Source organism: Xenopus tropicalis, chromosome 3, assembly GCF_000004195.4.
Source record: "Xenopus tropicalis strain Nigerian chromosome 3, UCB_Xtro_10.0, whole genome shotgun sequence".
NCBI classification, from domain to species: domain Eukaryota; kingdom Metazoa; phylum Chordata; class Amphibia; order Anura; family Pipidae; genus Xenopus; species Xenopus tropicalis.
In genome coordinates this window covers 130589156-130712821 of record NC_030679.2, presented here as the reverse complement: position 1 = coordinate 130712821, position 123666 = coordinate 130589156, and the positions used below count along the sequence as shown (strand labels likewise).

General features: G+C 43.2%; 5 protein-coding genes across 13 annotated transcripts; 1 reads left to right on the top strand and 4 right to left on the bottom strand.

The window, feature by feature from the left end:
- Positions 1 to 5280: 5280 nt before the first annotated feature.
- LOC100496673 (RING finger protein 112) lies at positions 5281 to 29845 on the bottom strand. Its single transcript, XM_012959409.3, has 13 exons — positions 29413 to 29845; positions 26670 to 26859; positions 21144 to 21356; positions 20618 to 20755; positions 18300 to 18404; positions 17554 to 17604; positions 15615 to 15659; positions 14906 to 14992; positions 12881 to 13004; positions 10594 to 10700; positions 10456 to 10509; positions 8268 to 8342; positions 5281 to 5756 (listed from the first exon to the last, which is right to left on the bottom strand). The coding sequence occupies exons 1-13, from the start codon at positions 29667 to 29669 to the stop codon at positions 5397 to 5399; spliced, it is 1806 nt and encodes a 601-aa protein (XP_012814863.1). The 5' UTR covers positions 29670 to 29845; the 3' UTR covers positions 5281 to 5396.
- A 6372-nt stretch (positions 29846 to 36217) lies between these two features.
- LOC108646191 (RING finger protein 112) lies at positions 36218 to 77269 on the bottom strand. Of its 2 annotated transcripts, XM_018092514.2 has the most exons (14): positions 77195 to 77269; positions 70860 to 71104; positions 65718 to 65919; positions 63736 to 63948; positions 54573 to 54704; positions 53038 to 53142; positions 51054 to 51104; positions 48395 to 48439; positions 45727 to 45813; positions 42469 to 42592; positions 39921 to 40027; positions 39776 to 39829; positions 39247 to 39321; positions 36218 to 36723 (listed from the first exon to the last, which is right to left on the bottom strand). In XM_018092514.2, exons 6-14 carry the CDS (start codon positions 53056 to 53058, stop codon positions 36481 to 36483), a joined length of 807 nt encoding a protein of 268 aa, XP_017948003.1. In that variant the 5' UTR covers positions 53059 to 53142; positions 54573 to 54704; positions 63736 to 63948; positions 65718 to 65919; positions 70860 to 71104; positions 77195 to 77269; the 3' UTR covers positions 36218 to 36480. The 2 variants fall into 2 exon arrangements, with proteins under 2 accessions (XP_017948003.1, XP_031755182.1); XM_031899322.1 differs by lacking the exons at positions 36218 to 36723; positions 39247 to 39321; positions 39776 to 39829; ... (4 more) ...; positions 51054 to 51104; positions 77195 to 77269 and having other exon boundaries at positions 53058 to 53142; positions 70860 to 71286.
- A 123-nt stretch (positions 77270 to 77392) lies between these two features.
- Positions 77393 to 90053, top strand: polb (polymerase (DNA directed), beta). The gene is given in 14 exon segments (NM_001006893.2): positions 77393 to 77497; positions 79678 to 79735; positions 80607 to 80673; positions 82782 to 82856; positions 83419 to 83477; positions 83671 to 83720; positions 84137 to 84188; positions 84808 to 84862; positions 85573 to 85645; positions 86142 to 86212; positions 86360 to 86446; positions 87668 to 87729; positions 87934 to 88073; positions 88474 to 90053. Coding segments are annotated over 14 exon segments (1005 nt in total). The 5' UTR covers positions 77393 to 77436; the 3' UTR covers positions 88569 to 90053.
- Positions 90054 to 90981: 928 nt separating this feature from the next.
- vdac3 (voltage-dependent anion channel 3) lies at positions 90982 to 97282 on the bottom strand. Of its 7 annotated transcripts, none has more exons than XM_012958925.3 (10): positions 97194 to 97282; positions 95927 to 95998; positions 94778 to 94827; positions 94672 to 94674; positions 94159 to 94311; positions 94023 to 94075; positions 93611 to 93838; positions 92592 to 92742; positions 91935 to 91992; positions 90982 to 91800 (listed from the first exon to the last, which is right to left on the bottom strand). In XM_012958925.3, the coding sequence occupies exons 1-10, from the start codon at positions 97234 to 97236 to the stop codon at positions 91709 to 91711; spliced, it is 903 nt and encodes a 300-aa protein (XP_012814379.1). In that variant the 5' UTR covers positions 97237 to 97282; the 3' UTR covers positions 90982 to 91708.
- A 2894-nt stretch (positions 97283 to 100176) lies between these two features.
- On the bottom strand, positions 100177 to 117934 carry ikbkb (inhibitor of kappa light polypeptide gene enhancer in B-cells, kinase beta). 2 transcript variants are annotated; one of them, XM_018092017.2, is made up of 22 exons: positions 117633 to 117934; positions 115866 to 115991; positions 114805 to 114899; positions 114358 to 114475; positions 114075 to 114144; positions 113259 to 113347; positions 112078 to 112167; positions 110559 to 110683; positions 109709 to 109816; positions 108676 to 108805; positions 107521 to 107715; positions 106909 to 107023; positions 106608 to 106731; positions 106347 to 106498; positions 105610 to 105671; positions 104932 to 105041; positions 104750 to 104799; positions 104319 to 104418; positions 104090 to 104237; positions 103499 to 103629; positions 101738 to 101828; positions 100177 to 100640 (listed from the first exon to the last, which is right to left on the bottom strand). In XM_018092017.2, exons 1-22 carry the CDS (start codon positions 117642 to 117644, stop codon positions 100572 to 100574), a joined length of 2310 nt encoding a protein of 769 aa, XP_017947506.1. In that variant the 5' UTR covers positions 117645 to 117934; the 3' UTR covers positions 100177 to 100571.
- Positions 117935 to 123666: the final 5732 nt, after the last annotated feature.

Sequence of the window (123666 nt, the reverse complement as noted above, 5' to 3'; positions counted from 1 at the left end):
ATACCTGAGTAAACAGCCATAAAAGCTCTCTTTGTTTGTTTAGGATAGCAGCTGCTATTTTAGCTTGGTCTCAGTAGCTTCCCTGCTGCAGCTTTAGCCTTTGGTAGCTCAGATCACACATTCTGATGGGAGGGGGAGTGAATTCTTAAAACAATGTCTATGTTAATACAGCCATAAGCAATCACAGAGTCCTCTATCAAAAGAAACAGGATTTCTTGTCTTCTTTACTGTAAACATGTCCTTAGGTATGTGACTTCCTCTCTCAGAAAAATCCTTCATTCCCTGGCCCAAGTCTATGCAGCTCTCTCCTGCTCCAGGAGAGGAAGTCACATACCTAAGGACATGTTTACAGTAAAGAAGACAAGAAATCCTGTTTCTTTTGATAGAGGACTCTGTGATTGCTTATGGCTGTATTAACATAGACATTGTTTGATAAAGCTTACTTCGTTTTTACCTTTCCTTCTCCTTTACGATCCCACAAATTCACAAGATTTTGCACATTGCATTGTTATGTGAGTACCATTTTGAAATACCGTACATAGCTTTGGTATTCTACAAGAGGCACAAGTACCAAATAAGGCACCACATATATAAAGGGTAAAAGCATATTCAAGATGTGCATAAGGACTTCTGTTTTACAGACACATTTACGCAAATCTTGACATGAAAACAATGCACGCAGTAAGCTAAGTGGGATATTGATTTTCTAGGCAGAGCATAGCAATGCTGTACAACTGATACTGATAGTATAGAGCTATAGCAAATCTAGTAACAAGGACCCAGTGAGGGCATTTAGTCTAAGGCCTACAGAAAAAGATCTTCTTGACTACTGCTGCTGCTGCGGTGAAAATTGCAGATGGAAAGCCGTGGTGGTCAAAATGCCACTGTCTATTATGGGAAATGCTTGGAGGTCCTTTTGCTGCTGCTTTAGGCTGTATGTTTCCTATAGGTTACTACAGGAAGTGATGACATCTGGCCTTGGCCTAAAAGTGGTTATTTATATGCCAGGTGGAAGCCCTTGTTTTGTTTACTAGACCAACCGTACAAAATATATGAAAATACAGATTTTTTTTTTTACTGGGCACCTAGTAACTGATATAAAGCCGAGTGCCATTCTACAGGACAAAATACTAGCTGAGGTGCCAGCCATTAATTATTTGCTGTCTTCTTTGCACTTTCAAACAGGGGGTCATTTTGTAAAAACTACAGTTTACTTGTTATTTTTCTATTCAAGTCCCCTCCTATTCATATATCAGTAATTCATTCAAACCACACCCTGTTTGCTAAGGTAATTTGGATCCTAGCAAACAAACAAAAATTTAAATCATTAAGAAACTACAAATAATAAAAAATGAAGACCAACTGCAAATTATCTCAGAATATTACTCTCTACATCATGCTAACAGTTCACTCAACTCCACAACCCCTTTAAGATAATAGTATCACTTTGCCTTTCAAAGCATTTGCGGCACATAGAAGTTCTTACTACCATGGAACATTGGAATGTAATTGGTCACATAGGTAGGTGGGCTAGTACCCAGTATCAGGTTTGCAGGCAAATAGACTGCATAACCAAACTCAACAAACGTGAAAAGCCCTACGCAACAATGTGCTGCTGCATATGGTGAGGTCTCATTAGTCAGATGGGCAGGCATGGGGTTTTAGAGTGGCATGGATGGCAATGTCAAGCTCACCAAAATATTAAACAAAATGCATACAGGGACTTGGTCACTTGTAGCTTGTGTGGCTTGACCCATTGTAAACCATAACACTAAACCACAGAAAGCTACAAATAGGTCATGTTGCCCTAGATTTATCCCGCTAGTTATGAACGGAAGAGTCTGAGCAAATTCTGTGCCACAAATACATAACTGAACAGAAAACTTTCAACTGCCTCTGTCTAAAATCTATAGTTAGAAACAAGTATCCGGCTCTAGTTATCTCCCTAACCAATATACTCAGCCCCTATAGGGCAGTGATGTCCAAGTACTTGTGTAGTAATAATGAGGCCTTATTTTTATTTTGTTTTGTAGGTGCCAATTGTTCTTTGGTTGCTATGGCTTAATTGCCATCCATTGCCCAACATTATTTCATAATATAATTATTTTCTATCATTAGCAGTTTAAAAGTCAGAGATAAATAGAGGGTGGCAATAGAAATATAGAAACCTTGCAAACTGGAGGTCTGTGGCCGGACATGGCCCTCCAAAGGATTTTTATGAACCCCAATCTGCTCAAAGTTTTGACAGACTTCACACAGGCTTTACTTATAATATGTTGGAAAGCTTTGACCTATAACAGAGGTCGGCAACCCACGGCTCATTTTGGCCTTAGGTGCGGCTCCGGTCAGGCTGGTGACTATCATGGGCGTCCGCAGAAAATTTTCCAAGGGGGGGCAAGTAAGCTAGCATCATCCTGCAACAGATAAATATATATATATTTTTTTTTTTTGCAGGATGATACTAGGGGAGGCTAAATATGGCCCATACACAGACTGACCTACAGCTAATGTGACACTTAGTGGATTCGCTGCTGACGTAAAAAGTTAACCTCCCAACTACCTCTTGCCGTTCCCACTGACTTCCAGGGATACTGTACAAAAGTGCGGGTGGGGGTGCTTTTTTTTTTTACCCTAAAATGTTTAGTATTAGTAGTAAAAGTATTCATACGCGCACTTCTGTTAGGGGATCTGCAAACATTTGTGTTTGTGATCAGTTAGCTTAAAGGGGTAGTTCGCATTCGAATTCACTTTTATTTTTAATGGTTTTTCAGTTATTTAGCTTTTTGTTCAGCAGCTCTCCATTTGGTATTTCAGCAGCTATCTGGTTGCTAGGGTCTTATTTACCCTAGCAACCAGGTAGTGATTTAAACAAGAGATGGGAATATGAATAGTTAAGGGGCCTACTTGGAAAAATAAGTAATACAAAATTATAATAATAATAAAATTGTAGCCTCACAGAGCAATATTTTTTGGCCCCCATTTGAAATCTGTATAGAGGCAGAAGAGAAAGGCAAATTATTCAAAAAAATTAATTAGGAAGACCAATTGCAAAGTTGCTAGGAATAGGCCATTTTATAACATACTAAAGGTTAACTTAAAAGTGAACCACCCCTTTAGATGTGTTTATGTTAGTTTTATAGCAAGAAAGGCAGTGGGTACTGACTCCCCATTATATACAGTGAGACGCAGTCTGTATTTACAAACCCAGCACATTATATACAGTGAGAAGCAGTGGGTACAGATGGCAGATATTCAGGCCCTGGCACTATAACACTGGCACTGATACACAACATTGGCCCCACTGTAACTTACTATAAATGAACAAAACAATGACAAAAAAAAAAAAAAATAGTAAGTGCAAAAAACAACAACACATATATAAACACACAATGAGCTTTTTCAGAGGGAAAGAGTTAACTTACCCTCCATGTGTTAGGGTAGGGGATAGATTATATATTATTATAGATGTCAGGTCAGGCAAAAAACAATTTAATGTCAGCTAATGATTCTTTAGAACTGTATAGTACCTGGGTATAGTGCCTGGGTATAGTGCCTGGGTATAGTGCCTGGGTATAGTGCCTGGGTATAGTGCCTGGGTATAGTGCCTGGGTATAGTGCCTGGGTATAGTGCCTGGGTATAGTACCTGTGTATAGTACCTGGGTATAGTGCCTGGGTATAGTGCCTGGGTATAGTGCCTGGGTATAGTACCTGTGGGATGAAAACTGCAGCAAAAGTTGAGAGTTGGTTCTTAGGTAAAGTTACAGGGGCAGATTCTTCTTTTCAGTCTTTATTTCTGTTTCCAGTTTGCAAAATCTCCCGATCCCTGTGTGCATGTGTGCTCTGATTGGTCAATTTTACTGTCTGTCAAGGAAGCTGTGCTCTGATTGGAGAATCCACAAGAAGAAAGATCCAATCGGAGCACAGCAAAAACGGGCTTGAGGGGACTGCAGAAACGGAGTAAGGTTTTTGGTTTTTTTGCTACTTTTCCAGGGGGGGGCAAGTGCCCCCTCTTGCCCCCTTCTGTGGACGCCCATGGTGACTATCATCCTCCGCTGCGAGCAGCGCGCCTGAAAAGCCACTGAAAGACTAGTGACTACTAGTCTTTCAGTGGCTTTTCAGGCGCTGCTCTCCGCGGAGGATGATGTGTGTGCTGCCGCTGGCCGGCAGCCTATCAGAGAGGCCCCTGGACCGTGATGACGTCATCGCGCCGCCAGACTGCCGCTGCGCTGAAGAGGAGGACCGGCGCATGATTCGCTCTCAGGAGGTAAGTCACAGAGCCTGGACTCTGGCACATTATACTGGGGCTGGACTCTGGCACATTATACTGGGGCTGGACTCTGGCACATTATACTGGGGCTGGACTCTGGCACATTATACTGGGGCTGGACTCTGGCACATTATACTGGGGCTGGACTCTGGCACATTATACTGGGGCTGGACTCTGGCACATTATACTGGGGCTGGACTCTGGCACATTATACTGGGGCTGGACTCTGGCACATTATACTGGGGCTGGACTCTGGCACATTATACTGGGGCTGGACTCTGGCACATTATAGGGGGGCCTGGACTCTGGCACATTATAGGGGGGCCTGGACTCTTGCACATTATAGGGGGGGCCTGGACTCTTGCACATTATAGGGGGGGCCTGGACTCTGGCATATTATAGGGGGGGCCTGGACTCTTTTCGAAAACGGGTCCAAGTGGCTCTTTATGTCTTAAAGGTTGCAGACCCCTGACCTATAACATAAAAGTTTATTCAAAGGCAAACTTCCCCTTTAAACAATTTTCCCCACAAAGCTCCTGGGCCTCAGAATATACCTGTTAGTCTTTTGCTTGGTCTTTCTGTTTTCCATTCTCTGACTTGCTAGTTATGATGTGTTGTTTACTAAACAAAGAACTCATCAAAAGTACTATACTGTGCAAGCGTCTGCAAGGAATACTTAGGAAGTGGATTAAACATGGCGGTGTGCTTCTTTAGAACAAAGTACTATGACTGGTTTGGGTTTTTAAAGGAAAACACACTCTGGGCTGGGCCAGAAGGTTACTGATTCACTTCTGTCCCCTTCTGCTATATTGTTTTTGCTATTGAATGTTTACATTTGAATGTAAAACTGCACAGCTGCACAATGTACACAACCCTTACTTGGTCCCACCTGGGTCCATTGTATGTGGGCAGTTACCCACCAGGTACCACTACTTCAAATGGCAGACTCGGCTTCAGTTATACAGGGGGGGGGTTCAAGCAATCAACAAGAACAAACCCTTAATCCACTGTGTTATGTTAGAGTACTTAAAGAGTACTAAAATACTCTATAAGCTTTATTACTGGGTGCACAAAGTTACTGGGTTACAGAATAGTATTGGGTATGACAGAGTAAAAAAACCCCTACATTTATAGCCACCGCCCCAAAAATCGCCCTGCAATTACAGCGCCAAAATACTGAGCATATGATAGGGCCGTGGGTAGGAAGCCTGTAGTTGTCGCTGCTGCTGCTGCCTCTCCAGCAAACATCATTCCTCCTAATGGCCCAGACACAAGGAGTAAGGCAGAGGAGGCATATTTAATTCCCTTCCATTTGTAGTCTGAGTAGAACTTCTCCCCTACTTCCTTCAACTTGCTCCTCAGCTCTTCCACCATATTTGTGCGCATATCGGCATTGGTGCCACTAAACGACACCTCAAATTTCTTCACAAGTTCTGAGGACTTTGCAGAAATACATTCCCACATAGTTCCCGGCAGCTGTAAGGAGGACTTTTAATATGGGAATAAATGAGAGAAAAAAGGTAGGTTTGTGTTAAGTATGATAAACATGAAAAAAAACAAGCTGTAGGTGATAGGCCAATAGTAAGGGAAGAATCAGCATTAGAGATGTAGCGAACTGTTCGCCGGTGAACTAATTCGCACGAACATCGGGTGTTGTTCGCAAACTTTTCATGTATGTTCGCAATTTGGGTTCGCGTGGCGTTTTTCCGCTGCGTTTTTTCTCGGCCTAAAAATGCCGCACAAGCCACACATGGCGTTTTTCAGCAAATCCCGTTTCCGTGGTGCTAATAGTGCGAAATAGCAAAAAACGCCGCGTATTTCCGCTAGGTCTGCCCGTTTTTACGCAACGCTGTGTCAACAAAGTATTTTTCAGAGAAATTTTTGCTTGATCCCCCTCCTGCATGCCACTGTCCAGGTCGTGGCACCCTTTAAACAACTTTAAAATCAGTTTTCTGGCCAGAAATGGCTTTTCTAGGTTTTAAAGTTCGCCTTCCCATTGAAGTCTATGGGGTTCGCAAAGTTCGCAAATATTCGCGCTTTTTGGCGTAAGTTTGCGAACTTTTTTTTTGAGGTTCGCTACATCCCTAATCAGCATGTCCCCAAGATACTAGGTTCCAGTATGTCCCAATCTGGTGTTACAGTTCTGGTGCTGAAGGAGGAGCGAGGCCATGTGTTTGGGTGGCTGCTGGGCTGTGCCAGAAGATTGGATCAATTCAAATATTGTACCACAGAGAGAACTAAGCAAATACTTTTGGGGTAATGTAATAAAAGGCAATTATTTGCCCAGGAGCAGTAAGGGTTTGTACAGACGAGTGCTTGCCCTGCGTTCCACCTCAGGGGTACACATTAACAGACACAGCCCATGATTCCCTATGGAGGTGTACTCACACAGGCACGTGTAAGCGCCAAACACAGGTGGAACATGGCATGATGCACTTACATGCGTCTGTATGAGTGCACCTCCATGGGGAAGAAAGGGCTGCATTTTACCCTGCAGTGAACGCAGGAAGGACTTACCACAGCAGTACGCATGAACATCTATCGCCTGCGGTGGAACGAGGGAAAATGCCTCCAAAGTGGAACCCAGGGCGAAACGCTTGTCTGTACAACCCCTTACTCATAGCAACCAATCAGCAGGTAGAATTTATTGGTCAATTGTTTAAAGGACAAGGAAAGGCTAAGTCACTTGGGGGTGCCAAAATGTTAGGCACCCCCAAGTGACTTAAATCACCTACCTTTTACCCCGGGCTGGTGCCCCTGTTCGGAGAGAACAGCACCAACCCGGGGTACCTGTAGCGCTTCCTCCTTCCTGCTTCGCATGCGCACATGCGCAGTAGAGTGAATAGCGGAACTTAAACTATAAAGTCGGCTTTTTACTCTACTGCGCATGTGATTGTCCGGGGAATGTTGCGGCAGAACGAAGCAGGAAGGAGGAAGCGCTTGCTACAGGTGCCCCGGGCTGGTGCGGTTTTCTCCTAACAGGGGCACCAGCCCGGGGCACAAGGTAGGTGATTTAAGTCACTTGGGGTGCCTAACATTTTGGCACCCCCAAGTGACTCAGCCTTTCCTTGTCTTTTAAAACAAACATCTTATTGATTGCTGCTACTGGGCAAACAGTGACTTTTATTACATATGGGGGACCTCTAAAATGGTAAGTGCAGTTTATTGATTGTCACTTGGGAATAGGTTTGTATAAACAGGTTCCTGCTTTGCATTGAACTTCAGTAAAATCCCATCTGCGTTACGCAGACCCACAGGGCGCCAGCTACATAGACTAAAGTGCAGGCCCTGGGCAAAATCTTTTTTTTACTGCATTACATTTACACTCTGCACCTCAGCAAACTCGATGTTTTTATTTTATAAAGGGCGTCCTGAATTTTCCGTAGATTCTTAAAGGAGAAGTAAACCCAATTTTACACACTAGGGACTGTGAATAGGGATGGGCGAAATGATTCGCCGTGCAACAGTAAATTGCGGCGCCACTTCCTTTGACGTGGGCATCCTTTCTATGACGCACACGTCGGCTTTTAAGGCGTGCATCAACGGAATGACACACCTGCGCATACGTGAAAAGCCGACACCCGCGTCATAGAAAGCGAAGCCCGCGTCAAAGGAACTGACGTGCAGTGAAATTTACTGTGGTGCGCAAATTTTTTCGCCGCGCGAATCATTTCTCCCATCCCTAACTGTGTTCTCTTGGCCAAGGCCCCCTTTTACTGGTTGTATTTTTGTATGTAATCTGTATGTTCAATGTATATATTCATTTATTGTGCAGTGCTGCAGAATACGTTGGCGATTTATAATCACCAACAAATGAAATTAAAAATGTTTAAAGTGGGACATTTAAGCCAAGTCGCTGATATACCTAGGCACTCCCCCAAACTCTTTCCTGGTGATCCCCCCTTCAGCTCTCTTTATGTAGTCTCCTATGTAGATGATATACCCCTAGGCACATAAAACTATTTAATCCAAGCAATTGCCTTAGGGTTAGTAACCTACCAACGTCGGGAGAAATTTCTGAAACTCCACGATTATGTTCTGCATTTCTTCACTGTTCGTAAGTTGATCAGACATCTGTAGGCAAGGAAAAGAACACTGTGTTACTGAATCAGTAGGAAAACTCAGCAGTCACGGAAGCTGATTTCAACGGAGGGACCAGGGAGGAGGCACTAGGGAAATAGCCCCAAAATCAGGAAGGTAGTGGGGTTATGATGTGGTGGTCAGTGATTGGCTGGTCGCCCCTGCCATTCAATGGAAAGCCCTGTCTGGTTTTTATCATTTGGACAACTGCATATTGTTAAAGGGGCTGTTTACCTTAAAATTAACTTTTAGTATGATGTAGAGAGTGATATTTTGAGACAGCTGGCAGAGTATAGCACACACAGGCAGGGTATGGCACACACAGGCAGTGTTCTGCTTGCCCTATGCTGGCTGTGTGTGCCATACTCTGCCAGCCCTATGCTGCCTGTGTGTGCCATACTCTGCCTGCCCTATGCTGCCTGTGTGTGCCATACTCTGCCTGCCCTATGCTGCCTGTGTGTGCCATACTCTGCCTGCCCTATGCTGCCTGTGTGTGCCATACTTTGCCTGCCCTATGCTGCCTGTGTGTGCCACACTCTGCCTGCCCTATGCTGCCTGTGGGAGGTGAAGATGGCAGGGGTTTGTTCTGGGAGTTTGTTATCATTTGGAAATAGTTATTATATGGTCCCTAAGGTGTATAATTATATGCTGGGAGTTGTTGTGTTATTCACAGGGGAGGGGAGACATATGACATAATATAATTCTTTCACATATGAATGAAGGGTGATATGCCTACAGTGAGCACCAACCATTTGGGTTTTTGCTGCACTACCACCATTAATGTAGGTCAGGGGTCTCAAACTCGCGGCCCGCGGGCCATTTGCGGCCCTCGGTACAGTATTTTGTGGCCCGCACCAACGCCTTCTCAAAAGCAATGAATGGATTGCGATTTTTATTGCGATTCATGGGATAATGCAAGGCACGGCGGGCGGGAGCTGCTGATTGCGGAAATGATGTTATGCCATCATAACCGTTATTATGGGAAGACGTTCTGTGTGCACAATTAGCTGCTAAGGAGCTAATTGTGCACACAGAACGTCTTCCCATAATAACTGTTATGATGGCATAACGTCATTTCCGCAATCAGCAGCTCCCGCCCGCCGTGCCTTGCATTATCCCTTGAAAGCCAATTTTTTGTGAAATCCCTTATGCGGCCCAGCCTCATCCTGACTTTGCCTCCTGCGGCCCCCAGGTAAATTGAGTTTGAGCCCCCTGATGTAGGTATTGCTTTAAAAGCTCTTGTGATAACCTGGGGGTGGTTTGAAGTTGGTGTAGTTTAAAAAGGGTAGTGGTCAAAACTGGCTTCCATTATCAGCCCTCCACCGTGTAGGCCAGGGGTGGCCAAAACGTCGATTGCAGTCCACCAGTCGATCCCCCATGGATTTCTGGTGGACCACGTCAAAGCCGGGAAATGCGGAAGTGCGGCGGTTCCGCGTGTCTATTGGGTTGGTGTACGTACGCTGTGTCGCATACATATGCGGGGAGGAGCCAAAAGTCGATCATCACGGGAAAAAGTCTGGGCACCCCTTGTGTAGGCTAAAAAAAAATATGCAGGCCAAGAATCTCACACGTTTCCATGCTGTGTCAGATCCCAGGCTAACGCCGTGCCTGTGAGTGCAGACCCAGTAGCAAGTAGAGGTCAGTGGAGCAAATGGTTCTGCGTTTATACACAAGCCAAAATCAGCCCATATGTGATACTAACCCAAAATCTTACCCCTCAGCTATATCTGAAATTTAGTACTAGGGATGCACCGAACACACTTTTTTGGGTTCAGCTGAACCCCCAAACCCACCCAGTGGGATTTGGCCAAATCCGGGCGGGACCGCAGATCCGGCCAAAACAAATCCTTAAAAAAAAGCTGGGTGCATGCCTATTTAGCACAGACCATGCAAAAATGGAATAATCACCCTGTCCTGCTGCAGAGCCTTTCCCAAGAACTCCAGATCAATCAGACTAGAAAGCGGGAGCTTAACTTTGGGATGGGTTATATAACCAAGGGTTCAGAGGTGGATACTGCACAAAGATAACCAATTATTTCAATAATACTTTTTGTTAATTTGTGAATAATAGCTAAAGACTGTAAAAAGCTGCAGATATTCTACTTACCGCTTGTGGGCTAGCGAAGTCACCCCTTGCATGCTGAAGATGACTTATTATCTCCTGTGAAACAAGAAAACACTGCTGTGTCTTGGGCTTAGTGTAAATTCTTCTATTCATTACCCCTAAACCATGTGTAGCACTAACCATTAGCATGTTGGCCAGCAGAGCTCCAGTCAATGTAGGATTTTTGGGCCTTTCCACCAAATTTTTTAGATACATCGTCAGACTCTCCTTAAAGTCTTCATCCATATCTATAAAGTATAAGGGTGAGAGGAGAAGATATTCTCATTGCTGAAGATAATTACAAGTGCAGCTACATAATATCTGATACTCCATTGCATGGTGATTGGTTTTCAAAACACAAAAAACCCTGCACACCTTTATGTGCCATCTCACACTATCAAGCTGGCCATACACACACCGCTAATATCGTACAAAACCTTGTTTCGTACGATATTCGGTGCGTGTATGGCAAGTCGGCGAGTAAACCGATATCGCAGGAGGCTGCTGATCGACTCGCCGATCGAGCGGGTTAAAAGATTTTGATTGGGTGCCATAGAAGGCGCCTGATCAAAATCTGCCTTCAGGGCTGAATCGGCAGAAGGAGGTAGAAATCCTATTGTTTCTACCTCCTTATCTGCCGTTTCAGTCCTGAACGTTAGTGGCTGATTGAACGATCTTGAAAGATCCCAAATCCTTTACCATACTCGTGTTATCTTGTAATAAGTTGTGGGTACAGAGTAAGTGATGCGAAACGATGGGAAGACCTTGGAAAGACTATTTCAAAGCAATATGATGGCTTTTAAAATGTGAGTGTGGTGATTTTAAATGGTTAATATATAAAAAAAAAAAGAGCACTCCTGTTTTATAGAATTTCAAATCTGCTGTTGGAATAAAGGATTTACTCAAGGCATAGTCGGTGAGTACCAACCTTCACCATACAGTGTGCACCAACTATAACCGAAGGAGAACAGAGAGAAGCCGGCAGGGATATATTAGAAACCTGGGACAATTGAACAATTTTCCTTAGTCCATTAAAAACCATATTACAAAATGTCCATTAATCAAGGCCATAATATATGTAGTATCTTGTAGAGATAAGTCTAAAGCCCAAGCACAGAACAAGTTTGGTCTTTGCTGGAGCTCAGGGTCACTGCTGCCATTGGGCAAGTTGAGAAACCCACCTCAGATGGCAGTGCCCCTCAATGTACCAGAGGCTGCAAAAAGCCGATTCTGGTAATTTTAAAAGCCAACATTCCAATTTTTAAACCAGAATTTTGGCTCTTCTAGTACAGAAAGCGCTAGCAATGCATCCCCCCTTGACCGCCTCAAACATAAAAAAAAGCTAAATTAAGCTGACCCCTTTGGCAGAGCTGTTTGCTAACTTCTAATGAGACCTACGGCACAGGCATGTAACTAGAGCTATATACTATGAATGGGAGCAGCCTGTAGTATCTTAACGGGGGACTATCATGAAAATGTAATATAAGTTTTATCACATGGAAGTAAGAATCTTTCTACACAAAATCAGCTAATAATTCTGTACTGTTTGTGAAACAGTCACGTTTCACAGCTCTTTTGCACATACATCATACTGCCTGCAAAGTGAAGAGTTTAAAAAAACAGAGATGTCCAGTTTCCAGTCCCAAATTAGGAAAACCGGGTAGGAATCCCTAACATTGACACGCCAATCAGCCAATTGCTGATTGCCGTGTCATGGCCCCACCCCTGTGACGTCACCCCTGCCCAGCTAAGAAAACCGGCAGAGGTAGCAACCCTACCTGTGCTCTGATACACTTCAGTCACACTTTACTGCTGTGCTGCAAGTTGGAGTGATATCACCCCCCCTCCCAGCAGCCGATCAGCAGAACAATGGGAAGGGAGCAAGATAGCAGCTCCCAGTAGGTATCAGAATAGCACTCAATAGTAAGAAATCCAAGTCCGGCTTGGGACTCCTCCAGTTACATGGGAGTAGGAGAAACAATAGGTTACCTCAAAGCAGTTCTAATGTGTAGTGCTGGCTCCTTCTGAAAGCTCAGACTCAGGCACTAAGATGGCGCCTACACACCAATATTACAGCTAAAAATACATTTGTTGGTTCAAGAATCAAATGTTAAATGAGTGAATTATTTGCTATGTAAACATTGTAATTTAGAAATAAAAAGTATATCATAAAATCATGACAGAATCCCATTAAACAAATGACCTAGGGAACGTGCAATAGAAATAACAATGTCCCTCCACTGTGGCAAATAAAAGCAACAATGTCCCCAAATTGCTATTATACACTCATTTTGGTAGTTCTAGACGTTACTCCTGTTGATATATAGATCTTGCCTTAGAGGCATCATTCAGTACAAGCAGTATTACTGTCAGCTCCGTAGTTCTTACAATTATTTAACTACTCCATACATAAATAGCTGCACACTACCTTTCACCACTCCAGTTTTACTTTTAGAAATCTTTTTTCCAGGGTGTGGCATCAGGAAACATTTGGTATTGTCACTTTCCAGAGCTTTTAGAACTGCAGGGCTAATGTCTCTGTTCCTTAAAATCTAGCAAGGGACATAAAGAGACAATACAATGTTTATTGCAAACCAAGGAAATCCATGCATGGTGCTTTAGCTAGCAAGTTCTGATAACTGAATTATATACATTTTGTCATTATGGCTTTCCTTCTATTCACTATAGCTATCATGTAATCTATCTTTTAAAAAAAGGATAAGTAAACCTTTGAAAAATTAATAATATTACTCAGGGGTCTTTCATAAGCACTTTTGCACTTTTTGTTTTACATTTTAAACCTATTAAGCTGTTTTCAAGTGCTAATATGATGACTTTTGTAACAACAGCGCCATCTGCTGGTCAGTTCCTTTGACTGTTCAGGTGGAGAGAGATGCTCAGAAGGAAAACAGAAGGGTTCTAATGTTGCTCTGCTTAGAAAAGAGATGAGAAAGGCCATTTAAGGCTTCTGAACAGAGCAACATCAGAACAGTTCTCTGTTTTCCTTCTGAGCATCTCTCTCCACCTAAACAGTCAAAAGAATTGACCAGCAGGTGACGCTGTCGTTACAAAAGTCATTATATTGGCACTTAATAAACAGCTACACAGCTTTTCCATTCTGGCAAGGTTTTTAAAATAAAATGTTAAGGATGTTTTTTATTAAATAGGGGCAGGATTGGTTTTGGTTGTCACTCTTGTTATTCAGAAGGAATATTATTGTCAGTGAAAGAACTGTGATCGGGGCTGCCATGGAGGGGAGGGGGGGAAGGAGATACTGCTGTCTGTAGCACAAAGCTACGTAAATGGTATAACCTACATTTAAACGTACATCATTTACCTAAAAACATAGGCAACTTATATAGGAACTCATATAACTTTCATATCAAGCAGTGACAAAGCAGTGAGAGGGGCAGGCAGGAGTGTGGGGTTTAACTAGGGCAATTTCCACTGACCCCCAATGAACTGACTTATTAGCACATTCATTAATGGAACTATTTATATGAACTACATATTATAGAGTAATATCAGCTGTTTATATTGGGATCTAGTTACTGAATTACATGAGCTATATCCTACGTGAACTTTCCAGCAGTGGAATGACTGGATATTGGGCCACAGAACAAGATATTTTTCATTAACATATATTGCAGCTGCTTATTAGTTACAATCCCGCAGGGCTCCCCTGACGTTCCTGGCCCCCCAGCAGTTACCGGGTCTGTTTTCTGTCTGCAACAACTATTAAATGAGACATTATATAATCTCTATTACCCAGAGGCTCTAGTACTTGTACTTTAGAACTTCGCTCTGGGTAGGTTTGAGGTCAGGCTGGGCCGCCGAGGCACCAGGAAAAAACCTGGGGGTCTCCCTCCTCTGACGCGCTGCAGATGAGTTTCATTTACACGCACTGGGGGGGGGGGGGGGGTTGTCAGATGGGTGGGGGGGGCCTGAAGGGGGAGGGTGTAAAGGCCACAGCGGGGGCCATGGGGGGTGCAGGAGCCCCTGAGGCAGAAGCCCCGGTGGGCCCAACAGGGCTTCTGCCTCAGGGGTCCCTGCACCCACCAATGGCCCTGCCGCCTTCACACACCCCCATTCACCCCCCCTGCAGGGGCCCCCAACACCCTCCGCCCCCTCCTCCGAGCACTCCTAAATGAAACTTACCTGCGGTGTGCCAGGGGAGGGAGCCACGGGAGCACCCTGGGGGGAATCGGATCTGGTACCCCGGCGGCCCAGTCTGGCACTGCCTGCACCTCCACTAGATAAAAATATAGTGCCTTTTCTCGTAGGTCGTTAACAAGCTGTGACAACATTTATCATATTCTTTCCATTAACTATGGTGGTATTATTATTTATTAATTAAAATTCCTACATTACTATGACTTGCTCTGTTACAACTGGATTCTTATCTATTTGCGTCAGTAAACCTAACGTTGTACAGGCAATGAAGTCCTCTTACCTCTACTTGTTGTTTCAAGTAAGATGCAGCATGTTTACTATCACATGCTTCATGATCATTCCAGTCCCGGACTACAATATCCAGATACTGCAATATAAAATAAATCCTCAACAAAAGAACTAAGGTACAATAAATGCTACTAGGAAGAAAAAATATTGGTGCAACCGGCAAGTGAAAGCATTCTATGAGCATAGATTGTGACAGATGCAGAAGAAAAGAAAGAAAGAGAGAGGTAGAGGAAAAGAAAGATGGACATCAAAAGAGAGTAGAGTCTCAGCCACAGGTTGGGCCCTTTTTAATGCTGGGGTGCCACAGTGAATGCCCTCCGGGGAAGGGAAAGCAAACATGGGTCCCATTGCTTCAATAGATGAGTATAGTTTAGGAAGTACTAACTGCACTAATTTTCCTATATGGGGTTTAGAACTTCCCTTGCTCTATCATATTGGTAACCCAAGGTACAGTGTTTATTGGAAAGTGGCCAGGGATGGTTTGGAGGTGTGGCCTAGCTCAAGGAGGTGTGGCCAAAACCTGGCCAGTGAAGAGGTATGCTACAGGGGAGCTTGGAAAATAAAAAATGATTTTTCCCCCACAATCTCCCACTCCCACTCTCCCATCTACAGCGGTTGCTTCTCACACTAAATACCTTTAAATTGCTTGGGGATAACTAGGACAGGTCTGAAAGCATTTGAACAAAGAAAGTTCTGGTTACCTGTTTATTTTGTTCTGCTCGTTGTACAGCTTGATGCATATATATCTAGAAACACAAGGAATATGTGAGCTGATTCTTTACATTCTTCACCTTCTCTTTTCATTATATTACATATTGCTATAAGCGATTCTGTTAAACAAGTAGAAATCTGTCCCTGATTAAACACATTTGCACAAAAAAATCGGTATAGTGTACTTACTTGGGTTTCCTGTGCTCTGGATTCCTTATACCAATGTTAAGGTTATATAGATGTATATTAATTAAACTGCATATAGTATACTAAGGAATCATAAAATTCTAGTAGCATGATATTACTTAAACTGTGTATTTGAAGAAAATCAATATTACTGGACTGGACTGAATCACAAAATGTCATTCGAAAATGTCATTCACAGTTAAGCAAATAACTATGTTTGAATTAACTATTGATTTAAGATGTACTGCCCAAACCTGTAATTAGGGAAAAAGTCAAATTAGGAACATGATAAATAACCTCAAAAGACTTTTACGTATCATAGAATGACTATACGTGCTTTAATCTGATTGGTGAACTAACAGGACCACCTTATGTTTCATTTTAATATATCATGAACAAATATTTCATATAAATAAAGGTCTGCCCACCAATCCGGTAGGACAGAACAAGTAGGCTTCGCGTCTGCGTCTGTTCTCTTGCATGCAAAGCATTTTATCCTACAGCTGATAATCCTTTGGCTTCATAGTCAACATTTGGACTTAACACCAACTAAGTCAAGTCTCGACATAATGGGCTACATTCAATTCAACAAGAAAAACTTTTCTCCTAATTCAGTTCCAGATTTCCCTATGTGCCTAGTACCTCATACTGTTGTGCCTCTTCTCTCTACCCCTAGTTCTGCTTGGGAAGAGGGGCCCGTGCATTAAGTGCCGAATTGGGCTGACAGCTTCTGTAGCCCATGTGACATCCAGCCATGAGTGGGACAGTTTTAGCAATGGGTGCCTCATAGCTCTGAGAGCCATTTGGGTATAAAGAGGAATTACTGTTGGAGAGGTATGCTATACATGGTGGTTAGTACAGCAGCCCCTGTACTATTAAAATAAGGGGGGCTCATTTTCAAAGAATTGCAAATGCCCTAACCTGATGAAAATGCACACACAATTTTGTTTATATTCATTGAGCAGTTCTCATTTACACCCATGGGCGACAACGACCCCAATCTCTTGATCCAATAAACCTTTCTCAGCAGTAATATTCGATGATCAGTTGTGATCTAAAAGTGGACAATCTATGACCCATTTGCACATACTGTTTAGCAGCTGGTTTATTAGTGCTCTGGTCCCGATAAACTGTACCAATGACCTGTGAGCATCCAAACTAGGTCTTAATGCTAATTCAGATTTGCCCACATAAAATAATCCAAATGGGCATGTTAATAATAAAGTGGTTGTACATGTTATATGGCGTCTAATATTAATCCTTTGGGCTGTCTGAGGATGGACAAAGGTTTCCCTTGGGGTCATATATCGACAGGAGGTGCGTTTAAAACAACCTGGTTTTAGTTTACTATGTAGCTGAGTTCTGTTTATAACACTGTACTAGATCACTTTTAAAGGGGTTGTTCAACTTTGAGTTCACTTTTGGTATGATATATACTGAGATCATCTGAAATTGGTCTTCTTTTTTTTTATCTGCAATTAAGAATGGGCAAAAATCCCCACAAGAATTGAAAGAATCTGGATACAAAAGGCAAATGCCTAACAAGCTGTGATTGGTGCCAAGGGGTGTTACTAAATATTCACTTACTAGGGTGTCCAAACTGGTGCACGTCTCAGTTACTATTTTATTTGTTCCTTTGTTTTAAAGTTCATGAAATAAAATGTTTATTCAGAATAACAGAAGGTTTCATTGCTTCCATTTTAATGCAATATTATAGCACTGTCTTGTGATTCTCATTCTTACCTCCAGGTAGTCCACTTCCCTCTCATCTAGAACACCTTTTACATTAAAGATCTAAAAAAATGTAAAATGAACATAAAACAGACTTAAATTGCGTTCAAGAAAATCCATATTATTTTAAATGCTTTGATATGTCTTAAAATTGCCTTCTATTCAGTCTTGCCTATGTGTGTTATTCTGCTGAAAGCTTTACCATACCAGAGTAAAGAGCCCTAGAAGCTCCCTCTGTTTGTTTAAGATAGCAGCTGCCATTTTAGCTTAATCTTAGTAGCTTCCTGCTGCAGCTCTAGCTGCTGGTAACTCAGATTACACTGAGTAAGGAGGGGGAGCAAATTCTGATGGGAGGGCTCATGTCCGTGCCCTAAATTATTTTTATGAGAGCAGGAACATATGTACACAAAAGAAGAAAATAAATCCTCTTTTGATAGAGAGTACAGCGTTTCTGTGAGTGCTTATGGCTGTATTTACATAGACCTTTCTGATAAATCAAACTAAAGATGTTTTAACTGCACCACAATCCTTTTTTATGGTCATTTTGAGATAATTTGGTTTTTAATTTCTGGTGTCTGTGCCTATTTAAAGACTGAACTCTTTTCTCTCATGGGGGCTTCCTTAGTTTTTTCCCCCCCATGAGAAAGTGCCATCTTCTACCAAAAAGTCATTTTTCAGTTTGACTAGCCTTTCCACTAATTATACTTATTTGTCAGTTCTTACACAGGACACTTATGTAGCGGAGATTCAGTACTTACAAGATGAGTACTGAGTAGCACACATGATAAGAACAACTTAGTACTGGTATTTCTGTCATTCCCGATGTCCATTAATCCCTCGGAATCCATGACAAACAATGCCATCTAGAAGGAAACAGTGTTCAGAAAGCATCCACACATCATAGATAAACATTAGGGAAGCACTGTATCCAGGATTTGGTTGGGGATTTGGCCTTTTTCAGCAGGATTTGGATTCAGATTCAGAATCCATGCCTCTGGCCAAACTGAATCCGAATCCTTAAATCCTGCTGCAAATTAGAATTAGATCCGGTATTCTGACGAATCTTTCATGAAGGATTTGGGTTCCAGATGAATTTCAAAATAGTAGATTCAGTGCATCCCTAATAAACATACAGGTGGTAGCCTATACCAAAGGGGGACTATCATGAAAATGGAAATTGAATATAAGTTTATCTCACAGAAATAAACGTTCTGTCTCTCTACATGCAGGAGTAAAACTATGGGGCCCATTTACTAATCCACGAATCCGAATCCTGAACGGTAAAAATTCGTATTGGAAATGAACATTTCTGAACTTTTTCGTTGCCGCCGCGACTTTTTCGTATTTTTCACGACTTTTTGTTGCAAATTTTTCTTATTGAACATTCTTAAACACCGGGAAAACCATTCTGACTTTGATCCTTCAGTGCATGTCTGCATGGGCTTGATCAGTGCACTTGCGCATGAACGTTCTTTCGTTCAATCCGAAATTTTCGGTAAGGTGACGAAAAGTTGGGGAAAATAAGTCGTGACGGCACCGAAAAAGTCGCAAAAATACCGATCATTGCGAAAAAAGCGAATTCGGACGCCTTCGGAGCATTCGTGGATTAGTAAATGTGCCCCTATGATTGACAAAGGTAACTACAAAGGTAACTTTTTCTTCAAAATAACTGACTCGTACCCCAAGCCTGCATGTAAAGATCTAGATTGCTAAGAGGAGTCTATTGAACATTACCTTCAGGGTGGGACTGGGCCACCAGGAAATAACCCGGCTGCCCAGACCCGATCCCCTTTACGCCTGTGTCCCTCCCCTGGCGTGTTTCGTTTACACACTCAGGGAGGATGTCGGACGGGTGGAGGCGACCCCTGAAGGGGATTGGGGGGGGGCCTGGGGTGGGATGCAGGGGCTGTGGCTGCCGAGGCACCTTGGGGGGTGTGGGGCCCCTGGGGCAAGACAGTGTAATGATATATTTAAAAAACAATTTAATTTCAGGTGTCAGTATCTCTTTAACAACCAATGAGTAGTATCATTGTAACAATGGATTCTGAGAGGGCCCGGAGATAAAGGTAACTAATACAACAGGTAACAGATTGAAATGTAGGCTCAATGGGATTTTTGTCATGCTTACAAGAGAAAAATGTATAATATTCTAAAACTTCAAATAAAGAACCCATAAAGGCCAACATAGGCCCCCTCCACTTTATAAGTACTGCCTGTGTTTTGCAGCCCTGTGACATCATAACCCCGCCCTGCTCTGCCCCCAAACATGGCTGACCTCCGCTCCATCTGCTGATTTTATTGTTCTGCTGCTTTGTCTGAATTTTGCAATGGAAAATCCTATGTGGAATTTAAAACTTAAGTTCTGCCTGCATGGTGGGTTGTAATTGGCTTGACTAACCATATAAATGACTCCAGTGGTATAAGGAGGGGGATCCAGTAAGAACTGACGGGGGGGGGGAAGAGGGAATGGGCACGCATCAGTTGGAGGATTACAGACATTTTTTTATTGGTGGGGGCCAATAAAAAAAAAAAGCCAGAAGCGTACCTTGTTTGTGCCGGACCCCCTGTAGAAAAATCTTTTAACCAGTCCCTCCACCCCTGACACCCCCGACACCCCTTCCCCGACTGCAATGCACCTCCTGGCCCTGACTGCGCCACTATATTTAAGGGGGGAGGGGGAGGGGGAGGTACAGCAGACCCACAGTCCGGGCCCCCCTGCTGCCCAGGCCTCCCGTGACCAAGTGGTCTGCTGTATATGTAGTTACACCACTGTTTAAAGCCACTCAGTTACAGCCCTGACTCATTCTTGTAACACCGGTAGTTGGGGTTAAACAGAGTATTAGCCAGAAAAGCGCCCAAGTTGGGGGAAGTATGTGGCATCATGACATTTACTTACATTACCTGCTTCGGGCACCAATACTATTTGGCCTGGCTTTGGAAGGCAGTATGGAATCTCAGTACCTAAGATAATGTGCAAAATACTATTTCCCCCACTAATACAATTTATGTAGTTATAAAGGACATTTGCTTAACGTCTGATAGTCACATATATGGTGGGTTAAGATAGAACTCATACCTTCTTTCCATTCCTTTCCAGAAAGAAAGGCTTGCTCCAAATCCATACTCCCTTTGTGGTACCCAAAGTCCCAGGTTTCCATTCAAACCCTGTTAGGGTCTCATTTTCTTCCCCGAGACTGAATATGTTCCCTTTCACCTACAGAAAATAAAACAACATCTTATAGTAAGAAATCTGTCCACTTACTGGTGGGTCTGCCGCCCTTTAAAGGGATATTTATTCTGTAAAAGCAGGTTAGGTTGGATAAAATACCAACCAGGGGCAGCCCTGATTATAGGTTATGTTATAAATGTCACCTTCCGTGCCTGTGACTGAAATGTGCATTACGTCCTAAGTGCCTGGTCTAATAAAGCCTGGGTATGAGATTTTGCACTGACACACCTGTAGGCCTGCACTGGGATTCAGACTGGCATTACAAGTACACAGAGGCCCAAACAGCCAATAAATAGTGAGTGTCTATGGCATCTTACAGCAGCCCCTCTGGCATTTGCCAGAACCTACAGATTGTCAGTCCGGGCCTGCTTACCTGGTTTCGTAGGGCGCGTATAATGTAGTTCATCAGGAAAGATTTGCCTGTGCGCTTTTCTCCAACCACGCTCAGCAGATAGACTGGAATATCTCTCATGTTGTCTCTCAAGAAATAATTTTCCACGGCTGCCATGTTTAACTTGATATTACCAGCATGATCCGCAAAGATCAGCGGCACAGCCCATTCTCGTTCCAGGGGAAATGGACTCTCCTGAAGGGGAAAGGATAACGTAAGGTGTTGCCCAGGGACAATTAATTCATTCAGGATTCTTATACAGTGTTGTATTGCACATATTGTATAAAATCACCCACTCAGTAGAGAAGGGGAGAGTGGGTGTTTGCTTTGGGCTATATTCATCCAGATATACAGCATCTAGTAGAAATAAGTGTAAAGCAACTGGACTTTCTGAAAAGAAATGGAGAGCATGATGGGTATGTTGTACTTATACATGGGCTGGTGTGAGGCATACTTCAGTCTCACTTAATAGGCAGAAATACACAAGCACAATAGCACAAAAATACCGGCACAACAGGACTTGTTTAAGCGGGATAAACCCTGCTGATTTTTAATAGTAACAAACCATGTAACATTTCGGAGGCATGCCCCTTTTTCAGACTGACGAAGGGGCATGCCCCCGAAATGTTACATGGTTTGTTACTATTAAAAATCAGCAGGGTTTATCCTGCTAAAACAAGTTCTGTTGTGCCGGTATTTTTGTGCTATTTGGATCGTGGTGGAGAGTGCTGAAGTCTCTCTAAATACTGTGCACCAGGTGGAACAGAGTGGAAAGGCCAGGGTGTGGTGAGTGTGGTTTAGAAATACACATGCACAATAGCTGCTTCTGAAGTGACACTAAATGCTCCATGTAGGAGGGCACCCTGTATAGTGAATATATGTATGCATATCTGAGCACTGCGCCTGCAATTTAGTAAATAACACTCAGTATCTATGACTATTGGGTTCTGAATGTTCTTTTTTAAAGATAGCTCTAATCTCAGCCATAAAGCATAATTGAACTGCACTGTGATACTTTAATGTTTGCCTATCTATACACAAACAGGGCCAGCTTTACAGCTGCCACTGCCCACACCTACCTCGTCTACTCCACATTGCTGCTGACACCGCTGTTCCACAAATTGGCTGCACTGGGGACTGGTCGGGCCATTCAAACAGCCGTTAAAATTCCCCCCCTAGTCCCCAGTGTAGATACATCCATTGAGCTCTAGGCCACTGGCATAAATTTAGAGGGGCACAGGGGACAGGGGGGCCCGGACTGTGGGGTGTGCTTCCCTTATAGGGATAGAAATCGCTCTTCCACATCCGCTCTCCTACCTGTGGCTGGGGAGAAGGGGAAGCAGTTGGGCGAGTGATGCTGGTGGGGGGCAGGGAGTGGGCTGGTGTGGAGTTCTGGGTAGTAATTGGTATGTACTGGGCCCCTTCAAAGATTTTTTGTGGGGGGCCTTGACCCATCAATTTACACAACTGCCCTAGGCCTGGGCCTTTGTACACAAATCTGGCCCTCTACACAAAAATGACTACACGAACACTCAGGACACAATGGTTGCAGATACTAAGGGCTACATTCATGAAATCACGAGTTCGAAAAATTCGAACCGGACACAATAATTTCTGAAGATCGCAAATATCACGAAAATGCTTACAAAAAAATCGTATTAGTCACGATAATATCATATTAGCGATCCGAAATTTTCGTACTGAACGATCGTAAACAGCGGGAAAACCTTTCCGACTTTGATCGTTCAGTGCATGATTTTGGAAGCCTCCCATAGGGCTCAATGGCACTCTGCAGCTCCAACCTGGCCCAAGGAAAGTCTCCCATAGGGCTCAATGGCACTCTGCAGCTCCAACCCGGCCCAAGGAAAGTCTCCCATAGGGCTCAATGGCACTCTGCAGCTCCAACCCGGCCCAAGGAAAGTCTCCCATAGGGCTCAATGGCACTCTGCAGCTCCAACCCGGCCCAAGGAAAGTCTCCCATAGGGCTCAATGGCACTCTGCAGCTCCAACCCGGCCCAAGGAAAGTCTCCCATAGGGCTCAATGGCACTCTGCAGCTCCAACCCGGCCCAAGGAAAGTCTCCCATAGGGCTCAATGGCACTCTGCAGCTCCAACCCGGCCCAAGGAAAGTCTCCCATAGGGCTCAATGGCACTCTGCAGCTCCAACCCGGCCCAAGGAAAGTCTCCCATAGGGCTCAATGGCACTCTGCAGCTCCAACCCGGCCCAAGGAAAGTCTCCCATAGGGCTCAATGGCACTCTGCAGCTCCAACCCGGCCCAAGGAAAGTCTCCCATATGGCTCAATGGCACTCTGCAGCTCCAACCCGGCCCAAGGAAAGTCTCCCATAGGGCTCAATGGCACTCTGCAGCTCCAACCCGGCCCAAGGAAAGCCTCCCATAGGGCTCAATGGCACTCTGCAGCTCCAACCCGGCCCAAGGAAAGTCTCCCATAGGGCTCAATGGCACTCTGCAGCTCCAACCCGGCCCAAGGAAAGTCTCCCATAGGGTTCAATGGCACTCTGCAGCTCCAACCCGGCCCAAGGAAAGTCTCCCATAGGGCTCAATGGCACTCTGCAGCTCCAACCCGGCCCAAGGAAAGTCTCCCATAGGGCTCAATGGCACTCTGCAGCTCCAACCCGGCCCAAGGAAAGCCTCCCATAGGGCTCAATGGCACTCTGCAGCTCCAACCCGGCCCAAGGAAAGTCTCCCATAGGGCTCAATGGCACTCTGCAGCTCCAACCCGGCCCAAGGAAAGTCTCCCATAGGGCTCAATGGCACTCTGCAGCTCCAACCCGGCCCAAGGAAAGTCTCCCATAGGGCTCAATGGCACTCTGCAGCTCCAACCCGGCCCAAGGAAAGCCTCCCATAGGGCTCAATGGCACTCTGCAGCTCCAACCCGGCCCAAGGAAAGTCTCCCATAGGGCTCAATGGCACTCTGCAGCTCCAACCCGGCCCAAGGAAAGTCTCCCATAGGGCTCAATGGCACTCTGCAGCTCCAACCCGGCCCAAGGAAAGTCTCCCATAGGACTCAATGGCACTCTGCAGCTCCAACCTGGCCCAAGGAAAGTCTCCCATAGGGCTCAATGGCACTCTGCAGCTCCAACCCGGCCCAAGGAAAGTCTCCCATAGGGCTCAATGGCACTCTGCAGCTCCAACCTGGCCCAAGGAAAGTCTCCCATAGGGCTCAATGGCACTCTGCAGCTCCAACCTGGCCCAAGGAAAGTCTCCCATAGGGCTCAATGGCACTCTGCAGCTCCAACCCGGCCCAAGGAAAGTCTCCCATAGGGCTCAATGGCACTCTGCAGCTCCAACCCGGCCCAAGGAAAGCCTCCCATAGGGCTCAATGGCACTCTGCAGCTCCAACCCGGCCCAAGGAAAGTCTCCCATAGGGCTCAATGGCACTCTGCAGCTCCAACCCGGCCCAAGGAAAGTCTCCCATAGGGCTCAATGGCACTCTGCAGCTCCAACCTGGCCCAAGGAAAGTCTCCCATAGGACTCAATGGCACTCTGCAGCTCCAACCTGGCCCAAGGAAAGTCTCCCATAGGACTCAATGGCACTCTGCAGCTCCAACCCGGCCCAAGGAAAGTCTCCCATAGGGCTCAATGGCACTCTGCAGCTCCAACCTGGCCCAAGGAAAGTCTCCCATAGGGCTCAATGGCACTCTGCAGCTCCAACCTGGCCCAAGGAAAGTCACGATACCGAAGCTTGAATGAATCCGAAACTTTTGTACTCTGCACGACAATACGATTTTGTCGCAAGGTACGAAATTGTAGTGTTTTTGCGGGCAGCATGGAGGCACAGTTGTTAGCATAGCTGCCGTTTAGCATTGAGGTCTAAACCTGTTTTCCCTGTGTCTGCATGGATTTCCTGCCACACTCCAAAAACATGCAGACAGGTTAATTGGCTCACTAGCCCATAGTGTGTGGGAATGTGATAGGGACCTTAGATTGTAAGCTCCTCTGGGGCTCCAGTGTTGCACAATAATCTGGCACTATATAAACAATAATACAGTAGAGCCCAGATTTTATGTTTTCCCAGAATAATTGCTGTTTTTTCGCAATACCACGCAGACAAAATGTTTTTTCATTCCCAAACTTTACACCGCTTCGAGCAGTCCCATGGCCAACATCAAATCTGGGTTCTGCTGTAATCATAACTTCGTCATTGTTTTCCCACCCTACTTTATTGAACATTCCAAATAGCTTTCCAGCCCAAATGCAAAGTCTAGTTTTTTTGTTGATAATTCACCAAAGCATTCACCTTATTTGCAGAACTTTGCCCATCACACGTCAAGTACTTATGCTCTATGTATAACAGCCCGGGAAAGGGGAGCATTACGTAACTGTGGTGCATGGTCACATGACTGTAAGATCAATAGGGCAGAACCTTAAGGTCCCTGCAGACCAAGTCAGCAACTTATTGGTCCATGTATGGGGCCCACCAATGGCCTGTAGGACCAATATCTGGCCAAAAATTGGGCAAATATCAATCTGGCAGGTTGGAAAATCCCATTGGATGCTCATTGGTGCGTTGATTCAGTCCCCATCTGAATGGCCTCCATAGGCCCCAGTGCATGACCCAAACATTGGGCAGCTTAATAGTTTATGACACGGGGAGGCCCATTAATCAACATTACATTTTCGTGGTTTTAGAGTTTTTTGAAACCACAACTAAACCCATTTCCACAAATATCTGGTTGTTCATTAAAAGATTCAAACTGAAAAAGCATCAATGAATTAAAATGTGGAATAAAAATGAAAAGAACATGAAAAAAACACAATTGTTGTTGCCCTTTCGAATTATTTGTTTTTAATGCCTTTCTAAAGGCTTTCTCTGTCTTTCTGGTTGCTAGGGTCAGTGAAACCCAGCAACCAGAAAGCAGATTTATTCTAAAGGCTGGATTTTAATTATTACTTACTCCTTAAGGTCGATTTAGGGTATATGTACATTTCTATTTCTAAAACTGGCCTGTATATATTACGCCATAAGGAAGAGGGAAAAACAAGGCTAAAAGGTTTTTAGTACCGAATGCTTTAAAAAGTTGAGCATCCCATTTAGAGGGATATGTTTTAACAGGAACATGTCACTAAAACCTTGAATGTGTCACTATCCCTTTAAATGGGCTGTATATTTCTTTTTAAACATTATTGCAATTAGGAGGTGTTTATTTTTTTCCTATCAGTATTAGAAAAATTGTAGCCCGCCTAGAAGCCTCTGTATAATAAGCTGCTCTTTATCTTATAGCCTAATATGCTGCAGCTGGGGGAAGGGGGTTGTTTATACAGAGGGTTTCTCAGTGGATTGGTGATTTGTTTTGGTTATGCTCGTACGGACATGAATTAGAATGTGACATTCCGTTTTACATACTACACTGCTTAGTTCAAGAAATAACAAAAAACACATATTTCTCAAAACCATAAGAAAGTTATGTTCAACATAAGCCCTATGGGGTGGATATACTGCTTGTAATATTACTTTATTTTGTCATTCTCCGTGTAAGCTTACTCACAATTTCCGGATATAAGTTTGCATTTATCCCTTGCATCCGGCAGATTGGACAGATCATTCCAAATGGCTGAGGGAAACTCGAGTGTTGTGAGACGCAAGTCCAGCAGAAGGTATGTCCGCAAGCAGCCACGTCTGAGCAAAGAGAGCACCTTGGCAGGAGATGGTGAATTCCATGCAATTGCTCTGCATCACTGTGGATATACAAATACTGTACTATAATTCCAGTGAGAACAAAAGAAAAGCCAAGACCAAATACCAGCTTAATTATAAAAAGGTATAATAGCCCTGCAAATGTTCTAATGCCAGACCCTTTGCTCTAGAGCTGTAACAGAGCAATACAATAATACTAATAATACAATGGTTCAACCAGGTCTTGTAACCTATAACAACCAGCAGCAGGCTGTAATTACAGGCTATATGTTTACATGCAGGAAGGATCAGATGTTGTATTGAAAGTATATTGCAAGACTAAAAAATAATTCAGTAAGCTGCCACCTAAAGGCAGGGTCGGACTGGGCCGCCGGGACACCAGGAAAAAACCCGGTGGGCCCAGCCGGTCCAAACCCGATGCCCGAGGGCACTCCACGGGATTGGTGTTCAGAAGGGGAACAGAGGGCATGTTCGAGGGGGGGGGAGCAGGAGGTGTGTCCAGAAGGGGAGTAGGAAATGTGTTCAGAAGGGGATCGAGGGGCATATCCCCGGCCTCCCTCCCCGACACGTTGCAGGTACGCGCACTCGGGGTCGGACAGGTGGTGGGTCCCCTGCGGGGTGGGGGGAAGGGTGTATGTGTGAAGGTGGCGGGAGCCATTGGGGGTGCAGGGGCCCTTGAGGCAGAATCCCCGGTGGGCCCTGCACCCCCCAGTCCGACCCTGCCTAACGGGACAGTATGGCCACTTGCACAACATGAGTTCAATGAATAGGACTTGAGCTCAACATACTTTTAGAATATTGTTTTAATTATGACAAATCTACAGTTATTTCTTGAGCTAAGCAGGCCCTGGACTGCTGATTTGTAGGCAAAAAACAGTCACAACAATTGGGCAAAGATTGGGGGGCTGTATACTGGTAATCTAATTAACTTCCTCGCAAGGACCAAACATGGAGTAACTTAAATATTCCTGTTTAGCCCAAGAAATAACAAAAACATTGATTTTTGTGCTTAGGACAATTGGTAGAAAGTATGCATGAAAGCATGAAACTACTGCAAAGACAATTCTATTGGATAGGAAAATAGATACTTCAGTGTCCAAGGGGTTTAACTGAGAGGCACTTTACGCTTGCTGTACTGCCCAAATCTATTTTCTCTGTACAAAAGGACAAGGGTGCCCAGTGAGATAAGTGACCTTCTCCAGTTCAATAAGGTAGAAGAGAATGCAAATCAATACGTGGTTGTAAAAAAAATTCTGAAACATGAATGTACCATTTGAACTTTGGACTTGTATATTATGGCAGCTCTACAACAGCATCACTGATAAACTTTTTATAAGCTTATGGATTCAGAATGTAAGTTTTTGCAAAGAATGTGAACATGAATACATGTGCTTTGTATATATAAATGGGTTATAAGTATGTATACTTAAATCACCAGGCATTCTTAGGATAGTGTTAGCATCAATTAAAAGAAAATTACCCCGGCACTACCAGCAGCCTAGATATGGCTGTAATTCTAGGGTTTACATCAATATGGGACTCAGTAGCTGCAACTACCAAGTGAAATGCATTGTGCACTGTTACTTAAGGCTACTGCTACATGGGGCTGTTTCTCCATCTGCATATAAATGCAGACAGAGGAACAGTTGATCTGCTCCATAATGCAACTGTGCTGACAGACAAAGCATTATGCAGACACACAGAGTGTTTTTTTGGCACAAAAATGCATTCTCGTAAGTTTTTATGCCTAAATCCTCTCCATCGGGCACACAGGCTGATGCCATAATGGTGAGTGGATTGGCATAACCTATATATATATTATGGCTGTTTCTCTTCCTGCCTACTGTGGATGTTTTTACATTTAAAATTCTGTTTACATTTGGATATGTATAATTTCAGTTAATATGTATGGTGTTTAACCCTTTAAGTGCCACAGATCGTAGAATCTACATTCTGTGGATTAAAGAACAGAAGTGCCACAGAATGTAGAGTCTATGATCTGTAGTAGTTCCAGGCGGCGAAATGGCTTTTTAAAGCTCCTTCATTCCCTGCTTAGAGGTGAGTGATCGCCCAGGGGCCCCTAGGCAGCAGCAGACACGTGGGAACTATGTTTCTGCTGCTGCCTGCACTTCCTGGACCTACCGTTTCAGGATTTTTTGGCTTTGCAATCTAAAGTATGCCATTTTCTGCTGTAGTGCTATGAAAATTTGGCAGTGTACAGCAGGGAGTTTTTGATCTCTAGAAGTCAAAAATCTCCATAAAACTCATAAATTTGGAAATTGAACATTTATGAGACATGAGCTTTCCAAGTCAGCTGGATTTCCAGGTATAAAATAAAATATTTTTCTGGTTTATATATCCCTATATCATGAAAATTTCATCATCAATTTTTTGGTATGTAGAGCTAATTAGTGCATTTAAATCTTGTTCCAGAAGTGGAAACACACAAAAGCTTAGATTCTCACCCCGGGAGCTCCATTTACTCTATTACTGCCTTGGGGTGCAGATAGTTTTTATAAATAAGTCCACCAAGACTTTTGCTGTTATGACCAGAACACAATAATAGAAAAGCCTGGATCCCTTTCCCATCTCACCAAGGAACTGGGGTGGAATCCTCATGCCTGTAGGGTCCCCCCATCAGCTGCCGATTTTGAGACGTGCTTGTATTTGGTGGTCTCCCATGTTGGGAATTTTCCTGCTGCCTCCGAGATGGGAATCTTTCTCTTACTGGATTCATACTTGGCTGCCCCTCTCTTTGTTGCCTTTCCGGAGCAGCAGGGGGATTGTGCTCAGCTGTGTTACCCGACTGGCTTTGCTCTCTTGCTGCTCGATTAAGAGTCTGGCGATACATATTATTTACCTTTATTATACTTTTCTAAACTCTCCCTCCTGCTACTTCTATACTGCCGACTATTCTCCTTTGCTTTCTGGCTCTTGTGATAAAAAATTGCCAGTCCTTATATACTCTCGCTGTTGTATGGGTTGTTCACACCTCCAAACTTCTGGTGAAGGAATAGAAACTGAAAGTATTAGCATGTAAGCTCTCAGAGCAGCAAGGTCTGTGTTAGGACCTGAGAGAAAAACCAGGAGAAATTCCCCAAGAAGTATCATGAGTACAAGGATGACCCCAAACATATGGGTTCTGTTACTGGTAGTCCACAAGGAGCCCAGTTTATTGAGGGAACTCATCAAATGTGTGAAGGTAGTGCCCAGAGGGCAGGATTTATTTTTATGATTTGTGTTTTTATACTGCATTGGGCAACCCCGTGTTTAAATAAACTGCCATAATAATAGGTTGCCACTTTTGCTGGTGGCCGGGGGGGTGCCAAGCCGACCGGGCACCCTGCCTACCCCTAGTTCCGGCCCTGCTAGTGGCTAAACCCAAACAAAGGGGACAGGGCTGTTGCCATTGGGTGGGGCAGGGATGCGGGGGATGGGCATGATGACATCAGGGATGGGCACAATGATGTCGGGTGGGGTTATTGTATCAATTAGATGCAATTGCCTGAATTTCTATCCAGTTTTCAAGACCACATTGGTGGCAACCCTAGCCCTATCTATATTTTGCCTGAAGAGTCCAAGTCCAATCCTTTAGTTACAAGTATGGGATCTATTATACAGAAACCAGTTTTCCAAAAAGCTCTGAAAAAGAGCAATTCTAATTAAGAAAAACAATTCCATGTTGTTGATTTGCTTTTTCTACTTGTACAGAAGGACAAGGGTGCCCAGTGAGATAAGTGACCTTCTCCAGTTCAATAAGGTAGAATAGAATGCAAATCAATACGAGGTTGTAAAAAATTTCTGAAACTATTTGAACTTTGGACTTGTATATTATGGAAGCTCTACAACAGCATCACTGATAACCTTTATATAAGCTTATGGATTCAGAATGTAAGTTTTTGCAAAGAATGTGAACATGAATACATGTGCTTTGTATATAGAAATGGGTTATAAGTATGCATACTTATACCAGGCATTCTTAGGATAGTGTTAGGATCAATTACAGGAAAGGCTACTGGCACACAAAGCTGATCCAAAGGGGTTGGGGGACTAGCCCCTAACTTGCCCCTTCATCAGTCTTAGGAGGCAAGTGGCTCTCCTGGACCTACTTGATTTCTGTAGCATTGGAACAGGATGTAAATTATTAGGCACATTTCCAATTGCAAGTACAAGTTAAGATGGAAAATTGACAGCACCCTGATGCTGTTCAACAGGTACACCCCCATACATGCTCATTTGCAACTGACATCAGGGATGGGCACAATGATGTCGGGTGGGGTTATTGTATCAATTAGATGCAATTGCCTGAATTTCTATCCAGTTTTCAAGACCACATGGGTGGCAACCCTAGCCCTATCTATATTTTGCCTGAAGAGTCCAAGTCCAATCCTTTAGTTACAAGTATGGGATCTATTATACAGAAACCAGTTTTCCAAAAAGCTCTGAAAAAGAGCAATTCTAATTAAGAAAAACAATTCCATGTTGTTGATTTGCTTTTTCTACTTGTAATAAGAAATTAACTGTACTTGATGCTAGCTAAGCCATATTGATATGAAAAATCAATACTGCCAGTTATTGACAGCACTTTCTAGGGGGTGCAACCCCCAGAAACAGGGATCCATCCTCTCACAATACTTCCTTGGAGGGCTTTTTGAGTGTCCGGGTACATTTTCTTCCCTGAGTGCGCTTACCCGCAGAACCCCGCTAAAGTGTAAAGGCAGCAGCCAGCTACTATGGCACGGGGGTCCCTCTCCCACCCCCGGTGCGAAAGGGAAGATAGTCTGAAATGATGTATAAAAATAAGAAAACAGGGAGGGGGGCGGATACTCTTTGTCACACAGTTTTCTGACCACAGTGAATCCATTGCTCAAATATTACGTAAACATTGATATATTCTTAAAAGAGCGTACCCGTCTGTACAAGTGTTTGAGGCACCTCCTCTAATCCCATATCGCAGGGGTAGAACTATTGGTGCTTCGGTCACCTCCACTGTACTTAAAACTAGGAGCAGACAAGGTTGTACATTTTTGGGAGCTAAGGCGAAGGGTATGTACCCCTGTCTGAATTGCACACAATGTCCATATGTCTTAAAAGGTAAAGATTTTATACACCTACATACAGGGCAGAGGGTGCAACTACGGGGACATTTTACCTGTGTCAAGAAATATGTGGTTTATGTGTTGACCTGCCCGTGTTGTATAGCCGAGACTACACAGATGGTGAAAATCACGTATCTCACAGCATCAGTCTGCTATTCATTTGGGGAACACTACATTAGCCGTTTCTAAACATTTCTGTGAAAATGGCCATACATCTGAACAACTTAAGTTTATGGTACTGGAGTCTATACCCCCTTTAAAAAGAGGAGGAGATAGAGAGCTTAGGCTGAAACAAAGAGAAGTATGGTGGATTAATAAATTGAAATCGCTTCACCCTATGGGGTTAAATTGGGACTATGATCTGTTCCTTTTTTTGTAAATTATATACATTGTGCCATTTTATATTGATAATTCCTTGTGTGTTTATACTGTGTCATTCATGTTATAAGGATGGTCGCTATGGTAATGCCTTTTGGATGATGTCATTTCCTGTGTATCCCTTTAAATGTGATTCACTAGATGGATTGCATTACCACAGGCTTGATAAAGGGCATGTGTTTTGCCCGAAACGTTGCATACGTGATTCCCTTTTTTTAATATACACTTTTGCAAATAATCTGTTTGCCGCCTCTTTTTCAATTGTATATATATATATATATATATATATATATATATATATATATACAAACCACGAGGGTTCAGCACTCCTTAGCAAATGGCTAATTGACCCAGGTGCTACCGATTCAAGCAATTTCAATAAAGTCCACAGGTATAGCGGTGCACACTGGGAATCCTTTAAAAATTAGCTTTTATTGAAATATATAAAACTTAATACATGGAGAAATAGGTCAACGTTTCGGCCCCCATCTTGGGCCTTTGTCAAGACCTTAAACATGTAAAAACCATCAAAGCTATAAATAGATAAAAGCACAAACCCACACCCAATGGCACAAGTCATTCCAGTCATGTGTCAAAATTAAAAGAAACCCTGTACCAAGGAGAAAACAATATCAAACACCATAAGGAGAATTATAATGAGCATACCACTGGCCATAAACTCCCATTTATATTCTGGCCCATCACCTTAAATTAAGGGCCCTAGAATCTAAACCCCACAAACATCTAGCGTTGATTTAAAAAGCAGGAAAAAGAGCAATATTCATTAAGGCCAAAAGGGGATAATGTATTTAAAGTTTTAATCCAGAATGTTTCCCTTTGTAGGAGCAAACGGGAGCGGTCACACCCCCCTCCTGGGTAGGGGAACATGGTCGATTGCAATATAGCGAAAGGTGGGTAACCTGTGGCCCTGTTCTAAAAAATGTTTTGCCACAGGTTTATTGGTCACCCCATCACGAAATGCTGTACTAATAGCAGAGCGATGACCATCCATACGCAGCCTCAACGTTTGATCAGTCTTCCCTATATAGGACAAACCACAGGGACAAGTAATCAAATAAATGACAAAAAATGTAGTACAAGTGATATGATGTCTTATATTGAGACGCTTACCCGTATGGGGATGTAAAAAAGTCGCCCCTGGAGTCATATACCGACAAGAGGTGCAATTGGGGCATTTAAAGCATCCAGGTTTGTTGCTACGCAACCATGAACCAGATTTCTTTTGGTAACATCGGGTCACTCTGTACCTAGAGATCACGTAAATTTATACCCCTTCTGTAGCTAACAAGTGGGGCATTAGGTAACACCTTCTTAAAGTCATGGTCGGCCTGAAGAATATTCCAATTTTTACCAATCGTATTTCTGATGTGGCCAGATCTAGAATTAAAGGTAGTACAAAACACCACACCAGGATGTGCCTTGGGACCCCTGCTAGTGAGATTACAGCGAGAGCGAGCTGTTGATAGAGCTTGCGTTAAAACTGAAACTGGGTAACCCCTTGCTTCAAAGCGCCCCCACATCTCAAGGATTTGGGTTTCCGCTATGTGCTCATCGGAGTTATTCCTCAAAACCCTACAAAATTGTGAGATGGGTAGGGACTTTTTAAGGGCTGGAGGGTGACTACTACCAAAGTGGAGAAGCACGTTCTTGTCAGTGGGCTTGCGGAACAGCGAGTAGCTCAACTGGCCACCCGTGATCCACAGCTCAATGTCCAAAAAATGTAGCCGCTCCCTCTGGATCTCTGCTGTAAATTTAACAGGACTGTCCAATGCATTGAGATTTGTCACATCATATGAAATTCATCCTCCGTTCCACACCAGAGCATAAGCATATCGTCTATATAGCGTCGGAAAAACAAAAGGTTATTACCATATTTTGGCACAATATACAGTTGTTCAAAACAATGCATAAATAAATTAGCATAAGCTGGAGCCATGGCAGCACCCATTGCTGTACCGGAAACCTGGAGAAAAAAATCATATTCAAACCGAAAATAATTCAAGGTAAGTGCTAAATGCAAAAGTTCCAGTACGAATGAAATTGGGGGCCCCTGATATGTATCCATTGACTCCAGTGCAGTCCGAGTGGCCGCCAAGCCCTCCTCATGCGGTATACAGGTATACAAGCTGACCACATCCAAACTTGCTAGAAAGAAACGTGCACCCTCAGGGATATGTACTTGTTTGATACAATCTAGCAAATGTGGGGTGTCCTTAAAGGGGAAGGAAAGGCAAAGTCACTTGGGGGTGCCAAAATGTTAAGCACCCCCAAGTGACTTTAACCGCTTACCTTGTACCCCGGGCTGGTGCCCCTGTTAGGAGAAAATAGCACCAGCCCGGGGCACCTGGAGCGCAGCGCTTCCTCCTTCCGCTTTCCACTTCCTAAACTGCCGGTGGCCGGGCATGCACAGTAGAGCGAAAAAGCCGACTTAAATGTTTAAGTTCGGCTTTTCACTCTACTGCGCATGCGCGCGCAGCGAAGCCGGAAGGAGGAAGTGCCGACAGCTACCCCGGGCTGGTGCTGTTTTCTCCTGACAGCGGCACCAGCCCGGGGTAAAAGGTAGGCGGTTAAAGTCTACCCCCAAGTGACTTTACCTTTCTTTTTCCTTTAAGATAAGTCGGTGTTTTCTGTACCGCCGGCTGAAGTATGGTATCTAAGTAGACACAAATGGGATGCAATACGGAATTCCTTCCGGACACAATCGGACGCCCTGGTGGTTGTGTAAGACTTTTATGCACTTTTGGCAACGTGTATAATACCGGTCAAACCGGGTGCTCCAACTTCAAAAACTCGCCCAATTGTCTGTTCACCACCCCAGTGCTGATTGCATCATCTATAACCCTGAAAACCCTAGCCTTAAACATAGAGATGGGATCACCAGGTAAACGTCTATATACAGAAACATCCGACAATTGTCCTAAGATCTCAGTCCGATAGTCACAATAATTCATCAGCACAATCCCCCCACCTTTATCTGCAGGGCGAATCACAATGTCCTTAGCCTCTGTTAGTGCTTTTAAGGCTATACGTTCAGTAGGCGAAAAATTGTCTAGATGTTTAAATTTAGCATCATTTAGAACTTCCCTCTCCACCGCTTGTTTAAACAATTTAATGGCAGGGCTCGTAACCGGTGGTGTAAACAGACTTTTTAACTTCAATGTTGTTGAATCAGCATGCTTAGTGTCTGTATTCATAAAATGATGTTTCAAATTAATATTAAAGAACTCAATTTCCCAATTAAAGGGGTTAAAGCGGAGGGCCGGTACAAAAGACAAACCTTTCTGTAACACACTGATCTCACCCGGTGAGAGCGTGTGACTTGACAGATTAAAAATTGGAATATCTAGACTCTGCACCCGCGACCCCTTTTGGCCCCTCCTCGTTGGGTACCTTTTGCGTTTGTCCTACAAAGGGAAACATTCTGGATTAAAACTTTAAATACATTATCCCCTTTTGGCCTTAATGAATATTGCTCTTTTTCCTGCTTTTTAAATCAACGCTAGATGTTTGTGGGGTTTAGATTCTAGGGCCCTTAATTTAAGGTGATGGGCCAGAATATAAATGGGAGTTTATGGCCAGTGGTATGCTCATTATAATTCTCCTTATGGTGTTTGATATTGTTTTCTCCTTGGTACAGGGTTTCTTTTAATTTTGACACATGACTGGAATGACTTGTGCCATTGGGTGTGGGTTTGTGCTTTTATCTATTTATAGCTTTGATGGTTTTTACATGTTTAAGGTCTTGACAAAGGCCCAAGATGGGGGCCGAAACGTTGACCTATTTCTCCATGTATATATTTCAATAAAAGCTAATTTTTAAAGGATTCCCAGTGTGCACCGCTATACCTGTGGACTTTATATATATATATATATACACAGTATATGAAGCAACCAACTTGCATAGGTGGAATGGTCATTTTTAATTTTTCTTCTCATTTCATTTTGCCTTTCAATGACATTACATTTTAGAAGACACAATTGTAATTCCCACTGATATATTGATTGGGTTTAATACAACGTAACAATTCATATTAACAGTCTCTGCTCGAGAAATCTTCCTGTAATTGCAGCAGCAAAATACTGACCAACAAGATGGCCATGGGTAGGAAGCCTGTAGTTGCTGCTGCTGCCTCTCAACCAAACACAAATTTTTTAAATGCGATGTCACCTAAACCACCCATAAACCACCCACAAAGCTAAAGCATTTTGGGCATAATTTAGCCCCTTTGATTTGTAGTCTGAGTAGAACTTCTCCCCTTCCTTCTTCAATTCTTCCCTCAGTTGCCCCACTAGGTCTGTGCGCATATCGGCATTGTTGCCTTTGAACGACCCCTCAAATTTCTCCACAAGTTCTGAGGACTTTTCAGAAATACATTTCCACATTGTTCCTGGCAGCTGTAAGAAGGACTTTAAATATGGAGGATAAACAGGAAAATGAGGTTAGAAGGCTTATTTTGAGTACAATAAACATTAGAAAATGTAAGCTTTCTTTTATGCTGGCAATAGAAATGAAAGACTGAACAATATGCTTAGCATGTCGCCATGATACTGGGGCCATGGATAAAAAAAGTATGCAGAACTGGGCCAAGGAGCTTTGGCACCCAAGGCTATGTGTATCCATTTGCTGCACTGTGCCAGCTAAAAAGAGGTAGGAAAGACAGGCAGCAACTAACAAGAGGAGAAAACAGTGTCATTGTTTGTTGTGTAGTTCAGCTTTGTTGTGGAGAACAATAGTGGCTGCTCCCCAAATTGCCCACTGCCTGCCTAGCACTGCCTCTTACCACCCACTGACATGGACAGTGGCACATGCATTTCTCTGTCAGATTAGCCAGCTAGTCTGGCAGGGTGGCTGGTGGCACAAATGTCTTTAAGGTGGGTGACAGAGGCTGTCCACTATACACGATCACTCTGTGCACATTAGAAACTGTCTGGCTTATTGGCACTTGTTGTACCAGGACTGGGGATGCAAGCTTGCAGGGAGAAAAATAAATCAGGAATCGTGTCCCCCTTTCCCCAAAATGACAGCAGAAAGGAGGTCACAATTGGCATTTGCCTCTCCTGCCTACCCCTTGTTTCAGTCCTGCCAGTATGTACCAATTTGATGTTACTGTTCTGGAGGGCAACAGGCTACAGAAGGTTGTGCAAAATGCAATTTTGGATGCAGATCACCATGTTTTTACCCACAATGCAGCTTTACCCCCATAATTCCAGAATCATTGCATCCACTAGGGCAAGTTGTGCTTGGACCAATATATGCCGAACATTTTTCAGAGCACATAAACGTATACAGCAAACTACTGACTTAATCCTGACAAAGCAATAAAATATTTTTGCACAATTTTTGGGACATGTACAATGCTGTATGATGGCTTAACAAGCTTACCAATATCTATGCACTATGGATAACAGGCAGATATATAACTTCCACCTGCTGGTGCCCTGCAAAGTACTAGGACAGTGCTGTCCAACTGGCGGCCCGCGGGCCGCATGCGGCCCGCGACCCCCCTCTGTGTGGCCCCCCACCTGTCTGGCTGCTTTGATGGCTTACTCTTGTGTAAGCTTTAAATTGTAACAGTACTGTGATTAACTGCCCCCCCTGCATGGTTCTCACCTCAGATTCAGGCTGTAATCAGGCTGTATTGTTTAAAAATGTTTTGTTCACACCTTTTAATCTCTGCATTGTTCACCCCCTGCAGTGTTCACACCTCAGGCTCAGGCTGTAATCACCCCCATTGTTCCCCTGTTCACACCTCAGGAGCAGTAGAAACCCACAAATAATCCCTGCATACTACAAAAAGAACATATACTGAGGTAGTACTGCAATTAAAAAGTTTTTTTAATATATAGTTATTGTGCAGACTGTAGGAGCAGTGCCAACATTGTGTCACTGTAGGCTGCCTGTGTGTGCCATACACACAGGCAGCATAGGGCAAGCAAAGTATGGCACACACAGGCAGAGTAGGGCAGGCAGAGTATGGCACACACAGGCCAAGTTTGGCACAAACCAGCCAAGAATGGCACACACAGTGAAAGTATGGCACACGCAGGCAGGGTAGGGAAGGCAGAATATGGCACACACAGGCAGGGTAGGGAAGGCAGAGTATGGCACACACAGGCAGGGTAGGGCAGGCAGAGTATGGCACACACAAAGGCAGGGTAGGGCGGCAGAGTATGGCAGGTTTTTGCTGTACTACAACCATTAATATGGGTATGGTCATGTGATAACATGGGTGTGGTTTTAAGTGGGTGCGGTTTCAAAAAGGGGAGTGGTCAAATCTGGCTTCCATTATCGGCCCTCCACCACGTAGGTCGGAAAAATTCCGGCCCTCGGTACAACAGAAGTTGGACAGCACTGTACTAGGAGAAGGAAAGGCTAATAAAGAGTTAATCTCAAGCTGCAGGCATACCTTCAGTTCTCTCAATAGTGCCCTTAAGTCTCCCCATATTTCTCCTGTTCAGATAATCAGAAGCCTCATAGGAAAGCTCTGCAAAGAAAGTTCCCATAATGCCTTGCTTCTGCATCGAGACCCAGACCGGTGTACATGCTCAGTTAGTTAGACTATGAGGAAGCTTCCTGCTGATTGGCTCAGATCCACATTCCTAAGGTGGGGGAGGGAGTTCTTAGCATTCTTGAGGGAGGGGAGCAGGTGAGGGGAGAGAGGAGAGAGCTGCATAGACTCTGGCACAGGAAAACAAAGAGACAAGAAATCCTGTTTCTTTTGACAGAGAAGTCAGTGCAGTGTTTCTGTGAGTGCTTATGGCTGTGTTTACATAGACCTTTCTGATAAAGCTTACTTAGTTTTTACCTTTCCTACTCCTTTAAATAGAACTTTATTTCAGAATATTTCAGAGTTCTGCAATAACTGTATTTAACTGTAACTAATTTATCTGTACTTAATCCAAGCAATTCCCTAAAGATTTGTCACCTACCAAACTGCTGCAAAACTGCTGAAACTCCTTATATGTTTTTTGCTTTTCTTCGCAATTCTTCATATAATTAGACATCTGGGGGAAGGAACATCAGTAGGAAAAAAAGATAAAAAGATGAGAAGGGTTTTGTTTAGTACACAGGCAAGGACAGGCAATATTACAAGTTGATATATGGCAATGGTGTAAAATCCAGCACTTGGCCTTGCATTGTCTGAGCAAATTAGTTTTATTTGTTCCATCGATTTTTAAAAGAAATTTATATTAAAAGTGGAACTCAATCCAAAAAGAATATAAACAAATGAACAAATATAGCGCACTTACAGGTCTTAGCATCAAAAAACAAAAGTATTTTTTATTAAAAATCCATGTTTTGGATGCTTTTAGTCACTGAGAAAAGTCCCTTTATTCGACCACAATGGATTTTCCATAAAATTGTTTGTTTTTTAATGTGAAGACCTGAGTGTGTAAAACAGCTAAAGGGCAGGAAAAGCTGCCCTGTACATTTCCTAGAGGCAAATAATGTCCTTACCTCTTGTGGGCTAGAGATGTTATATTTGAGACTCTGAATATGATTGACTGTCACCTGTGAAACAAAAAAACCCTGATCTGTTTTAAGGTTCAGTGTATATGTTTTAATCCATTATCCATATTCACAAGCCAGCTTTAGCACAAACCTCCATCATCTTTGCCATTTGAGCACCAGTCATTGCTGGGTATTTGGGTCTTTCCAACAAATCATTTATATAACTTCTCAGACTCTCCTGAAAGTCTGTATCCATATCTAAGTAAGAAAAGATTGAATTCTCAGTGCAAGAGACTGTTACTACTGCAGTGCCTGTTGGTGCCATACATAATAATTAAACACATACAGTTTATTAAGTATCTGATATTGAATCACCTTGTGATAAGTTTTTAAAACAGAAAAGACCCTGCATCATGTCATTACATGCCATACAAGTCATTCCCCTACTACTGGTTTTATCTTGTAGGAAACTGTGGGTGCAGAGCGAGCTATGAAATTGTCCTTTTTTTTTTTTTGAGTATAAGCCTCATTCAACTATTGCTGGTCCACTAAAAAGCATATCATGAAACATTTCCAAAATTAAGAGTTTTTAGTTACACATGTCACAATCTCCCTGAGGAGACGCCATGGAGTACCAGGAAGTTGGGAGTCTGAAGACTGGGTAACCCGGAGTGTAACCATATACCACAGAACTGATGTCAGAGGCCATGATGATCAGTGAAAGGAACTTTAATGAACGTAGTGAAGTAAGAACAGTGCACATATAGATTGTAAGCTCTACGGGGCAGGGACCTCCTTCCTCTTGTGTCTTTGACTCAACTTATTGCAACTGTTACTGTATCTTGTATTTATTTGTATTTATTGTTATACTTTGTATTTATCTATTATCTTATTAACCCCCTGTTTGTATTAATGTATTCTACTGTACAGCGCTGCATACATAAGTAGCGCTTTATAAATAAAGATATACATACATACATACATACACTATGGATATACACTTGAATAGTTGAAAACGGCAGGCAGAGACAAAATCCAAATCAGGCCTGCTTAAACTCTCTCTCCTCTGCTCTCTCCTCTCTCTTTGTAAGGGATCACTGACACCAACTTGCATTCCAAACAGTAAGCTGACACTGAACTGGTTCTGCCCAATCCTTCCTTCTCCTGCTTCATTTGCATTACATTGATTGGACTGGCGACTGTGTCGGACTGGCCCACCAGGATACCAGGAAAACTCCCGGTGGGCCCAGGTGTCAGTGGGCCCTCCTGCTTCTAACCATTTGGCCTGTTTCATGGCCATTCCCTATTTCTGTGTGGGAACAAAGAGGAGAAATAAATGGAAGAATAGATGCTAGCATGTAAATAAGAGAGACTTGGAGAATAAAGAGGTTGAGTGGGGAAAGGAGGAAAATAGTTTGTAGACTATTGGTCTATGGTCTAAAGCTGGCCATACATGTGGCGTTCTGAAGATGTTTCGTGCGACCATCGGTCGCACGAAACATCGTCAGATCCGCCACACACCATTCAGGGCTGAATCGGCAGGTAAGGAGGTAGAAACAATAGGATTTCTACCTCCTTCTGCTGATTCAGCGCTGAAGGGAGAATTTTGGTCAGACGCCTTCTATGGCGCCCGATCAAAATTTTCAAACTGGTCCGATCGGCGAGTCGGCCGATATCAGCAGCCTCCTGCGATATCGGCCGACTCGCCGACATACCATACACGCACCGAATATCGTACGAAACAAGGTTTCGTATGATATTATCGGTGCGTGTATGGCCACCTTAAGGATTCTGGTGGGTCTCTGGGGTCCCAGTCTGACACGTGCGAATCTTGCCAGCCAATGGTATCAAAGATATGCAAATTAGGCAGGAGTGGGAAAGCATGTGCAGATCAGTGAGTTTTAGCTGTGCTGATCCTGGTCTGTAGCCTCAAAACTGTACATTATAAATAATAAAATTCGGACTTTTGTCTGAAGGTGAATATGCCTTTTAATTACGTATTTCAAATTATTTGTCCATATGCAGGCTACTATTAGAAGGCAGAGATTATCTGTGTACACAGGGACATCTAAACCCCATTAGCCACATTAGGCCATAAAAGAGCAAACCCTAATTTTACAGCTGAAGCTTACAAAATACTACCCCACAAAGAATAAGATACTAATGGATAAGTACAATGTACAGTACATGCAGCATATCTCACTAGATAAAAATTGGTGGCTGTGGCAAGGCTGTTACTAACTTCTTACAAGAGCAGGGACACAGGCCTGTAACTAAGGCTATGTATTAGAAATGGGATCAGTCTGTATTATGTTATGTACCCAGGGAGCATTGGTACATTCTGCACACTGGCTGCAAAGTCAGAAAGGGTCCGGAGGGGCCCGAAACGTTGCTCTTGGTTTTTATATGTACTTGGGCAAATAAAACACTTTATTCACGGCTTGCATCTTCAGTGTGCTACTGGATTTTTTTTTTGCTGTTGGATATTGACCCCCATGCTAGGTGAGGTTCTTCCAGTATATGCACCTGATACCCATTTGGGTAAGTTAACAGAGGGTTGAGCTCCCCAATACTGCTATTAGTCTAAATGTTAACAGCTTAAAGACGAGTGTACGTAAATTATTCTTCAGCTACCCTCTACATAAATAGATGCTGAAGATAATGGAAGATAAGAGGAAAAGATGGGGACCAGACATTACCTTTAACCATTCCTGTGTCACTGCAAGCAATCTCTTTCCCAGGATGGGGCATCAGGAAACATTTGGTGTTGGGACTTTCCAGGGCCTCTATAACTGCAGAGCTGATGTTCTGCCTCCTTAGGATCTAGCAAGTTACAACAAAGTTTATTGTGCAAACCAAAGATATTCACAAACCCTAAGAAACAAAGCAATGCCTGCATATTCCTCAGCTAAGATTGCTCCAGTATACTCCAGTAATAATCACATAGGTGAGCCAGGTAGGTGGGATAGTGACTGAGAAGGGGGGCTTCCCCCATGGTCCGTGTCCCCTTTCCCCTGGGCCCTCCCATGACCGTGGGGTCTATTTCCTCTATAGTTACCCCACTGCTTTAGACAATGAATGATAGATACCTGCTGTTTTCTTTTGCTGCCACAATGGTAAGCTGATTTGTAAAGTGTGTTCTAGTTTACCGATGTTTATGACTACATGCTGATTTTTCATCCAGTACTGGTATTTAAATCAAGTAAAATTTTAAGCCTGGCACTGATACAATTACTGTTTGGAGAGGGATTTTTTTAGCAGTGGTCTTGGCTGTCATTGTCAGATATTAATTAGCAGGAATACTTTAGTCGGAGATGCAGGTAGTACAAAGGAAAGAACAACAAGGCCATTTTATATTTATGCAAGTGAAACATAACCGTGGGTCATCTGCAAACACTGATACAGTACTTACAATACTCCCCAAAGTCATTAATGAACGAGCTAAATAAAAGTGGATCCAGTACAGAACCCTGAGGGACCCCACTGAGGACATTACTCAGTAGAGAATGTACCATTAACAGTCACCCTGTGTACCCAATCCTGTAGCCAGTTTCCTATCCATGTACAAACCACATTACTAAGACCAACAGACATAGTTTAGAAAGCAGTAATTTGTGGGGCACAGTATTTATAGTGGAATCATTATCCCATCAGTTTCCTTTCAAAGTCTTTCAGCTGATTAAAATGAATTCTCTAATAGAAATGTCATTCAAAACTGATTGCAAGTAAATACATTACTTTGACAGATGTGTCATAGTAACATAATAAGTTAGGTTGAAAAAAGACATACGTCCATCCTCTGGATCAACTAGTAGTTAGGCAGGTTATATATAGGCATTATGGTTGAACTTGATGGACGTATGTCTTTTTTCAACCCAACTTACTATGTTACTATGTTACTATGTACTATGTTCAACCGTAATGCCTTCCTTCTTTCACCTAAGGAATATTGCAAAATTATTAAACACCTCATTCCTTTTGAGGTTCTTCCAACCCTAGTTCACGCCTTCATCCCATCACGACTGGACTATTGCAATGCCCTCTATGCAAGCCTTCCAAATAAAGACCTACACCGCCTACAGCTAGTACAGAATGCTGCAGCAAGATTGCTAACGAGACAACCCCACCATTGCCACATAACACCAATCCTTCGCTCACTACACTGGCTACCCATAAAATGGAGAATCCTTTTCAAAATTGGCATGCTAACATTCAAATCCCTACATGGCCTTGGCCCCGGATAACTGAAGGACTTGTTGCAACTACGTCACACCTCCCACAACCTTAGATCAAATGGATCCAATAATCTGACCACCCCCAGAGTTCAACTGAAAACCTTTGGATCCAGAGCTTTCTGTCATGCTGCCCCTACCCTCTGGAACGCCTTGCCAAACGGGATCAAGACAGCTCCAACCCTGGACACGTTTAAATCAAAACTGAAAAGCCACCTGTTTAGCCTGGCATTTATGTCCACATAACTTTTCATCTGCACACATAGATATGCACTGATCTGAGACAAGTTTATGCGCTTTGGGTCCCACGGGAGAAAAGCGCTTTACAAATGTTTTGTTGTTGTTGTTGCCTATATATATAACCTGCCTAACTACTAGTTGATCCAGAGGAAGGCAAAAAGCCCATCTGAAGCCTCTCCTATTTTCCTCAGAGGGGGAAAACATTCCTTCCTGACTCCAAGATGGCAATCGGACCAGTCCCTGGATCAACTAGTACTGAGAGCTATCTCCCATAACCCTGTATTCCCTCACTTGTACTGAGAGCTATCCCCCATACCCCTGTATTCCCTCACTTGTACTGAGAGCTATCTCCCCTACCCCTGTATTGCCTCACTTGTACTGAGAGCTATCTCCCCTACCCCTGTATTCCCTCACTTGTACTGAGAGCTATCTCCCCTACCCCTGTATTCCCTCACTTGTACTGAGAGCTATCTCCCCTACCCCTGTATTCCCTCACTTGTACTGAGAGCTATCTCCCCTACCCCTGTATTCCCTCACTTGTACTGAGAGCTATCTCCCCTACCCCTGTATTGCCTCACTTGTACTGAGAGCTATCTCCCCTACCCCTGTATTCCCTCACTTGTACTGAGAGCTATCTCCCCTACCCCTGTATTCCCTCACTTGTACTGAGAGCTATCCCCCCTACCCCTGTATTCCCTCACTTGTACTGAGAGCTATCTCCCATACCCCTGTATTCCCTCACTTGTACTGAGAGCTATCTCCCCTACCCCTGTATTGCCACACTTGCTAAGAATCCATCCAGTCCCTTCTTGAAGCTAACTAATGTGTCACTCACTGTGCCAGTTCTGGCTTGTCTTGTTTAGAGGCAAATCTTGTTCATGCGCTACAATATAACAGTGCCATCCCATAAATTGCAAGGCAACCAAGTGTTAAAAACTTAATACAATATTTTTAAAAAGGCATCTCTCAGAAATGGCAGCCCATTGTGTTAAACTGCTGATTCATTATGAAACAAATATAACAAAAATGAATATGACATATCAATTTTGGCTTTTACAGAAAATGCCCACTTTTTATTTGTTTTATTAACCCTGCTGTGTTCTGCCATCTTTTATCTGCTGTCTGAGCACAGTCCCATCAAATCTGTTAGGTTCAGTGGAATCCCTACCTGAAAAGGTATTTTCAAATAATAATAATATAAAGCTTAATAGAAAAGGAGCCAAATGTACAATATTGTAAACCAAATGGCAATTATGTGTAAATACATTTTGTTTTTACACTGAACTGAACTACATGATAACCAATGTAAATGATGATCTTCATCATTATTATTTTGCATCTTAATCAAAGCAGATTCACCAACAATCTTTGCAAAAAGTACACTGTATAATATTCATTACCCGGATGTTACAGAAACTCATAATAAATGGGCAGTTGTATATAACTAATGTCTTTGCAGAAGACAGTCAGCGCATAGAGTATTACCTTTGCTTGTTTTTCCAAGTACCTTTCAGCAGCTTCACTTCCACAGTTTCTATAATCACTCCAGTCCCGGACCACAATATCCAGATACTGTAACATAAAGTAAAGTCTGAATAAGAGAGATTATAAAAAATACTACTGGGGGCTCTGAATTATTAAATAATAATACTAATAATAATAATAATAATACTGATTATGAAAAGGAACTGTTAGGGCAGGGGCACACATAGTGGGTTGTCCACTTTTATCCACAGGCACTTTGTATAAAGGAGGAGGAAAGTAGATCCACTTACACACATACTCCCCCCACACCCCTTGCCGGAAATCAAGAATGGATGCCAGGGAGTTCAATACTTGGAACCACAAGGTCAAAATCACAGAACAGACTCATATCATACGAATGAAAGTGGCCATGGGAGTCCCACATCTGGGGCATGTATCATCAGATCTTTTTCTCATCACCTTGAGTTTTAGGGGAGTTGTATACAGTTGGTGAAATATCTTGGATAAATATCTTGGCTATTAGGCAGCTGTACATATTTACAGTTGTTTTATATCAATTGTCTTGGGTGGGATGTAAGCTTGCCAGTGTGTCTGTAAATGTGACAGAGAGTCCCGCCAACAGGTTACAGTAGAGGCTAGTGTTATAGTGTTATATACAGGGATTTCTGGAGAGAGTGTATCCTCAACACTGATGTTGCTCAAGGTATGGTAGAACAAACCAAACTGTGCTATGTGTCTTTCATTTGTATTTGAGTACCTTATATGAGATAACGGTTGAATTTTTTATAAGGTCCCCCAGATACTTAATCCTCTGAGATGGCCAATATATGAAGGGGGTCAAACTGAAGTTTCTCCACCAGTGGCAAGCTGCGAGGTGGCGCAGGGCAATCTTCAGGGATCCTACTAAAAGGGTCATGGGGTCATCAGGGTACCGTAGGGATTATATGGGTGCTGTAATAAAGATGGTAGATTTCGCAAGCCAGGTGGTATAGTTGCATATTGAGTAGGGCTAGGTCTTCATCCTACTAATCAGATGTTTTTCCCAGGCAATCTGCAGGACTTTATGATTCCATATAAAAGGTAAAAAAAAATTAAAACACCTTTTGTGATGATAATTGGAGTGTTGTGTAGTTGGAACATAAATATGGGCAATTAGATCATCTATATTTAATAAATCGTGCCCTACAGGAGATGATTTGCCCAGACCCATAGCTGAGAGGCTAGCTTTTAAATTATGGACTCTAGATTTCTTTGTATGTACTGTGCAGGGTCTATGTGATATCGACAGTCAAGTATTTAAGCCCAGGGAGCCATTGCAAGGGAGCTTCGGAAGGGATATCATCCACATACTGAGATATTTTATTAGTGATTGGTCCTAGGAAAATTGCTAGGGAAATGGGAGAGTGGGCAGCCCTGGCAGGTACTATGCTGAAGCTGAGATGGGGCAGATATCAATCCATTGACCTGTGTGCCATAAAATAAATTGGTCTCCCAGACCAAATCTGCAATGTCTCAGAGATATAACCATGAAATGTCATGATGAACATTTTTAATCATGTATAGGCTCCTGAGATTAATATTAATAGATATACCTGGCATAAAGCCTGATTGATCTGGGTAAACCAAATTTATGATATATTGTTGGAGACAGGCCTGGATAACGAAGATTGGAGGGTATGAGCCAGGGTACAGGCCAAGGTCTTGCCCAGCATTGGGATAACCACTATTTAAGTGCCCGAACGGGGAGAGGGATCTGGTTTCTAGGGGATGGTTAAAGGAGAAGGAAAGGCTAATAAAGAGTTAATCCCAAACTGCAGGCATACCTTCAGTTCTCTCAATAGTGCCCTTAAGTCTCCCCATATTTCTCCCGTTCAGAAGATCAGAAGCCAAACAGAGAAAAAAAACGCTGAGCTGGGTAGAGAAGATTCCCATAATGCATCGCTCCTTCAAGACTTAGCGACTTGTTATTGCAGGCGGCGCATGCACAGAGGGCAGAAGCGTACGGTTGCCATGGCAACGCAGCATCGCCGAGCTCTGCGACAAGCAGGAGGGGGAAGCGGGGGGGGCGGGCAGGTGCTGCGAGTGGCGAGGGTTTGTGGCAGGAGCGGGGGTTTGTGGCAGGAGCGGGGGGGGTTGTGGAGCTTGGGGGGGGGGGGGTTGTGGAGCTTGGGGGGGGTTTGTGGCAGGAGCGGGGGTTTGTGGAGCTGCAGAATCTTTGTAACAGGAGCGGGGAGCTGGCTTGTGCTTTTCAGCCCATACAGACACGCAGGACAAGATGGCGGCGCCGTTTACTGAAACAAGCATGTAAGTTCTAGTATGTGTATCTCTGTAAATCTTTCATTAGGCAAGCCAGGAATATAGCGTTTTTTACACAGCAAAAGTAGTACTATTTAATAGTGTGCTTAATAGATTTTGCCATTCCTTCTCCTTTAAGGGTGGTTAATAACCTTGTTACAATCTGGTCATCTAGTGCCTTGTACCAATCACTTTCTACACCATACTAAAAGTTAATTTAAAGATACCCCTTCTAGCACACTTTCTAAATACAGTGTCTGCTTCGTGGACCATCAATAAAGACTCTCTGATCTAGAGGTGTAGAAAGCCTTTGCTACTGGGGGAAATCAAGAGAACACATTGGAGAACATCAGTGCAAATAAGTTCTGGTTACCTGTTTACTTTCTTTTGCTCGTTGTGCAGCTTGTTGCAAATATATCTGGAAACATTAAGAATATGTTAGTGAATTCTCATTTTTTCCACATAGATTCTTTTATTTAGGGTTACAATCCTGTTAAACAATGAGTCCAAAACAGTAACTTTCATTACAGCCTGCAACTAAAGCCTTGTCATAACAGGTCAGGTTCAATTTCAGTTTCCATAGACTTCAATGGATAGTTCATGAGATTCATTATGCAACAGTTTTTCTCAGTGTTACTTTATTAGCAAATGGGACCTCATTTGGTAGTTTAGCTTTAAAGGGGCATTACTTCTAGATATTCTTTTATATGGGTGTCAAAACAGTAGCCACTTTTTTTTTTTATTTAATACTGGCCTTTGTCCTTGTAGTTCTACTACTTTTGTATCAGATTTTGGACTCCTGTACAGAGAAGATGATTCAGGAAGCTGCAATTCACTAATGGATATTGGATGTTTGTTGAAGATCACATTTCAGCGCCAAGCATTTGTTTAACTGGTATACATATTTATATATATATGTAGGGACCCATAGGGTTAAATGGTCCCTATGGCTTTAAATCCCTACAGGTTCAGTTCCCTTAGTTGCTGGGCAGAAGGGAATGTATCTAAGTGAGTTCATTAACATGTGTGCTATTGGTTAGAAGGTATAGTGACCACATCCTGCCTGACTTTGGTATAGTGTTGGGAGAGGAGTGGCACCTTCCTGTTGTTTGCTTCCACCTTAGGGACAAGGTGGATGTGTGCTGAGAGCCCAGGGCATGGGCCCAGGCCCAGTGAAGTCGGGGAACAGGGCCCCGTGAATGAGGCATTAGATAGTGGCAGGTGTAGCTCCCGTTATAGTACCACTCTAGGAGTGTAAGGCAGTTAGGGCTGAGCTAGAATGAGCAGCATGAGCTCCTGCATAGGATTTGCAGTTTTTCTGGAGATAGTTCTCCCAGGCCACATTGCCTGTAGTGTAGGGATCCAAGTGAATAGGGAATCAGGATAGAGAATTCCCTGAGGGATCCACTCCAGGGTGTGTCGCAGAGGTGAAGGGAGATTCCTGCCAGTCTGCCCGCAGGAGAGTGTGAGTCTGAATATACACTTGGTATGTGTTGCATGTACCAATGGCCTCTGAAGCTGTATTGTGAGTAAACCCTGTGGATGTTCAATAAACACTTATTACTTTGTTATTTGCAAGAACCTCTGGCGCCCTCTGGTTTCATTTTTCTGCATAGCAGCAAGAGAGGTGTAGTTGCACAACACCCTCACCTTCCTCTTCCACTTAGCGAAGGCCCATTCTGGGTAAGAGAGTACAGTGTAACCCATGTTCTACTGGTACTAGTCCGGGAAAGCAGCTATTGAGCTGAAATAGGTGTTACATATATATCACACCTGAGTGCTATATTCTATTACATATACAACCTCAGCCCTGTTACATAACAATACTTGAAACTAATCAGATTTCTCAGTGGATAGCAGCTGTTTCTTCGTGAAAACAGAAAAAAGTAACTTAAAGGAAGGTAGAATTATTGGGAGCAGCCAAGTTGTTAGGCACCTCCAGCAATTAGCAACTTATCTCCTACCCCTGTGGTACTATAGTGGCACTGTTAGTGTTATTTAGTGTTAGGGGGTACTGCGCTGCCCTCTTTTCTTCAGAGCCAGCAATGATACTTTCTGCTAGCTTTGGCAGTGCCCATGTGCAGTAAGGCTGGTCTTTTATTCTGCTGCGCATGGTGCATTTTTCAAGAATGAAGAGAGCTGGCCTGGGGTTTCAAGTAAGCGATTTTAAAGGAAAACTATACCCCCAGAATACGTAACCAACAGACAGTTTATATTATGTAAAGTGACCCATTAAAGAATCTCCTTTCCCTTGAGCCGCCATTTAGTGATGGGCTCTGTGCTCCCTCAGAGATCAGCTGACAGGAAATAATGCAGCTCTGACTGTAACAGGAAGTAGTGTGGGAGTAGAACTCTGTCCATTCATTGGCTGATGGGGCCTAGCATGTATGTGTGGATTAGTATTACCCAATAGCACATACTACTAAAAAAGTATATTTCTATGAAAATGGTTTATTTAGATGAAGCAGGGTTTTACATATGAGCTCTATATGCAATTTTTATAGAAAACTACTTTGTTTGGGGCTATAATTTTCCTTTAATAACTGGGGGGGGTTGCTTAACAAATTGGAAACCTCTAGCGATTTTACTTTTTCTTCTCCTTTAAAACAAACAATTATCTCGTCTGTACAGTTTTTTTCAAGATAACACACAGTTTAAAGGCTCTGGTATACGGGGAGATTAGTCGCCCGCGGCAAAACTCCCTGCTCGCGGGCGACTAATCTCCCCGAGTTGCCTTCCCATGTAAGTCGCCGGCGGGATGGCAGACGCGGCGGCGCGATTTCGCGCAAATCACCGAAAAAGACTCGCGAGGCTTTTCCGGCGATTTCCCGAAATCGCCCCGCCGCGTCTGCCATCCCGCCGGCGACTTACATGTTCGCCGGTGGGATGGCAGGGGGAAGGCAACTCGGGGAGATTAGTCGCCCGCGAGCAGGGAGTTTTGCCGTGGGCGACTAATCTCCCCGTGTACCAGAGCCCTAAATGTTTTGGCTTTGAAGCAACATTACAGCTCTGCATTACGAAGACTGTCTTACCTCCAGGGAGTCCACCTCTTTCTCATTTATACCACTTCTTGCATTATAGATCTAAAACATTTTGAAACAAACATATAAAACTGGTTTTAAAAGTATACAAGAAAAAGCTGGACTTATATACTATGTTAAATACTTTATAATGGTTTTTTTTCAAGCACCAGTCCCTTTATAGCCCTTACATGGTAAATATCATTAAGTATTTTAACTGGAATATATATCAGTAAATATTGCCCTTTTACATCCTTTCCCTTGAGCCGCCATTTAGTGATGTGCTGTGTGCTCCCTCAGAGATCAGCTGACAGGAAGTAATGCAGCTCTAACTGTAAGAGGAAGTAGTGTGGGAGTAAAAGGCAGAACTCTGCCCATTCATTGGCTGATGGGGCCTAGCATGTATGTGTGCCTTGGCTTGTTTGTGTGCACTGTGAATCCTATGATCCCAGGGGGCGGCCCTTAATTCTTAAAATGGCAATTTACTATTTAGGATTACCCAATAGCTCATACTACTAAAAGTATATTTTTATGAAAATGGTTTATTTAGATAAAGCAGGGTTTTATATTTGAGTTTACATTGTTTGGGGATATAGTTTTCCTTTAAAGTGTATGGGCAGCTTTTTAAAGGGATTGTCATGATTTTTATGGTGTACTTTATATTACTGTTTATATTGCAAATAATTCACTCTTCTATTTAAAACCAACAAATGTATTTTTTATAAGACATAATATTGGTGTGTAGGGGCCATCTCAGTGCATTGTGCCTGAGCCTGAGCTTTCAGAAGGAGCCAGAACTGCACAATAGAACTGCTTTTTTAAATTTTGATCTCTACAATGCTGATATCTTTTCAGCATTCTCTCCTTTTTGGAAGGGTAAGGGGTGTCAGAAATTGTTGCATAGTTTATTTGGGGTGCCAATACCCTCTTACTGTATTAAATGTATTTGGGTGCCACTACTGCTGCCCCTCACTGTATAATGCATTTAGGATCTAGAGTTATTGTTTAATGAAGTCAAAGTACAATATATCCCTTACTGTACAAACTAATTAAAGGCTAATGGCACAAGAGGCAGTTTTTCCATACTGAATTTTAGCTGGCAGAGAAATGCCTGAAGCCACCCTAAATTATTAGGAGGCAGTATAGGCAGTTTTGCCTGTTTTGCCTGTTTACCTACTTGGTAAAGGACAGTACCAGCAGTGCTATTACTATCCTAAGGGAAATAACACACATGACGATTTGTCACTCACGGTTAAAACTTTGCAACCACAGGCGACAAATCTTCTGAAAATGAAACTTGAGAGTCTGAAGTTTATCAGAGCACAAGTCACATGGCTGAGGGAACCTGGGAAACTAAGAATATGGCTAGCCCCACATCAAATTTAAAAATTAAATATTAAAAAATCAGTTAGCTGCAGGAGGAGCGCTAATAACTGATGTGTTTGGGAAAAAAATGTTTCCTGTGACAGTATTCCTTTAGCTCTCTAATTTTCTGATGATTTGAAATGCTCCCATAAGGTGGCCATACATGTTCAGATTTTAGTCTTCTTCCTATGAACATCTGGATATCAATCGTACGTTTAAATGCAAGAATCTAAAACTAAAATTCAGACTGAAATTGTAGGATAAAGCCCTAAAAATAACAAATCAGAGGATGTTCTGAACATGAAATAGTTGTCAGACACCAATCATACGAAAGAGACTTCCATTGTAGGTTCCCCAAGGATATCGTCAGATACATGCATAGATTTTATTGTTATCCATATTTTCTAACCTGTCCGATTGCTATGGAGTGAAAAATCATCGGGACGATAATTCGGAGCCCACACACAGTCTGAAAACCTAGTTTCATACAATTTTATCGGTACGTGTATGGCCAACTTTTACCCTCCAAGAGATTTATTGCCAACTGTGCATCTTATACCAAAATATCTATATCCTTTCCTGTTTATAACCCTTATTTGGTAGGATACAAATCTTACAGTTCAGTACTTACCAGATGAGTACTGAGTAGCATAGCGGATGAGAACAACTAAATACTGGTATTTCGGTCATTCTCAATGTCCATTAACCCCTCAGTGTCCAGAAGAAACAATGCCATCTAGGAGGAAAGCAGTGTTTATACAGCAGTCCCATATCATAGATCAATGCAGAAGACAAGGGGTAGTCTATATAAAAATTAATTTTAAGCATGACGGAAACAGTGCTATTTTTTCTGTCATGTCAGAGGAGAGGGCCTGAGGAGGAAAATAACCAGGAAAGCAAATAACATATAGCAAGCAGACAAGAGTTTAAAAAGTAGGCTCAAGAATATATTTTAAAAACCAAGAGGTAAAATGAAGGTCAGCTAAAATGTTGCCAAAGCTTGGGCAAGCTATGAAATACTAAAAGCTAATTTAAAGGGCAAGTAAAGCCAACGAGTAAAGATAGTGCCTAGGATCTCTGTGCAGCTTCCAGCAGATAAGATAAAGGACATATTTCACAAAATGTTAGGCAACCCCAGTGAAATAGATTGCTAACTTTTTTACCCAGGCTGTTGGTCCTGTTAGGAAAGAAACGCACCAGCCTGTGAAAAGAAAAGTCTGAGAGCCGCCATTGTACTTACCTTTCTACCAATGTCCCAGAAATCCACTGTGTGAATTTCTGTTTGAGCATGCGCAGTAGATCATTCCTGTTAAGAATTACTCTACTGGGCATGTGCAGAACGCCAAGCGCCAAGCAATAAGCCCAACATTTTGGCACCCCCAGTGAAACAGACTTTAATGTCCTTTAAAGTGCATAAGCACATGCACCAGTATCCTACACCCCAGGAACTTCTCACTTCTCCTTCGGGAGGTTTATTTTATGTATAGATAGTCTAAAAGTAGGTGGCTTCTGTGCCTGTTTTCATAGATCTATTTAAAGGACATGTCAACCCCAAAAATAATTTTTTGCCTAATAAATGGAAACACAACGCAATGTGAATTTATTGAAAATGTTTAGTGCTTTAAATGTTATATGTAAATGTAGCATTTGCTGAACTCCTGGTTGTTTCTTTTTAAACACTGTTGCAAAGTACAGTCTCCTCCAGCAAGTCAGGTCTGTCACTCTGCCAGAGCCACCAGGGCAGAGAACAGGAAAGGACAGGCAAACGCTACTTCTAATGGCAATTATATATACAAATTAGTAAAAAAATTATATTTTGGGTTGACTTGTCCTTTAAAAATAAATGGTGTATGAACTGCACAGGGCAGAAGGAACATGGACAATTTTTGTTGCTGGGGGCCCAGAGGTGTAAAATTACAGCACTGACTCAGCCCCCATATCTGGCTAGGATTATTGGTAGATTAAGGTTTAACAGAGTATTAGCAAGAGTAGGGTTGCCAAAATATTCCTGACCATCTAAATGTATTCTTTATGTAGACAGAATGGGCTCAAAGTACCCAACATGCAGAATCTTATTTCCCCTCATTGATGCAGATATAAATTCTCAAGGGATTTTGCTTATTTCCTGATACTCACATATTTAGAGTGTTACGGTCAAACTCATACCTTTTTTTCATTACTTTCCACAATGAAAGGCTCACTCCAAATCCATACGCCCTTTGTGGTACCCGAATCTCCAGGTTTCCATTCAAAGCCCTTTAGTGTGTCATTTTTCCCCCCGAGACTGAATTCTTTCCCCTTCACCAAAGGCAAATAAAACAGCATTTTATAGTAAGAAATCTTCTCTCTTTCTTCTACAAGTGTAACCACATTGCATTGCCTTTAAAAGGGTTCTTTTTTCAGGTAAGCACTTAAGAGAAATAAGGGCTGATTCACTAAAGGTCGATAAGCGTTATTGCACGCTTTTTTGCGTTAAAATTGACACAAAAAAATGCGCAGTTCGCTATAGTATTAACGCAGGCGTTAAGTTGCATATTGCATGCGTTAAATTGCCCGCTACCACGTGCGTTCATTTTAACGCATGCATTCATTTGCGAAATAATACTAACGCATGATTCACAAACACTTAGGGGCACATTTACTAACCCACGAATCCGAATTGGAAAAATTCCGATTGGAAAACGAACATTTTGCGACTTTTTCGTATTTTTTGCGATTTTTTCATCGCCGTTACGACTTTTCGTAAATTGTCGCGACTTTTTCGTAACCATTACGACTTGTGCGAAAAGTCGCGATTTTTTCGTGGCCGTTACGATTTGCTCGTATCTTGTCGTGACTTTTTCGTATTGAGCGCTCGTAAGCGGCGGGCGAAACTTTCAGACTTAGCATGATTTTGGAAGCCTCCCATAGGACTCAATGGCACCCTGCAGCTCCAACCTGGCCCAAGGAAAGTCTCCCATAGGGCTCAATGGCACTGTGCAGCTCCAACCTGGCCCAAGGAAAGTCTCCCATAGGGCTCAATGGCACTCTGCAGCTCCAACCCGGCCCAAGGAAAGTCTCCCATAGGGCTCAATGGCACTCTGCAGCTCCAACCCGGCCCAAGGAAAGTCTCCCATAGGGCTCAATGGCACTCTGCAGCTCCAACCCGGCCCAAGAAAAGTCTCCCATAGGGCTCAATGGCACTCTGCAGCTCCAACCCGGCCCAAGGAAAGTCTCCCATAGGGCTCAATGGCACTCTGCAGCTCCAACCCGGCCCAAGGAAAGTCTCCCATAGGGCTCAATGGCACTCTGCAGCTCCAACCCGGCCCAAGGCAAGTCTCCCATAGGGCTCAATGGCACTCTGCAGCTCCAACCCGGCCCAAGGAAAGTCTCCCATAGGGCTCAATGGCACTCTGCAGCTCCAACCTGGCCCAAGGAAAGTCTCTTATAGGGCTCAATGGCACTCTGCAGCTCCAACCCGGCCCAAGGAAAGTCTCCCATAGGGCTCAATGGCACTCTGCAGCTCCAACAAGGCCCAGGGAAAGTCTCCCATAGGGCTCAATGGCACTCTGCAGCTCCAACCCGGCCCAAGGAAAGTCTCCCATAGGGCTCAATGGCACTCTGCAGCTCCAACCCGGCCCAAGGAAAGTCTCCCATAGGGCTCAATGGCACTCTGCAGCTCCAACCCGGCCCAAGGAAAGTCTCCCATAGGGCTCAATGGCACTCTGCAGCTCCAACCCGGCCCAAGGAAAGCCTCCCATAGGGCTCAATGGCACTCTGCAGCTCCAACCTGGCCCAAAAAAAAGTCACCATACTGAAGCTTGAATGAATCCGAAACTTTCGTACTCGGCGCGAAAGCTGCGAAAAAGTCGCGACTTCTCGCTTAAGTCGTAGCGCTACGAAAAAGTCGCGACATTTTGCGAACCATTCGTAATGGCTACGAAAAAGTCGCGACAATTTCCGGAAAAATCGCAAAATACCGATCATTACGAAAAAAACGCATTCGGACGCCTTCGGACCATTCGTGGGTTAGTAAATCAGCCCCTTAGACACGCATTTGTCTGTGCGAAGATTAACCCCTACTTGGGGCAGGCGGTAGTTACAGAAAAGTACAGTTAATGAGCTTTTGGCAACACAATATGGACTTTGCAGTGGGATTTATTTAAGTCTGTGTTGGCCCCAGAGTGATGCAGCCGCCAGTTTGCAGGGAAATGGGCATTTTCAGAACAGTAATCTTCCGAAAGTAATGGCATGTATGGCTAACATGGCGTGCGTTTTTCCGCACGTGGCGACTATTTGTGCATGGTGCATTCAATACCGCACAAAAGTAGTCTTCGTGACTTAAATAATGCATGCAGCATCGCGTCTAAATTAACGCAAGTACCCTTTTAGTGAATTGTGTGTTAAGACGCGGAAAATTAGACGCAATAAAATTTTTAACGCACTCTATAAATAGCGCACACTTTATCAACCTTTTAGTGAATCGGCCCTATAGGCTACATCAAGGCTTGGGAATCTTAAATAAGTAAGAATACTCCATACATTTTGTCATCTAATTAAGTATGTAATTGCATGCTATTGCAAAGTAATACTTCAGACATAAAACATTCCTAATAGAATACATATTTGTGGTGAGCTGGCAGACCACAACAAGGGGGTTATCTTTTATTCCCTGGTGCAAGTCTTAAAGTGCCAAGGAGGGTACTATAATAAGCCACTTAGTGCTCATCTAAAGCACTATTGCCCTGGAGACTGCGGCTCTCTGCAGAGAGTGCGGAATCAAAACTCTAGTGCTCAGACAGAGAGCAGCGTCAGGAGACACAGCAGGCCTTGGCAGGTGATAAAGACATAGCCCCAATGCAGACTGTGCTTTCTTATGCTCCCTAACTTGCATGTCATTTAGGTAGGAGGCCGGAGGGGGGATGCTCATGTGCCCCACGTCCATAATTCTTAGATAGAGTGTTGCATAACTTGATCTTGATAGATAAGGTTACTATTTGCTAGTGTAGGGGACTGAAGGTTTAGTTACCCTTTATTTAGGTAGGCCACTTTTGGCCAACAAAGTGTGGTACTAATTTAGGACCTAAGTTGGGAGGGGAAGCTGTTTCCCTGTCCTGGGTTAAAGTATTTTCCTGGCAGTTCAGTACCTGGTCAGAGGGTGTCAGCAAACCATCTTTTCATTCACTTTTACTAAAGATTCAAAATTTTCCATAATGGCACAGCCAAGAGCTGCTTATTTTTTATTTTAATAAATTACAAAAATATAAATGCACCAAACCTCTCAAAACTGATACTTTCCCACCTGACAGAGCCGTGCCCTCTAGGCTCATATAATTCCCAGGGTGCCAACTTCCATGTAGGTGCATGTGAATGTTTGGGGGCACTCATAATATTGCAAATATGTCTCTGAGCACAACAACATTTAGGCTGATGTCAGACAAGGCGTAGGGCAGATATTTTTGGCAAGCGGAAAAACGCTTGCTGAAAATACCGCCCTACGCCTCCTACATGTGCCTGCACTCGAATGAATGGAATACGCACGGGTGCAGGCACATGTAGCTGAAATACGCATAAAAACGTGAGACTTTTAAACTCTCACGTTTTTATGCGTAGGAGGCGTAGGGTGGAATTTTCGGCAAGCAGAAAAACACTTGCCGAAAATTCCACCCTACGCCTCGTCTGACATAGATCTTTGATCTTTGATTTGTGTAAGCCTGTGTAGGGGATCAGAGAACTCTTTCCACTGTTTCTCAGTCTGTGACATCAGCTACAGGCTTGGGAGGAACCTGATTGGCTGGATGCCCCAGTGCACTGTTGGGAGAAAGGTGTGCCTAGGTTTGGAGCCAAAAATCAAGGGTGGGCCCAGCAGCTTATAAAGGGAGCCCCTGTTGATTTGCCAAAGTTGAGACAGAGAGATCCAGTAAGCAGTGACTGTGTAAAGGATTTGAGTGCCTGTAAAGAGAGATCTGCTACAATGCGGTCAGATGCCTTTACTACCTGCGGATCCCAGTGAGTGATCCATCTGAGGGAAAGGTATAGAGTCTCCTGTGCGTGTCCCCTGTGTGAGGACAGGTGTTTTTCGTGGCCTGCTACGTGGGAGCAACTGCCTATCCAAAGACAGAGGTACTTTGGGGCAGTAGCGCTACCTGGGGAAACTGAAAGAGCTCTGGGGGAGGGACTTTGCCAGGACTGAACTGGGAAAGGGTAATTCCTCCAGGAGTGGAGGTGGAACTGAATCCTCAGAGAGACTGAGCCAGTAATGGCTAAACCCACACAGGTTTCCAAAGAAGGGTTATTAATGTTTGCATGTTAATGCTATTTTATTTTCACACCGTTGTATAAAGTTGATATTTGCTGCAAGCTGTGTTTGATTATTTCCTAGTGGAAATCCCCTTGAGGTGTGCTAGTCAGTGTCCACTAGGTGGAGGCACTGCGCTAAAATCCCAGTTCCCAGTACCTTTTATCTGCAAAGGGAACCAAATCTCCTGCCTAAGCAAGTTATACATAGAAATGTAGCGAACTGTTTGCCGGCGAACTAATTTGCGCGAACATCGGGTGTTCGCAAGTTCGCGAACTTTTTGCAATGTTCGCAATTTGGGTTCGCTTTAGCTGCCGCCAAATTTTGACCTCTCACCCCAGAGTCAGCAGATACATGGCAGCCAATCAGGCAGCTCTCCCTCCTGGACCACCCCCCCCCTGGACCACTCCCTTCCATATATAAACCGAAGCCCAGCAGCCATTTTACATTCTGCCTGTGTGTGCTTGAAGAGTTAGCGTAGGGAGAGAGCTGTGCAGGGATTTGAGGGACAGTTTAGGTAGCTTTGCTGACTAGTAATCTACTTTCTACTGCTCTGTATGTAGTTACTGTGGGCAGCTGTCCTGTGCTGATCTCATCTGCTGTAACCCAATAGTCCTTGTAAGGACTGCTTTTATTTTCTGATTACTGTTACTCTAGTCTTCTTTTCATTGTGTACTGCAGCTCCGTCTGTGTGTGTTGGAGACAGGTGTGCTGCTCATAGTAGTGCACTAAGCACCAACCACACATTCACATCATTTTTTTTTATTTGTGTTTTTTTACTTTGCTACTGTAATTTATAGATCCCAGTGCTATTAGTCTAGCTGTGTTGGGGACTGGTATGCTGCTCCTATAAGTTCACCACCAGCACCAACCAGAGATCACTTTTGTTTTATTATTATTATTTTTTTTAGTTATCTTATTAGATATTTAGATATTAGATATTAGATATATATATTAGATATATATATATATATTCGATATAGATATTTAGATATTTATTTAGACATTCTGTCTAAAAATAACAATAATAATTCCGTGTCCAGAAACATCACCTGAGTGACGTTTTTCCACCAGCAATAATATATCCACTACTGTATACGTTGCCATTGCAGGCCTTGTTGCCAGTGTCTTCTTCAACCAAGTGCCACCTAGCTGTGTGAGCTTTTTCACATTCTGTCTAAATAACAATAATAATTCCGTGTCCAGAAACATCACCCAAGTTGTTGTTTTGTAAAAATAAAAAAAATGCCAGGCAAAGGCAGGCCGCCACGCAGAGGCACTAGGGGCCGTGCTGCTATGATATCCTGTGGCCCTAGGAAATCGACCAGTGTTCCGAAGGCACGTACCCTGAACTCCAAAAATGCTGAAGAGGTAGTTGACTGGCTTACACAGCACACCCCATCCTCTACCGTTTCTAACTTTGCCACAACATCCTCATCCTCCTCTGCTATGGGCACCCCACGTACCACTTCCTCCACCACCGCCGCCCCTTCTTCACTGGATGAGTCAGAGGTGTTGTTTTCACATGAGTTTGTTGAACTGAGTGATGCGCAACCATTATTGCCAGAAGAAGATGAAGATATCATAATTCAGGCAGGCAACACAACAGAGCTGTCAGAAGAAATTGATGCATCTGAGGAGAATGATGATGAGGAGCTTGATGTTTTGTGGGTGCCCAGAAGAAGAGAGCAAGAGGAGGATAGTTCAGATGGAGAGACGGAGAGTCAGAGAGGCAGGAGGAGAATAAGACTTAGAAGAAGCAGGGACAGCTCGCAGGGAACAGTAGGGCAACAACATGTATCGGCACCTGTGGTCAGCCAGCCAACGCACCCGCCAACTTCTACTGTTACCGCTAGAAAGCCCGCATCAAAAGGCTCAGCAGTGTGGCATTTTTTCAATGTGTGTGCCTCTGACAAAAGCGCTGTCATTTGCAATGAGTGCAGTCAGAAACTGAGTCTTGGGAAGCCCAATACCCACTTAGGTACAACTGCTATGCGAAGGCACATGAACGCCAAACACAAAGCACTATGGGAGCAACACCTCAAAGGCAGCAGTCAAACTCAAAGCCACCCTCCTTCTGGTCCAGCATCTTACTGCTCTACCTCTGCTGTCCTTGACCCATCTCAACCACCCTCCACTCCACCTTCCACCTTGACCACCAGTTCCTGCTCATCTGCCCCCAGCCAAGTTTCTGTGAGGGCCATGTTTGAGCGTAAGAAACCAATGCCTCCGAGTCACCCCCTTGCCCGGCGTCTGACAGCTGGATTGTCTGCAATCTTAGCCCGCCAGCTTTTACCATACCAGCTGGTGGACTCTAAGGCCTTCCACAAATTTGTAGCAATTGGGACACCGCAGTGGAAGGTACCCAGCCGCAATTTTTTTTCCCAGAAGGGAATACTACACCTGTACCAGCATGTGCAGAGCCAAGTCACTGCATCTCTGTCATTTAGTGTTGGGGCAAAGGTCCATATGACTACTGACACATGGTCCTCCAAGCATGGTCAGGGCAGGTATGTCACCTACACTGCCCACTGGGTGAACCTGGTGATGGCTGGGAAGCAGGGAATGCGTGGCTCAACAACAGTGGAGTTGGTGTCACCGCCACGGGTTGCATGCGGGTCTGCCACCACCTCTACTCCTCCTTCGCTCTCTAACTCGGCTTCTTCCTCCTCTGTTGCTGTGTCCTCCTCCACACCTGTGCACCCCCAGCTCCCCATAGGCTATTCGACGTGCCAGGTACGCCGTTGTCATGCTGTCTTGGGGATGACGTGCCTGGAAAGCAGAAACCATACTGGATCTGCACTCCTGTCATCTCTGCACTCACAGGCCGATCGGTGGCTGACCCCACACCAACTGAAGATCAGAAAAGTGGTGTGTGACAACGGAAGCAATCTGTTGGCAGCACTGAGACTGGGCAATTTAACACATGTGCCCTGCATGGCACATGTTCTAAATTTGATAGTCCAATGGTTTGTCTCATACCCAGGATTGCAGGACATTCTCAGGCAGTCCAGGAAGGTGTCTGGCCATTTCAGACTTTCCTACACAGCCATGGCATGCCTTGCTGACATTCAGCGGCGGCACAACTTGCCAGTCAGGCGTGTAATTTGTGACAGCCAGACTCGCTGGAATTCCACGCTAATGATGTTTGAACGTCTGCTGCAACAACAAAGAGCCGTCAATGAATACCTATTTGAACTGGGTGGTAGGACTGGATCTGCAGAGCTGGGGATTTTTTCCCCCCGTTACTGGGTGCTTATGCGCGATGCCTGCAGGCTCATGCGCCCTTTTGACGAGGTCACAAACATGGTTAGTCGCACCGAAGGCACCATCAGCGACCTAATACCCTTTGTTTTCTTCCTGGAGCGTGCCGTGTGATGAGTGACAGATGAGGCCGTAGACCAGCGTGACCAGGAGCAGGAAGAGCACGATTTCTGGGCGGAATCACCAGAACGAGCCCAGGCACCTGCAACGCAGGGAGAGGTGTCAGAAGCGGAGTCAGAGGAAGAAGGTGGCTTTGTGGAGGAGGAAGACCAACAGGAGCAGGCTTCCCAGGGTCTTGTGGTCACCTTTTGGGGACCCCTGGTCTTGTATGTGGCTGGGTGGAGGAGACCGTGGTGGATGACGTAGTCCTTGATAACGAGGAAGGGGAGATGGATACCTCTGCATCCAACCTTGTGAGAATGGGGTCTTTCATGCTGTCATGCCTGTTGAAGGACCCCCGTATCAAGAGGCTTAAGGAGAAGACCTGTACTGGGTCGCAACGCTACTAGACCCTCGGTACAAGCATAAAGTGGCAGAAATGTTACCAAAGTACCACAAGTCCGAAAGGATGCTGCATTTCCAAACCAGCCTGCAAAACATGTTCTACAATGCTTTTAAGGGTGATGTCACTCAACATTCCAGGGGCAGAGGTGCCACTAATCCTCCCACGAGTACACCTGCAAGGACAATGCACTTTGGCACTATATGCCATATTTTTTCTGGCCTCTGTGCTTCAGTGACTGCGACAATAAAAAAACAAATATTTTCAACATTTATCTAACATATTTTTTCTGGCCTCTGTGCTTCGGTGGCTGCGACAACAAAAAAACAAATATTTTCAACATTTATCTAACATATTTTTTCTGGCCTCTGTGCTTCAGTGGCTGTGACAACAAAAAAACAAATATTTTCAACATTTATCTAACATATTTTTTTCTGGCCTCTGTGCTTCAGTGGCTGCGACAAAAAAAAATTATTTTTAAGGAATGTACACATTCCTGATTTTTCAGGGTTCTGCAACAGCGGCAAAATCGTATCTTTTATGGTCACCGCAGGTGATCATTAAAGTAGGCCAAAACTGGGCCCACACTGCAGAATCAGTGTTTTTTGGTTCACTTCACTGTACATTAAATTACCTCTGCCTGACCGTGCACGTGCGCACAAGCACGGTGACTGCTAAACACACCACTACAGAAATATTAGCAACTAGTAAAAACTATTATTCGCTCACTTGACGGTATCATTAAAGCTTTTTGCGTTTTGTTTTTGTTGCAGTAAACGCGGCGTTTTGTCTTTGCGTGTGAAGCGGCCGTAACCTTTACACTACTTGATTGGCATGTAGACGCCGGACGTTTTAAAGCAGTTTATTACACAAGTTTAGAAATGTAGTGTGATTTGTGCCCTTTACAGCACAAAACGCAACGCTGTGTCAACAACATATTTTTCAGATAAATTTTTGCCCTTGATCCCCCTCCTGCATGCCACTGTCCAGGTCGTGGCACCCTTTAAACAACTTTAAAATCAGTTTTCTGGCCAGAAATGGCTTTTCTAGGTTTTAAAGTTCGCCTTCCCATTGAAGTCTATGGGGTTCGCAAAGTTCGCAAACGTTTGCACTTTTTGGCGGAAGTTTGCGAACGGGTTCGCAAACTTTTTTTGTGAGGTTCGCTACATCTCTAGTTATACACCCCAAAATAAGTGAGTGTGCCAAGAAAGGGTTACACCTGCAACTGAAATCTGAATCTTCATATCTAGCCTGCCTGGGTATATAATCTTGTTAACCTGGCTCACCTGGTTTCGTAGGGCGCGTATAATGTAGTTCATCAGGAACGATTTGCCTGTGCGCTTTTCCCCAACCACGCTCAGCAGATAGACTGGAACATCTCTGATGGTGTCGCTCATGAAACACTTCCCCACCGCATCCATGTTTAACGTGATATTACCAGTAGGACCTGCAAAGATCAGTGGTGAGGCCCATCCATGTTCCAGGGGAAATGGACTCTCCTGAAAGGGAAAGGATAATATAATGCAGTGACCAATTTTACATTCAGTTTTAGAATAGGGCATAGGGGGCATTTGCCCTGTGCCCCCAGCAGCAAAGAAGTGCACTAATGAATACAAATATGGTTAGATTGTTTGATGCTTGCCACACATACACCAGGAACATCCAAAGTGTAGCCCTTAGGATACAACTGAACTAGAGTTTCCACTATCCCACCAGCAGCCTGCTTTACTAGTTGACTGATCACAATATGAAATATCTCTCTCTACAGTAATATGTAATATTGGAATTAGGATGTAGTTATGGAGCCTCATTTAATTATTCTTTATATCTTGTCCCCCTAATTCCAGCATTACTTTGTCATCTTCAAAATTCTGTGCCTGCTGATGGGAACAAGAGTTGCACCTGTGCCTTTTCTCCTTTTTTTCCAGCTAGAATGGCTGCCCCCATGGCTACACAGCAGGGTATTATAAATTATAGAATTGTTTCTGAGGCAAACACCCCAATTGTACCAGTGCAGGAATGGCTGCCCCCGGGGCTACATAGCAGGGTATTTATATAAACTATAGTAGGGTTTCTGTAGCAAACACCCCAGCTGTACCAGTGCAGGAATGGCTGCCCCTCGGGGCTACACAGCAGGGTATTTATATAAACTATAGTAGGGTTTCTGTAGCAAACACCCCAGTTGTACCAGTGCAGGAATGGCTGCCCCGGGGCTACACAGCGGGATATTTATATAAACTATAGTAGGGTTTCTGTAGCAAACACCCCAGCTGTACCAATGCAGGAATGGCTGCCCCCGGGGCTACACAGCGGGGTATTTATATAAACTATAGTAGGGTTTCTGTAGCAAATACCTCAGTTGTACCAGTGCAGGAATGGCTGCCCCCGGGGCTACACAGCAGGGTATTTATATAAACTATAGTAGGGTTTCTGTAGCAAACACCCCAGTTGTACCAGTGCAGGAATGGCTGCCCCCGGGGCTACACAGCAGGGTATTTATATAAACTATAGTAGGGTTTCTGTAGCAAACACACTAGTTGTACCAGTGCAGGAATGGCTGCCCCCGGGGCTACACAGCAGGGTATTTATATAAACTATAGTAGGGTTTCTGTAGCAAACACCCCAGTTGTACCAGTGCAGGAATGGCTGCCCCCGGGGCTACACAGCAGGGTATTTATATAAACTATAGTAGGGTTTCTGTAGCAAACATCCCAGTTGTACCAACACAGGAATGGCTGCCCCCGGGGCTACACAGCGGGGTATTTATATAAACTATAGTAGGGTTTCTGTAGCTAACACCCCAGCCGTACCAGTGCAGGAATGGCTGCCCCCGGGGCTACACAGCAGGGTATTTATATAAACTATAGTAGGGTTTCTGTAGGAAACACCCCAGTTGTACCAGTGCAGGAATGGCTGCCCCCGGGGCTACACAGCAGGGTATTTATATAAACTATAGTAGGGTTTCAGAGGCAAACACACCAGTGTTAGCCAGAGGCTTAGGCTGATGGCAGACGAGGTGTAGGGTGGATATTTTCGGCAAGTGGAAAAACAATTGCTGAAAATACCGCCCTACGCCTCCTACATGTGCCTGCACCTGAAATATGCATAAAAACGCAAGAGAATGCGTATTTCCGCTACATGTGCACTGAAGGGCCTCAGAAGAGCTGAACTGAAGAGCCTCACAAGCTAAATAAACAAAACATACTAAAAGCTCATTTTATGGTGAATATCAATTTACATTGTCATTCTACTAGTATAGCTCACTTACAATATCTGGATATAACCCTTTATTTAACTCTGGCATCAGACAGATTGGACAGATGAGTGTAGACATCTGGCGATCAATGCAGTGTTGTGAGAGGCAGGTATAGCAGAAGGTATGGCCACAGGCAATAGTTGTTGGAGTAACTGCCTCCTTCAAGCACACAGTGCACCGTAGAAGATGTTCTTCATGCGATTTCTTCCAATCACTGTGTGTTTATACAAGGATCACATGACAACAAAAGAAAAATGCAAGATCAGTTATCAACTTTATTATAAATACCTAGAATTAGCCCTGCAAGTGATAATGCACCAACGGGCTTTAGGCTACTCTAAATATTTAAAGGGGACATAAATACTGTAAGCTTATGGTAAATTAGCCCTTCTATTACCACAAGCTACACCTTATTTTACCCAGGATGAGACTGTATCCTTCAGGGATAAACCCTAGCTTGATATTGAGGCAGGCAAATATGTGTTATATTTCTCAATAAATGGGCGCCAGTGGGTCTTAACCTTGAAACCATGAACTGTTTATTTACACAGCCACTTAGGAGTAATTACAGCACAGAATAGGTAGGTAGTAGCATCTCACAGAAATGGTCACAATAACTCTTTAGCTGCAGGACACAATGGGTTAACGCCCAACTTTCAGGTATATGCTTCCAGTGGAACCTGGGTGATCACTATCTAACCCTAGGTCTGTACACTGTTAATCCTACTCTGGGCAGTATTATACCCGGGATTATAATCCTCTACCCTCTACAATTCCTGGTCGGAGCCAAAATGCTGCTCACTAAATAGCCCTGCCTGTCTATCACACCTAGGGGCACATTTACTAATCCACGAACGTCTGAAAAGCGTCCGAATGCGTTTTTTTCGTAATGATCGGTATTTTGCGACTTTTTCGCGAATTGTCGCAAATTTTTCGAGCGCTCAATACGAAAAAGTCGCGACAATTTGCGAAAGTCATAATGGCTATGAAAAAGTCGCGACAATTCACGAAAGTCATAATGGCTATGAAAAAGTCGCGACAATTCACGAAAGTCATAATGGCTATGAAAAAGTAGCGACAATTCACGAAAGTCATAATGGCTATGAAAAAGTCGCGACAATTCACGAAAGTCATAATGGCTATGAAAAAGTCGCGACAATTCACGAAATTTGTAATGGCTATGAAAAAGTCGCGACAATTCACGAAAGTCATAATGGCTATGAAAAAGTCGTGACAATTAACGAAATTTGTAATGGCTATGAAAAAGTCGCGACAATTCGCGCAAGTCGTAAAACGGTTATGAAAAAGTCGTAATGGCGACGAAAAAATCGCAAAAAATACGAAAAAGTTGCAAAATGTTCGTTTTCCAATCCGAATTTTTCTCATTCAGATTCTGATTCGTGGATTAGTAAAACCTATAACAGGAGCTGCCTATTCTTTCTGGACATACCTATTCCCAGATTCCACAGTATCTCTCTGCCTGCTTTCTCAGAGACTTCACAAAATGGCCTCCAGCCTCATAGCTGCTCAGCCTTTTATACCACAGTGCCTTATACCACCTTATGGCCAAACTGTGGAACTGCACAAAAGGTCATGTTATGACCCAGGAACAAGGGACTTACTTCCCATTACATTAAGGACCCTTCATAGCTGTCCAAATACTAGGGGACCACAGAGCTAGAAAAGGTACAATTTACCAGTTCCCTACAATACTATAAATTTTTACAGTGCATTAAACCATGTAAAATAATGTAAAGCAGAAGCAAGTGCTTTTATTTTAATACCTTTGGATCCAAATACATCCATAAATGCTTGAAAACTGTGCTCTACCCAGCCCTCTTGCAGCTTCTGGTTTAGACTCTTCAGTATGAGGCTGGGAGCCAGGGGCCTTGATAGACTTCAATAACAGAGCAGCAACTACTTAAAGGGGACCTGTCACCTTAAAAAATTATTCTAAATTGTTTTCTATTGTGTTTGTCAAGAAAAATAAACTTTACTTACACTATATAAATTATTTTAATCTTATTTTCTTCAGCCTTAGAATTCACAATTGCAGCAAGCAGACAGGCACCATTTTGTGGCACTGTTATCAAAGCAGGCATTGCATCCTGCCAAAATCTTGTTTCTGTGCCAGTATGGGGGACCTGATGTCCATATCCATGCACTGGTTACAAAATTACATGGTGAGGAGGGAGGGGAAATGTGAGGGGTGCAGCAACATCTAAGAAGTTCTGAATTGAAAGTGAAAGTAACTGTCTTCCCCACCTCTATGCCTAAGGCATAGAGGCGGGGCAGGCAATATATGATTGACAGCTGGGATTTTTAAATGCCTTTATAATGAGTATGAATGTGGTAATAAAAAAATGATTTTGGGTGTCATGTTTAATTTGAAATGGGCTTTTATTATACAGCTTTTTATGTCTGGGTGACAGGTCCACTTTAAAGTGCAGTGAATACGCATAGGGTGGGCAGGGCTTTGCAATGTCACAGGAAGTCCGTTCCTGCTCTGCTAGCTCCTCTCCCCCCCCCCCTCAGTGCTGTGACCACTTCCTGTGGGAGACTGAAGCGACACTCCCATCTTTAATTTCGCTCTGGCTTCTGACTTGAGAGGTTATCTCTGCAGCTCTCATATAATAGGAGGTAAAATGCTTTCAAAACATCTTTTTTCTGCATCATTTCACATTTTGAGGGAGGATGAATATGATAAATGAATATGAACTTTATATAAAATGTCTCCTTTAATGGAATAATGTGACCCATAATAACCAGCAGCAGCCCGTCAGTGTGAACGTAAGTACAGGTATTCTAATGCTAATGGCATTCTGATTGGCTTCAAGATGGTCTAGAACTGTACTTGAAAGCCTGACATCTTTATTTAAACATTTAGATTAATTATGTTATTTAATGAAAGGCTTGCATACACCAAAGGATCCTAACTCCAAAATTTCTATTTTGGGATTGTTTCTCTTTAACACAAATTTTACTTCTTGTCTTGCAACCAACCCTTAGCTCTCAGAAAACACCGCTTTTTACCACTGTGTAGCCACAGTGGAAGCTACTCAAAGGAGAAAAGCCTCAAGTTGCATAGAAGATAAGATCTCTAGAATACAGTGGGTTTCCTGTGTAAGAACTATAAAAATGTCAACCATCCCCATGTCATGAAGGAGATAGTTTTGTGAAGCAAACACACCAATACTACCACAACTACCAAGACTTCTACAGTTATGCCCATGATAATAATGCAATACAGGTAAGGGATCCATTATCCTGAAACCTGTTATCCAGAAAGCTTTGAATTATGGGAAGGTTATCTCCCAAATACTCCATTTTAATCAAATAAATCCATACTTTAAACATGATTTTTCTCTGTAATAATAAAACAGTACCTTGTACTTGATCCCAACTAAGATATAATTACCCCTTATTGGGGGCAGAACAGTCCTATTGGGTTTATTTAATGGTTAAATGATTCCCTTTTCTCTGTAATAATAAAACAGTACCTGTACTTGATCCCAACTAAGATATAATTGCCCCTTATTGGGGGCAGAACAGCCTTATTGGGTTTATTTAATGGTTAAATGATTCCCTTTTCTCTGTAATAATAAAACAGTACCTGTACTTGATCCAAACTAAGCTAAAATTAATCCTTATTGGAGGCAGAACAGCCCTATTGGGTTTATTTAATGGTTACCGTATATACTCGAGTATAAGCCTTTCCGAATATAAGCCGAGGTACCTAATTTTACCTAAGAAAACTGGAAAAACTTATTGACTCGAGTATAAGCCTATAGGGTGGGAAATGCAGCAGCTACTGCTAAGTTTCAATAATCAAAATAAATACCAATATAATTAAATTAAATGAGGCATCAGTGGGGTATATGTTTTTAAATATTTATTTCAAAGAAAAACAGTAAATTAGCTCTGTAAGTGGAGAAGATGGTCAACAAAAACAATATGGTATCAATAATGATACTTTAAGAGTACTACCCCCTAAGCTCAATCAGCAACCCAGCTAAAACACAGAATTAAAATCATTCAAAACTATATATAGATTATATAGAATATAAAGTGCAATTTCTAGTGCAGAATGGGGCAGATGAGGATGCTAGATGGAGATGAATTGGGAGCGGGCCAGGGCAATGGAGCATCTTGCAGGTGGCCTAATTTGCACACAAAGGACACAGGGTGCTAGTCTGGAGGGACCCATGGCACCCGACTCGAGTATAAGCCGAGGGTGACTTTTTCAGCACATTTTGGGTGCTGAAAAACTAGGCTTATACTCGAGTATATACAGTAAATGATTTCCTTTTCTCTGTAATAATAAAACAGTACCTCGTACTTGATCCCAACTAAGATATAATTACCCCTTATTGGGGGCAGAACAGCCCTATTGGGTTTATTTAATGGTTAAATGATTCCCTTTTCTCTGTAATAATAAAACAGTACCTGTACTTGATCCCAACTAAGATATAATTACCCCTTATTGGGGCAGAACAGCCCTATTGGGTTTATTTAATGGTTAAATGATTCCCTTTTCTCTGTAATAATAAAACAGTACCTCGTACTTGATCCCAACTAAGCTAAAATTAATCCTTATTGGAGGCAGAACAATCCTATTGTTTAATTTATGTTTACATGATTATTTATTAGACTTAAGGTGTAGAAATCCTTATCTGGAAAGCCCCAGGTCCCGAGCATTCTGGATAACAGAATACCTGTAATTTTTTTTACAAATCTCGAGCAACTTTTTTCCCCATGACCACTAGCATATTTGAGAAAAAATTCAAATGGGCTAATCCCCATCATGTTACATCATGGCAAAGAAAACAAATGGTTGCAAATGAAAATTACATCAATCCATCCATTTTCACAAAAGCTGTATATTCTCAGCTTTTTGTATAGAATCTTCTAAGATTTGTTAATAGAGTTTTTCATGTCAACTGTCACAATTTTCTTTCTTGATAAAATCTTGGACTCAAATATGTTTTTAATTGTGTTTTTTCACTGCAATTTTCACAAATTATGGGGGGTTAAAGTTAATGTATTTAGTGCTTAGTCTTTCACTATGTAAAATATCAAACATAATCCCTACCAGGTACATTATTTTTTTTTTATATGCTAACAATAAATGCCTGGATCCCTCTCCCATCTCACCAAGGAACTGGGGTGGAATCCTCGTGCCTGTAGGATCCGCTCATCTGCTGCCCATGTTGAGACATGCTTGTATTTGGTGGTCTCCCATGTTGGGAATTTTCCTGCTGCCTCCGAGATGGGAATCTTTCTCTTACTGGATTCATACTTGGCTGCCCCTCTCTTTGTTGCCTTTCCAGAGGAGCAGGGGGATTGTGCTCAGCTGTGTTACCCGACTGGCTTTGCTCTCTTGCTGCTCGATTAAGACTCTGGCGATACATAAATTTCAGTGTAATGTATATGTAACCTTTCTAAACTCTCCTTCCTGCTCTCTAGTTCTTGCTACATGTTGCCTGTCCTTATATACTTTGCCCTTTTATAACAGCTACTCCAAGATTCTAGTCCTGAAATAGAAACTGAGTATTAGATTAGATAAAGTATTAGAATGCTCTTTAAAAGGAAAATATCCTTAAAAGGAGAAGGAAAGTCATTTTGGCATTTTATTGCCAATAGATTTGCCACATTAGTGCCACCTAGAACAATATATTTATTCTGCAGAAACCATTGCCATACCTGAGTAAACAGTTTTAAATGCTTTCTCCTTTTCCTTAAGACAGCAGCTGCCATTTTAAGTAGCTTCCTGCTGCAATTCTAGCCATTATAGCTCAGATCACACATTCATAAAGGGGGGAGGGAGTTCTTAGCATTCTTGTGGGAAAGGGAACAGGAGAGAGGAGAGAGCTGCACAGACTCTGGCCCAGGGAATTAAGGATTTTGCTGAAAGAGGAAGTCAGATACCCTAAGACAGTGGTGGGCAAACTTATTAGTCAACTGAGCCAAATATCAACAAAACAGCGATTGAAATTTTTTTTGAGAGTCAAATTTTGCCAGACTGTCACTGGCTCACTCGTGCATGAAACGAGTGAGCATCCCATGCACTGCGTATCCCGCCCCCCGCCGCGTCTCCCGTAGCCCAAGACCACCCCCTACTGCTGATTTTTGCTACGGGCAACGAAAATGCGATCACGCTGTATGTGCAAGCCCGCACCTGGAAGGGCCAAATTCAAGGGGATAAAGAGCTGCTTGTGGCTCAAGAGCCGCAGTTTGCCCACCACTGCCCTAAGAACATGTTTACAACAAAGGAGACAAGAAATCCTGTGTTTCTTTTGATAGAGGACTCAGTGCAGCTTTTCTGTGAGTGCTTATGGCTGTATTTACATAGACCTATCTGATAAAGTTTACTCAGTTTTTATCTTTCCTTCTCCTTTAGGGCTCTGACACACGGGGAGATTAGTCGCCCGCGACAAACCTCCCTGTTCGCGGGCGACTAATCTCCCCGAGTTGCCTTCCCCCGCCATCCCACCGGCGAACATGTAAGTCGCCGGCGGGATGGCACACGCGGCGGCGTGATTTCCCGACTCGCGAGTCTTTTTCGGCGATTTCGGGAAATCGCGCCGCCGCGTGTGCCATCCCGCCGGCGACTTACATGTTCGCCGGTGGGATGGCGGGTCATGACAACTTGGGGAGATTAGTCGCCCGCGAACAGGGAGTTTTGTCGCGGGCGACTAATCTCCCCGTGTGCCAGAGCCCTTAAAGGAAATCTTCTTGTTTTTTTTTTCATAATGAAAGAAAATGTAGTTCTAAGGAAATTTTCTATACATATTCATTAAAAATCCCAAGAGAGCCCTACATGCCAAAGGAGCAGGGATAACTTAAGTTCGGAACTTCCAATTATTTAACAGTACATTTAATAAGTTTCCACACCCCGATCAGTCGGGGCTGCAGCAGGAAGACTGGTAACCAGCAGTGGGCTGGGGGCATTTAAGCTCTTAACTTCATGTCTGGGTTATTATTTCCAGGTTAGTATTAACATTTAATATTGGATATTGCTACATAAATGTACAGAATACCATTTTTTTTACATTATTTGCCATTGAAAGACAAGAAAGCCTAATTTCACAGTGGCGTAACTAGAGTTTGTGGGGGCCCCACTGCAGAGGAACTTTAGGGACCCCTATTTATATTAGCGCAGCATGTGACATCAGTTTCACTGTACTTACCTTAACTTTACTGTTCTTAATTTTACTTACCTCAACTTTACTATATTTATTTTAACTTCGCTGTACTGTTCTGTACAAGTACATCAAATTCACTGTTTTTACCTCAACTTCACTGCACTTACCTTAACTTCACTGTATTTACCTCGACTTCACTGTACTTACTTTAACTTCACTATACTACCCATTTACCTCAACTTCACTGCACTTACCTTAACTTCACTGTATTTACCTCAGCTTTACTGTACTTACTTTAACTTGTACTGTACTACACTGTACAAGTATATCAACATCACTGTATTTATTTTAATTTCACTGTACTATACTGCACAAGTACTCAGTTTCACTTTAATAACTTCAACTTTACTATAATTACTTCAGCTTCACTGTACTTATTTTAACTTCACTGAACATTGTGCTATATTGTATATATATTGCACTGCTGTCTTTGCATTTCTGATTAGATGCTAAATCTCATTTTGTTATCCTGTATTTATACATGTGTTATGGCAATAAAGTTGAATCTAATCTAATCTAAAAACCCCAAAAGGTATAAAATTGTCACTGGGGAAAAAAATCTGAAATGGGCAATTGAAAAGATTTGGTGACAAATTGTGAAACTGTTCAAAATGATTTGTCATGTTTGTCATATTCTTTCTGCCCTTGTGATAGAATGTATCACACAATAATGTTTGTTTTGCATTTCCAGAGCTGGCTAATTATGAGAGGAACGTCAATAGAGCTATTCACAAATACAATGCTTACAGGTGAGGTGCCTGCTGCCCACTTTGTGCCTACTCTTTGCATATACAGTATATATATACATATATATGGATTTGTTTATAATTTGCTTTTTTATGTTGGTTTCATTTGCAAACTTTAGCTGCAAGTCAATATTTAACCTATTCTCCTATCAGAATCAGTAAGAGCAATGATTGACATACTGTAAACACTACCATGTCTCATGGGACTATGTCACATGCAGAAAAAATCTCCTCTCCCACAGGTCACAAAGATCAGGAGATTTCTTGTAAGTGGGAAAGGCAAGGACAGAAAGGGCACTTGGTCATCTGCGGGAAATCCACCTCTCCCACTTACAAGAAATCTCCTCTCCTGATCTTTGTGACCTGTGGGAGAGGAGATTTTTAGTCTACTATTAAGGTCAGGTGAGGTAAATCTCTCCTTGTATCTTTAGGGTGAAGATAAATGGGGCAAATAGTTGCATACCTCCCAACATTTGAAAAATGAAAAGAGGGACAAAAAGATTGGCAAATTTTTTTGACCACACCCACTTTTGTGGCCATGCCCCAATTACCACACCCCATTTAAAAAAAAAAATACTCCTTTTATATAGATGAAATGGCGGGATCAGACGCAAATGTGCTATACCCTCATACTGTACTACCTAAGGAAAACAATATAGCAACTCCTACATTAAAATACAAATATAGAGAGAAGGCAGTCAGTTATAAGTGAGTTCTATGTACCAGTTTTGCCCCCCATACACAGTAGCCCCTCATACACACTAGCCCCTCCGTACACAGTAGCCCCCCCGTACACAGTAGCCCCCCAGTACACAGTAGCCCCCCATACACAGTAGCCCCCCATACACAGTAGCCCCCCCATACACAGTAGCCCCCTATACACAGTAGCCCCCCTATACACAGTAGCCCCCCCATACACAGTAGCCCCCCCATACACAGTGTCCCCCATACATAGTAGCCCTCCCATAAACAGTGCCCCCTATACATAGTAGCCCCCCCATACACAGTACCCCACAGGCGCTCTGCCTTCTTCTACGACTTCTCTCCTTATGCGGCGGTGCCAGGCCCTTTTATAAGGTTGCGCCCCGTGCGTAATGACATCATGCGTACGCATGGTGCGCAACCTTATAAAAGGGCCTGCGCGCTGTACAAGGAGCCGCATAACGAGCAACGCCGCAGTAGAAGCCGGAACGTCCGGCTCCAGCCAGCGCATCCTGCTGTGCTGGCTAGTTCCATGAATGTCCCGCAATGCGGGACATTCATGGAACTATCCGGGACAGCGGGATGCACCATAAAAAGCGGGACTGTCCTGCGAAAAGCGGGACAGTTGGGGGGTATGTAGTTGTCGTGATTTTTAAAAACCCAGACGCCACAGTGGCTAATTCCATATGCGGACATACAAGTCACTGTATCAGAAATATGCTGTTCGGGAGAAATAGCCATTATTATCGCCGATAGTGATTAGTTGCTGCGACTGGGTTTTTAAATTGTAGTGACTAATCACCCTGTTTCTCTTTGACTTGTCGTGGCTACTAAAAAAGACAATTCTGATCATTTACTGATAATTGTCTTTACATGTGTACAGCGCTGCGTACCCTGGTGGTGCTTTATAAATAAAGTCATACATACATACATACATGTGTTTTAGCAGAGGCATTTCTCAGTACTGTCTATAGTAGGGTATTTTCTTGAGTTTAGTAGCCTTGAAAAGTAGCTGCTACTAGTAGCCCAGTCTGTCTTCACCCTAAAGTGTCCATTATCAAGACTGAGTGGGGATATGTATGTAACTTGCCTGTAACATTCCATGTCCTGGTGTAGCCATGCTTGCCAGGAGCTAATGTTCCCAGTGCACTCTTCTAGCATATACCTGGCTCAGAAGTGCACAGTAATACCTCTTGAATGGTGAGTTAAAGGAACAGTAACACCAAAATATGAAAGTGTTTTAAAGTAATTAAAATGTAATGTACTGTTGCCCTGCACTGGTAAAACTGGTGTATTTGCTACAGCTATAGTCTATATAAATAAGCTGCTGTGAAGCCATGGGGGCAGCCATTCAAGCTGGAAAAAAGGAGAAAAGGCAAAGGTTACATAGCAGATAACTAATAAACTCTGTAGAATACAATGGCATTTTATCTGTTATCTGCTAAGTAACCTGTGCCTTTTCTCATTCGAATGGCTGCCCCCATGGCTACACAGCAGCTTTGCTTATATAAACTATAATAGTCTTTCTGAGGCAAACACACCAGTTATACCAGTGCAGGGTAACAGTACATCATATTGTAACTACTTTAATACGCTTTCATATTTTGATGTTACTGTTCCTTTAAAGCAGTACTGTCATGGGAAAACATGTTTTTTTTTTCAAAACCCATCAGTTAATAGAACTTCTGCAGCAGAATGCTGCATTGTAATCTGTTGATCAACAACACAGATTTTTTTTTTATATTTAATTTTGAAATTTCACATGGGGCTAGCCATATTCTGCATTTCCCAGGGTGCCACAGCCATGTGACCTGTGCTCTGATAAGCTTCAGTCACACTTTACTGCTGAGCTGCAAGTTGGAGTGATATCCCCCCTCCCAGCAGCCGATCAGCAGAACATTGGGAAGGGAGCAAGATAGCAGCTCCCAGTAGGTATCAGAATAGCACTCAATAGTAAGAAATCCAAGTCCGACTTGGGACTCCTCCAGTTGCATGGGAGTAGGAGAAACAATAGGTTAGCTGAAAGCAGTTCTAATGAGTAGCGCTGGCTCCTTCTGAAAGCTCAGACTCAGGCACAATGCACTGAGATGGAGCCTACACACCAATATTACAGCTAAATACATTTGTTGGTTCAAGAATAACATTTTAAATGGTAGCGTGAACTATTTGCTATGTAAACTGTGTAGTTTAGAAATAAAAAGTACAACATAAAAATCATGACAGATCCCCGGTGGCTTCATCAGAGGAGTTGACCTGTGTCGGCAATGCCCACTAGGTTCTCCAGGGGGCACATTTACAAAAGCACGAACGCTCGAGCGTTCATGCGAATGCTCCGAGTGTATTTTCGCCGATTTTTTCGGGCGTCCGCATGACTTTTTCGTACACCGCACAACTTTTTCGTACACCGCACAACTTTTTCGGACTTTTGCACGAAAAAATCGGAAAGGTTTTACCGCTGTTTACAATTGTTCGGTACGAAAATTTCATGACTTTCAGATCGCCAATACGATATTATCGTGACTAATGCGATTTTTTCATAAGCATTTTCGTGATATTTGCGATCTTTTGAAATTTTCGTTTCCAATACGATTTTTTCCCATTCGTGATTCGGATTCGTGGATTAGTAAATGTGCCCCCAGGTGTCCAACCAACCCAGACTGACCCTGTAGCCAACAAGTTTGATCTTTTGCTCTAGCAAATCCTAGCTACCTCTAGTTTATCAATACAGACAAGGGGCGTGGCCAAACCCAATTTGCCCCATGCATTCGTGTTCATTTTGGTCCCCATATATTAACCAAAGTCAGTATTATTTTCTCCACGCAAATTTCAACATTACCAGTAACTGAAATGACAAAATAAAGGAAAGACATCGGCAAGGTGAATAACTGAGTAGCTGTTGCAAAGGGTTTTGTGACAAGACTGTAACAAATTCCCTGATTAAATATGGCGGCATCTACTTGCCAGGCCTTTGCGTCATCAATCCGTGCTGACGTGTCATGCGGTACGTCCGGGCCTGCAGCGAAGCCTCAGCCTGCGGTCTCGATTACCTACCCAAGCTGCTGAGAGAAAGAGGCCGACATGAGCAAAAGGAAAGCCCCGCAAGAGAGCCTCAATGAAGGCATCACCGACTTCCTCGTAGGTAGGAGCGGGTTTGGAACTTTGGGCCCCAGAGAGAGAGAGAGGGCTAGACATATACAGTTACATACAAGCTGCCAATCAACGGGTCCTTTATTCACTGCCACTATGGGATCACTGTGGAGGGGGGGAGTATAGAGAGGAGACCAGCTGCAAAATGTGGGCTAGTTGTACTAAATGCAGCTGCAAAATGTGGGCTAGTTGTACTAAATGCAGCTGCAAGATGTGGGCTAGTTGTACTAAATGCAGCTGCAAAATGTGGGCTAGTTGTACTAAATGCAGCTGCAAAATGTGGGCTAGTTGTACTAAATGCAGCTGCAAAATGTGGGCTAGTTGTACTAAATGCAGCTGCAAGATGTGGGCTAGTTGTACTAAATGCAGCTGCAAAATGTGGGCTAGTTGTACTAAATGCAGCTGCAAGATGTGGGCTAGTTGTACTTAATGCAGCTGCAAGATGTGGGCTAGTTGTACTAAATGCAGCTGCAAGATGTGGGTTAGTTGTACTAAATACAGCTGCAAGATGTGGGCTAGTTGTACTAAATGCAGCTGCAAGATGTGGGCTAGTTGTACTTAATGCAGCTGCAAAGCTGAGGGGATTGCCTTTCATTTAACATGACACCTGAAGCTGGTACCATAAAGGAAAACTAAATACATTTTGACATAATAGAGACCCTGCTCCTCAACCACATCTCCCAGGGTTGGTGATTGCTTGGTTTTGTTGTGTCACATCCAGCCAGAGCTTTCATGGTGATTGCCAGGGCCAGGTTGCGCCCTCAGTGCCCTCGCTGCAGTTCAGCAATCACTACCCCAGAGCCTTTGGCAGAATGTGACATGGCGGCTGCTATCCCTGCTGTGGAAACCTGCATTTGGGCACAGGAATGCTGTTGTATAAAAATGGGTTTAGTTGCCCTTTAAGAAATACATGTTGCGATAACTGTACACCCCCTTAATTCAGTCATCTGTGGAGGCTTACTCCATAACTGGGATGCGTACGTTTGTAAAACTAATGTTGCCTTTAATTGGCGCGATTATAAAATGCGGCTTAATGGGCAAAATGTAATTCTATACATTCTAAATCAATGTATAAACTTGCTTGGAAATACATTTTCACAAGACAACACTTATTTATTTTTAAGTACTTTTTATGCCTCACTTACCATACCCAAAACGTATATACATATATATATTTTATATATTATTTTATATATAAACAAAGATATACATACACATATTTTGCGTCTCTCTAGCATGAAATGTAAAATTCAATCTTGCAGGCTTGTTTAACTTGGCGGTGCAATTGCTAGGGTATGGACACCCTAGAAACCAAACTGCAGTTTACTTAAAATTAATAAACTACAAAGGAAATAAAAAATACCAAGTGGATTGTGTCTCTGATTGTCTAGCTACAAATGGGACTCTAATGACCGTTAAAGGAGACACAGAGGATTACCGGAAAAAACCTCTAATCTTGTAGGCAATTATGAATAATATATGATGCTGGTTTCACGTTGTTCTTAAAATTAATATTATCTGTAAAAATGGCCCCTGTATTGGAGCTCCCTATAGATCCTCCCTGGTTCCGTGTCCATGTTTTAAATGTGGGTTAGCATCTCCTAATGGTCCCTGCCAGAAGCACAGTAGGAGGTGGATAGCCAATCACAGCCCTGCAGTCACACAAGCAAAGACAGGCTTCAGTTCCCTATCAGGTCAGCCTAGCTGCTGATGTATATGTATATATGTACATGAAGGTGTATATATACCTGTTTATCAAATGTCAACATGTCAAGAATGTTTTCTGACTTTTTGTTGCAGTTGTAAATTCCTCAACAATTTCCCTATTTACGAAAGCCCATTGGTTCGCCAGCCTTGAACTGACAATAGGCATTTTCCCTATGAGGCAAAAAGACACTTAAGGTGTTTCCCACACTCTGTGAATTATAATACGCCTTTAGGAAACTCGTCCTCAACAAGAAATATTTTCTTCATGAGAAAATAGTAGCCAGCAGTGGTTAAAAACTCCAAAAAGTATAAAATTGTCGCTGGGGAAAAAATCTGCAAAGGGCAATTGCAATGATTTGGTGACAAATTGTGAAAATGCTCAAAATGTTTTGTCATGTTTGTCATAATCTCTTTGTGCTTGTGATAAAAAGTATCACACAATAATGTCTTGTTTTGCAATTCCAGAGCTGGCTAATTATGAGAGGAATGTCAATAGAGCTATTCACAAATACAATGCTTACAGGTGAGGTGCCTGCTGCCCGCTTTGTGTCTGCTCTTTGCATGTGTATATATATATATATATAATATAATATATATTTGGATGTGTTTATAATTTGCTTTTTTATATTGGTTTAATGTGCAAACTTTAGCTGCAAGTCAAGATATAACCCATCCTCCTATCAGAATCAGTAAGAGCAATGGACTTTGGTGTCAGCATGCTGAATTATCTCCGGAATATGTGGCTCTCACTCTGCATTGTTGGATAATGTCTCATTTGGCCCTCCATACAAATTGGCACATAGTATTGATGAGTATATGTGATGGGCCAAGGCCACTGCAAGACAGCTACTGCCCCTCTTGCTTCCAGCTCTATGTGTATGACAGTGTTCTGCTCTATTCCGTCATTATTATGTTTGTATTATTTCTCAGTATAACAGAATAAGCAAAACACAGTGTTCCCTTTATACAAACATATCTTGATGAGATTCCATTCACTGTGCTGCCTTATTATTGAGCAGAGTTAAGGTGGCCATACACAGGCTGATTCTAGCTGCCAATATCAGTCCCTTAGACAGATTCAGCAGCTTATCGACCCGTGTATGGTCATTAACGACGGGCAGGTTTGATATTTAGTCGGATCGGGGACCGATGCAGTCCCCAAATCGACAAGCGCCTATACCCGTCATTTTAGTTCGATTGTTTGGCCCCAGGGCCAAACGACCGAATTAGCCCGATATTGCTAAGAAGATCCGCTCGCTTGGCCACCTTTAAACAGGATCCCCTCTGAAACCAAATAATGTCAGTAGGCATATGCTAGGGACATACAGCTGACATACCATGTATCCTTGTTGCAGATTCTGATAATATTACTAATCATTGTCTTTGCCCTTCAGGAAAGCGGCATCTGTTATTGCCAAATATCCCTCTAAGATCAAGAGTGGGACAGAGGCCAAAAAGCTGGTGAGTAAGGGTGTTTTTACTTTCTGTGCATTTGATGCAGGATTAAAGGGGACATGCTCTATTTACAATAGATGGGCGCAAAGCTATAAACGTAGTTTTACATGCCAAGGATTGCATGAACAAGGTTATGCGGTCATTGCTCTGTTGAGATTATTAAACCTGTCCTATCTATATCTACCCAATTTTCAGCCAGATATCAGTCAGGAGGCCCGTCTGACTGTCCCATACATGGCCAGATAAGATGCCAACTTGGACTGAAGGAGCCAGATTGGCAGCTAAAATCTTCCCATGTATATCCACCTTAGGGCTGTGGCACATGGGGAGATTAGTCGCCACAATTTCCCGAAATTGCTGCGTATGCCGTCCCACTGGCAATTTACATTCTCGCTGGTGCGATGCCATTTCGGGGGATTAATCTCCCGGTGTGCCACAGCCCTTAAGGGCGCTTTGTCATTTGCGGGAAATCCACCTCTCCCACTTACAAGAAATCTCCTTTTCTGATCTTTGTGGCCTGTGGGAGAGAAGATTTCCTGCAGGTGTGCCATGGTAGTGTCTATGTCAATTACATGGATATTGTCACTCTCTATTGATAATGCACACTCTACAGGTTGGGGTTTAGTGGATTGTGACCTTAATAGCAGACTATATCTGTAAGTGAGATAACAGTCTTCTAAACCTCTCCTTGTATCTTTAGGGTGAAGATATATGGGGCAATTAGTCGTCGTGATTTTTAAAAACCCAGACGCCACAGTGGCTTATTCCATATGTGGACATACAAGTCAGTTACACTTTACTGCTGTGCTGCAAGTTGGAGTGTTATCACACCCCCCTCCCAGCAGCCGATCGGCAGAACAATAGGGAGCAAGATAGCAGCTCCCAGTAGGTATCAGAATAGCACTCAATAGTAAGAAATCCAAGTACGGCTTCGGACTCCTCCAGTTACATGGGAGTAGGAGAAACAATAGGTTAGCTGAAAGCAGTTCTAATGTGTAGCGCTGGCTCCTTCTGAAAGCTCAGACTCAGGCACAATGCACTGAGATTGCATTATTTGCCATGTAAACAGTGTAATTTAGAAATAAACAGCTCTCATTGTAAAAAAATCTCCTTAGTTTCATTATCAGGTAAATTACATGTGAAACTTCATTTTTTCTAATCTTGAGAGTTGCTCCAGTGTTCTCCATGACTTGAAGCTTAATGGAGTTAAATTATAACAAATGAATGAGGAACTTATCAGCATGCACACAGGCACTAAATATCTGGTTCTATTGGCAGGACAGTCAACCCTTTCCTGCCAATAAATTGCTGTAGAAGAATATAACCATAATCATGGGATTAATTCTCCTTGCAGTAAGGGAAAGCTGCTCCTGTGTGTCTCTTTATTACAGTTAATGCATTTTATTTAGCGATGCCGTTTGGCCTCCAGATCAAATAGATGTTCAGACTTTTTTAAGCTTCATGCCACCGCTTATTTGCCTGCAGTCATGCTCAGTATCTATACACCCTGAAAGTCAGGTGCCTGCTGGCTACAGTCGCTGTATTGTGCGCTGATGCTTCTGGTGAGATGAGTTCCCTTAAAATTTTATTAAAGGAAAACTATACCCTCAGAATGAATACTTAACCAACAGATAGTTTATATTATATTAAGTGACCTAAAGAGTCTTGCCAAACTGGAATATATCAGTAAATATTGCCCTTTTACATCCTTTCCCTTGATCTACCATTTAGTTATGGGCTGGGTGCTCCCTCAGAGATCGGCTGACAGGAAATAATGCAGCTCTAACTGTAACAGGAAGTAGTGTGGGAGCAAAAGGCAGAACTCTGTCCATTCATTGGCTGATGGGACCTAGCATGTATGTGTGCCTTGGCTTGTTTGTGTGCACTGTGAATCCTATGATCCCAGGAGGCCCTTAATTCTTAAAATGGCAATTTACTATTTAGGATTACCCAATGGCACATACTACTAAAGTATATTTTTATGAAAATGGTTTATTTAGATGAAGCAGGGTTTTACATATGAGCTGTTTATGCAATATCTTTTTATAGAGACCTACATTGTTTGGGGGGATAGTTCCATTGCACTCATGCATTTTCTTTCTCTTCTTTTCTAGGATGGGGTTGGAGCCAAAATTGCTGAGAAAATAGATGAGTTTCTAGCCACTGGAAAACTGCGCAAATTAGAAAAGGTAAAATATTTGTCCATTTATATGTTACTTTATTACTTATGTTCCAAATAAAAGTAATACAGTCTGTACAAATGTGCTGGAACAGAGCTGTAGTAATGATGTAAAAGTGAGGGAACACCATATTGTTGAAATCCGAATGGCAGCGATAGCTATAACTACAGGATGGTCTTACACAGATATTACCCTGATTCTGGGTAGCAGAATCCATGATATATCAGATCTAGGACCAGTCTACCACTGACTGTGTGCTTGTTATGAGTGATGAGTATTGCAGCTAAGTAGCCCTGCCCTGAGAATTAGCTACACAAATAAGGGAAATGTAACCGAATTGCATATTCATGGGAGCAGCCAGGTTTCATCACTCAGCTTAAATATTTTCCATAGACATTTAATTGTCATAAACATATATTGCCGTTCCTGTGGTTTTCCATGGAGATGTTCCAGGTTCCGCTGTTATCATTTTAATTGAATATCAATTGCAAGCACCTTCTCCATACATCTTTGTTTCTTCTTCAGGAAGCATACATACATATATATGTGTGTTGTATTTTTTCTTCTGTAGATCCGGCAAGATGACACCAGCTCCTCCATTAATTTTCTTACAAGGGTCACTGGAATAGGGTGAGTACCATTTTTTAGTACTGTTATTCTCAGCAACAGCACAGCGAGTAGGTATAACAGGAGTATAACTAGTTTGGCTCCCTAAAGGGTAGGGGGAAATGTACACAAGTCTGCTGAACGTGGAAAGGCTGTATATGATGACTTAGGCTTGGGGTGTATATTCTTCTAATTCTATGTTTGTATTGTGTAACAGACCGGCAGCTGCTAGGAAGTTGGTGGACGAAGGAATTAAGACATTAGATGGTACGTACCAAATGCTAATGAGTTTCATTTTACTTAAGTGTTAATGGTCATGGCTTTGTAGACTTTATCTTAAGGCCAGATGTATTAATATCCATAGAATACAAGGAGGCCAGTCTTGAAATGATGCCTTGACTGTGTTTCTGCTGAGACCAGTCCATCTGGCTTTAGCCATAAGGAGGGGGGCAGTGCAGGTCTCCTTTAAAGATTTTTGCTTAATGTGAGAGTCTCCTTTCTGGCCAGGGCCTAAAGGTTGTAACTAAATGCATGTGTTGTAATTCCACAGTCTATCACTATTGACAGTCACATATTTAAAGGGTTTATTTTCACATGGTCCAATGTTTCAATTGTACAGGAGAGAAGGTTGATGCCCATATCCATGTCACATCTATAAATAATCCTGTTCTCTTGTTCTCCAGATCTCAGAAATAATGAGCATAAATTGAATCACCATCAGAAGATTGGATTGAAGTGAGTATAATGGTGAAAAAATGATATAATCCGTGCATGCAGGCACATCAGAGACTGCATTAAGTTACGGGAAGAACTGGTGCTTTCATACAGTCTGGTACAGGCACAATATGGTGGGGAAGAGCGGGCAGACTAAAGCTGGCCATACATGCACCAATAATATTGTACGAAACCTTGTTTCGTACAATATTCTGTGCATGTATGACTGCTCGAAGAGGCAACCGATAACGCAGAAGGCTGCATATATTGATCGATTGGCCAGGTCAGAAGATTTTGATCGGGCACCATTGAAGGCGCCCAAGCAAAATCTACGTTCAGGGCTGAATCGCCAGGGGGAGGTATAATTTCTGTTGTTTTTACCTCCATATCTGACGATTCAGCCCTGAACGTCAGTTGCACGAAAGATCAGAATCGCTACGTATATGGCCACCTTAATACAGAGAGAAGGAATAACAGTACAGAAGTGCTGGCACTACCAGTCATTCATAGAGTGTCAGTGACCCCACTCCACCACTGACAGGTCCTATGCACAACAGAGAGTGAGATGATAGTTCCCTGATACAGAGGGATTGTTCATGTGTATATAGATACTATTAAAGCATGTGTTTTGTATCTGCAGATACTTTGATGATTTTGAGAAACGGATCCCGCGTAAGGAGATGATACAAATGCAGGTACTGTGTACATATATCTTTACCGTACTGAGCACTTCCCATACAGCATTGCTAGTGCAGATAGGATCACCAAAGCATGTTTTATTTATTTTTCCTATACTTGCCAGTACATTTCTAACCATAATTTTTGACTGTATTGTATGAGCATAGGTTAATGAGGCCCCCCATGATGCTTTGGCCATCAAACTGTGATCACCCAAGTGTTAATTGGCAAAAATGAAGAGGCAGACTGATATCCCAGTTCATGGCGTGTGGGATATCTGTATTAGAACTGACCAATTAGATATATTTCTGACCTCTGATTGGCAGTGTCATGATTGTGATTTGGTCAGTTGACTTGTGGAATATTTTCATTGCAGGGGAAATATACTGTACTATAGGTTAAAACCATCCAAGTTGTTTGGCTGTAATACTCAGGGTCACCATCAAGGCGAGGTAGTCATAAATTCCATCAGACACCTTGACTGCCATGAAAGGGCTGGAGAGTTACAGGATAGGAGCAGTGGCATAATTAGAGTGTACTGTACACCCCAGAAGTGGGGCAGGGCCTGATGTAAATGCCAAATAATCTCTGTAAAGCTCTGTGTATAAAAAAGAGCATAGCAATAATAATTTGTTGGATGTTTTTGTTCGGTTTATCATGGATCTTATGGCATAAATATATATCTTTGTGTTTGTCTAAATAACCATGTTTGTTTATTTTCTTGCAGGAAAAAGTTATAGATAGAATAAAAATCCTGGACCCTCAGTACATCGCCACAGTGTGTGGAAGCTTCAGACGAGGTGTATATATTAAAATGCTGGTTCTTGTTGTGCCTATTTACACTTCTACACAACCCTTTTTCTAATCTGTCCTTCTGTTTCCAAGACCTAACTATGTTAGTCCTTCCCCTTTTAAAGGGGATCTTAAAAAAAAAAAAAAAATTAAAAACTATAAATAATGAAGACCATTTGAAAAGTTGCTGTTCTGTTACATACTAAAAGTTGGTTTAGAAGTGAACTACCCCTTTAATATTTCTTTTCATATTATGTATGGTTTCTGGGCGTCCCTTCACCAGTTCCCTACCCACTAAGTAGTGGCTATACTGGCATGGTATAGGAAAGGAAGATGATTATGAAAGCGACTGGAAAGAAACCTTATTTATTTAAAAATTAATTATTCTTTATGGTTGCCGGGAATCATTGACCCCAGCAACCAGATAGCAATTACATTTTTTTTTTTACACAAGAACGTGACCTCCCTTTTTAACATCTCCTTTTCCCCCATGTTTGTTTCCAGGTGCAGAGTCCAGTGGGGATATGGACGTTCTCCTGACTCACCCAGACTTCACTTCGGAATCTGCCAAACAGGTCAGAAACCAATGATCGTCCCATTAGTTGTGACCTTTAAACCTAAATCCGTTGTGCTCCAGTGAAGCTGCCATATTTGCTTCGCAGCATAAACCATTGAAGAGCCAGGTGAGGATTTAATGATATTTTCTGTCTTTCTCTTCCCAGCCACACCTTTTGCGTCAGGTCGTGCAATGCCTGGAAGAATGCGAGTTTATCACAGACACGCTTGTAAAGGGAGACACAAAATTTATGGTATTGTCCTAAACTGTTCTTTTATATTTACACAGTTGTTTCATGGCCGCAGTGAAGGTTATGAAGTACAAGCCCCTATGAAGTCAGGCATTTTGTCAGCTCCAGCCTTGGCTCATATGAAAACACTGGATCAGCCAAGCAGCCATAGAAAATCTCTTGCACAGCAGATCATTGGCACCCACAGTTTGGGATGTGATGTATTAGAATTTTATTTTAGTGTTTTGGGTAAGGTAGATTTGGTTCAACATCTGGAAAATTAAACTACTGTGGTATTGTGTTATTATTGCTCATATATCACTGGCATCCAAAGAAATGTGCTTATACCGCTCTGTGATCCAGGTGGGACAATGAAACCCACCCATATTATTTATTTATTTTTTTTAAAAAAGGGTCCCATTTCACCCACCCCATCAAGTACTCCAGCATTGGCTGCCCTCTTGCTCACAATTTGTTTTTACAAAGAGTAGCAATGCTGGGTTGCCTGCTGCCACATGTGGCTCCTTAATAAGTTTAGGTTTCCAGGTGGTGTTTGCTTGGGAGGAACATGCACAGTAAAAGCCAATGTGGACCTGGTTTCCAGTTCACATTCTTCTGGTTGTGAGCCTGGACACTGCTTGTGAAGTGGCCAGACATGGTGTCCTTCAACCATCCTACTCTGCTTTCTTAGGCCGAGTATGGGGCTGTAGGTAGCAGCTCTTGATGCACTTTGCAGGGAGCCTTTGTTGGGGGGGGCAGCACTGTTAAAATCAGTATGGGGGGGGGGTTTCCTATGCCTTTACTAGGTGGGAAAAGTCACCCGTGTAACATTAGTTTTAGGTGGCAAGGCACAGTTTAGTGAAAGCCCACAGAGACATGCCACCCTGAGCCTATAATATGGCTGAAATGCTCAGTGGGGCTTCACTGGAATGATTTTCTTTCTGTATTGTAGGTTATGGGCTTCCACGTGATATTGTCACACAAGCTTTTGGTTACATGCATTGCAATTATAAGGCAACTAAGGGTGTCGTAAGCAAACAGCAGGTTAAGGAGAGATGACGTGGATAGGAAATTGGCATCAGCAGCAGAAGACAGGGGACATAATATCTACTCTCACCCATTGAGTTGGTAGAAGTGTTGGGCAGAATTAGACACAAAGGAGGGGTTGAAAGCTGTGAAGTAGAAGCTGTGACTGCTGATTTGATCCTCAGATCAGATATAACATGCTTCTCTCTTGCTTTCTAGGGTGTGTGCCAGCTGCCTTGTGAGGGGGACGAGGAGCATCCACACCGGAGGTTGGATATCAGGTGAGCATCATTTGCTGCCGTCTGCTCCTTTAGCCAATCAGGATAGAACGTTAGATTGCTGCCTCTGTAATATACATCTTCCATAGTATTGTCCAACGCAAAAGACATGGGGTAATTGAGTGCTGAGATACTTGGGGTACTGCCCTTAAACTTCGTCATTCGTTGGCAAATCATTAAACATAACCCTTTGTTCTGTCCATTCAGGCTGATACCAAAGGACCAGTATTACTGTGGGGTTCTCTATTTTACCGGCAGTGACATTTTCAACAAGAATATGCGTGCCCACGCCCTGGAGAAAGGCTTCACTCTGAATGAATACACCCTTCGCCCACTGGGAGTCACAGGTCGGTATCTGCCGATTCAGTGAGTTGGCAGTCTGTAGCTCCCCATCTGTTCTTGAGAGAATACTCGCGTCACTAATAGGTTACTGGGAGTGTTGGCTACAGTGACACTGTGGAAAGCAGTTCCTGCCTGTGTAAAACAGTAGCCCAAGGGATATACCCTATTCAAAAGTTATTCCTTGGCATGGAAGGGGATCACCTTTTTTCCTGGTCACCTGACCAACAGAGGGCATGTTTCATTAGAGTTTGTGTACAGAGGCCCTTCATCACAGTAGGTATGGCTTCTCCAACTCATAGAAAGTATAAATCAAGTATAATGGCCCTTTAAGCAGCAGCCAGGGACCCCCATATTCAGCACTATGATTGCGTCCATGACTTAGTTCTCTCTCCTCCTCTTCTTCAGGTATAGCCGGTGAGCCTCTTCCAATAGACAGCGAGAAGGATATATTTGACTATATCCAGTGGAAATACCGGGAGCCGAAGGATCGCAGCGAATGAGATTGACGTTGGGGGTTATTTTCTTTTTAACCCATAAGATACCTGTTTGCCAGCAAGTCTACAGGTGCTTTGAATAGGCCATTTGCTAAATACAGTGACGTACAAACTCTAATGGAGGAGCAAATCATGTGATACTAGGTGTGTGTGTGTGTTTGTGCTGTGGGTGTGAGTAGGTGCAGAGCTCTATACCAGGCTACGCAACCAGTGCCCCTCTAGCTCTGCAGGAACTACAACTTCTAGATTGGTTGGGGCCATTGGGGGTGGTAGTTTCTATAACAGATTGATTTTGTTTATTTTTATACCTGGTACTTAAAGGGTTAATCTTATAAGCTTTAGTTTTATCTGCACCATTTTTAATTTGGATTTTGGTAGATGCCATATTATGGGATGTGTAAAAGTAAAAGATAACCATTCTGCCATGATGTTGGCAGCCCCCCCACTCCTCCTGTCGCTGTCATTATAGAAGGTGCTATCATCTTTATTTTAGGTTAAATATTTTTAAGGAATTGCATGTCAACTCTTTTATTTTATTGTCCCCTAAAACTATTTTTTTTAGCATTTGTATTGCTGTTACATTTATTTAAATTGATATTTTGTGTTGTTATGAAAGCATATCATCAGAATATTACAGAGGCACGTGTTTTATGGTCTCTCTGTGTAGACACATACAGCCCACGGCCCTTTAGATGGAAGTTCTGGCTTAAGTAACCCAATTAGACAGATATAAAGAGAATAAGACATGTTTCCTTGCAACTGCTCATTATTATTTATTGCCCCACTGGGCCCACAGTATAGGCTAGATCTGGTCTGAAAAGCAAAGCCAACTCCCAAAAGCTGCCCATACACAGTCTGATAAAAGCTGCCAACTCGGCCCCTTGAGACCAAGTCAGGTGGCTTATTGGCCCAAGTATGGAGGCCCCCAGCAGGCCATGCCATTTACAGCCAGATAACAATTGCGCAGGTTTGCATATCTTTTAAGACAAAGACTTTGTCGGTGCATTAATGCTGTCTTTTCCTGATGGTTTACACTGGCTGTGCTTGGTAAGATCGTGTAATTCTGATTTGGCCCACCGGCTTGGTAAAGATCTTACCATGTGTGCCCTGCTTAGTCTATGTGGGAAGCCACTGAAACCAGTCATATACAGCTGATAAGCAGGCGTAGGTTGCAGGGCCTATAGGTGGGCTGCATGAGAAGCCCCTTTATAGCACAGTTACTTCTCTTGGGGTTCCCAGATGTTGGACTGCTAATTAACGGTTAAAGCGTGCTGGGAGCTGTAGTCCAACAACTTGAAATATGGAACCAAGGTAAAGCTGGGCCTTAAAGAATGAGGGGCTTTTGTGATTGAGCAGTTAACGTTTTACTCCCCCCCCAACAACCTTTGTTTACAAGTAATGAGATGTTGCAGTATTGGGGGGCTATGAAAAGAATGTAATCATGTGCATTAAGCTGGACTGCTTAATAAATATTAGATGTGATATTGCAAATGCTTTCTTATTTCATTACCCAGTACATTCATTAGAAGGCTGCTCCCTTAGCAATGGAGTGGGAACCTTTGCAGGCTTAGGAAGCAGTTCAACGGTGGGACGTGAGAGGCTGCACACCCAGCTCTGGGGCAATACATTACGGGCAGTGTGATCCTGGGGTTCAGTGCCTCAGTACCTGGCACACACAGACGGGACACTTAACTTTCTGTGCCCTGCAGAAGGATTGAGTAGCTGCCCCCCCCATACTTTGTTTCATGGTACAGTCCTTCAAGAAGCACAAGTGTTTCATAAACACAAGCACTCGGCTGCCTTTGTCTGTGTGTGTGACTGAGATATTTCTCTAGCAGTGTAGTTCTACATCTCCCAGCAGTCCCTGCCGTATTACTTTTGCAATGCACATTCATTCACTTCATATTTGTAGTCATTTCTCTGAGATTAGCTCTTTTAGACTGTTCCTACCAGGCTTTTTGCTGCAGTTCTTCACCCTTAATAGACTATCTTATTCATAGCAACTTTTCAATCTGCCTTTATTTATAGATTTTTCAAATTTGTCTACCTCTTTTCAGATGTTGGATGAGGGTCACTGATCCCAGCAGCCAAAAAACTATTGCTCTTTGAGGCTATAATTCTGCTGTTATTTAAAGTTGAACTACCCCTTTAACCAACTATAGGTTTATACCTCATTCAAAAGCAGTACTGAAAAGGTGGCTGTATACAGGCCAATGAAAGTTGCCTTTAGTTGCCAGTAGTCTTCTAGATATCAGTCAGGCAGGTTTTGATTTTCCCACTAGGAAACTGCTTTAATTTTTTAGCTTTGTAGTAAATCACTTAAAGCTAATTGCTGACTAGTTGCTGCGGCTGCCTGTACTGGTGCAACTGCCTCACATGCTCAAATACCACAGACAAGTAACACTGCAAAGCACAAGAGTTGACCTTTAAAGAACTGTATTTAATGAAAACACTTCTAACAATGGGGGAATGCATTAGGATTTTTTTTTCCTCATTTTGATACAGCAGCATCTCTGGGACAGCGACCAATATAACAAAAATGACACAGAATAGCTAAGGAATAACCAAGCCCCATGTTGGGGGGGTGAGCACATATTAGGCTATTTGTAAATTAGGCCTTCTGATCCAAAATGGGTCAGTGAAAGAGTGGGGCAGACAGTAAGTGCTAGCGGGGCTGTAACAATTACTAGGGTGGGGATGTGGGTAAGCACAAGCCTGGGTGGGGAGCAGGAAAGCGACAGAAGAAGCTAGAATAATAAGAGCCAGAGATAGAGACTTTAGGAGCTGCCAACTGCGTTGGGGGAGGCCTCAGGGACAAGGCTGCAAAGGGTAAATAAAACCATGGAAATGTTGATAGAAGGATTAGAGCATCAGTGTAGAGTTCTTAGAAAGTTCTGGGCATTTCTAAAGACCTCTGCATAGCTGAATGGTATCAGGTCTGGAAAGCAGAGCGGTGCTGTGTGAATGCAGAAGCCATGTTGCCCTGGGCAGCAACAACGATACTCTGGAACCCCGCAGAGCTGCTTTCTCTCATGTTGGCACTAGTTACGCTCCACAACCAAAGTCTCACGTCGTCTGTCTGTGCTCATCTCTGGAGGGAAGTGGGATAGAGGGCTGGTGAGATCTTCCTATGTGGCTGTTTCCTATTACGCCTCCAACTCGAAGCCCAGGCCCACCTTGTGGCCACCAGCGCTAAAGTTCTTTCCATTAATGAGGGCCGACAGGGTCAGCTTCACTCCTACAGTGGAGGAGAAAAATCCCATATTAATACAAAGTTGTATCCTAAAGGCCATTAGGCTCTAGGCTCAGACCTTTATGTTCGGATACATTAGAGGGGCATACAAGCAGCAGGGCATTGGCACAGAAACTCACCGGGTCTCAGAGTCTGCGTGTAACCCACACCTATCAGGCTGGCATTGTTCACTTTGGCCTAGGGCAGAAGGAAGAGGATTAGCAAGTAATGAGCAATGAGTACAGACAGAAAATAAAAGCCCCCCAAAAAAGGTGTATATCTATATATGTATATAGATAGATATTCATATCACATTTTGGCTGAAAAAAAAAAAAAAAAAAAGGCTCAGTGTAGTAATAGAAGTATAGTTCCCCACTATAGCTCGTGACTGTAGAAGATGCCACTATACTAGAATCATTAAAGCTTGCTGATTGGCTGGCATGAACCAAGGCAAAGTCTGCCAACATTACTACATACAATGCTAACAATACTAATATAACCCTGGTGGTAGCTAGTAGTAAAGGGATATTATGTGTGTAAAGAGTAACTGCATCACCTTAGTAAGTAATCTGTACATGAGAGGGTAGGGAGAGTGCTGACATAGGGCAAAATGCAATGGATGTGAGAGATGCACAAAAAACCTCCAAAATAAACCCCAACATATTTAAGAAAAGGAGTCAGATACCAAATTAGAAATGAAAAATAAAATGAATAAAAAAAAGTCAGGTGTCCTAGCGTTGAGGGAGAAAAATTCAGAGAGGAGAATTTCTGTAAATGGCAGTAGGAAGACAACTCACAGAGAGAGTGGTGCCCGAGTCCAGCTGGTACTTGGCCCCAATGCCAAAACGAGTGTTGTTGCTGCCGGCACTCCAAGCAAGGCTCACTGACGTCTCCACATCCTTACTAACCTTCTGGTACACTGAGCCCCCAAATTCTGTGCCGTCATTGCTACAGGAGATAGGAACATGGTCATTATCAGCGTATAGAGATACTCAGCATCATTATACAGAGCAGCCTGGTCATTATCAGCGTATAGAGATACTCGGCATAATTATACAGAGCAGCCTGGTCATTATCAGCGTATAGAGATACTCATCATCATTATACAGAGCAGCCCGGTCATTATCAGCGTATAGAGATACTCAGCATCATTATACAGAGCAGCCCGGTCATTATCAGCGTATAGAGATACTCAGCATCATTATACAGAGCAGCCTGGTCATTATCAGCGTATAGAGATACTCAGCATCATTATACAGAGCAACCTGGTCATTATCAGCGTATAGAGATACTCGTCGTCATTATACAGAGCAGCCCGGTCATTATCAGCGTATAGAGATACTTGCCATCATTATACAGAGCAGCCTGGTCATTATCAGTGTATAGAGATACTCAGCATCATTATACAGAGCAGCCCGGTCATTATCAGTGTATAGAGATACTCAGCATCATTATACAGAGCAGCCCGGTCATTATCAGCGTATAGAGATACTCAGTATCATTATACAGAGCAGCCTGGTCATTATCAGCGTATAGAGATACTCGGCATCATTATACAGAGCAGCCCGGTCATTATCAGCGTATAGAGATACTCAGCATCATTATACCGAGCAGCCCGGTCATTATCAGCGTATAGAGATACTCAGCATCATTATACAGAGCAGCCTGGTCATTATCGTTGTACACAGACAAAATTTGTTCAGTAGAGTGCATTAGTTATGAGCATACAGAGGTACTCATCAGTACTATACATAGCAGGCTGCCCAGGCTACAGGTTGGTACAATGCACAGTGTTACAGCTACCTTACACACTTACACATTTGTATGAAGCTGGAAGTCTCCTGCTGTATAGCCCAATGCAAAGTTGTTTTGTGCCAGTCTGGATTTAGCGGTGTCGAATGCCATCTGATAGCCAGCCAGCCAGCCCTGATAGCCAAGCACCCCCCAGCCATATATGGTGGGACCAGCCAAGTCCAGGTCTATATCAATGCCCACGTTGGCATGGTCTCTTTTGTAGGAGGTCTTTAGCTTAGCGCTCTTCTTACTGTGGGAGAGAAAGCAAGGATGTGAAAGGATGGCAAAGAAGAGTACAAAGGGCATTGAAATGATTTGGGAGAATAGTAAAAGACCATAAGGGGAGAGATGATGGGAATGGGACATAGCAGTAAAGATGGCTACTAGGGACCCCTGCCCCACCCCCTATATTTCAAGAGGAGTTTGTCACTTACCCCGTATTGGGCACAAATGTAGTGTCCACTGAGAGCTTCAAACCTGTTGCCAACTGCGCGGATAGAAGAACACAGAGAGGCAGTCAGAATAAGACAGCAGCCAACTGGAAACAGCCTCCAACTGTCGGGGTCTCACCTTATCTTCAATGGCCACTTCAGTCCCCAGGGTGTTGTCTGTGTTCCATTTCTGGGTGAAGGTGACTCCAGCCTCTTTCATCTTGTATTTTGTCTCTAGGTTGCCTGATGCTTTCCCTGTGTCAGTGTTGGATGAGCCGCTGCTTGTGAACTCCTGAAAGTAACCCCCCCATACCCAATTCAGTGTCATACAGTATAGGGTCAGAGATGTTTGTACCCAGAACATAATGGGACTGGTGTATGGGCTTTTTTGTAATCTATTTATGGCCCTCGCCTTAGTATATCACACAGGCCTGTGATTGGTTAAGAATGTATGCATGTTTATTAGGCTTAACGAGTAGGAGTGCCCCTGAAACTACATATTTTCCCCCCAATACTCCAGGTCACCCAAGTCACATGGATGCAGGCCCATTTGCTCTTGAGGACTTTTAATAAATAAGCCACACCATGGGCTTTTAGCATTAAACAATGAATGCCCTGCCAATAGAATTACAGTAAGATATTATTTCCTTACCATCTATAGGGTTTCCAGTGCCGCATGGAAAGGGAGGAAACAAGCACATTACACTGAATGCTCATACAGGAAGCACAACAATAACAACGCATTGTATCTTACTCACCACTCCACTGGAGGACTTGGTCTTGAGATCCAGCTTCACCAGGCCAAATCCTAGAGTCAGAGAATTACACTGCATTATGTTCTGCAGCAGAGAATAGGGGGATCCCCACAGGCAGCATAGGGCAGGCAGACTATGGCTCACACAGGCAGCATAGGGCAGGCAGACTATGGCACACACAGGCCGCATAGGGCAGGCAGAGTATGGCGCACACACAGGCCGCATAGGGCAGGCAGAGTATGGCGCACACACAGGCCGCATAGGGCAGGCAGAGTATGGCACACAGGCCGCATAGGGCAGGCAGAGTATGGCACACACAGGCAGCATAGGGCAGGCAGAGTATGGCACACACAGGCAGCATAGGGCAGGCAGGGTATGGCACACACAGGCAGCCTAGGGCAAGCAGAGTATGGCACACACAGGCAGCATAGAGCAGGTAAAGTATGGCACTCACAGGCAGCTAAGGGCAGGCAGAATATGGCACACACAGGCAGCATAGGGCAGGCAGAGTATGGCACACACAGGCAGCATAGGGCAGGCAGAGTATGGCACACACAGGCAGCATAGGGCAGGCAGAGTATGGCACACACAGGCAGCATAGTGCAGGCAGAGTAAGGCACACACAGGCAGCATAGGGCAGGCAGAGTATGGCACACACAGGCAGCATAGGGCAGGCAGAGTATGGCACACACAGGCAGCATAGGGCAGGCAGAGTATGGCACACACAGGCAGGGTAGGGCAGGCAGAGTATGGCACACACAGGCAGAGTATGGCACACACAGGCAGCATAGGACAGGCAGAGTATGGCACACACAGGCCAGGCAGCATAGATCTGAGGTGTGACAGGACATTACAGGTGTGAAAAATACATAGACTTACAGTCTGAATCTGAGATGGGGCAGTTAATCTCGGTACTGACACCATTTAAAGCATACACAAAAATAAGCAGTCACAGCAGCTAGACACATGGGAGGCCAAGGGCCACATGTTGGACAGATGGGGGGGGGGGGGCAAACAGAGGGGCACCAGTTGGACATCACTACTATAGGGCTTCCTGGTTCTCTTCCAAAGCTAGAGGTGATACATTTAATTTACACTGCATAGCTCAAAAACCTGTAAGTTGATATAAAATATAAATTAGTCCCAACTCACCATATCCTTTATTAAAAACATCTCGGGCGGCTTTGCCCAGGTCTGCGTATGTAGGTGGCACGGCCATGTTTACTATGAAGGAAATAATATTTACAGATAAAATATCCATGCACCAATAATAATATCATTTATAAAGTTCTTCCTAGTAAACCTTATTGACTCCTTATGCCCCTCCTACAGGTCACTCCTCTGATTGCCACTAATATAAACATATTTTTACTGGACTTCAAATAAGGCTCATAGATTTTTTTCGTACTTATTTCCCAGTTGTAATATAAACCCCCCATGTGCACCCAAACCCCTTCTGTTCCCAGTGCAAATGACTGTGCTGTAGCCTTACAGGAGTGAATGTTCTTCCCTACACACTGTACAAGGTGCTTGATGGTGCAGCAGCTACAGAACTACTGTCACTGTGTGATTGATCTGTGGAATAACCTTTCACCAACGCCATTCCTTACATTGCTCTCTGTGGCCCTTTCACTGGCTAAACTGGTTCCTGTCAGTACAAGTCGCTCTGCACAGACTGAGCCTCACGTATCTGCAGCCTGGGCTCTTGCTGAAATACAGATAGCAGCAGCTGCACAATCCCACTGGCCGCCATATATTCTGCAATCAAACTGCCTTCTACTCTATAAATTAGATGCCTGTAGGCTCTCTTGGGGTCGCTGAACTACAATCCCTCCAGAATTCCACTGAAGGCTGCCTAGGCATGCTGGGAGTTGGGAGGTTTGTCCAGTTGCCCATCATTGCTTGCATGCCCTCCAGCTGTTGGGAGGTTTGTCCAGTTGCCCATCATTGCTTGCATGCCCTCCAGCTGTTGGGAGGTTTGTCCAGTTGCCCATCATTGCTTGCATGCCCTCCAGCTGTTGGGGGCCCCCAGGCTGAACATCCCCTGTCAGTAAGTCATGTTGCTTCCCCTTGGATGTGGCCCCATAAGGCTCCCACCCACTTACAGGACACTGCTGCTCTCCCAGGAAGGAGCTGCTCTCAGGTCTCTATACACTAGGCTGGCCCAACAGGGCTGCTCACGGTGCATCACTACCTGCCTGTCTCAGTTATACACAACATGTCCCCCTTAGTTTCACAACTGTGTAACCCCCCCCCCCCCCTGGAGCCTGCACCTCTCCCCTACACACACCCCGCACACACCCACCTACACGCACCCAGCTCTGTTGCCCCCCTACCCAGCACGCTTTCTGCAGCGCTCTAACCCCACCTTTACACATTTACCCGACACACAAGTCCCCTTTGTCTGCCCACTTGTCACCTGTCCCCGGCTGAAGGTCTCTGCGTCTCACCTCTCTGCGCATGCGCTAATCCCAAACCGTGTCACGCCTTCCCTGCCATAGGATGGAAAACACTACGCTTCTCCCATTGGCTCCCAACCGCAAGCCCCGCCCATACCAGCTTTACTAGACTGGCTCTCTCTTCCTATTGGTTCCCCTGCTGCTGTAGAATGTGGGAAGCGCTAGTAATCCGTTTGTATCAGCGAGAAGGAAAGAAGGAGCGGTTTCCGGCGCCCAGACCGGCTCAAATTTCCACAGGCATCGATTTCCGGTTGGAAATGTTATGCTGTGAGCGGTGAAGCCCGCTAGGGGAGGGTACTGCGCATGCCCAGCATAGGGATCTCATTTACTGCTGGGCGAGGTTCTTAATGAAAAATGCCGCCAGTGACGGTTCAGTTTGGCATAGAAGTGACCTTCATAGGGGAACAGATGTTACGTACCTTAAGTTAGAGACATGTAGCGCCCAGCAAAGGAGGGACTACTTGTTTTCCACAAAATGCCCCTGTGGCGCTTAGGGTTGTAATGCGGCCCATAACAATATCATGAGGTAGTGTTTGTATTAGAGAAAGCTAGAAGCTAGCTGCATAGGAAAGATGGTAATTCATTTAGAAATACTGGCAACACTGCTGGAGCCAAGGCGTGTGCTCTCTCGGCCCTATCACACTGAAATCTAACATGGCATTGTACCAGAACAAGATATCATAGCAGAACAGCTCCCCAAGGCTTCTAAAGAATGACTTCATAGCAGAATGTATCCCTATGGGTTCTGAAGCATGACATCATAAAAGAACAAGTCATCTGTAGCATGACATCATAGCAGAACAGCTCCCCAAGGCTTCTAAAGAATGACTTCATAGCAGAATGTATCCCTATGGGTTCTGAAGCATGACATCATAAAAGAACAAGTCATCTGTAGCATGACATCATAGCAGAACAGCTCCCCAAGGCTTCTAAAGAATGACTTCATAGCAGAATGTATCCCTATGGGTTCTGAAGCATGACATCATAAAAGAACAAGTCACCTGTAGCATGACATCATAGCAGAACAGCTCCCCAAGGCTTCTAAAGAATGACTTCATAGCAGAATGTATCCCTATGGGTTCTGAAGCATGACATCATAAAAGAACAAGTCATCTGTAGCATGACATCATAGCAGAACAGCTCCCCAAGGCTTCTAAAGAATGACTTCATAGCAGAATGTATCCCTATGGGTTCTGAAGCATGACATCATAAAAGAACAAGTCACCTGTAGCATGACATCACAGCAGAACAGCTCCCCAAGGCTTCTAAAGAATGACTTCATAGCAGAATGTCCCCCCATGTGTTCTGAAGCATGACATTGTAGCAGAATATCCCCCCATGGATTCTGAAGCATGATGTCATAGAAGAACAAGTCATCTGTAGCATGACATCATAGCAGAGCGTCTCCCCAAGGCTTCTAAAGAATGATATAGCAGAATGTCATGGAGTCTGAGGATGACGTCATAGCAAACTATCACCCCAAGTCCTCTGAAGCATGACATCATAGCAAAATGTCACCCGTGATCTTTAGCATGATGTTATTCCAGAATGTCGCCCCAAGAGATCTGAAGTATGACAGCAGAATGTTGTCAGTAATCTTGTAAGATACATTTGCCTTAGTCCCCACAGAGGCGCATTATAAGCAACACATTTTAACTTAAAAAATTAAAAGTTGTATTCACCTTTGCATTTGAATAGGAGGCTGTGTTTGTGTTACCTGTGCCTAACATACAACTGTTCAGCCATACATTATGAGAGAGATATTTCCACAAAAACAAAAATTGCTCAGTGCGCTAAAGCCTTTCCATTAGTATTCATGTTGCCCAACTTCAGCTGTGCTAACGTTTAGATTTTACAGCACTGTAACAAATAGGGTCAGAAACCAGCAGATCAAACAGGACCCACTGGGCTCAGTGCAGGCAAAGGGGGTACTGGGGCACAGGCAGGACAACTACTTGCAAACTGGAACACAGTTTATTAAAGGCACAAGCACATAAACAAGGCAGGAAGTTAGTACTGGCAGGTACAGATAACATACAGGAACAGGCCTGCCAGGTAAGGTATGTACTAGCAAAAGGCCAGAGCAATGCATAGAAAAGATTAAAGGAGAAGGAAAGTCATTTTGGCATTTTACTGCCAATAGATTTGCCACATTAGTGCCACCTAGAACACTATATTTATTCTGCAGAAACCTTTACTATACCTAAGTAAAGAGCCATAGAAGCTCCCTCTGATAGCAGCTGCCATTTTAGCTTGGTCTTGGTAGCTTCTTGCTGCAGTTATAGCTCAGATCAGATCACACATTCCTAAGGGAGGGGGGATGTGTTCTTGTGCATTCTTATGGAAGGGGGGAGCAGGAGAGAGGAGAGAACTGAGCAGACTTAAGCCCCAAACCAGAGAGAGCTCTAAAAGAGAGGAAGAGCATGTTAACAAAAAAGGAGACAAATCACATGTTTCTTTTGATAGAGGACTCAGTGCAGTGTTTCTGTGAGTGCTTATGGCACATAAACCTTTCTGATAAAGCTTACTTAGTTTTTACCTTTCCTTCTCCTTTAACAAGGTCTGGGCAGACACACATCATCAGGGTCAGGAACAGGCAAAAGTCATAATAGGAATCAGGAACAGAAGTGAAAACACACAGGAAGGTTTCTACACATAGGCAAGTGGTCCTAAGGAGAGAGTCTGTTTTCACTGAAGTGGAGCTTTTACTATTGAATTTCATGCCACTGGTAATGCTCTGGCATCACTGCATCCTCCCTGGCATTTAATGTGGCACTTGGGCTGGTCCTGCCTTGCTGGCACAGCAATGCTGATGTCACTGGGCTCCTTTAGTGACATCATTTGTTTTGCACCGGACCAGTTTGTGACCAGAGATGACACTGCTGCCATACAATAAAGGATAATAACTGATAAGGCCTTTTTTAAATGACAGCAGAGCAGAGATATTTTGGTAAAAGCTTATTTATTCACAGGCATTTCTTTGAAGTTTAACATGTAAAAATTAAACATATGAATACACTCTGATAAGTGGATATATAAAAATATTATTTTACAATCCTACACTGCAATTTTTCCCTGATAACAGCCTTGTCTGTAATATTCTCCAGTGGTTCTGCACTGAGCAGCTGTAAGCACACAAGGTTATCTGTATGAGACCCTCACAAAATGGCTAGAGTTTGATCAGCCAGTCATGGCTTCTGAATGTTTAATATAACAGTCCTTGACAAAAGGCAAAGTATGTGTTGGCATGGTTAAGTGCTTTTTCTGCATAAATCCTAGAGATATATGATTTAAAGGCACAGTTCCATTGCGTCCGATACATCTGCTGTTTCCGCGTCTCACGTGGTTGTAATGGGTGATGTGCCAGATGCCTCCTCTTGCTGCGATAGCCACGACCAATCTAAGGACTTTATAGATGAAAGATGAATATAGAGGAGTTATAGACGAATGTCTCGCTATCCCAATGTTCCATAGTTAGCTGATTTTCTAACCTAAGCAATTATGTCCATACAGTATTTGACTTCTTGGGTCTGTAAACATGGACACTAGCAGTGCGCATATCGGCCAATTTACAAGTGACAGTTGTGGGAGGGCTGCTGACGGGGCTTTTAAGTATATTAGCAGCTCCCGCCCCAGGGGCGCATATAAATTGAACGTGTCAGGGGAGGAACAGTCAGTAGGAGGAGCGCCGGCAAAGGTCGGACTGGGCCGCCGGGGCCCACCGGGATTTTTCCCGGTGTCCCGGCGGCCCAGTACAACCCTGCTCCCAGTGGCCTCAATGCACCATGGAGCCTAGTAACATGACTGCTCACAGATACACTTAAAAAACACCCAAACAGAATGACCCTAAGGAAGTTAATCCCAAAATTAAGGGCTGGTCCAGTATCAAGGGTTAAGAGCCTTGTTTGAAAGGCCCAGCCTGAAGGCTAGGGGTGTATTTGAGTAGAAAACCTTTGTGTATAATAAATATTCTTGGAAACCCAGAGCAGTCAATTAGAGCAAGATAGGCATAAATATTCATTTAGCCTCCGTTATAGCCCATATTCAACAACTAGTTATCTTATGGCCACTATTAGAATGAGCTGCCTCACTATACAAGCACAACATGGAGGGTTCACTGGTGAATCCGTCTCTCCAGTCTCATAAAGGTCTATAAAATAACCCTGGGTTAGGTAGAGATATTTTCCCATAGGAAAACAAGAATAATGCAGCTAAACATGGTGTCAGGGTGTGCACACTACAGCAGTGTAAGTCTTAACCTGACAAGTCCTACTAGAATTCTGTATATAAAAGTACACTCACAGAACTGTATATGTAAGCCAGGGGCACAGGAAGCACTAGATGAGTAAATAGGAGCAGGGGAAGAAAGGGCTGAAGATGGCACGGGGAGGAGCAAATGGACTGATGAGACACTATCAGCGCTGCAGTGAATCAGATTGTTGGCTTATTGAGGAGGGAAGCAGAGAAAGGAAAGACAAACGAGAACTTGCTCAGCAGTACTTACCATGAGACTACTGTCTTGTTCCTTCATAAAGCCCATCATTGAAGTTTCCATTTGCCTGCACAGTTTCAAAGACTCAGAGAGAAGATCTTCACTGTAAGGTAACCAATAATAAACATATTTCTCTGTCTCAGGTCTGCTCCATTTAATTAGTGCAATAGCTAAAGGAACAGTAACATCAACAAATTTATGTGTTTTAAAGTAATTAAAATATAATGTGCTGTTGCTCTGCAAAAAAATGGTGTTTTTGCTACAGAAAAGCTACAATATAAATAAGCTGCTGTGTAGCCCTGGGGGCAGCCATTCAAGCTGGAAAAAAGGAGAAAAGGCACAGGTTACATAGCAGATAACTAGTAGATAAGCCCCATATAATGGGGGTTTATCTGTTATCTGCTAAGTAACCTGTGCCTTTTCTCCTTTGAATGACTGCCCCCATGGCTACACAGCAGCTAACTTATATAAACTATAGTAGTCTTTCTGAGGCAAACACACCAGTTGTAGCAATGCAGGGCAACAGTACATAACATTGTTGTTACTTTTATACTTTCATTTTTTGGTGTTACTCTTCCTTAAGCTAACTCTTATTGCTCTCCCAGAAGAAAAACAGCCCATGGTATCCTGCTATAACAGATCCATGTCTATTGCCTGCAACGTGTCTTGTGGAGCACCTGAGTGCTTAAATTGTCTGACTTGTCTCCTGGATTTTTAAGTTAAGAATCAAAAAGTATTTGTGGTATAAATATGCCATGGAGTCAGTACAGGTACCCTGCTCCAACAGAGACCACATCAGGGAGGGAAGGCAGGAAGGGTTATATGATAATTTTATGTTATCCCTGAGTTATTCTGAATGCAGCTAGGTGCCAGTGATGGCTAAATTACCCTTTAAAGGAGCAGTTCCGTGTATGTAGCTCTGCAAAAGCAAAAGTCACTGACTTAGAGGTTAGAGAGCTGAAAGTAGAGTTCTGGCCATTATGTTAGACATCTGTCCACTCTAGCCTTTATAGATTACATTTTTGCCTGACTAACTACATAAGAAATATTTTTTATTTTGCGCAGTCTGTTTTACCCAGTTTAATTTTTACTCCGAGCAGTTTATTGAAGGTGTTTGTTGTAAAATCATGTGATCTGCTGCAACATATTGGCTCCCTGCTTGATTAAAGTTGTTCTGTGCATTCTCTCTGCACAATTCTTGTGCTCCGGCATTCAACGGGTACCTAGTTTAGGTAATCCCTTGTACTATGTACAGTCCAGCAGGGATACCTGACAGCAGAGTGGCCCCTAAGGGGGTATATGTTACTGGTGAGATTATAAAATACATATAAACAGAAAGGCAATATTCATTTGGGTGATAGTCTCCCTTTAAAATGTCCTTCTTCTCAGAACACAAGAACAGCATCAATCTCCACAGGATACAAATTGAATTTTACTAAAATATATTAAACCCAAGCATATAAATTCTAATAAAGACCAATCATATTTCCTGATTTAAATTATTCTTTACTGTGTAAAATTATTCCAGTTTTTCCTTACTTCTTACCATATTGAATTGGATAGCTATGTTACCAAAGTTGTTAACAAGTTATTTAAAAAAAAATTGTTTATGTATAAAGAGATTATAAAAAAAAAGTCCTTCCACTGTTCCATTATGTATGTGATTATTTTTTTAATTCCATCTTGTTTCTTTTCTCCTATATATCCCATTCATCCTCACTTCAGTTTACCTCGTCCTACCATCTCTTCTGTATACCCAAGGGCTGCACTTACCTTTTCTTCACATACTCTTGGGCTAGACTGGCAGAGAGGGCAGGAGGCTGGGAAAGCAGTTGGCTTGGGCCAGGCATTCGAGATGTGCCCAAGCTATCTGGGCTACCACTCACAGGGCCACGGACTTTGCTCTGTGGGGATCAGTAACACAGAGGATGTATAAATAACAGTTTGTGCACCACAGAGCCTAATTCCTATTTAATTCTGGTAAGAGCTCAAAGGCACACAGTCATGAAAACAGTGGGTTTCAGACTGGATCACTGACGGCTATAATCTGATGACGAAGCTTGTCTATAACAAGATAATCAACACAATAAACAATTATGTAGCACACAGAGGATCCGATTCATAAACATAGGTGCTAATTGCACCAGAGCAGTTACCCATAGCATCAAATTAGCAATTAGTCTTCTGCAAGTTAGCCTACAAAACCAAAGATTGGTTGTTCTGTGTAACTGCAACACAGATTTGTTTTAATTGTATTTGGCCAGGGAATGTCTATTCTAACACTACTCCATTACCCAATGTGTGAGCATAAGGTTCCCGTGGTCTTGTAATATATATATATATACATACACACACACTGCTTACACAAGCAATCTTTAGCAGGTTCCACAGCTCCTGCTGTCTCTTCTCTTGCCTCTTTACCACCATTTTTTCATCTTCTCTCATTAGGTTCATCACCTCTTTCACCTTTGGGGATAGTTCTAGGGCTTTGTGCTTGCACGCCACAGTCTTACTGCAGGCAGATGGGAAAGGAGTCAGTAAAGCCGGCATGAAATCATGGAGATGAGAAGGATAAAAGGGAGCTGCCACAGACCTGAGTTGGTCATATATAAGGATGACTCTCTTCTCGAAGCTCTGGATGGCTTGAATTAGGAGGCGCACCATTTCATTGCTGTCTCCTGCTGTCCTTTGATCTACAGGTAAAAAAAATACATTGGTGCTGGGTTCCTAGAAATAAATTTACGTTTACGTTTAGAGCAAGTCAGATCTTCTCGGTAAGTCCAATATCCTTACTACATGTCACATGGAGTTGAGCATGTTGAAACTACACTTCCTGAGTAACTAGCAGGTAGCCTAAATACCATGATAAATTAACAGAGTCAGGTTTCTGGTGCTAAACCGCAAGAAGGGTTATCTAGCCCATCGTATTCCCGTCATATTTAGTAATACAGACTCTTTGGCCCTAGAGCCAAATACAACTAGTAAGGGGATTATTTACCCATATTTGCAACAATAACTGCTTACCTCTAGGTCTCTCCCGTAACCGCCGATATAAATCTTTAGCCTGTTCTTCTCTGGCAATAAAAGTAGAAAACAATGTTTTATTTAGACCGTCATAGAGAACAGCCAACCCCCAACACAATTTACAGAACACTTCATATGATGACATGAAAGTACAATGGCTGAACAGTTTCCACCTCACTCACAGGTCATCCAGTGTCCCTCGGTGTTTCCTGCCTAATGGATTTCTCTGCAGATCTACACTGTCTGTTTGTAAAGCCATCATTTTATCCACAAGAGCCTGCACTTCCCTCTCCTACAAAAGAACAAAAATGTAAAGAACTTAAAACAAAGGAAAATCCAACACACAGTGGTTGAAAAGGTAGGTAACCTTGTTTCGCAGCAATGAGCAATTGATTTCTGGGCTTCTCTCTTGCCTTATGATCTGGCAGGGGGTAAAAGTTGGGGTCTGACATTAAGAGCTGACTGGGGTTTACTACTACACTGATCTCCAGGAAGCTCAATAAGAACTCTCTTTAGGTTCCAAAGCTAAAGCCCTCCTTTACCCCATAAAGATCAATGCAATGGGATATACTGCATTTTGGGAAAAGAGCAGCCCATAACCAAACAACCTGGATACATTTAAACAATGCAGACTGCGGATATTTGGGTGCATTTGTAATTAGACCAAATTTGTAATTACAATACACAAGCCCAAACCGCAAATGGTTGCTATGGGGGAAAAAAGCAGTGCACTGGTTTTGCCCACGGTGCCCCTTTAAGTAATGGAGCCCGAGACCCTAGGGTACATATATTCACATAGCACGTTTAATTTATGGAGTGGGCTTTCGAGTATCATTATCCCATTTCATCTCATTCCTTACCCTGCCGCACAGTTCCACTGTTTGCTCCGTCTCTCTCCAGGCTGACAGGAGCTTTTCAGAAGCTGCGAGAAAGAAACATTGTTCATATCATTAACAGGTAATGTAAAGGTGAACGGCTCCTTTAATAGATATCATTGATGATAAGGTGATGTGTGTGAAGTAGGAACCCATATAAAGGCTCAAAATACAAGGGCTAGACCCTGGCCTACTAAGTCTCATCCTGCAGACTGTATGGCTAAAAGCAACAGTAATAAAGAGAAATTTGCTCTTTTATGAATATGCTATTTCACAATAGTAACACTGCATGGTGCAGATTTTGCCCTGTTCACATTTCACAAGTTCAATATATAAAAACTGGCATTTCTAGACATATTCATTTTTAGGGTTTAGTTCTCCTTTAAATCTGCATATAACAGAACGGGTACCTTCCGTATCCTAAGCAGAGCTTTAATTTTATCTTAATGCTGTAAACTAAGAGGCCATAGTTTGATATGCACAGATCATTCCTCTGTGTAAAACTGTATTTATACAGAAGACTGGAAGCTCCCATACTGCTTGCTGTTAATACAGAAAGCCATTTATGATGACTATGAATGCTGTTTAGTGGTTGTCTAAAGAAAAAAAAAAAAAGCTGTGCATAATAACAGTGTGTCAGAGGTTACAGCAAAGTCAATAAATCACTATAGTTCTCTTTACTAAGCAATAAAAGTCGACAGAGGGCCCAGCCAGTAACTTACTGATTCCAAACTCCATCTGTTCACTGTATTTTTCTAGATCAATCTGGATACTGTTCCGGAAGAAATCCAGTTTGGCCTTTAGCTGCTCAAACTCAGAAGTCATGAGGTTCTTCTTTTTGGAAAGTTCAGTATTGTATCGCAGCAGGTTTACCCTACATAACATAGAGATATGCCCTCAGCACTTATGCATAATACATGGAGAAACACACATCTGCCACACATACTGTCTGTCCCACCCACACGCAGAGCTCTCATACTCACATAAAGGTACGCTGCCCATGAAGCAGACGGGCACAATCCTCTTTCATCGCTCGTATTGTCTGCCAGGTCTGCCCCCACACGCGGCGAAGGTGGGTGTAAGTGAGGGGCCGCTTGGGATCCTGCACTGGAATAGAATTAAGTGCCACAGTGTCACATCACCATCAACAAACCACAAACCTCAGGATTAGACAGATGTATAAACCCTGAAGGCATAGGCAAACGTCTGAGTCCTCAGGCAAGAGGAATATACATATACATGTATATCCCTTGCCATTACAAGCCAAATATCAGTGGCACTCACATATAACGGTGACACTCTCGGGATGTGCCGGCAGTGATATCTGGGGCTCATATACAGTCTTCCGGTTATCAAATAGAAATATCAGATCACCCTCGCCCTGGCGCCCATCATTGACCTGTAGACAAAAGCAAATAAGACACTTATTGATTAAAATAATTCCAGTTTATAGACAACAAAGATATTGGCCTATGACCCTCAAGCAGTTACAACTCCCACCAGCAGCCAGCATCTTATATGGCAAGGTCAGATCTAGAATGCAAGAACAACTGCAGGTGGAATGAACTAGAACAGTTGAGGGTTTTACTACACTTGCTGTACTGAAAGTAATATGAATATTTGAATCTGTATATTGCACTTAAGAGCTGTAATTAAGCAGTGAAACATATGCCTATATGGTCACTCTCTGAAGTCAAAAAGACAATGGTTTTCCTTTCATTAACAGTTCCACCAGATACTGTGACCTGCAAAGAAAGGCTGCTTACAGAAATATAATTTAAAGTTGCATTTTAAGTTGAACCACACTAGCCTTGTGTCACATGACACAAAACATTTTTTTTGCCATATTTGTGCTTTCATAATGTCATTTTGCGGTGAGCATGAGAAGACTCTTACCGTGCAGTCTACCACAAACTGGGTTAGAGGCTGGGCAGGATTAAGGGCCAATCCTGATGCCTGCAATAGTTCCTGCTCTTCCTCAGGAATCCCTGTGTCTTGCTCCAGGCGACTCTTCAGATTCTGCAGGTTTTCATTCTCTGACACCGGGTAAGTGTGCACCTTGCCAGACACCATGTTCAGTACAGACAACAGCTGGGGGGATATATACACATGTACATCAATATATCAGCAATAACATATATGTTTATAAAAACCTGTGATATATATCCTTATAAGTAGTGCTTAGTGAGGTTATCATATATAAATCACCCATAGCCCATTGAAACGTGTATTAAAAAATAAGCAATCCCCTGCTTCAACATTTAGGAACATTAGAAACCACCTTACATGGTCTGTGGTCCTTATATCTTAAGAGAGGGTGTTGTATAAACATATATGCAGGTCTATCCTGTTGGTTCTGGTGCTTTTCTTGAAACTTTGGGGCAGTTCTCTCATCCAGAGTATCTGCCTTCACCTTTTTTGCTGTTTATTGCTGGGTGGTACGTATAGGTTTGATTTTTGTTTTGATATTGTGTACATATCTTATGAATGTTGAATTATTGTTATACAATAATTTTATATAAAGCTTTTCAACTGCAATACCACCTTTGTATGGCTCTTTTTAGTGTGCAACATCTTTATGTGGTTTATATCAATGCCATTTAATTTACCAGACATCTGGTGGATCCTTCACACATTGGGAACTTGCAGGGGACAGAGTAACTTAATTGTATTCATTTAGACCTTGGCCTACCCACTGTATGTAATTGACACTGGAAAGACTGCTTGGGAGGTGTAAAGGCTATGAAGATAGAAGCTGGACCTAACCACTACTAGTCCTGTGAAGTGATGCCTTTACCCCAGGGGTGATTCCTGTGTCTCTGGAATGTATTCAGAGAAAGTACACCCTTATCTTTAACTGATATATGAAAGTAGAGAATGATAAAAAATAAAACCATATATAGAATGACAAGGCTAAAACAGAAAACAAGAAACAGAAGAAAGGACATGACAGCAGACATATTGATTTCCCACCAAAAAATTACAGATTCTGTGTTGTGTTCTTTACTGTAAATGTTGCTTGTACACCCAAAGCTTCATACCGACACTTACCTTAAGGCTTAGGATGGAATCCAAGGCCTGGAAACAACCAACATTAGGGTTCTGTGGATCTGTGCCTCTCTGTCTCTGGTGCCACATTAGCATGCATTGTAGCCAGTGTTCCAACTTGCCAGCCAGCTTGCTAAAACAAAAGAAATATTTAATTCCAATTTATTGCATGTGCAAGTAGCGAACATCTTGAGCTAGACAGCCTGCCACAAACTTGAAACATGGACTAATATGGTCTGACAGTTGTAAGGCTCTGGGATTCATCATAGAGCTAAATTGAAAACCAGTATTTTTGACACCCAATCAAGCCAATGATCATATCACACGGTGAGTCACTCAGACTCATTAAGGTATTGATTAGGCAAACTACAGTCATCTTGCAACCAAGAGCCTCATTGCCATGGATGTTGTCCACAGAATATTCAACTGTGTCAAAATGATATCTGCCCACATTTATGTATCAAACAGTATGTATGGGTATTGTTTTGGGCTCTAACACAAGCCAATGGGCTGGCTCAACTGGGCACTTTAAGACTAGAACAAAACTAAGCTAAACTATAAACATCCAATGAGAATTTTGGTACCTGTTCAGTATGAAACCAAATGAGACTGATTTATCTAGACATGATCAAAAGAAAGTGGTAGACAATTGGCACCCTACAGTAGCAATACATGGCACCGTGACACAGGTATAAACTGAATACTGCTGACAACATGGCTCAACATTTGCCATGGTTTATGTTTTTACATACTCTGAACAAGATAAAAGGTTGGATTGGTTCCCCTCTGCCCTCTCTCTCTCCATCTTTGCACTTTCCTGTTCTCTTTTGCTTTTACATGTATTAAAAGAAGGCTTATGTAATATCTAAAATAGTTACAAAACATCATATTTTCTGATTGTTTGTTTTTAACATAACTTAAAGGGAGCAAAAGAGAAGAAAAAAAAACATAAAGTGTACAGGCAATGGCAGTATTTAGGTAGAAGTGCCTCAATACTGTGTGTATGTGATCAACCCTGGAGGCAAGGACATCGTACCTGTTCAGATGATTGGGTGTTGGTAAGACACTGGAGAACTTTACTGCTCCCATCAGGTCCTCGTATACCACAATGTGCTCATTGCTTTTCTCTCGCACTTTTCCATGCCTAGAGTCCAAAGGAACATACAGGTCACTATTACTTGGAAATACTGTAATTTGGATTACCGTGCCTTAAAGCTACTTGAATCATTTAAACAGGATTAAATAGATTGTAAGCTTAAATTGTAAGCTCTATGGGGCAGGGACATCTTTCCTACTGTGTCTAACACCACACGGCACTTTGTCTCTGTGTATTTATACTTATTTGTTGTACAATTTATAACACTTGTCCTCCCGGTGTGTAATTGTGTATATTGTAAGATTGTACTGCGCTGCGTATCCTTGTAGTGCTTTATAAATAAAGTTATACATAAATACAAATGGGATTATTTTGCCACTAACATCCAGTTTAGTTACCATCAAGTACAATGTACTGTTTTGAAATTACAGATATAATGGAAATCAGTCAAATTACAAGAATTGTTTGCCAAGATAGGACTCTACAAGAAATGGCATTGCTGTATTTTTGGAGCTTTCTGGAGAATGAGTTTCTGAATAACAGACCCCATAGTTGTATCGAAAAAGTAAAAATGTGATCAGAATAATACTAAACAGAATTAGAAAATAAAACTATGATTTAAGGTAAGCAGCATCGCTTAATAGGACTGCTGACTATCACTCTAGAGCAGTTTAATTTTTCCCAACCACATAAAGTGTAAGGGGGTCACTAAAGCTGTTTTGGGGTACCTGCAGTGTTTGGCCACTAGATGGCAGTACTGGGTAAGGTTAAGTTAGGTTAAGTGTCTCACCACTGAACAGGTTGCCAGTTGGGAAGGAAAGGTCGGAATCCTGTTATACATTCAAAGGCTAGTGTCCCAAAACTCCAGTAATCAACAGTCACTGTGTACTTCTTCTGCTCTAGTAATTCTGGGGCCTGTGTAAAGGCAAAGCACAGAACATAAGGATAAGGGTATCAGCAATAAGAAAAAATGAAATGGAAGGAAACTGGCACAACATATTGGTGAGTAGCACAGGAAGGACGTACAAAAAACAAAGGGATTCCATCATGATTTTTCTGGTTTAGTTTTTATTACTATATTACACTGTTCACATTCACTCTACCATTTAAAAATGTATTTTTGAACCAATAAATATATTTTTTTTTTTTTAGCTGTAATGTTGGTGTGTAGGCAGCATCTCAATGCACTGTGCCTGAGTCTGAGCTTTCAGAGATGCCAGCGCTACACATTAGAACTGCTTTCGGATAAGCAATTATTTTTCCCAACTCCCATGTGACTGGAGGAATCATGATCCAGACTTGGATTTTTACTATTGAGTGCTATTCTGATATCTACCACTAGGCGGGAGCATTTTTTAGCAGTTGTCTTGCTCCCTTCCCATTGTGCTGCTAATCGATTGCGGGGGGGGGGGGGGGGGGGATATCACGCAACATGCAGCTCAGCAGTTAAGTATGGCTGAAGTTTATCAGAGCACAGGTCACATGGCTGTGGCACCCTGAGAAATGAAGAATATGGCTAGCCCCATGTGACATTTCAAAATCAAACATAAAAAATGTGTTTGCTCTTTAGAAAAATGGATTTCAAGCTCTATTAACTGATGTGTTTTGATAAAAAACATGGTTTTCCCATAACAGAATCCCTTTAAGCAGGCCATGCACATACAGAAATTGTTGTTAGATACAGTTTTGTGTGATTTGGGACAGACATCCTTGTACCATGGATATTGTTTTTCAAAATATAGGTTTTTCAAAAATTGTAGCTTCAAACAAATTATATTTTCTGTTCATGTACAGTCAGTGTGATGAAAATGGTGGTGAATGGTGTGCCTGATTGGTCCCCGACCAACTGTTCTTGCTTTCAAGCATTATATTTCCAAGAAAGCAGCCTTCATATTAATAATTATTGATCTATATAACAAAGGTTTTGTTGGCCATACATTAATATCTCTGCATGTATGACTACCTTCACATTATGGAAAGCTGATAATGATACGGATAAAAGAGTAGGTGGATAACAGGGCAGAAAAGAGCAGAAGATATTTGAGTGATGGGGTGGGCTGGAAAAAGGAGGCAAGAAAAAGGGTGGCGGACAATAACATTAAAAATAAAGGCACATCTGGGGCAGGAATCGCCAATGTTTGATGTTGCAGAATTCTCTCCCTTTCTGCAGTAGGTGAGTTAATATTGGGAGTTGTAGTTATATGTCACCTGGAATGATGAAGACTGCCCAATCCAGCTCTCGGGGAGCTTCAAGCTGTTGGGCTTCCAAACCACAAGAGGGTGAAGCAGAATATATACAAGGTGCTTACCAAATACTGCAGGGTACCCACAAAGGATGTGCATAGACTCCCCTGATCAAGCTCCTTGGCATATCCCAAATCAATAATTTTATGGATCAGCTGAAAGAGAGAGGAAAGCACAACCATTGCAGGTTAAAGAGCCATATACTTAGTGCTAATGTATTACTCTTAGAACTAACACTGACTCCTGTGTTCTGGTTCTATTATGTACCATTTAAGTGATTGGATACTGTCTGATCTAGCCATTCACAGTTGGACAAACAGCAGTGACCCACAGACTGATCACCCTTATGAGTGGAAATGAGCTACTAAGAACTAGAAGGAAACAGATGCTAGCATTGTCATTCGCAGGAAATATGCTTTTTGTTCAGTGCAAGCAGAAAAGGCTGATTTTATGATGCCATCTCTTTAAACAGGGTGTGTGTGGTGTAAGGGGGGAATGCTAACACAGTGCCTGTACATCAAATATAATCTGTGTAGTGTAATCATCCTCCTATATTCATCCCTCATTCGTCAGCAAAGTGAATAAAGTTTAGCAGCTAAAGTACCTTTGTTAAGTGTCTGAAAAAAAAAACTTTCTATTAAGGCAGGGATCCCCAACCATTTATACCTGTGAGCCACATTCAAATTAAAAAAGTGTAGGGGAGTAACACAAGCATGAAAAATGTTCCTAGGGGTGCAAATAAGAGCTATAAATGGCTATTTGATAGCCCCCTGTGGACTGGCAGCCTACAGGAGGCTCTGTTTGGCAATTACACTGGGTTTTTATGCAACCAAAACTTGCCTCCTAACCAGAAATTCAAAAATAAGCAGCGGCTTTGAGGCCACTGGGAGCAACATCCAAGGGGTTGGGGAGCACCATGTTGCTCACGAGCCACTGGTTGGGGATCACTGCATTAATGAAATAAGATAAAAATAAGTGAATCTGACAGTTTAAAAAAAAACGTTTGTTTGCCTTTGAGTAACGGAGCCATTAAGAGACCAATGTGTACTGAATTCACTTTTGCTGTATTTTTATTCTTTAGCTTCTATAACATTTTTAATGACTATTCAGGCAGATCTGCTCTGTTGAGCCGACACTAGAAACACATGCATTACTTTGTTGTACATTAACTGTAATTATATCCCTTTTTGAGCAGTATATTAGCAGCAATTATATATACAGAGTACATTTAAAAGGTGACACTTACTCTCTGGGGTCCTGGCTGCAGAACAATGTTCTCTGGCTTCAGATCTCTGTGGATTATCCTGTTCTCATGGAGGTATCGAAGGGCAGAGGCTGAGAATTAGAGAAGGATGAAACCTTTAAACCTGGCAAACAGGGCCCTCTAAATCCCCTGTTGTATATCTTAGCTCTTGTTAATGTATTGTAATTAGCAATAATAATAATAATAATAATATTGTTCCCTTGTGCCAAAAAATATAGTAATGGGCTCATGAAGGAAAATAACAGAGCTGGACATTTCTCATTTCGCCTGGGGGGCGCAACCACTGGGGAGTGTTGTACTTACTGGCTAAGGAACACAATTTTGCAGCCCTTAGTAGTCTTGCCCACACAGGTAATCTTGCACAAGGTAAAAGTATTGCAAATATATAATTTAACCTCTTATTATCCTGCCCAGCCTCATCAGAACTGCTACCTCTTCATGTCCCATATATGTAGTTTTTATGCTGCACTGGCATTCACTCATTCACAGGTGGCCTGGGAGTTTTAGCAGCAGACTTTCCAGCACTGGCTGGGAATGAGATATAAGGTGTGCTGATATTATAAGAATAATGATGGCCTTTCATTAGGGATTAGAGTAACTCCTATGTTGCCTTGTCCTTTCTTTATCCACTAAATGAATATATTATCGACTAATGAATATATTAAAGAATATACAGTATATCAGGCAAAGGTCTGAGGTCAAAGTGATGAACTAATTCCAGCATCCTATATAAGACAAAGCTTTCCCTGCATGCTTCCAAAGCCCACGCTCTTCTTTACTTGTCAGGATCACACTCACAAATATCACTGAGCAGAGTCAGTATGGGTCCCTCCTTAAGGCCACAGCAATTCTCGAACTGATTCAGATACTGTAAGAAGAGGATAGCACAGTGTAAATGTGGCATTTAAAGATACCACAGTACATAATTAAACAATGGACCTATAATAACAAGGTAACAAAATGGCAACAGATATACTGGAATGCCTCACTGCCATTTACAGGGCATCAGATGCCTGAATGACAGCACATCACATAGAGCCACTCATGTATACTCTGTTTCCCATGTCACATGGTCACGCACCTTGCGCAGGTCACCCCCCTCACAGTATTCCATGGCCAGAAGGGGGAGGTCATTGGGGGCCAGTTTCTGTAGCCCATCAGGAACTTCACGGGCAGAGACCACATTAGGGTGATTCAACCTAGGAATGGAGGGAAAAACAGAACAGATGAGAGACTAACAAAAGGCAAGAAGCACCATCAGACATGGAGCATAAATGCACACTTGTCTCCTTTTAAATGCAACATTAAAAAACACAAAGATGAGGCAAGTGCTTAGGCAGGGTAAATGATTATAGGGAATCTCATGGATGGTGGGAGTTATAATTCAGCATCTGGAGTGTCAAGAGTGTCTGTCACTGATTTAAATACCTGCATTGTTTGTCTTCTCTTGCTCAGTAAACTATTTAAAGGTGCGGTTCACTGTAATCTTATAAAGAAAAAATGTAAGTGGAAGAGATCTGAATCTTACTTTTTCATGATCTGGATTTCCAGGCACCATCTCTCTCGGTTCTTAGGGCTCAGCTCCTGCCGGCACTGCTTTATTGCCACTTGCTCACCAGTATCCTATAGGGACAGGCACAGGGGTACACAAGCAAGTCAGGGCCACAGGTCTGAGAGACAGAGCTCAATGGAGGGGAACAGAGGGCAAATATAGAGGGGGGAGACACACAGTAAGGAGGGAAATTAGCATGGAGACATATGGATAGGAACATGGAGCACAGAGATCGAGACACTAAGGAAGAAATTATAGCCCAGTGCCACATAACACATTAAGCATATTAAGGAACAAATAAATATACAATATTACAGACGCACAATGCCCAGTGCCTGGCAGCATGAAAAGGGGATGTGCAGCTGCAACTGGTCCAAGCAAAGCACACAAAGATATGGCGGTTAGCAGAATGAGGAATGGGAGGAGAGAATGCAATTGCAGAAAAGGCAAATGGATAAAAATTTGCAGAGGAAAATGGAGAAGAGAAGGAGTTGCAGCAAGCACCCAAGGGGAAGACAGAAGATAACAGATTTTAGCAGAGAGAGGTTATTAACTCTTCACTACCTTTTCCTGGATCTACATTTTTCAGTTTATTTATATCCAGCAATATTCCTATTTTTTTTTATAAAATGGAAAAAGTTTGAGATTATCAGGGATTGCTATCACCTCTCTGGGTTTCATACCCTGTTTCTCCAAAAAAATATGATTGATACATGGTGCCATGGGGAAACCTAATCCTGAAAGAAAAGGGGGTGATGGAACCACAGAGCACAAATATATTGCCACAGATTGGCAGTAGAATCCAGTGAGGCATATGGATTTTTAACTATACAGGGCACAAACCAGATGTTACTGAAATACAACTGGCGGTTGGAGATGGAGAGGCTCAGGATTTCCATCAATCGTAGACACTACATGCATTGACATGAGCTTGATGGGGGGTCATGGGCATAACCATGTGGCAGCGGAGCAGCCTGTGCCGCAGCGACATTAGTGAGAGACCACACAACGGACTAGTTAGACACATATTCCCTTACCTGGTGAATCCAGCGCAAGACATAACCAAATCCCCCAGTTCCCAAGCGTTCCTTCATCTCCCAGGGGCCACATATCTGCGTGTGTGAGGGTGGCGGTGCCCAGCCGGCCCTGCCAGGGGAGGCATCCTGGGAATAAGCAACATAAGACAAATGACTATAGATAAGAGCAGGACTGAAGGGAGCAAGCTGACCCAGCAGAAATCCTCATTTTAATACTAGATTATCTGATATATTGACTACATGGTCACAGGCCTAATATATAGACTACATGGTTACCAATGGCCAGACATTCGCCAACGGGCAGCCTGGCATGTCACTCGCCCATAGGCAGTCTGACACGACACTCGCCCGCGGGCAGACTGGCTCGACAATCGCCCGCGGGCAGCCTGACACGACAATCGCCCGCGGGCAGCCTGACACGACACTCGCCCGCGGGCAGCCTGGCACGACACTCGCCCGCAGGCAGCCTGGCACGACACTCGCCCGCGAACAGCCTGACTTGACACTCGCCCGCGAACAGCCTGACTTGACACTCACCCGCAGGCAGCCTGGCACGACACTCACCCATAGGCAGCCGGACACGACACTCGCCCGCGGGCAGCCTGACACGACACTCGCCCGCGGGCAGCCAGACACGACACTCAGCCGCGGACAGCCTGACACGACACTCAGCCGCGGACAGCCTGACACGACACTCAGCCGCGGACAGCCTGACACGACACTCAGCCGCGGACAGCCTGACACGACACTCACCCATAGGCAGCCGGACACGACACTCACCCGCGGACAGCCTGACTTGACACTTGCCCGCAGGCAGCCTGGCACGACACTCGCCCACCAGAAGCCTGGCACATCACTCACCCGCGGGGAACGCCTGACACGAAACTCTCCCATGGGCAGCCTGGTACGTCACTCACCCATAGACAGCCTGGCATGTGACTCACCCATTGGCAGCTGGACAAGACATTCACCCGCGGGCAGCCTGACACGTCACTCACCCATAGGCAGTCGGACACAAAACTCGCCCGTGGGCAGCCTGACACAACACTCGCCCACGGGCAGCCTGGCACAACACTCGCCCATAGGCAGACTGACACAACACTCGCCCATAGGCAGACTGACACAACACTCGCCCATAGGCAGACTGACACAACACTCGCCCATAGGCAGACTGACACAACACTCGCCCATAGGCAGACTGACACAACACTCGCCCATAGGCAGACTGACACAACACTCGCCCATAGGCAGACTGACACAACACTCGCCCACGGGCAGCCTGGCACAACACTCGCCCATAGGCAGACTGACACAACACTCGCCCACGGGCAGCCTGGCACAACACTCACCCATAGGCAGACTGACACAACACTCGCCCATAGGCAGACTGACACAACACTCACCCATAGGCAGACTGACACAACACTCGCCCATAGGCAGACTGACACAACACTCGCCCACGGGCAGCCTGGCACAACACTCGCCCACGGGCAGCCTGGCACAACACTCGCCCATAGGCAGACTGACACAACACTCGCCCATAGGCAGACTGACACAACACTCGCCCATAGGCAGACTGACACAACACTCGCCCGCGGGCAGACTGACCCAAGACACCCCAGAGGACAGCCTGACCCAACATTTACCAATGGGCAGCCTGGCCCAAGACTCACCAACCAATATGGTTGCTACCTCCCCCCTTTAATACCAGCCACACAATTAATTTAGATGAATGCTGCAAACTGAAGCAATGTATGTGTCCCTTACCTGGTGTGTCATATGCAGAGCCGGGGGCGTGTCTGTCTGTCAGTGTGTGAGTGTGTGAGTGAGAGGAAGAGCTGGGCGCCCTGCCTGGCCGGCTGCTTGGTGCTTCCCAGTACTGGGGTATGAGGTACAGAGCCTGGGGGCAGCTTGGGGCTACAGTGAGAGGCAGTCCCGCAGCATGACTAGTGCCCCTGGGCACAGCTGAGTGTGTGACTACTAGAGCAAACCCCCTACTTGCCAGCCTCAGTGCCCCTGTGTTGCTTCTCAGCTCTCAACATCCATTTCCTGGTATGATGTCACCGGAGGGGGCGTGGCTAGGCTTAAAGGTAAAGCGCTGTTGTTTTGGTTCCGGGTTCCCATAGCCAGGGATTGGCCCTTAAACTAGAAATCCAGTCCTGGTGTTAAAGAAACCGAATCCTGCTCTATAAGTAAATAGGGAAGCAAAGAAAGAGAAAGCAAAACCAGGAAACAAGGGGGATTTCACCTTCAATTAGGGCTGCTTTACTAAATGGGCAAAAGGAGCATCTGCCCAGGGCCCACTGAGTCACTATTATTATTGTTTTTATTTAATTTACTGTAAGATGTACTGTGAAAGGAGCTGGGGCAGAAGTGACAAACAGAAGGAGTCGGCTGTGTCCTATTCTGAGCCCTTGTATTCTCCCTCCCCCTGTGGTGCTGTCTCTCCGGGGGGAGAAAAACAGTAATGGTGGCCATACATGTTACAATTATGATCTTTCCTGCGACGATTGGTCACAGGAAAGATCGTCTGTACCCTCCACTTAAGCTGGCCATACACGTGGCGACCTGACGATGTTTCGTGCGACCATCGGTCGCACGAAACATCGTCAGATCCGCCACACACCATTCAGAGCTGAATCAGCAGGTAAGGAGTTAGAAACAATAGGATTTCTACCTCCTTCTGCCGATTCAGCTCTGAAGGGAGATTTTGGTCAGGCGCCTTCTATGGCGCCCAATCAAAATTTTTAAACTGGTCCGATCGGCGAGTTGTCCGATATCAGCAGCTTCCTGCTTCGCCAACATACCATACACGCACCGAATATCGTACAAAACGAGGTTTCGTACGATATTATCGGTGCGTGTATGGCCAGCTTAACGTTCAGAACTAATCGCCAGGTATGCAGGTAGAAACAAAGGAATTCTACCCCTATGTGAGGATTCAGGGCTAAGGGCTAGCCTTTGCTCAGGCGCCTCTAAATGCCCCATCCCTCTCGATCGATGAGATGACCGATATCCAAGACCTTTGCTGATATTGGTTGTGTCTCTCCATGCACGCACCGGATATCGTATGTTATGACTGGTGTGTGTATGGCCACATTAATAGAGTTGCCAGCAGTCTGGAATGTGACTGGCTTTTAACCCTACGGAGTGGCCCTGCAAGACAGTTCCTAGATGCACTAGGTATAGTTAAAAGCAAGGCACATTCCAGAGAATTGGCAGCAAGTATGCACTCCTAACAAATAAATCCAGCGCTTACAGGCTGCCTGACGGTGATGGGATTTGTAGTTCAGCATGATGGCCAGCCTTCTGCCTGTCTTGAAATGGTTTGGGACCACATTTTGTCCCTGCAATGAAATGCTGGGGCGTCACCACATAGCCGTAAAAATAAATGCAGTGACAGTTACATGTATAATGCCTCTAAGATCACATGGCAAAAGCTCCGGAACCCATAGCAGAATACATTTTACATTTGTGGATAATAACACCAGAACCCATAGCAGAATAAATATCAGATTCATAGATAATACCAGTAGAAACTACAACTTTACTGCTGTGGAACTAGTGACACACACCCAATTGCGAGTTACAATGCAAGTCAATACATACAATTTCTGATATCTCGCCTCATTGCAGCAGCACCCCTTATGTCCATGATGTGTCCAGGCCCGGATTTGTGGAGAGGCCACAAAGGCCCAGGCCTAGGGCGGCACAAATTTGGGGGTGGCATGCCACCCCATCGCACCAAAATTTTCAACTTTTGCTCCCATACGGACCTCTCCCCCACTGCTCTGTATGCGAGTGTAAATGAGTGTAAAGTTCCACACATGTTGGGGGGGAGTTTGTTCGCGCATGCGTGCAGGGAGGAGGGGGGGCAGGCAACAAACAGGGGTGGCCTCGGGGCGCCCGAATAAGAAATCTGGCGCTGGATGTGTCTTTATACAGTGCTTTGCTAAAGTATTCACCCCCCTTGGCATTTTTTTCTGTTTTGTTCCCTGGAATTAAAATTGATTGTTTTGAGAGTTTGCACCATTTCATTTACAGAACATGCCTACAACTTTGAAGATGTATTTTTTTTTTATTGTGAAGCAAACAGCAAATAGGACAAAATAACAGAAAACTTCAGCATGCATAACTGTTATCCCCCTAAAGTCAGTACATTGTAGAGCCACCTTTTGCGGCAATTACAGCTACAAGTCACTTTGGATAAGTCTCTATGAGCTTGCCACATCTTGCCACTGGGATTTTTGCCCATTCCTCAAGGCAAAACTGCTCCAGCTCCTTCCTGTTGGATGGTTTCGCTTGTGAACAGCAATCTTCAAGTATAACCACAGATTCCCAATTGAATTGAGATCTGGACTTTGACTAGGCCATTCCAACACATTTATATGTTTCCCCTTAAACCACTCAAGTGTTGCTTTAGCAGTATGCTTTGGGTCATTGTTCTGCTGGAAGGTGAACCTCCATCCCAGTCTCAAATCACAGGCAGACTGACAGGTTGAGGTTTTGCTCAAGAATATCCCTGTATTTAGCACCATCCATCTTTTCCTTGACTTGGACCAGTGTCCCAGTCCCTGCTGCTGAAAAATATCCCTACAGCATGATGCTGCCACCACCATGTTTCACTGTGGGATGGTGTTCTTGGGGTGATGGGATGTGTTGGGTTTTCGCCAGACATGGCATCTTCCTTGGTGGCCAGAGCACCTTCCTCCATACATTTGGGGAGTCTTTGTGCAGCCAAGGGGGGGGTGTGAATATTTTAGCAAAACACTGTAGGTGTGTATAAATCAGATATCCCCAACCTTCTTTACCTGTGAGCCACATTCAAATGTAAAAATAGTTGGGGAGCAACACATGCATAAATAACTTTCTGGGGGTGCCAAATATGGGCTGTAAATGGCTATTTGGTAGCCCCTAAGTGGACGGCAGCCCACAGAAGGTTCTGTTTGTCAGTGCACCTGGTTTTAATGCAACCAAAACTTGCCTCCAAGCCAAGAATTCAAAAATAAGCACCTGTTTTAAGGCCACTGAGAGCAACATCCAAGGGGTTGGGGTGCAACATGTTGCTCACGAACCACTGGTTGGGGATCACTGGTATAAATAAATGCAGTAGGGGTTCATTGGAGGCTTGAACTTTATGAACTGTTGTCTTTTTTCAACCCAAATTAACTTTGTAACTATTTATGATGCCCACATAGATTTTTTTCAATATACATTTTTTTTATTTAGAAATAAATTTTTTATTAGAAATGTTCTAGAAATGTCAGCATAGAATTAGAACTAAATGAACAGCTCACTGTAATTCCACCAAATGCCCAGCAGGTGGGGCAATTGGAAAGGCTGTAGATAAAAATCTAAAAATCCGAGTATTGTATGTATGTATGTATTTAAATAGCAAAACTTGTGTACACAGCACTTACTTTTTTTTGTTTTTTAAATAAAGTAATAGTACAAACAGGGAAGGCAATAAATACATTTAGTGCTAAACTGGGTTGTCCAGGGCACACTGGGGCTCAGGGCCCCCCTTACCCCACAGACCTCCCACTACAGTCGCGATTCCCCCTCACCCCAGTTGTAAGTTCCTCCCTCCTGTGTGGGGGCACCCACAAAATGTGGTAGGAAGTGGGCATAAGTCGGTGGAGCCCACTGGGTTTTCTGCTAATGACCCTGAATACATTTACACAGTTAAAAAGTAAGTGTAATGCTCTAAGAAAAACAGGAGGAGGGAAGTCCCTGCCCTGTAGAGCTTACAGTCTAAGTGGGTTAGTGACAGCACAGCTCTGCACATTACATGTCCCTTCAGCTCAATCAACACACGACAAATCAAAACATGAACATTTTCTATGCAAACCTGCAATATGGCATAACTCTCAGTTTTTATGATAAATGAAAAGATAATACAAAGTGCAGTGTATAAAGATTAGATTGTAAGCTTCTGGGGGGAGCAACTGTGAAAGACTATAATTTTCTATGCTGCATTATATACAAATGCTCTGTAATAAAGGATAATAATAATTGCTTTTCGCCATTTAGATGGGGAAGCTTGTTTCCTGGTAGTCATGTGATTTATCTGCATCCCGTCACTAACCATCAGTCTAGTCATGCAATATTATTATACTGACCACATATAAGTTTAGAACAGAGCCTGAGTCACAGAAGAGTCAGAGAGATCAATGATGGTGATGTTACAACCGGAGATGTAACTACAGATTCTGCATCTGCTTGAATCTGCTTGGGAAGTATAGGGAGGTACTGGCTGATAAGCAGTTTCAGTACAGGTATAGGATCTCTTATCCAGAAACCTGTTATCCAGAAAGTTCCAAATTACAGAAAGGCCATCGCCCATAGACTCTATTATAAGCAAATAATTCTAACTTTTATAAATGATTTCATTTTTTTCTTTAATAATAAAACAGTACCTTGTACTTGATCCCAACTAAGATATAATTACCCCTTATTGGGGGCAGAACAGCCCTATTGGGTTTATTTAATGGTTAAATGATTCCCTTTTCTCTGTAATAATAAAACAGTACCTTGTACTTGATCCCAACTAAGATATAATTACCCCTTATTGGGGCAGAACAGCCCTATTGGGTTTATTTAATGGTTAAATGATTCCCTTTTCTCTGTAATAATAAAACCGTACCTTGTACTTGATCCCAACTAAGATATAATTACCCCTTATTGGGGGCAGAACAGCCCTATTGGGTTTATTTAATGGTTAAATGATTCCCTTTTCTCTGTAATAATAAAACAGTACCTGTACTTGATCCCAACTAAGATATAATTACCCCTTATTGGGGGCAGAACAGCCCTATTGGGTTTATTTAATGGTTAAATGATTCCCTTTTCTCTGTAATAATAAAACAGTACCTGTACTTGATCCCAACTAAGATATAATTACCCCTTATTGGGGGCAGAACAGCCCTATTGGGTTTATTTAATGGTTAAATGAATGGGCAAAATGAATGGGCAACTGAAATCAACATTTTTTGTTAGAAGATGATGCAAATTTTCGAAAACTTTTTTCAAATGTTTATATTTCAGTCCGGTACTGGGGCAAATCATAAGAGTATTCAGCCAGATTTTTAGCCTGTAGGTAGGATAATTCCCAATAATTTGTAATGTGAATGGATATTTACACATACTGGCTATGTGTAAGCCAGTCTCCCCTTGCTTACTCTAAAAGGGGGAGGTGTCCTGATACAGGCCATGGGGGAGTGAAGGCCCATGTAGGGGTTACTTAGAGTATATATCAAGATCCTTTACAGGTTACATGGGGATCAATTCAGACTCAGGCACAATAATCATCCTAGAATCCACACCTGCAATACAAATGGTATGCAAAACTTGTTATGGGTTTAATCCCCCATTAGCTGTCAAAGGAGCCCAACACGACTGCGCTTTGGTACTGGGTTTATCCATTGGGAATATCTGGGCAGGTCACATCACACAGCAGTGATGTTTGGTATTTATGGAACTGGTAAGAAAAAATATGACCATTAAATATATTTGCCTCCTGGACCAGGGAAATTCTATATCTTTGGGAAACAGTATAGGTTTTCTATGTTTTTTCCTTTTATTTTATAAACTATTTGTAACTGTATTTTTTAATCTGTGTTTCTCGTAACATCTTTTTGTACATCTTTTACCTCTGATCATATAAAATTAAAAATGTAATAAGTTTTGTCCTTTATGCTCTAAAAGAACCCAATCCTGGAAGTGGGAAACTGTGCCCTAACCCTCTGCATGCTGTATGCTGATTAACCATTTGTAGGAAGAATGTGTGTTTCAATTACAT

What these genes read in the sequence shown, in the direction of transcription:
- LOC100496673 (XM_012959409.3), bottom strand. Translation starts at nt 29,669, where the DNA reads ATGTATCGCCAGACTCTTAATCGAGCAGCAAGAGAGCAAAGCCAGTCG. An exon ending in CAAACTTATATCCGGAAATT is followed by an intron (nt 21,357 to 26,669) that starts GTGAGTAAGCTT and finishes TTTCCCCTTCAG; the next exon opens with GAGAGTCCATTTCCCCTGGA. An exon ending in TGGAAAGGAATGGAAAGAAG is followed by an intron (nt 18,405 to 20,617) that starts GTATGAGTTCTA and finishes GTTTCCTTCTAG; the next exon opens with ATGGCATTGTTTGTCATGGA.
- LOC108646191 (XM_031899322.1), bottom strand. Translation starts at nt 71,116, where the DNA reads ATGTATCGCCAGAGTCTTAATCGAGCAGCAAGAGAGCAAAGCCAGTCG. An exon ending in GATTCCACCCCAGTTCCTTG is followed by an intron (nt 65,920 to 70,859) that starts GTGAGATGGGAG and finishes ATAAACACACAG; the next exon opens with TGATTGGAAGAAATCGCATG. An exon ending in TACGCGCCCTACGAAACCAG is followed by an intron (nt 54,705 to 63,735) that starts GTGAGCCAGGTT and finishes CCTTTGGTGAAG; the next exon opens with GGGAAAGAATTCAGTCTCGG.
- vdac3 (XM_012958925.3), bottom strand. Translation starts at nt 97,236, where the DNA reads ATGCGCAGAGAGGTGAGACGCAGAGACCTTCAGCCGGGGACAG. An exon ending in TGTTTTTAATAAAGGATATG is followed by an intron (nt 94,828 to 95,926) that starts GTGAGTTGGGAC and finishes CTCTGACTCTAG; the next exon opens with GATTTGGCCTGGTGAAGCTG. An exon ending in ACATTTGTGCCCAATACGGG is followed by an intron (nt 93,839 to 94,022) that starts GTAAGTGACAAA and finishes TCTCTCCCACAG; the next exon opens with TAAGAAGAGCGCTAAGCTAA.
- ikbkb (XM_018092017.2), bottom strand. An exon ending in GTTACGGGAGAGACCTAGAG is followed by an intron (nt 104,419 to 104,749) that starts GTAAGCAGTTAT and finishes TTTTACCTGTAG; the next exon opens with ATCAAAGGACAGCAGGAGAC. An exon ending in ACCTGCTAAAGATTGCTTGT is followed by an intron (nt 103,630 to 104,089) that starts GTAAGCAGTGTG and finishes TGATCCCCACAG; the next exon opens with AGCAAAGTCCGTGGCCCTGT.